Raw genomic sequence first — 144179 nt, 5'->3', positions numbered from 1 at the left:
CGTCCGTCTGTTAAAATCACGCTAAATTCCGAAGGAAACAAGCTATCGACTTGAAACTTGGCACAAATAGTTGTTATTGATGTAGGTCGGATGGTATTGCAAATGGCCTATTTGCAATACCATCCGACCTACATCGGTCCACTTTTACGTATAGCCCCCATATAAAAGGACCCCCAAATTTGGCTTGCGGAGCCTCTAAGAGAAGTAAATTTCTTCCGATCCGGCTGAAATTTGGTACATGGTGTTTGGACATGGTCTCTCACAACCATGCAAAAATTGGTCCAAATCGGTCCATAATTATATATAACCCCCATATAAACCGATCTCAAGATTTGGCTTGCGGAGTCTGTAAGAGAAGCAAATTTCATCCGATCCGGTTGAAATGTGGTACATGGTGTTAGTATATGGTCTCTAATGACCATGCATATAAACCGATCCCAAGATTTGGCTTGCGGAGCCTCTAAGAGAAGCAAGTTTTACCCGATCCGGCTGAAATTCGGTACATAGTGCTAGTATATAGTCTTTAACCAACATGCAAAAATTGGTCCACATCGGTCCATAATTATATATAGCCCCCATATAAACCCATCCCCAGATTTGGCTTGCGAAGCTTCTAAGAGAAGCAAATTTCATTCGATCCGGCTGAAATTTGGTACATGGTGTTAGTATAAGGTCTCTAACAAATATGCAAAAACTGGTCCACATCGGTCCATAATTATATATAGCCCCCATATAAATCGATCCCCAGATTTGGCTTGGGGAGTCTCTAAGAGAAGCAAATTTCATTCGATCCGGCTGAAATTTGATACATGGTGTTAGTATATAGTATCTAACAATCATGCAAAAATTGGCTTGGGGAGCCTCTAAGAGAAGCAAATTTCATCCGATCCGGCTGAAATTTGGTACATGGTGTTAGTATAAGGTCTCTAACAAACATGCAAAAATAGGTCCACATCGGTCCATAATTATATATAGCCCCCATATAAACCGATCCCCAGATTTGGCTTGGGGAGCCTCTAAGAGAAGCAAATTTCATCCGATCCGGTTGAAATTTGGTACATGGTGTTGGTATAAGGTCTCTAACAAACATGCAAAAAGTGGTCCACATCGGTCGATAATTATATATAACCCCCATACAAACCTATCCCCCGATTTGGTTTGCGGAGCCTATGAGAGAAGCAAATTTTATAGGATCCGGTTGAAATTTGGTACATGGTGTTGGTATATGGTCTCTAACAACCATGCAAAAATTGGTCCACATAGGTCGATAATTATATAGCCCCCATATAAACCTATCCCGATTTGGCTTGCGGAGCCTATAAGAGAAGCAAATTTCATCCGATCCGGCTGAAAGTTGGTACATGGTGTCAGTATATGATCTCCAATAACCATGCAAAAATTGGTCCACATCGGTCCATAGTTATATATAGCCCCCATATGAACCGATCCCCAGATTTGGCTTGGGGAGCCTCCAAGAGAAGCAAATTTTATCCGATACGGCAGAAATTTGGTATGTGGTGTAAGTATATGGTCTTTAACAACTGTGCAAAAATTGGTCCACATCGGTCCATAAATATATATAGCCACCATATTAACCGATCCCCAAATTTGACCTTCGGAGCCCCTTGGAAGAGCAAAATTCATCCGATTCAGTTGAAATTTGGTACGTGATGTTAGTATATGATATCCAACAACCATGACCCCACATAAACCGATCCCCAGATTTTATCCCCGGTGCCTTTTGGGGAAGCAAAATTCATCCGATCTGTTTGAAATTTGGTACGTTGTGTTAGTATATGATATTTAACAACCATGCCTAAAGTGGTCCATATCAGTCCATAATCATATATAGCCCCCATATAAACCGATCCCGAGATTTGGTTTTGGAGTCTCTTGGAGGAGCAAATTTCATCCGGGTCAGTTGAAATTTGCTACATTGTGCTAGTATATGGCCGTTATCAACCATGCCTAACTAGGTCCTTATCGGTCTATAGTTATATATAGCACTCAGATAAATCGATCCCCAATCAAACAAAAATGGGTCCATATCAAGTTCATAATTGTATATAGCACCCATATAAGCGACCCTCATATTTCTATTGCAAAAGTCCATATCGATTCGTAATTATTTGTAGACTTAACTATACATAACTTTTTTGTCTAATATATACCACGTATGAACTAACTCACAATTTAGAAAACAATGTTAAGAAGTTTTAAGATACCCCAACCCAAGTAATTGGATTGTGGATGACAGTCTTTCGTAGAAGTTTCTACGCAATCCATGGTGGAGGGTACATAAGATTCGGCCTAGCTGAACTTACGGCCGTATATACTTGTTTATAATAATCTTTAAAAGTGAAGGTATCAATTGTGGGTCTGCCAGTTGGCACCCAAATCTATTAGTGAGTGCGTTGTGAACTTTGTTTACTTCCTCTTGAAAAATTGAAATCCCCAAAAGTAGGCAATTATTTTATAACCACTTTTTGTTACTATATGGAATTAGGGAATATTTTTATACCCATCCCTATAGAATGGTGATAATAGGTTTGTCATTCCATTTCTAATACATCGAAATATCGATTCTCGACTACATAATGGATATATCTTCTTGATCAAGAAGAAATTTTAAGACGATATAACAATGTCCGTCTGTCTATCTGACTGTTATAATCACGAATCAGTCTTGAATAATGAAGCTATCGTGCTGAAATTTTGTATAAACTCGTCATTTGTCTGCAGGCAGGTCAAGTTCAAAGATGGGCTATATCGGTCCAAATTTTTATATAGCCCCTATGCTAACCGACCCCCCCAATTTTGATTCTTGAGCGTCTACACATGTCATTTTTTATCCGATTTGCAGAATTTTAAACCCTATAGGTATTTTAGGTCCGTAAATAGGTTTAGCGAATATGGTGTGGATCGGTTCATGTTTCGATATAGCCCCCATATCGCCCGATCTCCTGATTTGACTTCTTGGCCTTCTAGAAATGATAATTTTTTATCGGATTTGTGTGAAATTGGAAATCTAGAGGTATTTTAGGTTCACACATGAGTGTGCCGAAGATGGTGTGTATTTCCCTCATATATACCGATCTCTCGATATGACCTCATGAGCGTCTAGGCAACCGAATTTTATCCGATTTGCCTTAAATTTAAAATCTAGAGGTATTTTGGGTCCACACATAAGTAAACCGAATATGATGCGTATCAATCCACATTTTGATATAACCTCCACCCCTCGACCAAACATTGACCAATCGCCAGATTTGACTTTACAAAATATAACTTTTTTTAATTGAATCAAATATAATTTTACATTCCAAATGTACCGGAAGGGATCCTATAATTCAGTAAGGACCCCGTTGAGTCAATAAGGGCTCCGCGGTACTCAATAAGGTTCAACATATATAAACAGTTGGGTCAGAAGGGACTTCGTAGGACGAATAGAGCAGGATCAAATTTATAACAATACAGCTGAAAATTTAGAAGGCAACCTTGACTCAGAATCTCTATTGTTAAAATTAAGTATAGTTGGTTTATATGAGGAAGTTGGAGATATTTAAACCATCTTCGAACTTGACTTGAATCTGTGCCAAATTTCTGTGCCAAATTTCATATTCATTTCATATGGAATGGAAAACTTATTTTACCCTCATAATCATTCTATGATGGTAGGTGCAATGAAAACCTCGTTCGACTAAAATTTATTTTTTCAGAAAAGAAATTATTTTTTTTTTGCATGTAGAGAACGCAATTATATTAAAGGGCACTTGCTCTTTTGTTAATAACCCTAAATAATTCTTAAAAAAGGATCAGCGAACAAAGAGTAACCATAATCCCCAAACTAAACCATAGATACTACCTTCTATAAAGAATAGTGAAGGGTACCTAAATTGGAGGTCATCGAAAGAATAAATGTAAGATTCAATTCAATGTATCCAATTTCAATGTAAATGAAAGGAAAAGCAAATTCTATAGATTTAGGGTTCTTATGAGATTTTATAAAGAGATAAGGATATGAATGTAATTATGAACGAATGATGTCCCATCGTCCCTATGCTAAATTTTGTGAAATTCATCTTTTGTAATAATTAATAACCTGAAGAATAGTGATTAGTAGCAAAAAAAAAAAAAAACGAACATCACAATATCAAATAAAATTAAGCTTAATTAAATTGAATTGGTTTAAATTGTGAATAATTTATTTTTATACACTTCACCATAAGATGGGGGTAAATTAACTTTGTCATTCCGTTTGTAACACATTGATATGTTGTTCTAAGACCCCATCAAGTATACATATTCTGGGTCGTGGTGAAATTCTGAGTCGATCTAAGCATGTCCGTCCGTCTGCTGAGATCACGCTAATTTCCGAACGAAACAAGCTATCGCCTTGAATCTTGGCACAAGTAGTTGTTATAGATGTAGGTTGGATGGTATTGCAAATGGGACACATTGGACTACTTTTACCACGTATAGCCCCCATATAAACCGACCCCCAGATTTGGCTTGTGGAGCCTCTTAGTGACGCAAAATTCATTCGATCCAGTTGAAATTTGGTACTTGGTGTTAATATATGGTCTCTAACAATCACGCAAAAATTGGTTTATATCGGTCCATAATTATATATAGCCCCCATATAAACCGATCCCCAGATTTGACCTCTGGAGCCTTTTGGAGGAGCAAAATTCATCCGATCCGGTTGAAATTTGGTACGTGGTGTTAGCATATGGTATCTAACAACCACACAAAAATTGATCAATATCGGTTTATAATTATATATAGTCCCCATATAAACCGATCCCCAGATTTGACCTCCAGAGCCTTTTGAAGGTGCAAAATTCATCCGATCCGGTTGAAATTTGGTACGTGGTGTTAGCATATGGTCTCTAAGAACCACACAAAAATTGGTCTATATCGGTTCATAATTATATATAGCCCCCATATAAACCGACCCCCAGATTTGGTTTGTGGAGCCTCTTAGAGACGCAAAATTCATTCGATCCAGTTGAAATTTGGTACTTGGTGTTAATATATGGTCCCTAACAACCATGCAAAAATTGATCCATATCGGTTTATAATTATATATAGCCCCCATATAAACCGGTTCCCAGATTTGACCTCCGGAGCCTTTTGGAGGAGCAAAATTCTTCCGATCCGAATGAAACTTGGTACGTGATGTTAGAATATGGTCCCTAACAACCATGCAAAAATTGATCCAAATTTGGGCCATAGTTATATAGGGCCCTCATACACGGACGAAAAAGACTGTTTTTCATATGTTTGGTGTAAAAATTATATGTTTGGAACCCAAATTTTTTAACACAATATTTTTAAGTGCAAACATGCAATGATCATAAACTAGCATAACATGTTTGGGACATAAAATGTTTGTAAATAGAATATGCTTGGATTCAAACATGTATTAATTTAGAAATAGACTATAAACATATATGTGTTTAGAAAGGGAGACCTAGAGAGTAAGCTGCAAGTAAGAGAACGGAAGTATCCAATTGGCGCCTTATAAATATAGAAAATTTCATTAAAATTCATTCATTTATTCTACCAGTCAATACCTAAGGTGAAACATAATATGTTTAAACAATACAAACAATACTTTGTTTGGACAAATCCTGAAAATATATATGCTTGGTGCAAAATGTGTTTGGGGTATATGTTACAGAAGCGATTTTTTTTTGTTGAGGGTGTATAAACCGATCTCCAGATTTGATGTTGGAGCCTCTTGGAGGAGCAAATTTCAACCGATTCACTTGAAATTTGGCACATTGTGCAAGTATATGGCCGCTAACAACCATACCAAATTAGGTCCTTATCGGTCTGTAGTTATATATAGCCCTCAGATTATCCGACCCCCAATCATACAAAAATTCGTCCATATCCCCAAAAATAATCTGCCAAAATAGTATTTCTACACTGAAAAAAATACTTATGTCATATTAAAGATTTCGCAACCTAAATTTTAGGATGCGAAATTTACAAAATATTATGGACAAATTTATTTAAAATAATGAAATTTTAATTAAAATAAAGTTTATAATCTTTGCTTCAAAATTTTTTTTCATTAAATAAAGGACACAAATTTTGTACATTTGCGTCGTCCCTCCGTTAAAGTCGCATGTCTTTGAACTAAGGCTGATTTTACTTAAAGTAAAGAAACACATTTTTGATTTAAAGAAATTGTTCTTAAATTAACTGAAATATTGAAACTTTAGATTTAGGATAAAAACGCTTCAAATATAGGCTAAGATTTATTTTGAGGATTTAGCGTCTTTGGTTTACAGTTTTTTTGGAATTCAGAAAAGTTTTTTACTTTGAAGTATTCGTTACAATTTAGATATTTGTTTGTACCTGAGTACCTTTATTAATAAACCGCGAAAAGAGAATGAAAATTTAATAAATGAGGTCTGTATCCTAATTTTAATTTTATTGGTCCTAGATTTAAAGCCAAAGAGGTCGCTAAAAAATTTTTTTATTTTAAAGAAGCCACTTCTTTGGCTCGGAATCAATACCAAAATCCTTAAAGGAAAGTCAAAATCTTTGGATCCAAGTAAACTTTTTTTGAGTGTATAGTAAATTTTGTCAAAATTTTATTACTGTAGAAAATTTTGTCAAAATTTTATTTCTATAGAAAATTTTGTCAAAATTTTATTTCTTTAGAAAATTTTGTCAAAATTTTATTTCTATAGAAAATTTTGTCAAAATTATATTTCTATAGAAAATTTTATCAAAATTTTATTTCTATAGAAAATTTTTTAAAAATTTTATTTCTATAAAAAATTTCGTCAAAATTTTATTTCTAAAGAAAATTTTGTCAAAATTTTATTTCTATAGAAAATTTTGTCAAAATTTTATTTCTATAGAAAATTTCGTCAAAAATTTATTTCTATAGAAAATTTTGTCAAACTGAATTATATACGTATATAATCGGCCTTTTTTGTTGAATATATGCCCCATATGGACTAACTTTTAGAAACCGGCTAGTGTTACCACAACCCAAGTAATTCGATTATGGATGACAGTCTTTAGTGGAAGTTTCTATGCAATCCATGGTGGAGGGTACATAAAATTCGGCCTGTCCGAACTTATGGCCGTATATACTAGTTCTAGCTGGTATAATACCATTTATATTTTTTTGTAACCTCCCATAGTAAGCCCCCAAATAACATTCCACTACACCTTTACAAATTTTAGTTTAATATACGAAATTCTTCCGTTTGGTGAATATACATTGTGAAAAATTAAAGACACTATGTCTTTAACAATTTTGATCTTAATCTTAATTCCATTAGACAAAATAGTATTTCAAAATTTAAAGCCTACCTCCAGGCAACGTAATAAATGTATCATTGTATTATTGTTAGAGTAACGTAATGTAACGTAGTGAATCAAAGGATATCCCCTTAATAAAATTTCATCTTTAAACATTTTCATTTAATATACGACATTTCTTCAGTTTGATGAAAATTTGTTTTAAAATTCCTAACAACTATAAACGACACTAAAATCTTAATTCCATTTGCCATTATTTTAAAATTTAAAGCCTATCCCCAGGCGACCTAATAAATGTTTAATGAACTGCTTATATTGTGGTAATTTTAAATTCATCTTTAGCTAGTATTTCAATGTGTTGTGGCAAAATAATCCTATTGGTTGCTAACAAAAATTACATATTGAAATTTACTAATGGTACTACTAAGCAATTGCAATCCCATTAATATAGGTTCTTTAACGAAATAAACATAAATTGAGAACTAACTAAGAAAGGGCTTAGTGGTATTGTAGAATATCCAAAAATTTACTAAATTTGTGGTATGTCCATTAGCTATGCAATTGTTGCAAAATATTTACAATTCAATTGTTTGTGTTACTCTCTTAAGTCGGATATGTTTAGGGATGATAATTGCAATGAGAGTAAACAATGAAAGATAAAGCTAAATTCGGGCAAGAGTTAGGCACGTGAGCTACATTTCTCATCATCACCATCCCAAACACTCACGATGGCATATATTTACTAACGAACAATTTTTAGGTCCTCACGCTTACTCACGAGTGAAGAAATCCAACTCATGCACACCTATGCACGAAATCTTTAAACGAATCATAGTCGTGAGAGTGACTATAGTTTGATTAAAATCGCTGGTGAGTCACGAAATTGCTCGTTCTGACTAAAAGCTGTCTATGTCATATTTTAAGGCAAAGCTACAGAATTAATGGAATTCCACACTAAATACTATCGGATTACTTGGGTTGTGGTAATACTTGCTGTTAAACTTTGTTGACATCGTCTTCTAAATTGTAAGTTAGTCCTTACGGGGTATATTCAGTTTGACAAAATTTTCTATAGAAATAAAATTTTGACAAAATTTTCTATAGAAATAAAGTTTTGAAAAAATTTTCTACAGAAATAAAGTTTTGACTAAATTTTCTACAACATTTTCTATAAAAAGAAAATTTTGACAAAATTTTCTATAGAAATAAAATTTTGACAAAATTTTCTATAGAAATAAAATTTTGACAAAATTTTCTATAGAAATAAAATTTTCACAATATTTTCTATAGAAATAAAATTTTGATAAAATTTTCCATAGATATACAATTTTGACAAAATTTTCCATAGACATAAAATTTTGACAAAATTTTCCATAGATATAAAATTTCGACAAAATTTTCCATAGATATAAAATTTTTACATAATTTTCCATAGAAATAAAATTTTGACAAAATTTTCCATAGATATAAAATTTTGACAAAATTTTCCATAGATATACAATTTTGACAAAATTTTCTATAGAAATAAAATTTTGACAGAATTTTCTATAGAGAAAAAGTTTTGACAAAATTTTCTACAGAAATAAAGTTTTGACTACATTTTCTACAAAAATGAATTTTTGACAAAATTTTCTATAGTAATAAAATTTTGACAAAATTTTCCATAGATATAAAATTTTGAAAAAATTTTCCATAGATATAAAATTTTGACAAAATTGTCCATAGATATAAAATTTTGACAAAATTTTCCATAGATATAAAAATTTGACAAAATTTTCCATAGAAATAAAATTTTGACAAAATTTTCCATAGATATAAAATTTTGACAAAATTTTCCATAGATATACAATTTTGACAAAATTTTCTATAGAAATAAAATTTTGTCAAAAGTTTCTATAGAGAAAAAGTTTTGACAAAGTTTTCTACAGAAATAAAATTTTGACTACATTTTCTACAAAAATGAATTTTTGACAAAATTTTCTATAAAAAGAAAATTTTGACAAAATTTTCTATAGAAATAAAATTTTGACAAAATTTTCTATAGAAATAAAAGTTTGACAAAATTTTCTATAGGTTAGGTTAGGTTAGGTTATGTGGCAGCCCGATGTATCAGGCTCACTTAGACTATTCAGTCCATTGTGATACCACAGTGGTGAACTTCTCTTTTATCACTGAGTGCAGCCCGATTCCATGTTAAGCTCAATGACCTCCTTTTTATAGCCGAGTCCGAACGGCGTTCCACATTCCAGTGAAACCACTTAGAGAAGCTTTGAAACCCTCAGAAATGTCACCAGCATTACTGAGGTGGGATAATCCACCGCTGAAAAACTTTTTGGTGTACGGTCGTAGCAGGAATCGAACCCACGACCTTTTGTATGCCAGGCGGGCATGCTAACCATTGCACCACCGTGGCTCAATGAAATAAATTTTTGACAAAATTTTCTATAGAAATAAAATTTTGACAAATTTTTCGATAGCTATAAAATTTTGAAAAAATCTTTCATAGATATAAAATTTTGACAAAATTTTCTATAGAAATAAAATTTTGACAAAATTTTCTATAAAAATAAAATTTTAACAAAATTTTCTTGCAAAATAAAATTTTGACAAGATTTTCGTTAGAAATAAAATTTTGACAAAATTTTCTATAGGAATAAAGCTTTAAAAAAATTTTCTATAGAAATAAAATTTTTATAAAATTTTTATAGAAATAATATTTTGACAAAATTTTCTGTAGAAATAAAATTTTGACAAAATTTTCTATAGAAATAAAATTTTGATACAATTTTTTATAGAAATAAAATTTTGACAAAATTTTCTATAGAAATAAAATTTTGACAAAATGTTCTATAGAAATAAAAATTTGACAAAATTTTCTGTAGAAAAAAAACTTGAAAACATTTTATATAGAAATAAAATTTTGACAACATTTTCTATAAAACTAAAATGTTGACAAAATGTTCTTGCAAAATAAAATTTTGACAAGATTTTCGTTAGAAATAAAATTTTGACAAAATTTTCTATAGGAATAAAGCTTTAAAAAATTTTCTATAGAAATAAAATTTTTATAAAATTTTTTATAAAAATAATATTTTGACAAAATTTTCTGTAGAAATAAAATTTTGACAAAATTTTCTATAGAAATAAAATTTTGATAAAATTTTTTATAGAAATAAAATTTTGACAAAATTTCTATAGAAATAAAATTTTGACAAAATGTTCTATAGAAATAAAATTTTGCCAAATTTTCTGTAGAAATAAAATTTTTAAAAAATTTTCTAAAGAAATAAAATTTTGACAAAATTTTCTATAGAAATAAAATTTTGGTAGATTATAGAAATAAAATTTTGACAAAATTTTCTATAGAAATAAAATTTTGACAAAATTTTCTATAGAAATAAAATTTTGACAAAATTTTCTATAGAAATAAAATTTTGACAAAATTTTCTATAGGTTAGGTTAGGTTATGTGGCAGCCCGATGTATCAGGCTCACTTAGAGTATTCGGTCCATTGTGATACCACAGTGGTGAACTTCTCTCTTATCACTGAGTGCAGCCCGATTCAATGTTAAGCTCAATGACAAGGGACCTCCTTTTTATAGCCGAGTCCGAACGGCGTTCCACATTCCAGTGAAACCACTTAGAGAAGCTTTGGAACCCTCAGAAATGTCACCAGCATTACTGAGGTGGGATAATCCACCGCTGAAAAACTTTTTGGTGTACGGTCGTAGCAGGAATCGAACTCACGACCTTGTGTATGCAAGGCGGGCATGCTAACCATTGCACCACGGTGGCTCAATGAAATAAATTTTTGACAAAATTTTCTATAGAAATAAAATTTTGACAAATTTTTCGATAGCTATAAAATTTTGAAAAAATCTTTCATAGATATAAAATTTTGAAAAAATTTTCTATAGAAATAAAATGTTGACAAAATTTTCTATCGAAATAAAATTTTAACAAAATTTTCTAAAGAAATAAAATATCAACAAATTTTTCTATAGAAATAAAATTTTGACAAAATTTTCTATAAAAATAAAATTGTAACAAAATTTTCTATAGAAATAAAATTTTGACAAAATTTTCTACAGAAGTAAAATTTTGACAAAATTTTCTTTTTCTTTTTGACAAAACGTTCTTTAGAAATAAAATTTTGACAAAATTTTCTATAGAAATAAAATTTTGACAAAATTTTCTATAGAAATAAAATTTTCACAAAATTTTCTATACAAATAAAATTTTGACAAAATTTTCTATAGCAATAAAATTTTGACAAAATTTTCTATAGAAATAAAATTTTGACAAAATTTTCTATAGGTTAGGTTAGGTTATGTGGCAGCCCGATGTATCAGCCTCACTTAGACTATTCAGTCCATTGTGATAGCACAGTGGTGAACTTCTCTTTTATCACTGAGTGCAGCACGATTCCATGTTAAGTTCAATGACAAGAGACCTCCGTTTTATAGCCGAGTCCGAACGGCGTTCCACATTCCAGTGAAACCACTTAGAGAAGCTTTGAAACCCTCAGAAATGTCACCAGCATTACTGAGGTGGGATAATCCACCGCTGAAAAACTTTTTGGTGTTCGGTCGTAGCAGGAATCGAAGCCGCGACCTTGTGTATGCAAGGCGGGCATGCTAACCATTGCATCACGGTGGCTCAATGAAATAAATTTTTGACAAAATTTTCTATAGAAATAAAATTTTGACAAAATTTTCGATAGCTATAAAATTTTGAAAAAATCTTTCATAGATATAAAATTTTGAAAAAATTTTCTATAGAAATAAAATTTTGAAAAAATTTTCTAAAGAAATAAAATTTTGACAAAATTTTCTGTAGAAATAAAATTTTAACAAAATTTTCTAAAGAAATAAAATTTCAACAAAATTATCTATAGAAATAAAATTTTGACAAAATTTTCTATAGAAATAAAATTTTGACAAAATTTTCTATAGGAATAAAGTTTTGAAAAAATTTTCTATTGAAATAAAATTTTGACAAAATTTTCTATAGAAATAAAATTTTGATAAAATTTTTTTATAGAAATAAAATTTTGTTGTTGTTTTTTATTGCAGCTTAAAACCATACATTGACTAAACTACAAGTGTAGCTTAACCAACAGAGGAAAATAAACTGCCTGAATTTATTCTGATAATTGGTTGATAGTTTTGCTGCAAGTAGAGGATGCTGATGAGGAATGTGGTAATTCCGAAACGTGCGTCCATCCAACCATCTTGCAGTCTATAGGGCTTTGCCCAAATAAATTTGACAAACATTCTTTTCCTCTGTTGGTTAAGCTACACTTGTAGTTTAGTCAATGTATGGTTTTAAGCTGCAATAAAAAACAACAACAATGCTTAAAGAACAAAATCAACAATAACAAAACAAAAGAAATAAAATTTTGACAAAATTTTCTATAGAAATAAAATTTTGACAAAGTTTTCTATAGAAATAAAATTTGACAAAATTTTCTGTAGAAAAAAAAAAATTGAAAACACTTTATATAGAAATAAAATTTTGACAACATTTTCTATAAAACTAAAATGTTGACAAAATGTTCTTGCAAAATAAAATTTTGACAAGATTTTCGTTAGAAATAAAATTTTGACAAAATTTTCTATAGGAATAAAGCTTTAAAAAAATTTTCTATAGAAATAAAATTTTTATAAAATTTTTTATAAAAATAATATTTTGACAAAATTTTCTTTAGAAATAAAATTTTGACAAAATTTTCTATAGAAATAAAATGTTGATAAAATTTTTTATAGAAATAAAATTTTGACAAAATTTTCTATAGAAATAAAATTTTGACAAAATGTTCTATAGAAATAAAATTTTGCCAAATTTTCTGTAGAAATAAAATTTTTAAAAAATTTTCTAAAGAAATAAAATTTTGACAAAAGTTTCTATAGAAATAAAATTTTGGTAGATTATTTTTGGCTCGAGTGGCAACCATGATAATGAACCGATATGGACCAATTTTTGTGTGACTGGGGATCGGCTATATATAACAATAGACCGATATGGACTAATTTTGGTATGGTTGTTAGCGGCCATATATAAACACCACGTTCCAATCTTCAACCGGATCGGATGAATTTTGCTCCTCCGAGAGGCTCCGGTGGTCAAATCTGGGGAACGGTTTATATGGGGGCTATATATAATTATGGACCGATATGGACCAATTTTTGCATGGTTTTTAAAGACTATATATAGGGTTTTTTTCCCGGACTTTTGCCATTCCCGGGAAAGCAGGATTTTTTTCTAATTTCTTGGGATCCCGGTCAATGGGAAACCTGCTTCGATGTGGCATATGTTTAGACTTTGAATAAATTTGAAATAGCCTAAAGCTACGGTTATAAGGCACTGTCCGGGCCACTGACAATGTATTATTATGTTAATCGCTTATGTAAGCTGTAAATCATACTAAAATAAGATATTTTGTAACACACAATATACAAAAGTCTCTTCCGATATATTGGGATTTTTTACATTTAAAAAATTTTATAGAAACTTTTTTCGATGTCACCATCATAAAACGGAGTCACTATACCTCACTATACGTAAATTTTCGATCAATATTCCCGAAAGAAATACACCAGCTATATTTGATATTAAAGTAACTATCATAATAAATGTTGCCATTTTTATAAACACATCCTTGCAATAACTATGAAAATATTTTGAAGTTATGCATCTGCAAAAGTGGTAAATTAACCCAAATAGGAGAATGCAATTTCCAAAGTAATTGAACATCTAAACAAAAATACCAAAAGCAATAAAATTATTTTATATATTCCTCTATACTTAGGCTAAATTTTATATAAAATGTTGTAAAAAAAATCCCGGGATTCCCGCACTTAATTCCCGAGAAATCGGGAGCGAAAAAAGCGAATTCTCGGGAATTCCCGGGATCTCGTTCCCGGGGAAAAACCCCTAACAATATATTTACACCAAATACCACGGATCGGATGAATTTTGTTCCTCCAAGAGGCTGCGTAGGTCAAATCTGGAGGTCGGTTTATATGGGGGGCTATACGAAAAAGTAGTCCGATATGGTTCATTTGCAATACCATCTAATCTACATGAATAACAACGACTTGTCGATAGTTAGCATGATTTCAACAGACGGACGGACATGCTTAGTTCGACTTCGAATTTCACAACGACCCAGAATATATATAGTTTGTGGGGTCTTAGAGCAATATTTCGATGTGTTACAAACGGAATGACAAAGTTAATATGCCCCCATCCGTATAAAAAATTGGTGCAAACACAGAAAAGAAAATTCACCAACATTTTTCTAACTAAATTCTTAATTGAATTATAATAAATATTCAATTTAAAAATTAATTGATTCAACAAGTTTTTTAATTGAAACAAAAATCAATCACAAAAATAATAGAATCAATTAATTTTTTAATTGACTTTCAATTAACTATTTTATTGGTACTATTAATTCTGTTATAGAAGACATTTCAATGAAAAATTAATTGGATAAATTAATTTCGTGATTGAAAATAAAAAATATTTTTTTTGTGTGAATGTGGGTGTTAGGGATATATTTCCGGGTGTTAACCTATATCGCTTATAACCTACCCTTGTGAGAAATGTCTTACAAGATATTGTATTATATTAGAAGTATTTCAAGCTTCGAATGCTATCCCTAATTGGATGTTCCAAATGGAATTACGAGACCAAATTATATACCTACTATTAGATAATGCAATCCATTCGAAACATTTAGTAAGTAAAATAAGCATCATCACCATATGCAGTTACAGCAAACTGACATATCTGTTGGTACTCCACTCTACCGACTATCGAACAGCAGCCAATGGAACTTGCAATTGCTATTGTGTGGCAATTGCAGCAATGCCACATTGCTACCGCAATATATTTTGGATACCACAAAAAGGCTTCTCCATAATCATACATAAGTATATCGTTGCCATATGTTGTTGAGCCTGTCTTTCTCTCTGTCTGTCTGTCTGTCGGTTTTGCTGCTCTTGTGTCATTGTGTATATATATGGCAATTGCCAATTCATAAGAGTTAGAACAATACTTCTACTACTACCATCATCAGCACATCCTAAAAGAATTAGAATGCTGTCTTCCTGTATTCTACCTCTTTTGCTGCTTTCCTCTTCTTGTACAGGCAAACATTGTCTTATGCCAATTTATGTAACACTGGCATATGTGATTACAATCAAATTAGATACCGAAACTTCATCAATTATTAAAACGACAGCAAATAGCATTATGTATTTCTTAGTTTTACCAATCTCTGGCTCTTCACCCACCCGTAATGGCATATGATGCATAAATGCACAATGGGATATTTTTTTGAGAATGTGAATGAATAAAATATATCAAAGAATAACAAGTATATACGGCCGCAAGTTCGGCCAGGCCGAATCTTATGTACCCACCACAATGGATTGCGTAGAAGCTTCTACGTTCTACGAAAGACTGTCATCCATAATCGAATTACTTGGGTTGTGGTATCTTAAAACTTCTTAACATCGTTTTCTAAATTGTGATTTAGTCCATACATGGTATATATTAGACAAAAAAGTTATGTATAGTTGTCTATAAATAATTACGAATCGATATGGACTTTTTGTACGTAGAGAGCCAGAATTGAAATATGGGGGTCGCTTATATGGGGGCTATATACAATTATGAACTTGATATGGACAAATTTTTGTGTGATTGGGGATCGATTTATCTGAGGGTCATATATAACTATAGACCGATATGGACCTAGTTAGGCATGGTTGTTAACGACCATATACTAGCACAATGTACCAAATTTCAAGCAGACCGGATGAATTTTGCTTCTCCAAAAGACACCGGAGGTCAAATCTGGGGATCGGTTTATATGGGAGCTATATATAATAATGGACTGATAGGAACCAATTCCTGCATGGTTGTTGGATACCATATACTAACATCACGTACCAAATTCCAACCGAATGGGAAGAATTTTGCTCTTCCAAGGGGCTCTGGAGGTCAAATCTGGGGATCGGTTTATATGGGGCCTATATATAATTATGGACCGATATCGACCAATTTTTGCATGGGAGTTTGAGGCCATATATTAACACCACGTACCAAATTTCAACTGAATTAGATGAATTTTGGTCTTCCAAGAGGTTCCGGAGGTCAAATGTGGTGATCGGTTTATATGGGGGCTATATAATTATGAACCGATGTGGACCAATTTTTGCATGGTTGTTAGAGACCATATACTAACACCATGTACCAAATTTCAGCCGGATCGGATGAAATTTGCCTTTCTTAGGGGCCTCGCAAGCCAAATCGGGGGATCGGTTTATATGGGTGCTATATATAATTATGGACCGATGTCGACCAATTTTTGCATAGTTGTTAGAGACCATATACTAACACCATGTACCAAATTTCAGCCGGATCGGATGAAATTTGCTTCTCTTAGGGGCCTCGCAAGCCAAATCGGGGGATCGGTTTATATGGGGGCTGTATATAATTATGGACCGATGTGGACCAATTTTTGCATGGTTGTAAGAGACCATATACTGACACCATGTACCAAATTTCAGCCGGATCGGATGAAATTTGCTTCTCTTAGAGGTTCCGAAAGCCAAATCGTGGAATCGGTTTATATGGGGGCTATATATAATTATGGACCGATGTGGACCAATTTTTGCATGGTTGTTAGAGACAAAATACTAACACCGTGTACAAAATTTCAGCCGGATCGGATGAAATTTGCTTCTCTTAGAGGCTCGGCAAGCCAAATTTGGGGTCCGTTTATATGAGGGCTATACGTAAAAGTGGACCGATGTGGCCCATGTGCAATACCATCCGACCTACATCTATAGCAACTACTTGTGCCAAGTTTCAAGTCGATAGCTTGTTTCGTTCGGAAGTTGGCGTGATTTCTACAGACGGACGGACGGACGGACATGCTCAGATCGACTCAGAATTTCACTACGACCCAGAATATACATACTTTATGGGATCTTAGAGCAATATTTCAATGTGTTTCAAACGGAATGACAAAGTTAATATACCACCATCCTATGGTGGAGGGTATAAAAAATTTGTAGATTATTTTTGGGGATCGGCAATATATAACTATAGACCAATATCAACCAGTTTTGGCATATTTGTTAGCGGCCATATCAAATTTCACCACGTATCAAATTTCAACAGGGTTGGATGAATTTTGCTGATCCCAAAGCTCTGGAGGTCAAATCTTGGGATCGGTTTAAATGGGGGTTATATATAATTAAGCCCGGTATGGACCAATTTTTGCATAGTTGTTAGAGACCATATAATAACACCACATACCAAATTTCAACCGGATCGGGTGAATTTTGCTCTTCCAAAGAGTTGCGGAGGTCAAATCTGGGGATCGGTATATATGGGAGCTACATATAATTATGGGCCGATATGGACCAATTTTTGCATGGTTATGAGAGACCATATACTAACACGATGTACCAAATTTCAACCGGATCGGATGAATTTTGCACCTCCAAGAGGCTCCGAAAGCCAAATCTGAGCGTTGGTTTATATGGGGGCTATACGTAAAAGTGGTCCAATATGGCCCAGTTGCAATACCATCCGACCTACATCAATAGCAACTACTTGTGCCAAGTTTCAAATCGATAGCTTCTTTCGTTCGGAAGTTAGCGAGATTTCAACAGACTCATCGACTCAGAATTTCACCACGACCCAGAATATAACAGGCTGGCTGTTAAGTCCCCGGTCTAACAAAGAAAAAGACATTTTTTGTCAAAATTCGTTTTTATTATTCAACATAGTTCCCTTCAAGAGCAATACAACGATTATAACGACCTTCCAATTTTTTGATACCATTTTGGTAGTACTCCTTCGGTTTTTCCTCAAAATAAGCCTCAGTTTCGGCGATCACCTCTTCATTGCAGCCAAATTTTTTCCCTGCGAGCATCCTTTAGAGGTCTGAGAACAAGAAAAAGTCGCCGGAGGCAGATCTGGAGAATACGGTGGGTGGGGAAGCAATTCGAAGCCCAATTCATGAATTTTTGCCATCGTTCTCAATGACTTGTGGCACAGTGCGTTGTCTTGGTGGAACAACACTTTTTTCTTCTTCATATGGGGCCGTTTTGCCGCAAACGCTCCAATAACGCAATATAATAGTCACTGTTGATGGTTTTTCCCTTCTCACGATAATCGATATAAATTATTCCATGCGCATCCCAAAAAACAGATGCCATTACTTTGCCAGCGGACTTTTGAGTCTTTCCACGCTTCGGAGACGGTTCACCGGTCGCTGTCCACTCAGCCGACTGTCGATTGGACTCAGGAGTGTAGTGATGGAGCCATGTTTCATCCATTGTCACATATCGACGGAAAAACTTGGGTGTATTACGAGTTAACAGCTGCAAACACCGCTCAGAATCATCAACACGTTGTTGTTTTTGGTCAAATGTGAGCTCGCGCGGCATCCATTTTCCACAGAGCTTCCGCATATCCAAATATTGATGAATGATATGACCAACACGTTCCTTTGATATCTTTAAGGCTTCTGCTATCTCGATCCACTTCATTTTACGGTCATTCAAAATCATTTTGTTGATTTTTTTGATGTTTTCGTCGGTAACCACCTCTTTCGGGCGTCCACTGCGTTCACCGTCCTCCGTGCTCATTTCACAACGCTTGAATTTTCCATACCAATCAATTATTGTTGATTTCCCTGGGGCAGAGTCCGGAAACTCATTATCAAGCCAAGTTTTTGCTTCCACCGTATTTTTTTCCTTCAGAAAACAGTATTTTATCAAAACACGAAATTAATTTTTTCCATTTTTTTCACAATAACAAAGGTTGTTTCACAAAAGACGCTCACAAACTAATTGACTTTCAGACGTCAAATTTTGACACGAATCATTTGAAAGTTGGTACTATATAAAAATAATATGCATTTAATACTAGCGCCATCTATGTGTCAGACTTATCAGCCAACCTGTTATATAATTATGGACCGATGTGGACCAATTTTTGCATAGTTGTTAGATACCATATACTTACACCATGTACCAAATTTCAGCTGGATCGGATGAAATTTGCTTCTCTAAGAGGCTCCGCAAGCCAAATCTGGGGATCGGTTTATATGTGGGCTATATATAAATATGGACCCATATGGACCAATTTTTGCACGGTTGTTAGATACCACATACAAACACCATGTCCTAAATTTCAACCGGATCGGATGAATTTTGCTCCTCCAAGAAGCTCCGCAAGCCAAATCTGAGCGTCAGTTTATATGGGGGCTATATGCAATACCATCCTACCTACATCAATAACAACTACTTGTGCCAAGTTTTGCAACTTGGCGATAGCTTCTTTCGTTCGGAAGTTAGAGTGATCGACAGACGGGTGGACGGACGGACATGCTTATATCGACTCAGAATTTCACCACGACCCAGAATATATACACTTTATGGGGTCTTTAAACAATATTTCTATGTGTTACAAACGAAATGACAAGGTTATACCCTCGATCATATGGTGTTGGGTATAAAAATATAATCAAATTTCTATTGTTACCCAGATTCGATATACTGAGCAACTTTGATTTTTTCTCGGGAACTGAAAACGTAATTTTTTCAATTTTTATTTAGCTCTGCCATTAATTTCACAAACGTCCCACTATGCATTGACTTGGCAATAGCTCTTGCGGTGTATTTTTTTTTTAATATGCATCTGTACATACATATGTCTTTAAGGATTTTATATTTATGGTATTGATTTGAAATGGGAAAAGAAAGCCTAGAACAATCACATTCTGGTATTATACAATGTACTCACATTTGGTTATAAGTATGTGCAACTAATGGATAAAAGTGCATATTTAGATATGCGGTGTCAAAGAGTTTTATGTTCGATTCAACTAGATGCAGATTGCTTTCTCCTCTCCTCATCCTCTTCCCCGTCCCTCTCTCTCACTCTTTTCCTTCCTCTTACCTTAATTTCAAATGCAAAAATAATCTTGTTATGGGTTTTGGTTCTTCAATTTGGTTACACTATACTTGTAGATTATTAAACAAATGATGGAAATGAAGCTAAGTTCTACTTTGTGGTCTTTCCAATGACAATTGAGATACTCGTATGAGGAAAGTATTGCGAACAAGCAAACAACAAAATTAATTATACAAGAGTTTGGTATTTGAGGCAAAGATTAAATATGATGATAACATCAAAGAGATTGATTGGATATTGTTTTTCAGACACGAATTGCTTGTTTGCAGTTTCGTCTAAGCTGTTGTACATTATTGTTAATTAATTAATAGTCAAGTCCTTTCGAAGATAGATGGAAGTTGTAAATCACTCATTGGGGAAAAACGTGGACATTTTGTGGGAAGAAAATTCGTTGAAATGAATTGATTTAAGATATTTTGTCAATAAAAAGCTCTTGTCAAAATGACCATATAGATCATACAGCTGTTCCCTCAAAAAAAAAAAAACCGTCTCTGTAACATGAACTCTGCTTCAAACATATATATGTTCAGAATTTGTTAAAAAAAAAAATATTTGCACATTATGTTTCACCTTTTTTTATTCCCTCCACCATAGGATGAAGGTATATTAACTTTGTCATTCCGTTTGTAACACATCGAAATATTGCTCTAAGACCCTATTAAGTATATATATTCTGGGTCGTGGTGAAATTCAGAGTCGATCTGAGCAAGTCCTCCGTCTGTTGAGATCACGCTAATTTCCGACCGAAACAAGCTATCGACTTGAAACTTGGCACAAGTGGTTGTTGTTGATGTAGGTCGGATATTATTGCACATGGGCCATATCGGTTCACTTTTACGTATAGCCCCCATATAAACGGACCCCCAAATTTGGCTTGCGAGGTTTCTAAGAGAAGCAAATTTCATCCGATCCGGCTGAAATTTGGTACATGGTGTTAGTATATGGTCTCTAACAACCATGCAAAAATTGGTCGACATCGGTCCATAATTATATGTAGCCCCCATATAAACCGATCCGCAGATTTGGCTTACGGAGCCTCTAAGAGAAGCAAATTTCACTCAATCCGGCTGAAATTTGGTACATGGTGTTAGTATATGGTCTCTAACAACCATGACAACTTTAGTTCACATCGGTCCATAATTATATATAGCCCCCATATAAACCGATCCCCAGATTTGGCTTGCGGAGCCTCTAAGAGAAGCAAATTTCATCCGATCCAGCAGAAATTTGGTACATGGTGTAAGTATATTGTCTCTAACAACTATGCAAAAATTGGTCCACATCGGTCCATAATTATATATAGCCCCCATATAAACCGATCCTCAGATTTGGCTTGCGGATCATCCGATCCGGCTGAAATTTGGTATATGGTGTTAGTATATGGTCTCTAATGGCCATGCAAAAATTGGTCCACATCGGTCCATAATTATATATAGCCCCCATATAAACCGATCACCAGATTTGAACTCCGAAGCCTCTTGGAAGACAAAAATTCATCTGATTCAGTTGAAATTTGGTACGTGGTGTTAATATAAGGCCTCAAACACCCACGCAAAAATTGGTCGAAATCGGTCAATAATTATATATAGGCCCCATATAAACCGATACCCAGATTTGACCTGCGGAGCAGCTTGGAAGAGCAAAATTCATCCGATTCGGTTGAAATTTGGTAATTGATGTTAGTACTACCAACCATGCAGGAATTGGTTCATATCAGTCCATAATTATATATAGCCCCCATATAAACCGATCCCCAGATTTGACCTCCGGTACCTTTTGGAGAAGCAAAATTCATCCGATCTGGTTGCAATTTGGTACGTGGTGGTAGTATACGAGTATGATATTTAACAACCATGCCAAAAGTTGTCCATATCAGTCCATAATCATAAATAGCCTCCATATAAACCGATCCCGAGATTTGGTTTTGGAGCCTCTTGGGAGAGCAAATTTCATCCGAGTCAGTTGAAATTTGGTACATTGTGCTAGTATATGACCGTTAACAACCATGCCTAACTAGGTCCATATCGGTCTATAGTTATAATATAGCCCTCAGATAAATCGATCCCCAATCACACAAAAATTGGTCCATATCAAGTTCATAATTCTATATAGCCCCCATTTAAGCAACCCCATATTTCAATTCTGGCTCTCTACGTACCGCGCAAAAGACCTTGTCGATTTGTAATTATTTGTAGACTTACCTATACATACTTTTCTTGTCTAATATATACCACGTATGGACTAACTCACAATTTAGAAAACGATATTAAGAAGTTTTGAGATACCACAACCCAAGCAATTCGATTGCGGTTGACAGTCTTTCGTAGAAGTTTCTACGCAATCCATGGTGGAGGGTACATAAGATTCGGCATGGCCCAACTTACGGCCGTATAAAGGGTGATACGGTCAAAATTTGGTCAAGGGAAAACGCGTGTAAATCGGTGAAATCGTTTATTTAAAAAATCAAATTAAATTTCTTTTTCAAGTTCAATTAGTATAAAATTCAGGAAAAATATTCTGTTAGGCTTTCGCTTTTGCAAATCCGCATTGCCGGGCCTCACGCTTGACACCTGTCATCAGATTTTGTACAGCCACCTTGTCCACCTTCTTCGCCACAGAAAGCCAGTTTGCCTTGAACTGCTACTCGTCCTTAGCAGTTTTTTTTGTCTTCTTTAGGTTCCGCTTGACAATAGCCCAGTATTTCTCAATTGGGCGGAGCTCTGGCGTGTTGGGAGGGTTCTTGTCCTTGGGAACCACCTGCACGTTGTTGGCGGCGTACCACTCCATGGCCTTTTTACCGTAATGGCAAGATGCCAAATCCGGCCAAAACAGTACGGAACAACCGTGTTTCTTCAGGAAAGGCAGCAGACGTTTATTCAAACACTCTTTCACGTAAATTTCTTGGTTGACAGTCCCGGAAGCTATGAAAATGCTGCTTTTCAAGCCACAAGTAGAGATGGCTTGCCAAACCAGATATTTCTTTGCGAACTTTGACAGTTTTATGTGCTTGAAAATATCTGCTACCTTTCCCCTTCCTTTTGCCGTATAAAATTCCTGTCCCGGCAGCTGCTTGTAGTCGGCTTTGACGTAGGTTTCGTCGTCCATTAGCACGCAGTCAAACTTCGTCAGCATCGTCGTGTACAGCCTCCGGGATCGCGCTTTGGCCGTCGTATTTTGTTTATCATCGCGATTTGGAGTCACTACCTTCTTGTAAGTCGATAGTCCGGCTCGTTTTTTGGCTCGATGCACGGTTGTAGACGATACACCCAGCTTATTTGCGGCATCTCGGAGAGAGAGGTTAGGGTTTCGTTTGAAACTACCGGCAACTCTTTTGTCGTCTCAGCGGCTTCCGGTTTTCGATTTCCCCCCGATCCAGACTTCCTGGCTGTCGACAAACGTTCCCCAAACACTTTAATTACATTTATAACGGTTGATTTGGCAACTTTTATCTTTGCGTGCGAGTAGCTCGGATTTTCGCGATGCGCGAGCAAAATTTTGATACGCTGCTCTTCTTGCTTGGACGGCATTTTGACAACTGAAAAGTGAATTCCAAAATAAAAATAGGAGCAACATTATACACACACACCTTCAAAATGAGGGGTGTTCAGGTTTTTTAAATGCAAAATTGAAAGAAATACGTCAAATTTATATTGACCAAATTTTGATCGTATCACCCTTTATTTTACACAGCAAAATAAGCGTCGCCAAAAAAGTAGTGAAAATGTGGTGCCAAATTGACGCAAAAGCGATGAATTTAACTTGGGCTTGTCATAGGACAGATGTCGACTATTTCAACAGCCGCTGTACTGAATTTGCATCACTTCTTAAGGTGTGAGGCGAATTCAGTGTTTTGGATGTGAATTAAGAAATTTTGTGATATTTTGACATATAAATAATTTTTAAAATTTTTTTATGATTTTTAATGCATTATAGCGCTTGTCTGGAACTTTTGTGATCAAATATTTTCAAAAATTTGAAATTTTTCTACAAAGGATTTAACATTTAATTTAAATAATTTGTACCATTTTATTAATTCTTTTCTCTTTGAAGCACAAAAAAATAAAGTTCCCATTAAAAATATGAAAAAAGCGAGTTATAAAGAAATTGACTCAAATGAACTTCCAGTGCAGTTAAAATAAAGAACATATTTGGGAGAGCATTTTTGAAAGTTCTTTTTAAGTTGTGCCTTGAGAAGAACTTCCAAATTTTTTTGCTGGGTTGTCAAAAAGGATTGCATCGGAAGTGAAAATAAATCGATAGGAAATCCTCCCGGGATTTAAAAGAAATGTTTTTGGACTTGTCCAAACGGACTGCATCGTAAGTGAAAACAACTTGATGGGGGATTCCGTGATGCGCTTTAAAAGAAATGTTTGTGGACTTGTTCAAAAAGACTGCATCGTACGTGGAAAAAACTTGATGGGGGATTCCGGGATGCGCTATAAAAGAAATGTTTGTGGATCAATTCTTTTTGCTGGGATATTGTTTAATTTCCCAAAACTGTTAAGTTCAAGTTTTGCCACTAAAATCGAAAATAAATTCGTAAAATAAGAAAAAAATATTACGCTTTTGTCCAATTTTATTACAACTTGGTGAGGAATGGTCCAAACCAATTAATTAATTTGTTTATTTGTTTTAAGTTATTATTAAAATAAATAATAAACGGGAGTGTAAACCTGTCCTCCAGTTTTAAAAAACAATTAATATGTGTGCATACTTTTAGGGGGCTTAAAAGCATGCTATTTGGCGCAGCTATTATTTGGTTTATATATTTTTGTATTGTAGTTTAAACTTTACTTTTAATTTACTTGAAATTTTACAGGGCATGGAAATGGTGATCACAGGGAAAAATTAGTTGAACACGTATTTTTGAAAAACAATTTTTCGTGGACCAGTTTTGTAGGTCAGCCGAATTTTTAATAGTTTGATAGGGAGGGGGCCTATTGTAATTTGTTCGTTGAAGATTTTATTTGAAATCTTCGAAAAATCAAGAAGATTTTCGCAAGGTGCATTAGCCAAAGTTCAAAATAACAACTTTTAATCCCTAACCCGAATCTGAAAATGTCTGTAAGAGGATTGTTGCCTCGCCTTGGGCGTCCGATCTACTTAACATTTTCAGGGAACCATAGAACTCTTCAATTGAACAGAAGAGGCCTTATTTACGAATACATTAATCACTCTTTTCTCATTTGCCTTCAAATCAACACAGCATACATACATACTCCTACTATTATATTATATTTAAATGAACCATTTCCAGTAGATTATTGTACTGCAGATTTATCTTAAATAATTCAAACTACTACATAATTAAAGCATATTTTCAGGAGTTGTACATAATCATACTTTTTCCGATATTTTGTGGGTAAAGTTTTATTTTCTTTCGACAAAACGTCCATCCACCAAAAATTGTTTGTTAACCATTTGTAAACAACTTGGCCCAGCATCTCCGACAGTAGAGTAGACCACAGCTATTACTACATATTAGTTGGGTTCAAATTGCTGCAGCAGTTTGAAAAGATTCCTTCCGCTAGGCGAGAAGTACATCTCTAGTTATTTAGCAAACCCACTTATTCGGTTATTTGTTAACAACATTTGCCTTTTTTTATGCATTGATGCAGAAAATCAAACATTTCAAAGGCATCTGTTGATAAGTAGGAGATTCTCTTTCGTTGCCATCATCACGTTGCATACTGGGTAGAGCTCAAGTAAAATTTCAAAATAGAAAAAGTTTGATTGGATTTTTTTTGAACGCTCTAGGTTTTTTCTCTCCTTCATCATATTCAAGTAAACTTTCCGTTCATCGAATTTTGCTAGCTTCATTGTTGATTTACTTTAGTTTACTATGGTTAGTGGAACAAGCTTGATATTTAGTTTATTACGTGAGTGCATCTGCAAACCAAAAAAGTATGATTAAAAAAAATATGGCAAAACCATTAGAAGTGAGGTATCATAACAAAAAAATTGTGAAGTGATGAAAATATGCTTTTTCTATTAGGGATCTCCCCAAATAGAATATAAAGGAAAATACTTAAAAAAAAAAAACAAAAGGCAAAAAACACAAAATGAAATGAAATGTTAAACTTCAATTTGAGGATTTTGTTTGTATGGAGCAATAAATGGAAAATTAAGCATTTTCCTAAAAACTATTTAAAACAGTGTAAAAATTGATTTTTTACCTTTAGATTTGGCGAATTGTAAAGCAAATTATTGGAAGGGATCTTTTAGAGATGTTGGAGTATACTCTTTGGAGAATCCTTTTCAAATATTTGAATAGCTTACATTTTAAGTGGGTTTACTTAAGAAAGTAAAGCATACTTTTAGGATAATATTATGGTAATATTTGTGAAAGCAAATGGTGTAATCGCTGTTTATTCCAATGCCCCATTAATGAGTAGTTAATCTAAAATCTAGAGCATGAGAATTTCGAACAGAATGGGAGTTGTATAGGAACGTAATATAGTACAAAGAAATTTATTATTATTATACCCTCCATCATAGAATAGGGGGTATATTAACTTTGTCATTCGGTTTGTAACACATCGAAATATTGCTCTAAGACCCCATAAAGTATATATATTCTGGGTCGTGGTGAAATTCTGAGTCAATCTAAGCATGTCCGTCTGTTGAAATCACGCTAACTTCCGAACGAAACAAGCTATCGACTTGAAACTCGGCACAAGTAGTTCTTATTGATGTAGGTCGGATGGTATTGCAAATGGGCCATATTGGACCACTTTTACGTTTAGCCCCATATAAACCGACCACCAGATTTGGCTTGCGGAGTATCTTAGAGAAGCAAATTTCATCCGATCCGGTTGAAATTTGGTACGTGGTGTTAGTATATGGTCTCTAACAACATATCCCCAGATTTGACTCCGGAGCCTCTTAGAGAAGCAAATTTCATCCGATCCGGTTGAAATTTGGTACGTGGTATTAGTACATGGTCTCTAACAACCATGCAAAAATTGGTCCATATCGGTCCATAATTATATATAGCCCCCATATAAACCGATACCCAGATTTGACTCGGACCCTCTTGGAGGATAAAAATTCTTCCGAACCGGGTTGAAATTTTGTACATGGTGGTAGTATATTGTCTCTAACATCCATGCAAAATTGGTCCATATCGGTCCATAATTGTATAAAGCCCCCATATAAACCGTTATCCAGATTTGACCTCCGCAGCCTCATGGAGGAGTAAGATTCTTCCGATACGGTTAAAATTTGGTATATGGTGCTAGTATACGATGCCTAACAACCATGCAAAAAATGGTCCATATCGGTCCATAATTATATATAGCCCCCATATAAACCGATTCCCAGATTTGACTCGGACCCTCTTGGAGGATCAAAATTCTTCCGATCCGGTTGAAATTTTGTACATGGTGGTAGTATATAGTCTCTAACATCCATGCAAAATTGGTCCATATCGGTCCATAATTGTATGTAGCCCCCATATAAACCGATATCCAGATTTGACATCCGCAGACTCATGGAGGAGTAAAATTCATCCGATACGGTTAAAATGTGGTACATGGTGCTAGTATACGATGTCTAACAACCATGCAAAAATTGATCCTTATTGATCCGTAATTATATATAGTCCCCATATAATCCGATCCCCAGATTTGACCTTGCGTAGCCTCTTGGAGGAGAAAAGTTCTTCCGATCCAGTTGAAATTTGGTACATGGTGGCAGTATATGGTCTCTAACATCCTTGCACAAATTGGTTCATATCGGTTCATAATTGTATATAGCCCCCATATAAACCGATATCCAGATTTGACCTCCAGACCCTCTTGAAGGATCAAAATTCATCCGATCCGGTTAAAATTTGGTACGTTGTGTTAATATATGATGTCTAACGACCATGCAAAAATGTATCCATATTGGTCCATATTACATATAGCTCCCATATAAACCGATCCCCAGATTTGACCTCCGGAGTCTCTTGGAGGAGCAAAATTCTTCCCATCCGTTTGAAATTTGGTACATTGCGCTAGTATATGGCCGCTTACAAACATGCCAAAATTGGTCCATATCGGTCTGTATTTATATATAGCCGAACCCCCATCACACATATCGGTTCATAATCATGGCTGCCACACGAGCCAAAAATAATCTCCCAAGATTTTGTTTCTATAGAAAATTTTGTCAAAATTATATTTTCTGTAGAAAATTTTGTCAACATTTTATTTCTATAGAAAATTTTGTCAAAATTTTATTTCTATGGAAAATTTTGTGAAAATTTTATTTCTATAGAAAATTTTGTCAAAATTTTATTTCTATAAAAAATTTTATTTCTATAGAAAATTTTGCCAAACTGAATTATGTACGTATTTAATCGGCTTTTTATACCCACCACCATAGAATGGTGACGGGGGTATAATAAGTTTGTTATTCCGTTTGTAACACATCGAAATATCGATTTCCGACTATATAAAGTATATATATATTCCCGCTAAAAAATTTGGAAGTTCTTCCAAAGGCACAACTATAAAAGCACTTCCAAAAGATGTACTCCCAATGATGTTCTTTATTTTAACTACACAGGAAGTTTTTTTAATTCAATTTTTAATAACTAGATTTTTTCATATTTTTAATGGATAATGTAAACTTTTTTGTTTCAAATAGGTTAAAAACAGAGTAAGAATTCGTAAAATGGTACAAATCATTTAAATTTTGTCGAAAAAAATGCTAAATCCAATCTGAAAAAAATTGTGAATTTTTAAAAATATTTGAGGTCAAGCGTTTCCAACAAGCGTTAGAATCCATTAAAAATTATAAAAATTATTTATTTGATAAAATATCACAGAATTTTTTAATTTACATCCATAACATTGAATTCGGATCACACCTAAAAAAGTGATGTAAATTCAGTGCATCGACTGTTGAAATGGAGAACTTCCGTCCTATGACAAGATCATGTTAAATTCATCGCTTCTGCGTCAGGTTTGCACCACTTTCTGATCCAAAAAGAACATTTTCATTACATTTTTGGCGACGTTTTTTTGCTGGGTTCTTGTCAGGTAGAAATTCTAAGACGATATAAGCATGTCCGTCTGTCCGTCTGTCTCTCTGTTGTAATTACGCTACAGCCTTCAATAATGGCGCAATCGTCCTGAAAGTTGGTACAGATTCGTCTTTTGTTTACAGGCAGGTGAAGTTCGAAGATGGGCTATATCGGTCCAAGTTTTGATATAGTCCCCATATAAAGCGACCTCCCGATTTTGGGTCTTGAGCTTATAAAAACCGTAGTTTTTATCCAATTTTAAGACCACAAATTGGTGTGTCGAAAATAGGGGTATCAGTCTATGTTTTGGTATAGCTCCCATATAGACCGATCTCCCGATTTTACTTCTTGGGCTTCTAGAATCCGTAGTTTTTACCCAATTTGCTTGAAATTGGAAATCTAGAGGTATTCTTGGAACATAAATAGGTGTGCCGAAAATGGTGTCTATCGGTCCATGTTTTGATATAGCCACCATATATACCGATCTCCCGATTTTATTTCTTGGGCTTCTAAAATCCGTAGTTTTTATCCAATTTGCTTGAAATTTGAAATCTAGAGGTATTTTAGGAAAATAAAGAGATGTGCCGAAAATGTTGATTATCGGACCATGTTTCGACCGATCTCCCGATTTTACTTCTTGTGATTCTAGAATCCGTAGTTTTTTCCAATTTGCCTGAAATTTGAAATGTAGAGGTATTCTAGGACCATAAAGAGTGTGCCGAATATATTGTGTATCGGTACAGTTTTTGGTATAGTCTTAACAGGTTGGCTGATAAGTCCCCGGCCTGACACATAGATGGCGTCGCTAGTATTAAATGAATATTATTTTTATATAGTACCAACCTTCAAATGATTCGTGTCAAAATTTGACGTCTAATTGACTAATTGACTTACATTAGTTTGTGAGATAGAGCGTCTTTTGTGAAGCAACTTTTGTTATTGTGAAAAAAAAAAATGGAAAAAAATTAATTTCGTGTTTTGATAAAATATTGTTTTCTGAAGGGAAAAATACGGTGGAAACAAAAACTTGGCTTGATAATGTGTTTCCGGACTCTGCCCCAGGGAAATCAACAGTAATTGATTGGTATGCAAAATTCAAGCATGGTGAAATGAGCACGGAGGACGGTGAACTCAGTGGACGCCCGAAAGAGGTGGTTACCGACGAAAACATAAAAAAAAAAACACAAAATGATTTTGAATGACCGTAAAATGAAGTTGATCGAGATAGCAGAAGCCTTAAAGATATCAAGGGAACGTGTTGGTCATATCATTCATCAATATTTGGATATGCGGAAGCTCTGTGCAAAATGGGTGCCGCGCGAGCTCACATTTGCTCAAAAACAACAACGTGCCAAACTTGGTCCATATCGGTATATAGTTATATATAGCCCCCAGATAAACCGATCCCCAATCTCACAAATATTGGTCCAAATTGGTTTGTAATTGTATATAGCCCCTATATAAACCGGTCCCCACATTTGACCTCCGGAGCCTTTTGGAAAAGCAAAATTCATCCGATCCGCTTGAAATTTGGTACGTGGTGTTAGTATATGGTCTTTAACAACTAAAAAGAGAATTAAATTTTAGAATCAGTTTAGATTTGTTCGAATTGGCATAACCATCACAAGCTGTACGTAAGTGGCTCTGCAGTATTGTGGTCCATTACCGGCGAATGACCTTGAGATGATCGACACTTTGGTATTTTTTTCCAAAAAGTTTTTCAGCGGTGGATTATTCCAACTCAGTAATGCTGGTGACATTTCGGAGGGTTCAAAGCTTCTCTAAGTGGTTTCACTGCAATGTGGAGCGCCGTTCGGACTCGGCTATAAAAAGGAGGTCCCTTGTCATTGAGCTTAACATAGAATCGGGCAGCACTCAGTGATAAGAGAGAAGTTCACCAATGTGGTATCACAATGGACTGAATAGTCTAAGTGAGCCTGATACCTCGGGCTGCCACCTATCCTACCTAACCTAACTCCTTGGCTCTTTCCAACCCAACTTTTTGTTGTGAATCTGCGTGCTCTTGCACTTTATAGCAACTTGTGATTTTCCAGCCAAATTTGAATCAATCACTTTATTACCCTTGAGTTGCATCACGAATTACTTTTTTTTGTACCAGAATGTTTTTGTAAACTTGTAAACAATAAAATAGACTTTCAGAAGACCGTTTTAGAAATTATATGAATTTGATTGTAATACATATTAGCAACACTGAACAGGCTGTATTTGGGGGCAACGAACTTTATAGTCGAGCAGTCTCGCGATATCTTCATAATGATAATGTTTACAACTACGTTCCACAATAAATTTTTTCTTAGCATCTACAAAAGAAGACGAGCTCATTTAAAACACACACATATAGTAAGACTTTAATATTATCTTCTTCAGTCTTTATTCCAGAAATTCTAAAATTTTCTCACCTTTGTTTAATATGGCGCATCGGATCAATATGTTTTATTTAAAAGTGGTAATTTAAGGTATGTCTGTTTCATTCAAAAAAGCCTAATAGGTTCACATAAGGATGCTTGCATCACGAGCATATTGGCAGCTTCTCAAATTACAAAGTATGTAGCAACATCTTTGAAGCATCAGACCTCACAAAAGAAAAACTATTTTACAAAGGCAACGGCAAAAGTTGCAACATGGCAACCAGCTAATATTGAACTCAATTTCCAATAAATTTTGCGAAACTTGGTTTAATACCAGTAGTTGTAGTAACATAAATTGTGGTAACGATTCAACAGGAGCAACTTTGGCCAAAGTATGTGTAACTGTGAAACTTAAAGGAAAACTTTTTTAGATTACTGCTAATGTTAATATTGTACTGAAAACCCAATGATGAACGTCCATAATGCAAGTAGAAATAAAGTATTGTCATTTCACATATTTTAATGCAGTGCTTAAGAGAATTTTCCTATGAACTGTATATTCAAATGCTGACAAATTAAATATCTTAAGAAAATTTTCTATAGAAATTAAATTTTCAGAAAATTTCTTAAAAAAATAATTTTGCAGAAAAATTTCTATGGATGAGTAAATTTCAGAAAATTTCATATAGAAATGACATTTTTACAAAATTTTCTATAGAAATGAAATTATTGAAAAATTTCCTATAGAAATTACATTTTCATAAAATTCTTAAAAGAACTGAATTTTGCAGAAAAATTCTTATAGAAAAGAAAAAAAAAACGTGGAAGAAAAAATTTCGGAAAATTTTCTATAGGAATGAAACTTTCAGAAAATGTTCTATAGGAATAAAACTTTCGGACAATTTCCTATAAAAATGATATTTTCAGAAAATTTCTTATAGAAATAAAATTTTCAAAAAATTTCTTACAGAACTGAAATTTTCACAAATTAAATTATCAGAAAATTTCCCACAGAAATGAACATTTTGGGAAATTTTCTACAGAAATGAAATTATCAGAAATTTTCTTAAAAACTGAATTTTGCAGAAAATGTTTATGGATGAGAAATTTTCCTATAGAAATGAAATTTTCACGAACTTCCTAAAAGAACTTAAGTCTTATAGAAAATAAATTATCAGAAAATTTCTTATAGAAATGAAATTCCTATAAAAATTTCCTATATAAATTCAATTTTCAAAAAATTTCTTACAAAACTGAAATGTTCAGAAAATTCTTAAAAAATAAATTAACAGAAAATTTCCTATAGCAATGAAGTTTTTAGAAAATAGTAATGAAATTTTTAGAAAATTCTAAAAAAATGAATTTTGCAGAAAATGTCTATGGATAAGCAATTTTCAGAAAATTTCCTATAGAAATGAAGTTTTCACAAAATTCTCAAAAGAACTGAATTTTGCAGAAAAATTCTTACAGAAAAGAATTTTGTAGAAAAATTTCTAAGAAATTGAATTTCAGAAAATTTCCTTTAGAAATGAAGTTTACAGAAAATTTCCTTTAGAAATGAAATTTTCACAAAATTCTTAAAAGAACTGAATTTTGCAGAAAAATTCTTATAGAAAAGAAATTTCAGAAAATTTTCTATAGGAATAAAACGTTCAGAAAATTTTCTATAGGAATAAAACTTTCAGACAATCTCCTATAGAAATGAAATTTTCAGAAAATTTCTTATAGAAACGAAATTTTCAAAAAATTTCTTACAGAATTGAAATTTTCACAAAATTTCTTATATAGAAATGAAAATATCAAGAAATTTCCTACAGAAATGAAATTATCAGAAAATTTCCTACAGAAATGAAATAATCAGAAAATTTCTTAAAAACTGAATTTTGCAGAAAACTTTTATGGATGAGACATTTTCCTATAGAAATGAAATTTTCACAAAATTCCTAAAAGAACTTAAGTCTCACAGAAAAGAAATTATTTTCTTATAGAAATGAAATTTTCAAAAAATTTCTTACTGAACCGAAATTTTCACAAAATTTCTTAAGAAATTAATTTTGCAGAAAATTTCTTTTATAAATGAAATTTTTAGAAAATTTCCTATTGAAATGCAATCTTCAGAAAATTTCCTATAGAAATGAAATTTTTAGAAAATTTCCTATATAAATTCAATTTTCAAACAATTTCTTACAGAACTGAAATGTTCAGAAAATTCTTAAAAAAGAATTTTGCAGAAAATTTCCTATAGCAGTGAAGTTTTTAGAAAATTTCCTATAGAATTGAAATTTTCAGAAAATTCTTAAAAAAATAATTTTGCAGAAAAATTTCTATAGATAAGAGATTTTCAGAAAATTTCCTATAGAAATGAAATTTTCACAAAATTCCCAAAAGAACTGAATTTTGGTGAAAAATTCTTGTAGAAAAGAAATTTTCAGAAAAATTTCTATAGAAATGAAACTTTCAGAAATGAAGTTTACAGAAAATTTCCTATAGAAATTAAATTTTCAGAAAATTTCTTATAGAAATGAAATTTTCAAAAATTTAAGAACGGAAATTTTCACAAAATTAATTTTGCAGAAAATGAAATTTTTAGAAAATTTCCTATAGAAATTCAATTTTCATAAAATTACCTATAGAAGTGAAATTTTCAAATAGAAATGAAATTTACCATTAAAATAAAATTTTTAGAAAATTCTCTATAGAAACGAAAATTTCAGAAAAATTCCTATAGAAATGAAAATTTCCGAAAATTTCCTATAGAAATGAAAATTTCCGAAAATTTCCTATAGAAACAAATTTTGCAGAAAATTTCTCAAAGAAATGAAATTTTTAGAAAATTTCAAACAGAAATAAAATTTTGAGAACATTTTCTATAGGAATGAAATTTTTTAGAAAATATCCTATAGAAATTAAATTTTCATACAAATTCATCAAATTTCCGATAGAAGTTTTATTGCTGTAGTTTTTAAATTTTCAGAAAATGTTAAATGTTGAATTTTCCTCAAAATCTCCAATAGAAATGAAATTCTCAGAAAAATTAAAAATTTTTTAAAAATTTTGCATAGAAATTAAATTTTAAATTTAAAATAGAAAAGAAGTTGTTAGAAAATTTTGTACGTTAATGGAAATTTTAGAAAATTTCCCATACAAATGAAATTTTGAGAAAATTTCCTATAGAAATGAAATTTTCAGAAATTTTCCTGCACAAACGGAACCTTTAAAAACATTTCCTCTAGAAATAAAATTTTCATTAAATTTCCTATTAACATGAATTTTTAAAAATTTCCTATAGAAATGAAATTTTCATCAAATTTCCTATAAAATGAAAATTTGAGAAAATTTCCTATAATCATGAAATTTTCAGAAAATTTTTATAGAAATGAATTTTTAACAAAAAATTGTTGTGCAAATTAAATTTTTAAAAATATTTCCTTTAAAAATTAAATTTTAAGAAAATTTCCTATAAAAATTAAATTTCCAGAAAGTTTCCTATAAAAATAAAATTTTGAGAAAATTTTCTATAAAAATGAAATTTTCGGAAATTTTTCTATAAAAATGAAATTTTGAGAAAATTTTCTATAAAAATTAAATTTTCGGAAATTTTTCTATAAAAATTAAATTTTCAGATTTTTTTTTCAGAAAATTTCCTGTAGAAACGATATTTTTATAAAAATGAAATTTTGAAAAATTTAGTCTTGGGGTTGGTAACTGACAAAACTAAAAAAATTAAAAGTGTTATCCTACAACCTTGCCTATATATATAAGGATATACACTGTAACCGCTAGAGAGGGAATATCATACATCATTGTTACCATTGTAATCTTGTACTACTAACCGTGGTACTACACATAGTACGAACTGGCCAGAGGCGAGTTTGATTTTCTTCTAGTTAAGGAATCCTCCTTTCGATAAATTTTATAGCTGGAGAGTCATTGCATTATATCTGGCGTAAGATACAGGCCCTCGTCACGGATCAAAACATATTGGACCTGCTTTCTTGTACCCTAATATTATAATATGAATTTCCTGCATCCACAAAACCATTAAAGTTAACTGTGTATGCTCTTCTTTACGTTATATTGATTTTCAGTTAATGTTAAGCTTATCCCATAGTTTGTCTCATTCTATTGTAAGTTTTTCAACATAAAGCAAAAAAAAAAAAACAAAAAAAAAAACTTTTTCAAAGCCACAAAGGATAAAAAAGCCAATGCCGCACGCTGATTCTTATCTTGACTTTCAATTATTTTATTTGGTTCAGATGTGGCTAAAAGATAAAACTGTTAAGACATACTTATAGACATTGAGCAGCATGAAGTTAAGAAGCTTCTGATGACAACGATGATGATGATAATCATGATGATGTTCGTTGAGGGTAATAATAACAAGGTTAAAGATAATAAAGTTGATGATGTTACCCTAGAATCTGAAATCTGTATCGACCAGCATGAGTTCAAATTGTAGTTAGGTCAGTATTAACAGTAGTTTCGTAATTTCTCTCCATGTGAGGCACCTTTTGAAGTTCACAAGAAAGAGATACAATTTTAAATAAGGTATGAAATTTAATAAGGCGCACTTGTATTGGGTGTAAGAAAGGATATATTTGAATAATGGCTTTGTAATTTTTTTTCCAAAAATGTCTATGTCTATGGAAATAATCTAGTCAAACGGTAGAATTGAAATTAACCAGAAACATATAGAAGTGACTTTTAAGATATTAATAATAAAAGAAACAGTACACTAAAAAAAGAAAAACAAAATTTGGAAAAAATTTTGACAAAATTTTCTATTGTTATAGAAAATTTTAAGAACATTTTCTATAGAAATAAACTTTTAAGAAAATTTTCTATAGAAATAAAATTTCGACAAAATTCTCTATAGAAATAAAATTTTGACAAAATTTTTCTTAGAAATAAAATGTTGACAATATTTTCTATAGAAATAAAATTTTGACAAAATTTTCTATAGAAAAAAATTTTACAAAATTTTTGATAGAAATACGATATCGACAAAATTCTCTATAAATATAAAGTTTGGACAGAATTTTTAAAAGAAATAACATTTTGACAAAATTTTCTATAACAATAAAATTTTAAGAAAATTTTCTTAGATATAAACTTTTAAGAAAATTTTTTATAAAAATAAAATTTCGACAAAATTCTCTATAGAAATAAAATTTTGACAAAATTTTTCTTAGAAATAACATGTTGACAATATTTTCTATAGAAATAGAATTTTGACAAAATTTTCTATAGAAATAAAATTTTGACACAATTTTCTACAGAAATAAAATGTTGACAAAATTTTCTACAGAAATAAAATTTTGACAACATTTTTGTTAGAAATAAGATATCGACAAAATTCTCTATAAAGATAAAATTTGGACAAAATTTTTAAATGATATAAAATTTTCTACAAAAATAAAGTTTTGACAAAATTTTCTATAGAAATAAAATTTTGACAAAATTTTTCTTAGAAATAACATGTTGACAATATTTTCTATAGAAATAAAATTTTGACAATATTTTCTAAGAAATAAAATTTTGACAAAAATTCCTATAGAAATAAAATTTTGACCAATTTTTCAATAGAAATACAATTTTGACAACATTTTCTATTGTAAAAAAATGTTGACAAAATTTTCTGTAGAAATAATTTTTTTTCTTCAAAATTTTCTCTAGAAATAAAATTTGGACAAAATTTTCTATAGAAATAAAATTTTAACAAAATTTTGTTAGAAATAAGATATCGACAAAATTCTCTATAAAGATAAAGTTTGGACAACATTTTTAAATGAAATAAAATTTTCTACAAAAATAAAGTTTTGACAAAATTTTCTATAGAAATAAAATTTTGACCAATTTTTCAATAGACATAAAATTTTGACAAAATTTTTTATAACAATAAAATTTTAAGAAAATTTTCTATAGAAAAAAACTTTTAAGAAAATTTTCTATAAAAATAAAATTTCGACAAAATTCTCTATAGAAATAAAATTTCGACAAAATTCTCTATAGAAATAAAATTTTGACAAAATTTTACTTAGAAATAACATGTTGACAATATTTTCTATAGAAATAAAATTTTGACAAAATTTTCAATAGAAATAAAATTTTGGCAAAATTTTTGATAGAAATAAGATATCGACAAAATTCTCTATAAGGATAAAATTTAAACACAATTTTTAATAGAAATACAATTTTGACAACATTTTCTTTTGTAAAAAAATGTTGACAAAATTTTCTATAGAAATAATTTTTATTCTTCAAAATTTTCTATGGAAATAAAATTTTGACAAAATTTTCTATAGAAATAAAAGAAATAAAATTTAAATAAGGAAATAAAATTTTGACACAATTTTCTATAGAAATAAAATTTTGACAAAATTTTCTATAGGAATAAAATTTTGACACAATTTTCTACAGAAATAAAATGTTGACAAAATTTTCTACAGAAATAAAATTTTGACAACATTTTTGTTAGAAATAAGATATCGACAAAATTCTCTATAAAGATAAAATTTGGACAAAATTTTTAAATGATATAAAATTTTCTACAAAAATAAAGTTTTGACAAAATTTTCTATAGAAATAAAATTTTGACAAAATTTTTCTTAGAAATAACATGTTGACAATATTTTCTATAGAAATAAAATTTTGACAATATTTTCTAAGAAATAAAATTTTGACAAAAATTCCTATAGAAATAAAATTTTGACCAATTTTTCAATAGAAATACAATTTTGACAACATTTTCTATTGTAAAAAAATGTTGACAAAATTTTCTGTAGAAATAATTTTTTTTCTTCAAAATTTTCTCTAGAAATAAAATTTGGACAAAATTTTCTATAGAAATAAAATTTTAACAAAATTTTGTTAGAAATAAGATATCGACAAAATTCTCTATAAAGATAAAGTTTGGACAACATTTTTAAATGAAATAAAATTTTCTACAAAAATAAAGTTTTGACAAAATTTTCTATAGAAATAAAATTTTGACCAATTTTTCAATAGACATAAAATTTTGACAAAATTTTTTATAACAATAAAATTTTAAGAAAATTTTCTATAGAAAAAAACTTTTAAGAAAATTTTCTATAAAAATAAAATTTCGACAAAATTCTCTATAGAAATAAAATTTCGACAAAATTCTCTATAGAAATAAAATTTTGACAAAATTTTACTTAGAAATAACATGTTGACAATATTTTCTATAGAAATAAAATTTTGACAAAATTTTCAATAGAAATAAAATTTTGGCAAAATTTTTGATAGAAATAAGATATCGACAAAATTCTCTATAAGGATAAAATTTAAACACAATTTTTAATAGAAATACAATTTTGACAACATTTTCTTTTGTAAAAAAATGTTGACAAAATTTTCTATAGAAATAATTTTTATTCTTCAAAATTTTCTATGGAAATAAAATTTTGACAAAATTTTCTATAGAAATAAAAGAAATAAAATTTAAATAAGGAAATAAAATTTTGACACAATTTTCTATAGAAATAAAATTTTGACAAAATTTTCTATAGGAATAAAATTTTGACAAAATTTTCTATAAAAATAAAATTTTGACAAAATTTTCTATAGGAATAAAATATTGACAGCATTTTCCACAGAAATTCAATTTCGACAAAATTTTCTATAGAAATGAAATTTTAGCAAAAAATTCCTATAGAAATAAAATTTTAGCAAAATTTTCTTTAGAAATAAAATTTTGACAAAATTTTCTATAGAAATAAAATTTTTACAAAATTCTCTATAGGAATAAAATATTGACAGAATTTTCTATAGAAATACAATTTCGACAAAATTTTCTATAAGAATACAATTTTGACAAAATTATCGATAGAAAGTTCAAGTGTAGTACACTTTTGGTTGTGTGAATTACCCGAATTTATTCTGATAATTGGTTGATAGTTTTGCTGCAAGTAGAGGATGCTGATGAGGAATGTGGTTATTCCGAAACGTACGTCCATCCAACCATCTTGCGGTCTATAGGGCTTTGCCCAAATAAATTTGACAAACATTTTTTTCCTCTATCGATTAAGCTACACTTGTAGTTTAGTCAATGCATGGTTTTAAGCTGAAATCAAAAACAACAATAATGAAATAAAATTTTGACAGAATTTTTTATAGAAATAAGCTTTTGACAAAATTTTCTATAGAAATAAAATTTTGACAAAATTTTCTGTAGAATTAAAATTTTGGCAAAATTGTCTATAGAAATAAAACCTTACCAATTTTTTTAGCAATAAAATTTTCACAATATTTTCTATAGCAATAAAATTTTGACAAAATTTTCTATAGAAATAAAATTTTGACCAATTTTTTAAAGAAATACAATTTTGACAACATTTTCTATTGTAAAAAAATGTTGACAAAATTTTATATAGATATAATTTCTTTTCTTCAAAATTTTCTATGGAAATACAATTTTGGAAACATTTTCTAAAGAAATAAAATTTTGACAAAATTTTCTGTAGAAATAAAATTTTGACAAAATTTTCTGTAGACATAAAATTTTGACAAAATTTTCTATAGAAATAAAATTTGGACAAAATTTTCTAAAGAAATAAAATTTTGACAAAATTTTCTATAGAAATAAATTTTGGACAAAATTTTCTATAGGAATAAAATGTTGACAAAATTTTCTATAGAAATAAAATGTTGACAAAATTTTCTATAGAAATAAAATTTTGACAAAATTCTCTATAGGAATAAAATATTGACAGAACTTTCTATAGAAATAAAATGTTGAGAAAAAATTTTATAGGAATAAAATTTTGACAAAATTTTCTATAGAAATAAAATTTTGACAAAATTTTCTATAGAAATAAAATTTTGACAACATTTTTTATAGGAATAAAGTATTGACTGAATTCTCTATAGAAATACAATTTCGACAAAATTTTTTATAGAAATAAAATTTTGGAAAAATTTTCTAAATAAATAAAATTTTGACAGATTTTTCTACAGAAATAAAATTTTGACACAATTTTCTGTAGGAATAAAATATTGACAGAATTTTCTATAGAAATGAAATGTTGACAAGATTTGCTATAGAAATAAAAGTTTGACACAATTTTCTATAGAATTAAAATTTTGACACCATTTTCTATCGAAATAAAATTTTGACAAAGTTTTTTATAGAACTAAAATTTGGACAAAAATTTCTATAGAAATAAAATTTAGACAAAATTTTCTATCGAAATATAATTTTGAAAACATTTTCTATTGTAAAAAAATTTTGACAAAATTTTCTATAGAAATAAAATTTTGACAAAATTTTCTATAGAAATAAAATTTTGACAAAATTTTCTATAGAAATAAAATTTTGACAAAATTTTTTATAGGAATAAAATATTGACAGAATTTTCTATACAAATACAATTTCGACAAAATTATCTATAGAAATAAAATTTGGACAAAATTTTCTATAGAAATAAAATTTTGACAAAATTTTCTATAAGAATAAAATTTTGACAGAAATTTCTATAGAAATAAAATTTGGACAAAATTTTTTATAGAAATAAAATTTTGACAAAATTTTTTATAGGAATAAAATATTGACAGAATTTTCTATAGAAATACAATTCCACAAAATTTTCTGTAGAAATAAAATTTTGACAAAATTTTCTATAGGAATAAAATATTGACAAAATTTTCTATAGAAATAAAATTTTGACAAAATTTTCTATAGAAATAAAATTTTGATAAAATTTTCTATAGAAATAAAATTTTGATAAAATTTTCTATAGAAATAAAATTTTGACAAAATTTTCTACAAAAAGTAAATTTTGACAAAATTTTCTATAGAAATAAAATTTTGTATAGAAATACAATTTTGAAAAAATTTGCTATAGAAATAAGATTTTGACAAAGGTTAGGTTATGTTAGGTGGCAGCCCCATGTATCAGGCTCACTTAGACTATTCAGTTCATTGTGACACCACATTGGTGAGCTTCTCTCTTATCACTGAGTGCTGCCCGATTCAATGTTAAGCTCGATGACATGGAACCTCCTTTTTATAGCCGAGTCCCAACGGCGTCCACATTGCAATGAAACCACTAAGAGAAGCTTTGAAACCCTCAGAAATGCCACCAAAGCTTCTCTAAGTGGTTTCACTGCAATGTGGAACGCCGTTCGGTCTTGGCTATAAAAAGGAGGAGATTTTGACAAAATTTTCTACAAAAATAAAATTTTGATAAAATTTTCTATAGAAATAAAATTTTGATAACATTTTCTATGGAAAACAAAAAATTGACAAAATTTTCTATACTAATAAAATTTCGACAAAATCCTCTATAGAAATAAAATTTTCTACAAAAATAAAATTTTGACCTAATTTTTATAGAAATAAAATATTGACAAAATTTTCTATAGAAATAAAATGTTGACAAAATTTTCTATAGAAATAAAATTTTTACAAAGTTTTCTTTATGGTTCAGCTCGTACACAACCAACTACTCAACCTCATTCATATATTTTTTGGCTTACACCTAATACACAAAAACACCAGTTTATTTAATATTTCACAGTGTGAGAATAGTATTTCTCATTGTTGTATTTGTTTTCCAATGTCATCTGCTGATGTTGCTACCACCACCATATTTTCCAATGTTCTGAAGCCACTGTTACAAGAAAAATGACCAAAATAACCACATTAGCGGCCAAAGAACAAGTAAACATTTAATTGACACTAAAAAGCATTGCCGCCAACAGACCATTTGAATGAACTGCTGCATCTTAGGAATGAGAAGATTGAGAAACCCTAAGCAGCCGTAGTGAAAGACTACATTCAAGGCAACTACCAAAGTGCACTTCCCGCGAATCCGGGTTTACAGTGATGCGGTAATCGTGGTGGTGGTAAACAGATCAGAGTTCTTGTTTTGTTTTTTTTTTTTGTTTTTGCTTCTTTATTTTAAGGATAAATGTACAATTTTATGCACAATGACTGTTTTATGGGTGTAGTAAGTATTACAGAATGTGGCGACTAAAAAAAGGGAGAATAGTGTATAAGCAGTAGTTCCCATAAAACACTTCAACATACACTGAAATAAAAATGTGCGATAAATATTTCATTATCTTTAATGAAATATTTATTCAGGACATTCCAAATGACACGTCCTGGGTTAATGTAGTAGGACCACCCCATAGACTGGTCCTCACGATCAAGTCTTGTAAAATCTCTTAAGTATCTGTACTAGCAACCAAAAACTTTTGGTATATATTGAACTATAGATTATTCTAATAATAACAATATATAAGTACATGTAAATCCAATAATATTTAAATATCAAGAGAGTATAAAAATTAACAATGGGGCATCGGTACCATTGCTGTGATTAGTCTGTCAGTGGCAATTTGCACCTTCCTATGGGATGGTGCTTCCAGTCAATTTGGATTCCTTAGGTGTAATACTCGTGTACTTGTTCTAAGATTTTTCTTAGTGTACTTACTGAAGGAGTATGTCAAAACCTCAAATATATTCAAAATCCGAAACCAAAGACCAACAACAATATGCCCATACTATTTCTACGTACTACTACTAATAATAATAAACAAAAGCTTTGTTTAATCACTGATGTAGATTTTTTTTTTTTGATGTTCCTGAGATGATGATGCTGCTGCTGCTGCTGCTACGGTTGATGTTGTAACTGCTTGCCGCTTTCCATAAGGAAAACATCGTGTTCGACATGAAATTTTCCCCTAATAAACTTCATTTACCGTTGAGAGGATTGCCAAACAAAGAGGCTGCAAAGAAAATAAATATTGCCTGTCGATTTGTTTGCTATGTCAGCAGGCTTTTGCTCCTGCTGCTGCCGCCACCATCGCTTCATTCTTTTTAATTTGCCATTATGTTTTTATGGAATATTTAAACAAATAAACTTAGCAACTGACATTTCAACCGATAATATGATTCTCAGTTAATAAATTACCTTAAAACTTAGTTTAAGCTGACTTTCATATGGTGTATAGTCGTAATACTAGTTGCAGTTGAAGTTTTTGTGACAAGGGACAGTGGTATGCGTTAGAGAGATTGTGTGTAACAAATTGGAAAGAAGGACTTAATGTGAATGGAAAACTTCGTAGGTCGTAGCTAAAAAATCAAAAATGTTAGTAAATTCTCGTTTTTTAACAACTCATAGTGGAAAACTTTAAAAGTGGAATAGTTATCCTCATACAAAAGTTTATCTTTGTAGATAATCAATGTGTAGCTACAGCCATAGATACTATATCAAGAGATCAAGAATTATGTGAGTTTGAAGCTTTTAAGTTTGAAGCTTTTACCGACCCTTAAGGAATTACTGCCAGGTGTAACTGAGAGAATTGCCCCCTGCATGTCTGCGATATATTAAAGCATCATCAATTTGTAAAAAGTCTAGGTTAGGTTAAAGTGGCAGCCCGATTAAGATTCAGGCTCACTTAGACTATTCAGTCCATTGTGATACCACATTAACTAAAAGTACCTATTACATATGGGCACTTCTAGTTTTAACCGCTGAACCTTCTCGATTATTTTCTTCTGTTGAACAAACCAGATTGTTCCAAAAACATTAGCAGACTGCTTAAGTTAACGTTTTCCAGGTCCGCCAGTAATCTGAAGCTATATGCCCCTAAAATTTGCTTACGCCTTACACAAATTGCAGGACACTCACACAAGAGGTGTTTTATTGATTTCTTTTCCTGCGCATCATGACAGCTCATACAATAGTCATTATACTTCGCACCAATAGTTTTTGCAAAATCGCCTATCAGGCAGCGACCCGTTATAGCAGATATCAGGAGTGATATCTGGCGTCTCGAGAACACTAGCATATCTAGTGTGCGGTTTAAGTTTAAATGGGGCCATATTTGCTTGGTGTCGTTACAACCCTTGCAATTCTCCCATCGAACATTTGCCATCATGACAGCCTTCTCACGCAGTAAGAGCTTGCAGGTAGCCAGATGCATACCAACAGATTCTAGTTCCCCTGGAATATGTAAGGTAGTTCCTAGCCTTGCTAGCTCATCTGCTTCGATGTTCCCCGGTATGTTCCTATGGCCAGGCACCCATATTAGGTGAATATTGTGCTGCTCAGCCATCTCATTGAGAGATTTGCGGCAGTCGATGGCCGTTTTCGAGTTGAGGAACACAGAGTCCAAGGATTTTATTGCAGTTTGACTGTCTGAGTATATATTAATGCCAATATTGCTTGGAGCATTACTTCTCAGCCAATTCACCACTTCTCTTATTGCTAATATGTTAGCCTGAAAAACGCTACAGTGATCAGGTAATCTTTTCGCTATTCAAAGTTCCAGATCTTTAGAATATACTCCGAAACCCACTTGGCCATCCAATTTGGAGCCATCAGTGTAGAAATCTATATATCTTTTATTCCCCGGGGTCCGTGTACACCACGCCTCACTGTTGGGAATTAGAGACTCAAACTTATTGTCAAAAAGTGGTCTCGCCAAAGTGTAATCCACTACGTTAGGCACATCTCGCATTATTTTGTGGACCGAACTGTGACCGTAACTTTTTGCCGACCACAGCGATAGCTCGCGCAACCGCACAGCCGTTGTTGCAGCTGACTGTTTGGCCAAAATGTCTAAAGGCAATAGATGCAGTATGACATTAAGGGAATTTGTTCCTGTCTTGCTGAATGCACCTGAGATACACAAGTACGCCATACGCTGAACTTTGTCTAAACTTGTTGGCTGGTGAAGTGCCGGCCACCAGACTACAGCACCATATAGCATGATAGGTCTAACCACTGCCGTGTATAGCCAATGTACAATTTTTGGTTTTAGTCCCCACTTTTTCCCTATTGCCTTTTTGCACGAGTATAAAGCTACCGTTGCTTTCCTCGCCCTTTCTTCAATATTAAGCTTAAAGTTTAGCTTCCTGTCCAAAATAACGCCAAGGTATGTTGCACACTGACTAAAGGGAATTTCAATACCCCCTAAGGAAATGGGCCTAACCGTGGGAGTTTTGCGATCTTTGCAGTACATGACGAGTTCTGTCTTTGCAGGATTCACCCCAAGACCATTATCTTTCGCCCATTTCTCAGTCATCCGGAGGGCTCTCTGTATAATATCTCTAACTGTTGATGGGAATTTTCCCCTGACTGCTAGCGCCACATCATCTGCGTATGCCACCACATGTATCCTTTCTTTTTCTAGGGAAACCAGAAGGTCGTTTATAGCAACATTCCAAAGAAGAGGTGATAGAACTCTTCCTTGAGGAGTGCCTCACATACCTTTGTATGTTTGCTTGTCCTAGTGTGGCTGAAATGCGTCTCTTCCTAAGAAGGTCGTCTAACAGCCTAAGTATACCTGGATCAACATTCAGAGTTGTCAGTCCATTTAATATCGAGCTCGGATGGACGTTACTGAACGCCCCTTCGATGTCTAGAAACGCCACGATTGTGTATTCTTTGACAGATAGTGAGCTTTCAATAAAGCTGACTAGTTCATGTAATGCGGTCTCAGTAGACCTGCCCTTCGAGTATGCATGTTGTCGTTTAGACAGCAAACTTGAATCGACGCTAGTTCTAAGATAAATATCTATCATCCTCTCCAGAGTCTTAAGTAGGAATTAGGATAAGCTGATTGGTCGGAAATCTTTCGCACTCGAGTGAGAGGCTTTTCCCGCTTTAGGTATGAAAACGACTTTTGTTTCCCTCCACTTTACTGGAATATATGCTAAGTTGATACATCGTATATATATCGCCGACAACCAGGGGATAATTCTGTCAGCCACCGCTTGTAACTCCGCCGGAGTAATTCCATCAGGCCCGGGGGATTTGAATGATCCAAAGCTATTTAACGCCCATTTTATTCTAGATTCCGATACAATTTCCTCGATAGCAAACGACCGCTGAGCCACTGTGGCACCGCCAGTACATGGTTCAACAGTGTGATTTCCGGGAAAATGTGTGTCCAATAGTACATCCAGCGTCTCCTCACTGGACGTTGTCCAATTAAAAGTCTAGGAAAAGGGCCAAAGATTAAATTTAAAACAAGTATATACGGCCGTAAAAGGGGCTATATACAATTATGAACCGATATGGACCAATTTTTGTGTGATTGGGGATCGGTTTATCTGAGGGCTATATATAACTATATATCGATATGGGCCAAGTTGGGCAATTTCGACCGAATCGGATGAATTTTGCTTTTCCAAAAGGAGGCCAAATCTGGGGATAGGTTCATATGGGGCTATATATAATTATGGACCGATATTCACTAATTTTTGCATGATTGTTGGTGTCAATATACTTACACAAAATACGAAATTTCAACTGAATCGGATGAAATTTGCTCATCCAAGAGGCTCCAGAGTTCAAATCTGGGGATCGGTTTATATGGGGGCTATATATAATTATAGACCGATATGGACCAATTTTTGCATGGTTGTTAGAGACCACATACCAACACCATGTACAAAATTTCAGCCGCATCGGATGAAATTTACTCCTCCAAGAGGCTCCGAAGGTCAAATTTGGGGTTCAGTTCATATGGAGGCTATATATAATTATGGACCGATAGACATTAACTTTCGCATGGCTGTTGGTGTCCATATATTTACACAAAATACAAAATTTCAACTGAATCGGATGAAATTTGCTCCTCCAAGAGGCTCCAGAGTTCAAATCTGGGGATTGGTTTATATGGGGGCTATATATAATTATAGACCGATATGGACCAATTTTTTCATAGTTGTTAGAGACCATATAGCAACACCATGTACAAAATTTCAGCCGGATCGGATGAAATTTGCTTCTCTTTGAGGCTCCGCAAGCCAAATTTGGGGATCGGTTTATATGGGGGCTATATATGATTATGGACCGATGTGGACCAATTTTTGCATGGGTGTTAGAAGTGAACCGATATGGCCCATTTCCAATACCATCCGACCTACATCAATAACAAATACTTGCGCCAAGTTTCAAGTCGATAGCTTGTTTCGTTCGGAAGTTAGCGTGATTTCAACAGAGGGACGGACGGACGGACATACATGCTTAGATCGACTCAGAATTTCACCACGACCCAGAATATATATACTTTATGGGATCTTAGAGCAATATTTCGATGTGTTACAAACGGAATGACAAATTTAATAACCTATGATGTAGGGTATAAAAACTAAAAATTTAACTTTTTTGGTGGGTATAAAAATTAAATATAAATTAAAGCAAAATAATTCCAAATCAAAAACAACCCATCCCACTGTGCATAATAAGCAGTTGCCGCTGTCCTGTGCTGGCAAAGATAATATCTTACAGTGGCTCACTTGCAGCTATCTCTATACATATGAGGGCTCCCAGAGGAGCCGACATCGCACAGATATATAGCAGAGAGCATGAAGAAAAGATCATACGGTCACATTGGCCACTATTGTGGGTAGGAGTTTTAAGTCACCTACCATGGGGCTACTTGTATGCCACATGAACTTGAAATGAAAACAATGCCACATTAGCCACATCTTCCCCTATGAATTCCTTTTCAAGAGTTTCGGTTACTGCTTCTTGAATTGGATATTGGATGTTTTTTTTTTTTTTTGTTTCTTGTATCGGCTATGGACCTCAGCAATTCTGTCTTAAAGTTTATCTCTCCAAAGGTGGTTAACTAAAGTAACAACTTCCTTTTCTTCATTCGCAGCAAGGCCAAAATTGATGCCGATGATGATTATCAACTTCATATTGAGATCACCTTCAGGTTTGACCATTGTCTTCGCTTGAGAATGCTTCGAGGATGGTGGTGCCGTAGAGCCTGCAACAGGAATTTTCATTGTTTTTGTATTTTTATGGTTTATTATTAAGTTTGTGAAAAGTTTGTCTTTTGCTTTAGATTAGTTTCTCAAGATGCAACGATTTAGTTTTGCGATTCGTAAAACGAAAAGAGAAACAAAATCAAGGAAAGTATTCAACGATGATCATAGCATAACCATCTTAAAATGATTAATGAAGATATCCTTGGGGAAGAGATAAGTTAAAAGGATTATGATAAGATATTAAATTTTGTGAATTTGCAAAGTAAACAATACCCAAAAGGAGGAAGGAATTCAGCTGGAAAAGTTACTGAATTAACTTTATCAAAATGTAAATTGAAGTTTATAAAATTTAATGAAATTCAATGTAAGCTATTCCCAAAAAGCTCGCTTATAAGTTTACATATCCTGTTTAGATACACAACATTTTTTTTTGAACAAACTTGACTTTCATGATGATATGAGAAGTTATACAGTTTGAGAAAAATTTGAAGCAAACAGTTTAGCAATTTAAAAACCACTAAAGCTACGGATATCTGCAACGCCAACAGGAATAATCTGGAAGCGAGAATTTGGTAAGGCTTAACCTAACTGTTGGATAGCAGGAAGCCGTCTAACATTGTCCACTAAAGTTCCGTATACCCAGAGAAGGAATATGATATACCCCAAACATATTTCAAAGGCAAAATGTTATTTTTGGACGGTGAAGATGTTTACCACAACCGTGTTATTTTCTCCAAATTAATGTATTATTTCGGCTACCATGTATATGTTTGCCGAGAAAACTAAATTTTCGTTACAAACATGTTCCATGTTCACCGTCCAAAAAGAACATTTTGCTCTTGCCCAAACATGTTTGGAATGATCATATTCCTTGTCTGCATGTATGATTGGAATGCCAACGAGAATATTCTGAGAACGAAATATTGGACGGAATTTTGTAGCAGTACAGAAATCATAGCATCACAGGCTAAGGAAATTTCCAGTATCCATCGCTCGTGGTTACACCAAAACATCAGTAGCCCCTTGTACAACGTGCAGTGGAGCACGTGGGATAAATACATTGCAAATCAGACGACTGAATTATCTACTGTCAATAATATATAGGCTCGGATACCTACTCCTAGGGAAATTCTCTCGGAATCTATAATAAAGTGGACCTGATCGAAATACTGCGGTGGAAATGCAAACAATGATGGGTAGAATTATTCCGGAAATATCATTAAAATTTACTTCCCAATAAAAAACTCAACCCCCTTAGATTAGATTTGGTAAGGTTAGGAGCATGATTTAGAAATGGAGTAATATTTAAGATAGATTTAAGACACAAATCGGTTTTAAATTAAAGTTTGGGGTACTTGATTCTAGGAAACAAATTTTAATTTATTCTGTTGTTATTTATACCCTCCACCATAACTTTGTCATTCCGTTTGAAACACATCGAAACATTGCTCTAAGACCCCATAAAGTATATATATTCTGGGTCGTGGTGAAATTCTGAGTCCATCTGGCAACGTCCGTCCGTCTGTTGAAATCAGGCTAACTTCCGAACGAAACGGGTGAAATTTGATACGTGATGTTAGTATATGGTCTCTAACAACCATGACAAATTTTTTTCATATTTGTCCATAATTATATATAACTCCCATAGAAACCGGTCCACAGATTTGACCTCCGGAGCCTCTTGGAGCAGAAAAATTCATCCGATCCTGTTCAAATTTTGTACGTGGTGGTAGTATATGGTCCATATCGGTCCATAATTATATATAGCCCCCATATAAACCAACCGCCAGATTTGGCTTGCGGAGCCTCTTAGAGAACCTAATTACATCCGAACCGCTTAAAATTCAATACGCTGTGTTAGTATATGTTCTCTAACAACCATGCAACAATTGGTGCATATCGGTCCATAATTATATATAGCCCCCATATAAACCGGTCCACAGATTTGACCTCCGGACCCTTTTGGAGGAGAAAAATTCGTCCGATCCTGTTCAAATTTTGTACGTGGTGCTTGTATGTGGTCTCCAACAACCATGCAACAATTGGTCCATATCGGTCCATAATTATATATTGGCCCCATATAAACCGATCGGATACTCTTGGAGGAAAAAATTTAATCTGATCCGGTTGAAATTTGGTACGTGGTGTTAGTATATAGTCTTTGGTTGGGTTACGTTAGGTGGCAGCCCGATGTATCAGGCTCACTTAGACTATTCAGTCCATTGTGATACCACAGCGGTGAGCTCCTCTCTTATCACTGAGTGCTGCCCGATTCCATGTTAAGCCCAATGACAAGGGACCTCCTTTTATAGCCGAGTCCAAACGGCGTTGCATATTGGAGTGAAACCACTTAGAGAAGCCTCAGAACCCTCAGAAATGTCACCAGCATTACTGTGGTGGGATAATCTACCGCTGAAAAACTTTTCGGTGTTCGGTCGAAGCAGGAATCGAATCCACGACCTTGTGTATGCGAGGCGGGCATGCAAACCATTGCACCACGGTGGCTCCCCGCTACCCCCTTATGTGCGTTGATATAAGAACCATCTTTAGCTTACCTCAGATAAAGAAAGAATAAAAGTTGTGACATATGTTGATAGCGAGTTAAAGGGTGATACGGTCAAAATTTGGTCGTATTTCTTTCAATTTTGCATTTAAAAACCTGAACACCCCTCATTTTGAAGGTGTGTGTATGTGTAGAATGTTGCTCCTATTTTGATTTTGGAATTCACTCTTCAGTTGTCAAAATGCCATCCAAGCAAGAAGAGCAGCGTATCAAAATTTTGCTCGCGCATCGCGAAAATCTGAGCTACTCGCACGCAAAGCTGGCAAAATCGCTAAAAGTTGCCAAATCAACCGTTAAAAATATAATTAAAGTGTTTGGGGAACGTTTTTCGACAGCCAGGAAGTCTGGATCGGGGGGAAATCGAAAACCGGAAGCCGCTGAGACGACAAAGAGAGTTGCCGGTAGTTTCAAGCGAAACCCTTGCCTCTCTCTCCGAGATGCCGCAAATAAGCTGGGTGTATCGTCTACAACCGTGCACCGATCCAAAAAACGAGCCGGACTATCGACTTACAAGAAGGTAGTGACTCCAAATCGCGATGATAAACAAAATACGACGGCCAAAGCGCGATCCCGGAGGCTATACACGACGATGCTGACGAAGTTTGACTGCGTGGTAATGGACGACGAAACCTACATCAAAGCCGACTACAAGCAGCTTCCGGGACAGGAGTTTTATACGGCAAAAAGAAGGGGAAAGGTAGCAGATATTTTCAAGCACATAAAACTGTCAAAGTTCGCAAAGAAATATCTGGTTTGGCAAGCCATTTGTACCTGTGGCTTGAAAAGCAGCATTTTCATAGCTTCCGGGACTGTCAACCAATAAATTTACGTGAAAGAGTGTTTGAATAAACGTCTGCTGCGTTCCCTGAAGAAACACGGTTGTTCCGTACTGTTTTGGCCGGATTTGGCATCTTGCCGTTACGGTAAAAAGGCCATGGAGTGGTACGCCGCCAACAACGTGCAGGTGATTCCCAAGGACAAGAACCCTCCCAACACGCCAGAGCTCCGCCCAATTGAGAAATACTGGGCTATTGTCAAGCGGAACCTAAAGAAGACCAAAAAAACTACTAAGGACGAGCAGCAGTTCAAGGCAAACTGGCATTCTGCGGCGAAGAAGGTGGACAAGGTGGCTGTACAAAATCTGATGGCAGGTGTCAAGCGTGAGGCCCGGCAATTCGGATTTGGAAAAGCGAAAGCCTAACTGAATATTTTTCCTGAATTTTATACTAATTGAACTTGAAAAAGAAATTTAATTTGATTTTTTAAATAAACGATTTCACCGATTTACACGCGTTTACCTTGACCAAATTTTACCCTTTATAGAGAAAGTCCTACCGATTACTGAGGAATGGGCGAGAGAGAATGATCTAGGGGTAAATCTTCAAAATACAAAACATGTTATATACTTCAAGAGAGTTAAGATACTACAGTCAAATCTATCTATTTCGATGACTTTTAAAATACTATAGGGCCTAGATAACAGTGTTTCATCAATCGACTGTTAGAGCATGTTTAGAAAAAGGTTAGCGCATAGCCACTTTGTGTACAAATTCACTTACATATATCGATTAGATATCTATTTGGCCAATGAATTGGCAAATCGGGCGAGACATAATGTTCGAACAAATGTAGACATCAAATAGTTGATCTCAACTCGAATAAAGACATATACTGCCCTCAATATCTCAACGAGATGGCTGAGAAGTTCAATATTTACTTTATATATGTGCCTGGCCACAAGAACATACCATGTAGAGTGATCAAAACCGGAGGAGGAAAACTGTAAGACTGCTTTATATTCTTACAGCGATTGTCGGTTTTTGTCGAAAATACGTTTTTGGGTGGATCTGTACTTTTCTGAGAAACGACAAACCAAACTTGCTTTTGACATTACAATATTTTCTTTAAAATCAAAAAAAAAAAACGGTTGAATTTCGTTCGTTTGAAATTACATTAATTAAAACAAATATATACGGCCGTAAGTTCGGCCAGGTCGAATCTTATGTACCCTCCACCATGGATTGCGTATAAACTTCTACGAAAGACTGTCATCCACATTCGAATTACTTGGGTTCCCAGAAAAAAAAAAATTGAGGTACTTCTAAAGGCACAACTTTAAAAGCACTTACAGAAATGTTCTTCCAAAGATGTTCTTTATTTTAACTACTCAAGAAGTTCTTTTAATTAAATTTTTTATAATTCGAATTTTTTTCATATTTTTAAAGGGCAATTTTAACATTTTTGTTTCAAATATGTTAAAAACAGAGTAAGGATTAACAAAATGGTACAAATTATTTAAATTTTGTTGAAAAAATTCTAAATTCATTCCAGAAAAATTATGAAATTATGAAAATCTTTAAGATCAAGGGTTTCAGACAAGCGTCAGAATGCATTAAAAATCATGTAAATTATAAAAAATAATTATTTGTCAAAATATCATAAAATTTTTAAATTCACATCCAAAACACTGAATTCGTATCACACCTAAAGAAGTGATGCATATTTAGTGCAACGTGGACGTCAGTCCTATGACAAGCCCATGTTAAATTCATCGATTCAGCGCCAATTTTGCACCACTTCGGAGGTTTATATGGGAGCTATATATATAATTATGGACTGATATGAACCAATTCCTGCATGGTTGTTTGCTACCATATACTAACATCACGTACCAAATTTTAGCCGAATCGGATAAATTTTGCTCTTCTAAGGGGCTCCGGAGGTCAAATCTGGGTATCGGTTTATATGGGGCCTATATATAATTATTGACCGATTTCGACCAATTTTTGCATGGGTGTTTGAGGCCTTATATTAACACGACGTACCAAATTTCAACTGAATCAGATGAGTTTTGGTCTTCCAAGAGGTTCCGGAGGTCAAATCTGGTGATCGGTTTATATGGCGGCTATATATAATTATGACCGATGTGGACCAATTTTTTTGTGGTTGTTAAATACCATAGACTAACACCACCGATCAGCCGGATCGGATGAAATTTGCTTCTCTTAGAGGTTCCGCAAGCCAAATCGGCTATGGCTATGGGGGCTATATATAATTATGGACCGATCTGGACCAATTTTAGCATGGTTGTTAGATACCATATACTAACACCATGTACCAAATTTTAGCCGGATCGGATGAAATTTGCTTCTCTGAGAGGGTCCGCAAGCCAAATCTGGGAATCGGTTTATATGGGGGCTATATATAATTATGAACCGATGTGGACCATTTTTTGCATGGTTGTTAGAGACCGTATATCAACATCATGTACCAAATTTTAAATGAATCAGATAAATTTTGGTCTTCCAAGAGGCTCCGGAGGTCAAATCTGGTGATCGGTTTATATGGCGGCTATATATAATTATGGGCCGATGTGGACAAATTTTTGCGTAGTTGTTAAGGACAATATATTAACACCATGTATCAAATTTCAGCCGGATCTGATGAAATTTGCTTTTCTTAGAGGCACCGCAAGCCAAATCTGGGGATCGGTTTCTATGCGGGGCTATATATAATTATGAACCGATGTGGACCAATTTTTGCATGGTTATTAGAGACCATATATTAACACCATGTACCAAATTTCAGCCGGATCGGATGAAGTTTGCTTCTCTTAGAAGCTCCGCAAGCCAAATCTGGGGATCGGTTTATATGGGGGCTATAAATAATTATGGACCGATATGGACCAATTTTTTATATGGTTGTTAGAGACCATATACTAACACCATGTACCAAATTTCAGCCGGATCGGATGAAATTTGCTTCTCTTAGAGGATCCGTAAGCCAAATTTGGGGGTCCGTTTATATGGGGGCTATACGTAAAAGTGGGCCGAGATGGCCCATTTACAACACCATCCTACCTACATCCATAACAACTACTTGTGCCAAGTTTCAAGTCGATAGCTTGTTTCGTTCGGAAGTTAGCGTGATTTCAACAGACGGACGCACAGATATGCTTAGATCGACTCAGAATTTCACCACGACCCAGAACATATATACTTTATGGGGTCTTAGAGCAATATTTCGATGTGTTACAAACGAAATGTCAAAGTTGGGGCATATTAACTTTGTCATTTCGTTTGTAACACATCCTATGGTGGAGGGTGTAAAAAGTATTTCATTCTTTGTATTCATACATAAATATTTGTAATGCTGCTTATCTCTTGATACGTTATTCATCTCAATATGTTACCATTCATTTAAAAAATAAATATCTAGAAGATTTACTTATAAGTTCAGGTCAATTTAATACAATGAAAAAATTGTTTTAAATAAAAATTCCCCAATTATTACTATGTATTTTACTTTTGTTTTTGCCTTTTTTCATGCAAGTATGCAATTTATTAAATTGAAATAGAACATGTAATTGAATTATTCAATATCTTCACTGATATTTTTCTTGTATTCTTTTTATCATTCTTGCCTGAAATTTATAGCATTTGAAATGGATATAAACTTCTAAATAAAATTGAATTTTATATTTCACAAAACATCAATGCAAGAGATCAAAAGCCATATCATAAAATTGTACAGCATTTTAAATCCCTGAAATAGGAGAAAACCAAAAAAAAAAAAAACAACAACGATAAACGAATGAATGGCATGGGAATATTTGATGTTGTCAAAATTGAAATTTTCCAAACTCCCTTACAAGGATAAATGCGGAGTTTTCTTATCAAATATTTTGACACTTGACTCTCTGGATGATACACTGAGGGGGTTTTCGCAATGAATGTAACAATACTAGTGGCAGCTTATCACAATTTTTATGACATGATAATCAATGATTTTATTAGAAAATAGAAATGTTCGACAAATTGAATTAAATAGAACACTATGAGCTTTGTCCAAAAGTAAGTGCGTAGATGTAACGATAGAAATAGGGGAAATATTTTTGTATATTCACGTCAAAGGAAGAGATATATTTCCATTCTATTGGAATCTCTAAAACCTCGAATGGAGGTTAAGTTGAAGTGGAGGCCTGGTATTTCAGGTTCCTTTGGATATGTGGTCCATTATGACACCACATTCATCAAAACTAACCGATTATCCATTTCTGTTGAAATTTTGAACCTGATTTTTTAAAATACCTTAACACCTGATTACCATTATTTAATTCCTCCATTAATTCCACCATTATTTAATTCCTCTGGTTCTTAATGCGATAAGACCCCAAAGTTGGTATATCCATTACACATAAGGCAGAATACTCGTAACTGGTATAGATTCGATCAGGCAGAATCTTATGTACCCTCTACCTCAAACTTTTACTAAAGGCTGTAATCCACAATCGAATTACTTGGGCTGCGGTAACACATGCCGATCTTAAAACTTCTTAAAACCGTCTTCTAAATTGTAAGTTAGTCCATACGAGGTATATATTAAGGCCGATTAAATACGTACATAATTCAGTTTGACAAAATGTTCTATAGTAATAAAATTTTTACAAAATTTTCTGTAGAAATAAAATTTGACAAAATCTTCAAGAGAAATAAAATTTGACAAATTTTTCTAGAGAAATAAAATTTTGACAAAATTTTCTATAGAAATAAAATTTTGACAAAATTTTCTATAGATATAAAATATTGACAAAATTTTCTATAGAAATAAAATTTTGACAAAATTTTCTATAGAAATAAAATTTTCTAGAGAAATAAAATCTTGACAAAATTTTGTATTGAAATAAAATTTTCTATAGAAATAAAATTGTGATTAAATTTTCTATAGAAATAAAATCTTGACAAATTTTCTATTGAAATAAAATTTTGACAAATTTTCTATAGAAATAAAATCTTAACAAAATTTTCTATAGAAATAAAAATTTTGACAAAATTTTGTATAGAAAAAAATTTTGACAAAATTTTGTATAGAAAAAAATTTTGACAAAATTTTCTAAAGTAATACAATTTTGATAAAATTATCTATAGAAATTAAATTTTGGTAGATTATTTTTGGCTCAAGTGGCAACCATGATTATGAATCAATTTTTGTGTGACTGGGGATCGGCTATATATAACTATAGACCGATATGAACCAATCTTGGCATGGTTGTTAGCGGCCATGAAATGAAATTTTTACAAAATTTTCTGAAAAAATAAAATTTTGGTAGAATATATTTGGCGATATGGACCAATTTTTGTGTGAATCGGGATCGACATGGATTGCATAGAAACTTGCATTTAAGACTGTCATCCACAATCGCATTACTTGGGTTGCGGTAACACTTGCCGATGGCAAGGTATCTTAAAACTTCTTTACACCGTCTTCTCAATTGTAAGTTAGTCCATACGGGGTGTATATAGAAATAAAATTTTGACAACATTTTCTATAGAAATAAAATTTAGACAAAATTTTCAATACCAACAAAATTTTGACAAACTTATCTATAGAAATAAAATTTTAACAAAATAAAAAAATAATTTTAACAAAATAGTAATAAAATTTTGAGAAAATTTTCTATAGAAATAAAATTTTGGTAGATTATTTTTCGTGATCTATATATGGTTGTTAGCGGGAGCCACCGTGGTGCAATGGTTAGCATGCCCGCCTTGCATACACAAGGTCGTGGGTTCGATTCCTGCTACGACCGAACACCAAGAAATTTTTCAGCGGTGGATTATCCCACCTCAGTAATGCTGGTGACATTTCTGAGGGTTTCAAAGCTTCTCTAAGTGGTTTCACTGGAATGTGGAACGCCGTTCGGACTCGGCTATAAAAAGGAGGTCCCTTGTCATTGAGCTTAACATGGCAGCACTCAGTGATAAGAGAGAAGTTCACCACTGTGGTATCACAATGGACTGAATAGTCTAAGTGAGCCTGATACATCGGGCTGCCACATAACCTAACCTAACCTAACCTAGCGGCGATATACTAGCGCAATGTACCAAATTTCACCACGTACCAAATTTCAACCGGATCGGAAGAATTTTGCTCCTCCAAGAGCTCCAGACGTCAAATCTAGGGATCGGTTTAAAAAGGAGTTATATATAATTAAGACCGGTCTGGACCAATTTTTGCATGGTTGTTAGAGACCATGGAGGTCAAATCTGGGGATCGGTTTATATGGCGGCTACATATAATTATGGACCGATAAGGACCACTTACGAAATTTCAACCGAATCGGATGAATTTTGCTCATCCATGAGGCTCCGGAAGTCAAATCTTGGGATCGGTTTATATATTGGGGCTATATATAATTTAGACCTATGTGGACCAATTTTTGCATGGTTGTTAGAGACCATATGCTAACAACATGTACCAAATTTTAGACGGATCGGATGAAATTTGCTTCTCTTAGAAGCTCCGCAAGCCAAATCAGGGGATCGGTTTATATGGGGGCTATATATAATTATGGACTGATGTGGACCAATTTTTGAATGGTTGTTAGAGACCATATACTAACACCATGTATCAAATTTCAGCCGTATCGGATGATGTGGACCAATTTTTGCATGGTTGTTAGAGACCATATACTAACACCATGTACCAAATTTCAACCGGATCGGATGAGTTTTGCTTCTCTTAGAGGCTCCGCAAGCCAAATCTGGGGATCGGTTTATATGGGGGCTATATATAATTATGGACCGATATGGACCAATTTTTGCATGGTTCTTAGAGACCATGGAGGTCAAATCTGGGGATCGGTTTATATGGGGGCTATGGACCGATATGGACCAATTCCTGCATGGTTGTTAAAGACCACATACTAACACCACGTACCAAATTTCAACCGAATCGGATGAATTTTGCTCATCCATGAGGCTCCGCAAGTAAAATCTGGGGATCGGTTTATATGGGGGCTATATAATTATGGACCGATGTGGACCAATTTTTGAATGGTTGTTAGAGACCATATACCAACATCATGTACCAAATTTCAGCCGGATCGGATGAAATTTGCTTCTCTTAGAGGCTCCGCAAGCCAAATCGGAGGATCGGTTTATATGGGGGCTATATATAATTATGGACCGATGTGGACCAATTTTTGCATAGTTGTTAGAAACCATATACTTACACCATTGAAAAAATTTCAGCTGGATCGGATGAAATTTGCTTCTCTTAGAGACTCCGCAAGCCAAATCTGGGGATCGGTTTATATGGGGGCTACATATTATTATGGACCGATTTGGATCAATTTTTGCATAGTTGTTAGAGACCATAAACTATTACCATGTACCAACTTTCAACCGGATCGGATGAATTTTGCTCTTCCAAGAGGCTCTGCAAGCCAAATCTGAGGGGCTATACTTAAAAGTGTTCCGATATGACCCATTTGCAATACCATCCGACCTACATCATTAGCAACTACTTGTGCCAAGTTTCAAGTCGATAGCTTGTTTCGTTCGGAAATTAGCGTGATTTCAACAGACGGACGGAAGGACGGACATGCTTAGATCGACTCAGTATTTCACCACGACCCAAAATATATATTCTTTATGGGGTCTTAGAGCAATATTTCGATGTGTTACAAACCGAATGACAACGTCAATGTACCCCCCATGCTATGGTGGAGGGTATAAAAAATAACGAGAATATAGGGTTATACTATGTTGAATTACATATCAGTCACCCTGTATAATTATTGACAGTGTGTTCATCCGTGTGCCAGACAATTGGTTACCAGCTAGAACCCATCCATCGTCCATCGGGGTTTTTTTTAGCACCTCCGAACCACTTTCGCATTACTTCCAGTTTGACCGCACGTGGTCCATCTCGTCTCTATCTCCTTTATTCCAGGGGAACTGTAATCTGTTGGTATGCCTCTGGCTACCTGCTAGCTCTTACTGTGTGAGAAGGCTGTAATGATGGCAAATATTCGATGGGAGAATTGCAAGGGTTGTAACGACACAAAACAAATATGGCCCCATTTAAACTTAAACCGCACACTAGATATGCTAGTGTTCTCGAGACTCCAGATATCACTCCTGATATCTGCTATAACGGGTCGCTGCCTGATAGGCGATTTTGCAAAAACTATTGGTGCGAAGTATAATGACTATTGTATGAGCTGTCATGATGCGGAGGAAAAGGAATCATTTAAACACCTCTTGTGTGAGTGTCCTGCATTTTGTGTAAGGCGTAAGCAAATTTTAGTGGCATATAGCTTCAAATTACTGGCGGACCTTGAAAACGTTAACTTAAGCAGTCTGTTAATGTTTTTGGGACAATCTGGTTGGTTCAACAGAAGAAAATAATCGAGAAGGTTCAGCGGTTAAAACTAGAAGTGCCCATATGTAATAGGTACTTTTAGTTAATGTGGTATCACAATGGACTGAATAGTCTAAGTGAGCCTGAATCTTAATCGGGCTGCCACTTTAACCTAACCTAACCTAACCATCTCCTTCTAGTCAGCATCCAGATTCAAGCTTACATTATTCATGTCGTTGAGTCCATGTCAATCTTTCTTCTGCGGAGAGCATTTTCCACAAATCGCCCTTTGGCCTCCCAGTTCCTCTCACTCTGTACCATCTTCTGGATTATATTTCTCGGAGAGACACATGTAATTGCATCTTCTAGTGCTGTCCGTCCTCGTTCTGTTCACCGGTTACTTCTAAATAATGTATGTTCGGCGGAATCTGCAACCTCTTTTTCGTAAATATAGTTCTCTGAACTGCATTCCCCATATGATGCATATACGTTCACGGGAGCCACCGTGGTGCAATGGTTAGCATGCCCGCCTTGCATACACAAGGTCGTGGGTTCGATTCCTGCTTCGACCGAACACCAAAAAGTTTTTCAGTGGTGGATTATCCCACCTCAGTAATGCTGGTGACATTTCTGAGGGTTTCAAAGCTTCTCTAAGTGGTTTCGCTGCAATGTGGAACGCCGTTCGGACTCGGCTATAAAAAGGAGGTCCCTTGTCATTGAGCTTAACATGGAATCGGGCAGCACTCAGTGATAAGAGAGAAGTTCACCAATGTGGTATCACAATGGACTGAATAGTCTAAGTGAGCCTGATACATCGGGCTGCCACCTAACCTAACTATATACGTTCGAAAGTATCCGTGACTAGAGAGCATCTGAGTCATGGAATACGTTACTTCCCCATATCTTCTCTCTCGCCATAACTCTACATCAGTTATAAGTCGGTGTATCCATCTTCCCTTTTGTCTCGTTCCTCCATCGTTCCTGCCATTTATTACTGGTCGCTTGTCGACCAAATTCCAACTGGATTGGATGAAATTTGCTCCTACCTCTGGAATTCAGATATTGGGATCGGTTTATATGAAAGCTATATTAAGATGTGGGCCCGTTTGCAATTCCATCCGACTTGCCACAAGTAGTTGTTATTGATGTAACAACTACTTGTGGCAAGTTGGAAGCTGATAGCTCGTTTCTATCGGAAGTGTACGTGACGGACGGACAGACAGACATTGACCCAGATATGTATGTATTTACTTTATGGGACCAATATTTCAATGCGTTACAAACGAAATGGCAATGCCAGTATAACTCCCATCCTATGGTGGAGGGTATTAGTCTAATAAATTTATTGTTCAGGAAACATTTTAATAAATTTTAGAAACACTCTTCTAGATCTAAAGTACATAGAACAGCGCATCCCCTTAATGTGGTTAAAAGTGAAAATATTTCTTCGAAGATCATGTTAATCCTCAGAGTAAATTTTTAAAATTTTTGTTTTGTTCGGTCACCCCAGTAATATTGACATATTCAATGAATCTGATGTCAATCAGTTATTGTGTCTTGGCTTACATTCAAAGCAATGCAATTCATTGGAACCTTTGCTTTATTCACTTGACTCTTTTGAACTGACATTATGTACACTCCAGCTGATAGATGGACAAAGTGAAAGATAGCTTGGGATTAATGCAGATGCTACTGCATTTCAATGATACTTCAGTTGTGTTCCAGTTTTGTGTTCGGTTTTTTTGCCATTTAAATTCTATCAGTTTTTTTAGATTTGAGAGAATGACAATCTCGATTGGTGATATATCACTTCCCGTATTTTTTCTGATAGCTTAAAGTATGATATGTGATAACACTCGTTATGGATTTCTTTTATAATGATTTTATCAACTTATAATAATCATAATCTGTAATATTTGTTTCAAAGAATTTTAAAGGAAACGGAATTTGATATTTGTTAGGTGTTAATCTGGCTTCTGATTTCAATTTGCTGACTTGTATATTACCAATAGAATGATGATTAAATGCGGCTCAATTAGTCTCATAATGAAGAGACTCTTTTTTCCATTAGGTTGTAGGAAGATGGCGAAAAATGTATTTTTTTGTTTTTTTTTACAAAATTTCCTTATTATGACACTATGACTAATTGCTTTGTGCTGCTCTAGCTTGGAATCATATACTATCTGCGTTGTAACTCACAATTCTTTATACTTTCCATTACCCTCATCAATCCTTCCTTAGATAACAGACAGTAGGAACAGGCAAATAACTTGAAATACTTGGTAGTAATCGTTCGATTCTCGTAAAGGGTTATCACAAAGTTACTTCAGTTTTAACATGAAGAATGGAAAAATAAAATTCTTTAAACTTTATGTATCTATGAAAAGTAGAATATCATAGAATGGATGCCCATCATATTGGCATTCATCTAAGTGCTCCAGGAGCCACCGTGGTGCAATGGTCATCCACAATTAAATTACTTGGTTTGCGGCCGATGGCAAGACATCTTAAAACTTCTTAACATCATCTTCTAAATTGTAAGTTAGTCCATGCGGGATATATAGTAGACAAAAGAAAGGTCGATTAAATACGTATATATTCAGTTCTTGACCGGTATATATGGGGAAGAAATAATTACCAACCGATATGAACTTTTGTGCTGTAATTATAGAGCCAGAATTGAAAAATGGGGGTCGTTTTATAAGGGGGCTATATACAATTATGAACACGAGTTTACCAAAAATGGCAGATGCTTTACTGTTTGCTAGATTGGTTGAATTCTTGATGTTTTGGAAGATTTTGCAAAATATTCCTCTTCAACTATGAAATGCTTCATAAATTTTCTATAGAAAAAAAAATTTTGACAAAATTTTCAATAGCAATAAATTTTTGACAACATTTTGTATAGAAATTATATTTTGACAAAATTTCCTAGAGACATAAAATGTTGACAAAATTTTCTATAGAAATAAAATTTTGACAAAATTTTCTATAGAAATACAAAATTTTGAAAAAATTTTCTATGGCAATAAAATTTTGGTAGATTATTTTTGGCTCGAATGACAATCGTGATTTTTCTGTGATTGGGGATCGGTTTATTTGGGGGCTACATATAATATATATCGATACGGACCAATTTGGCATGGTTGTTATCGGCCATACACTAGCGAAATGTACCAAATTTCAACCGGATCGGATGAATTTTGCTTCTTCAAGAGGCTCCGGGGCCAAATCTGGGGATCGGTTTATATGGGAGCTATATATAATTATGAACCGATATGGACCAATTTTCGCATGGTTGTTAAAGACCAGATACTAACACCACGTGCTAAGTTTAAACCGGATCGGATGAATTTTGCTCTACCAAGAGGCTCCTGAAGACAAATCTGGGGATCGGTTTATATAAGGGTTATATATAATTATTGACCGATATGGAACAATTCTGACATGGTTGACAGACACCATATATTAACACCACGTGCTAAATTTCAGCCGTATCGGATGAAATTTGCTTCTCTTAAAGGTTCCGGATCGGTTTATATGGGGGCTATATATAATTATGAACCGATGTGGGCCAATTTTTGCATGGTTGTTAGAGACTATATATCGGCACCATGTTCTTAATTTCAGCCGGATCGGATGAAATTTGCTTCTCTTAGAGGCTCCGCAAGCCAAATCTGGGGATCGGTTTATACGGGGGCGATATATAATTATGAACCGATGTTGACCAATTTTTGCGTGGTTGTTAGAGATCATATGCTGACACCATGTACCTAATTTCAACCGGATCGGATGAAATTTGCTTCTCTTAGGTGCTCCGCAAACCAACTCTGGGGATCGGTTTATATGGGGGCTACATATAATTACGAACCGATGTGGACCAATTTTTGCATGGTGGTTAGAGACCATATACTTACACCATGAACCATATTTCAGCCAGATAGGACGAAATTTGCTTCTCTTAGAGGCTCCGCAAACCAAATCTGGGAATCGGTTTATATGGGGGCTATATATAATTATGCATCGATGTGGACCAATATTTGCATGGTTGTTAGAGACCATATACCAACACCATGTACCAAATTTCAGCTGGATCGGATGAAATATGCTTCTCTTAGAGGATAGGAAAGCCAAATTTGGGGGTACGTTAATATGGGGGCTATAAGTAAAAGTGGACCGATATGGCCCATTTGCAATACCATCCGACCTACATCAATAAAAACTACTTGTGCCAAGTTTGAAGGCGATAGCTTGTTTCGTTCGGAAGTTAGCGTGATTTCAACAGACGGACGGACGGATATGCTTAGATCGACTCAGGATTTCACCACGACCCATAATATATATACTTAGAGCAATATTTCGATGTGTTACAAACGGAATGACAAAGTTAATAAACCCCCCCCCCCCCATCCTATGGTGTAGGGTATAAAAAATCAAAAAATACACTACGGGATATAAATCAACCTCAGGACCGGTACAGGACTACTGCCTGGTGTGTATGGACCAGTCATAGTTCTGGTCAAAACGTATGGAAGGGACCGGTCACTTTAACATGGATTTGTCAATGACGAGGTAAATTTACAAATTAGGACACGTCTTGGGCTCATTCCAAAAGACGTGTCTAAGGACAACTTAGTGCGATTACACCTTATGAACTATTCTGGGACAAACTCTCCACCAAAAAGGAAATTTTTTTTGGAATATATAGAACAATAGAGGTATTGATATTGACCCTAGATCGGGAGACATAGAATCGTGAAATCGTAGACAACATAACTCTCAAGTTTGTATACCCTTCAACACTACTGGGGTACTCGTACAGTGTATAAGTTTGTGCATTTGTATGTAACGCCAAGAAGGACCAGTTTAAGATCCATCTTTTAGTATAACGATCGTTGTAGAATGAAATTCTGAGTCGATTTAGCAATGTCCTAGATTTAAATCGGGAAATCGGTTTATATGGGGGCTATATCAAAACATGGACCGATACACACCAAGAATACTTCTAGGCCAAGAATACTTCTAGATTTCCAATTTCAGGCAAATTAGATAAAAACTACGGATTCAAGTATCCCTAGAAGTAAAATCGGGAAATCGGTTTATATGGGGGCTATATCAGAATATGGCCCGATAATCACCATTTTCGGCACATCTCTTTATTTTCTATAATGCCTCTAGATTTACAATTTCAGGCAAATTGGGTAAAAACTACGGATTCTAGAAGCCGAAGAAATAAAATCAGGAGATCGGTCTATATGGGAGCTATACCAAGACATGGACTGATACCCCCCATTTTCGATACACCAATTTGTGGTCTTAAAACACCTCTAGATTTTCAATTTCAGGCAAATCGGATAGAAAATACACTCTCTAGATGCCCAAGAAGCAAAATCGGGAAATCGGTCCATATGGGGGCTATGCCAAAACATGGACCGATAGGCACAATTTTCGGTACACCTTTTGATGGTCCTTAAATACCTCTAGATTTCCAATTTCAGGCAAATTGGATAGAAACAACGGTTTTTATAAGCCCAAGACCCCAAATCGGGAGGTCGGTTTATATGGGGACTATATCAAAACTTGGACCGATATAGCCCATCTTCGAACTTGACCTGCCTGCAAACAAAAGACGAATCTGTACCAAATTTCAGGACGATAGCGCCATTATTGAAAGCTGTAGCGTGATTACAACAGACAGACAGACGGACATGGTTATATCGTCTTAGAATTTCTCCCTGATCAAGAATATATATACTTTATCTAGTCGGAAATTGATATTTCGATGTGTTTCAAACGGAATGACAAACTTACCACCATTCTATGGTGGTAAGGTATAAAAATAGTTGAGACGAATTTACCAAAAATTTTTAACAGAGAACTCATATCAATACCCCAATTGAGAAATAACTTTTTTTACAACCCATTGCAAATATTTGCACTCACATCGAACTCTATGCTTACTTAACTTCATTTTTAGCATCATCGGAGAGAAACACTCCTTAGTTCCATCCCATACTTTTCTTGCATTTTGACATATTTATGGCAATTTTATCAAAGCCCAAATTCAACATGTCTTCTTTCACACAGACGCCAGTATCCCAGCAAAACAAGAAATTCTACTACCTCTGCTCCATATATGAGGGTATTTATTTGGCCATATTGCATATAATGCAACCAGGTACCATCCATCCATTGATCCATCTAACCATACGAGTATCCAGGACGAGTCACCACCACTCTCTTGCAGTGTGTTGCTGCATGCATTCAGAAGACATTCTTATGCTGTGTTACATGTCACTTGATGGTTGCAATATTTTGATATATTGATTTAAAATTGATGTACGATGCTTTTACGCACTTTAAACATAATGTCTCTTGGGCTGCTTTACGATGGGCTTGGTAAAGTAAAATTGAAACTAAGACTTAAGCCATTGACATGTTTTGTTCATGAGGAGATATGAGAAGTTGAGAGGAGTGCCAAGGATGAAGAGCAAACAAATATGTTACTATTGGAAGATGGATCAGAAACAAAGTAAGAGGCCAATATCTTGAGGGTATGCTGGAGGTAATGTATGAGACATGACATAATTTTTGATTTAATAAATTAGATTTGTTACAAACTATTTTTCCCTTACTAGAGTTATAAACATCTAAAGGGTTAATAAAAATTTGACGACTTGGCACATTTTCTAGTTGTGCAGCCCTTTGGTTGTTAGGGATTTTTGGACTTCTGAGTAGTTTCAATGGATGTAACCACAAAATCTATGTGGAAAATTTTCAATATATTTATGTCTATAGATATGAACTCTAATTCATAGACGCAAAAAAATAAATCTATTCTCCCAAACGAAATTCTAGACAAAGATAATTTCTTATTTGCTTTTCGATGTAAGGAAGTTTATTTGGAAGAAAAGTATATAGATTTTGTGATAAACGTTTATTCTTTTTTCAATTCATAAAGACTAACAATCTTTTCTGGCTAATTGCAGTTCTTGGTACCTTTTTCTGTAATAAAAACAATGTAGATGAAATTATTGCGTTGTATAGTTTTTTAAATTTTACCTTTCGCCCAGATGGGCTATAGCCATCAACACTCAAGCAACACAAACAGTTAAGCAGTTGTATTTATAGAGCATATTTTTGGGTGCCCACGAGTAGATGCAACGAAACTTTATTTAAATGAAACATACAGCATGCCCGCTTTAAATACAATGGGTCATGGGTTCAATCCCTGCTTTGACTGCACGCAAAAAAATAATTCTTTCCTCCCAAACGAAATTTTAGACAAACAAAGTTCGTTTCTCATTTGCTTTTCGCTGTAAGGAAGTGTATTTGGAAGAAAAGTATATACTTTTTGTGATAAACGTTTATTCTTTTCCAGGATGTAAAAACAATTTCATAAAGCCTAGCTCAAAAAAAAAAACATTTTCTTGCTAATTGCATTGTCCCTCACATCTTTCTCACATCCACGAGGATTTTTAGTTCTTAACACCTTTTCCTGTAATACCAACAATGTAGAAGAAATTATACGATTTTATAAATTTTTAAATTTTTTTTTACCTTTCGCCTGGACGGAGAATCGAACCGCTGACCATGCACATTGTAAGCCAACACACTAACCACTGAGCTATGTACCTGTTATGGTCATCAATAGATAAATATCAATATAAGTTATATTTATATAGCATAGCTTGCGGCGCCCACGAACCGAATAAACAAAGTTTATTTAACAGAAACAAACACTTAGTTTGGCACCGTGGAGCAGTGGTAGCTACGTCCGACTCTCATGCCAAGGGTCGTGGGTTCGATCCCTGCTTCGGCCAAAGTTTTTTTTTTGCTTTTGTTTTTTTTTTTTTTACATATATTCCAGATATATTCGGAAGATTCCGAAAAAATGTTCAACATTAGATTGTACTATATTAAATTTTGAACTGTAAAATGTGTCTTATTAAAGACCTAAAGTCAGAAAAGAACAGTGTTTGATATAAACGAAATGGACTGTGTTGTTATTTCAAAAATAACTTTTTTTATTGAAAAAATAAAAATTTTGTAACAAACGAATTTTTTTGGTGATAAAAGTTTAAAATTTTCGAAGCAATTCAAAAAACTCTAACAAAAGAAAAACGTTTTCGGTACACGTTTTTCAAACGTTTTTTTTCTTTGCGTGTGAATACCACTTTAGGCCACAGATCATGGACATTCAAACAGAATCAACAAACGGGCTGACAGTTAGTATACCTCTCATCCTATGGTGGATAGTAGAAAAACACAAAAGTCGGTTAAAATATGTTTTATTTTTGCATGAGTTCGTCTATTAGCCCCAACATCACATGGTCAAAATTTAAAATTGGCAATAATATTTTTAATGCACTGGTATTATGGTATTTCAACACATACTTCTATAAAAAAAATTGAAAATCTTTAATTGTGTATCCATCGACAGATAGTGGCTGATCACTGCGAGAATCATTACATGCAGCGAATTTGTAGTAGACCTGACCAATGAATTTTTAAACGTTTTCTCTTGCCTTCTAATCTTCTTGTAGGGACTTCTTAAATAATAATTAAAGAAAGTTGTGCAAACTTATCCATATTATATAGTTTTTGGGTCTTTTTATATGAATTTTACACATTTCATACAACAAAAAATATTTCTCAGTTGTGATGACGAAGAAGAACAAAAATTAGCTCAGGATTTTGTTCTCAAGCATCAATAACGTAGGTTTTGAAAAAATCAACAAGTATTTACGGCCGTAAGTTCGGCCGAATCTTATGTGCCCTCCACCATGGATTACGTAGAAACTTCTACTAAAGACGGTCATCCACAATTAAATTACTTGGGTTCCTGCCGATGGCAAGGCATCTTAAAATTTCTTAACATCATCTTCTAAATAGTATTTAGACAAATGAAAGGTCGGTTAAATACGTATATATTCAGTTCTTGACCGGTATATACACCTTCAAACAAAAATCGCTTCTGTAACATATACCCCAAGGATTGGTCCAAACAAAATATTGTTTGTATTGTTCAAACATATTATGTTTCACCTTAGAGCATACACTGATAGTTAAAAAATTGTAATGAAATTTTCTTTGTGTGGATATATTTTTAAGGCGCCAATTGGTTACATCCATTATTTTTTCTAAACACATATATGTTTATAGGCTATTTCCAAATTAATATATGTTTGCAATTAAGCATATTATGTTTACAAACATTTTATGTTCCCAAACATAATATGTTCTAACATATTAACATATATGTCCCAAACATGTTATGCTAGTTTATGAACATTATATGCTAGTACTTAAAAATATTGTGTTAACAAATTTGAGTTCCAAACATATAATTTTTACATCCAAACATATGAAAAACAGTCTTTTCCGTCAGTGTATAGGGAAGAAATAATTACAAACCGATATGAACTTTTGTGCGACAATTATAGAACCAGAATTGAAATATGGGGGTCGCTTTATATGGGGCCTATATACAATTATGAACACGAGTCTACCAAAAATGGCAGAATTTTTTTAATGTTTGGTAGATTGGTAGAATTCTTGATGTTTAGAAGATTTTGCAAAATATTCTTCTCCAACTATGAAATGCTTCATAAATTTTCTATAGAAATAATATTTTGACAAAATTTTCTACAGAAATAAAATAATGACAAAATTTTCTATAGATATAAAATTTTGACAAAATTTTGTATAGAAATTATATTTCCTAAAGACATAAAATTATGACAAAATTTTCTATAGAAATACTATTTTTGTCTGATTGGGGAACGACATGGATTGCATAGAAACCTCTACTGTCATCCACAATCGAATTACTTGGGTTGCGGTAACACTTGCCGATGGTTCTAAGATACCTTAGAACTTCTTAACACCGTCTTTTAAATTGTAAGTTTGTCCATACGGAGAAGATATTAAAAAAAAGCCGATTAAATACGTATATAATTCAGTTTGATACAATTTTCTATAGAAATAAAATTTTGACAAAATTTTCAATAGAAATAAAATTTTCACAAAATTTTCTATAGAAATAAAATTTTGACAAAATTTTCTATAGAAATAAAATTTTGACAAAATTTTCTATAGAAATAAAATTTTGACAAAATTTTCTATAGAAATATATTTTTGACAAAATTTCCTAAAGACATAAAATGTCGACCAAATTTGCTATAGAAATAAAATGTTGACAAAATTTTCTATATAAATATACAATTTTGAGAAAATTTTCTATGGCATTAGATTATTTTTGGCTCGAGTGGCAATCGTGATTTTTCTGTGATTGGGGATCGGTTCATTTGGAGGTACATATAATATAGATCGATACGGACCAATTTTGGCATGCTTGTTATCGGCCATACACTAGCGAAATGCACTAAATTTCAACCGGATCGGTTGAATTTTGCTCCTTCAAGAGGCTCCGGAGGTCAAATCTGGGGATCGGTTTATAAGGGGGCTATATATAATTATGAACCGATATGGACCAATTTTTGCGTGGTTATTAGAGACCATATATCAACATCATGTACCAAATTTCAGCCGGATCGGATGAAATTTGCTCCTCCAAGAGGCTCCGCAAACCAAATCTGAGCGTCGGTTTATATGGAGACTATACGTAAAAGTGGTCCGATATGGCCCATTTGGTATACCATCCGACCTACATCAATAACAACTACTTATGCCAAGTTTCAATTCGATAGGTTATTTCGTTCTGAAGTTAGCGTGATTTCAACAAACGGATGGACGGACATGCTTAGATCGACTCAGAGTTTCACCACGATCCAGAATATATATACTTTATGGGGTCTTAGAGTAATATTTCGATGTGTTACAAACGGATTGACAAGGTTAATATACCCCTATCCTATGGTGGAAGGTACAAAAATCCTAACCAAAAAAATATTAAAAAAAGACAAAATATAACTATAGAAATTTTAAAACCTCCATCAACGTCACTTTGTGACAAACTAAAGATTACCTGGATGATGACGTTTACCACCTATGACAGACATGCTATGAGATCCCTTCAACATTATCTCTGTTCTTATGAGGTGCGGTGTTTGCGAGGCGTTGAAATTATGACACAAAACCCACATCAAAATTTAACAACTGTAGAATAAACCTTACCACTGTCTTTTTACCTTAACGACAAAAAACCAAAAGAAGATTTTGTTAGAAATATGCTTTTGCTGCTTCGTTGAGGGAAGATAGGGCTTCTTACAATGTGGTGCTATTTGGAAAATGCATTTGAGTAGGGAAGTTTGTCCATTTCCGACTTAATGCCATTACCTAAGAAAAATTATCCACCTGTTGTATTGACAATTGAGTTTACGAGATGAGTTTCTCTACACCCCACCTCTCTTAAACTTGTAAAAGTTTAGAAGAAGCCCAATTGTAATATTTATTGACCACTTCATGGCAGCATGCAAGTTCTTTACATCAACTGTTGTAATCACCTTTTCCAAAAGGCAAATCATAGCGACTTTTGTTTGATATTTAATTATAATTTGAAATTTCATTTTTAAGGCGTAGCTTCTTCGATCATTCGCTTTCAACCAACGATATCAGATATTATTTATGGTCTTCACCATCCGATCCGAACGTTTCAAAAAGATTCCCTTTTGGCTTCGTATGTCCGCTATAGATAAAGAAAATTTCAACATTCTTTGATGTGCAGTGCGTGTTGCAGTACTTCCTAAATACAACCTGCATATGATGATGTCTTCGGAGTATGTGGAAACAGCACGTCCAAAAAAAAAAAAAAACAAAATCATAAAAGAAATACGCACCACAACTTTCTTCGTTTAACTCTAAATGTTAAAGTGTTCTTATCATATTTTTGTGGCATTGCCTTTTGCGAACTTTTCATTTAGAGATTGAGGAAAAAAACAACAACAAGTGGCATATGAAACCTAAAGTTTTTAAATGAAACAAGTATATACGGCCGTAAGTTCGGCCAGGCCGAATCTTATGTACACTGCACCATGCATTGCGTAGAAACTTGTACTAAAGACTGTCATTCACAATCGAATTAATTGGGTTGCGGTAACACTTGCCGATGGTATTGCCAAGGTATCTTAAAACTTCTTAAGACCGTCTTCTCAATTGTAAGTTAGTCCATACTAAACAAAGAAGGCCGATTAAATATGTATATAATTCAGTTTGACAAAATTTTCTATAGAAATAAAATTTAGACAAAATTTTCTATAGAAATAAAATTTTGACAAAATTTTCTATAGAAATAATATTTTGACAAAATTTTCTATAGACATAAAATTTTGACAAAATTTTCTGTAGCAATAAAATTTTGGTAATATTTTCTTTAGAAATAAAATTTTGGTAATATTTTCTATAGAAATAAAATTTTGGTAAAATTTTCTATAGAAATAAAATTTTGGTAAAATTTTCTATAGAAATAAAATTTTGACAAAATTTTCTATAGAAATAAAATTTTGACAAAATTTTCTATAGAAATAAAATTTTGACAAAATTTTCTATAGAAATAAAATTTTGACAAAATTTTCTATAGAAATAAAATTTTGGTAAAATTTTCTATAGAAATAAAATTTTGGTAAAATTTTCTATAGAAATAAAATTTTGACAAAATTTTCTATAGAAATAAAATTTTGACAAAATTTTCTGTAGCAATAAAATTTTGACAAAATTTTCTATAGAAATAAAATTTTGGTAATATTTTCTATAGAAATAAAATGTTGGTAAAATTTTCTATAGAAATAAAATTTTGACAAAATTTTCTATAGAAATAAAATTTTGACACAATTTTCTATAGAAATAAAATTTTGGTAAAATTTTCTGTAGCAATAAAATTTTGACAAAATTTTCTATAGAAATAAAATTTTGGTAATATTTTCTATAGAAATAAAATGTTGGTAAAATTTTCTATAGAAATAAAATTTTGACAAAATTTTCTATAGAAATAAAATTTTGACAAAATTTTCTATAGTAATAAAATTTTTACAAAATTTTCTGTAGCAATAAAATTTTGACAAAATTTTCTATAGAAATACAATTTTGGTAATATTTTCTATAGAAATAAAATTTTGGTAAAATTTTCTATAGAAATAAAATTTTGATAAAATTTTCTATAGAAATAAAATTTTGACAAAATTTTCTATAGTAATAAAATTTTGAAAAAATTTTCTATAGCAATAAAATTTTGACAAAATTTTCTATAGAAATAATATTTTGACAAAATTTTCTATAGAAATAAAATTTTGACAAAATTTTCTATAGCAATAAAATTTTGACAAAATTTTCAATAGTAATAAAATTTTGAGAAAATTTTCTATAGTAATAAAATTTTTAGAAAATTTTCTATAGTAATAAAATTTTGAAAAAATGTTCTACAGAAATAAAATTTTGGTAAAATTTTCTATAGAAATAAACTTTTGACAAAATTTTCTATAGAAATAAAATTTTGACAAAATTTTCTATAGAAATAAAATTTTGGTAGATTATCTTTCGGGATCTATAGACCGATATGGACCAATTTTGGCATGGATATCTGCAGCCATATATTGTCGCAATGTACCAAATTTCACCACGTACCGAATTTCAACCGGATAGGGTGAATTTTGCTCTTCCAAGGGGCTCCGGAGGTCAAATATGGGGATCGGTTTATATGGGGGCTACATATAATTATGAACCGATATGGACCAATTCCTGCATGGTTGTTAGAGACCATATACTAACACCACGTACCAAATTTCTACTCAATCGAATGAATTTTGCTCATCCATGAGGCTCCGGAGGTCAAATATGTGGATCGGTTTATATGGGGGCTACATATAATTATGAACCGGTATGGACCAACTTCTGCATGCACGCAGAGAAGAAACATGATTGTCACAATCATATTCAAAGAGCAAAATAATATGATAGGAGCTATTTTTGCGGCGACCATGTAAAATTTTAACCTGCAACCATGTTGGCTCAGTGAACATGGTTCTAAGAAAAATGTAATTGTCCTCATCTAAAATGTTATTATATTGATAAAAAGAATTTTGTTTGAATGAAAAGGCAATGGTCACGATTTAAAATGTTATGGTATTCATTAAAAATGTTTTTCTCCTAGGTAAAAGAACATGGTCACAAACTAAAATGTTTTGATCTTTATGGAAAAACTTTTTTCATCGTCGAAAAAAGAACGCCATTTGAGAAAAGAAAACACAAAATTAACTTTATTTGTTTGTTTTTATTTATTTATAAACTAATTCATTGTTTATTTGTATTTATAATGCCGTTCAAGCAAACATCATATATTTTTACACACTCTATTTTATTTCAATTTCAACAATAAGTAATTATTCCATATTTACATCGTGCGCATCAAATGTACAAACGCAGACATCATGTAACTGCAAATAAATGATACCATATAGCAAAATGCAGAACAAAAAACAGGTACATTTTTTCAATTACACTTTCCTTTTTTGTGTTCACATAAAACCACGTGCCACTTCTGAATAAATAAATTAACACAAAACACAGTAAATCCGTATTCTCCGTCCATTCCAAGAAACAATCAACACACGACTGACGCGCAAAATGAAAATCGTGTGTACCTGCTCAATGTTTTTATACCCTGCTCCACACTGTGGAACAGGGTATTATAAGTTAGTGCATATATTTGCAACACCCAGAAGGAGACGAGATAGACACATGGTGTCTTTGGCAAAAATGCTCAGGGTGGGCTCTTGAGTCGATATAGCGATGTCCGTCTGTCCGTCTGTCCGTGAACACATTTTTGTAATCAAAGTCTAGGTCGCAGTTTGAGTCCAATCGACTTCAAGTTTGGCACAAGTATGTGTTTTGGCTCAGAATAGATCCCTATTGATTTTGAAAGAAATCGGTTCAGATTTAGATATAGCTCCCATATATATATTTCGCCCGATATGGACTTATATGGCCCCAGAAGCCAGAGTTTTAACCTAATTTGCTTATAATTTTGCACAAGAAGAACAATTAGTACTGTAGTCAAGTTTGCCAAATTTTATTGAAATCGGTTCAGATTTAGATATAGCTCCCATATATATCTTTCGCCCGATATGGACTAATACGGTCCCAGAAGCCAGAGTTTTACCCCAATTTGGTTGAAATTTTGCACAGGGAGTAGAATTAGCATTGTAGCTATGCGTGCCAAATTTGGTTGAAATCGGTTCAGATTTAGATATAGCTCCCATATATAGCTTTCGGCCGATTTACACTCATTTGACCATAGAGGCCAATTTTTTACTCCGATTTAGTTGAAATTTTGCACAGGAAGTAGAATTAGCATTGTAGCTATGTGTGCCAAATTTGGTTGAAATCGGTTCAGATTTAGATATATCTCCCATATATAGCTTTCGCCCGATTTACACTCATATGACCACAGAGGCCAATTTTTAACTCCGATTTAGTTGAAATTTTGCACAGGGAGTAGAATTAGCATTATTGCTATGCGTGTCAAATTTGGTTGAAATCGGTTCAGATTTAGATATAGTTCCCATATATATCTTTCGCCCGATTTACACTCATATGACCACAGAGGCAAATTTTTAACTCCGATTTAGTTGAAATTTTCTACAGGGAGTAGAATTAGCATTGTTGCTATGCGTGCCAAATTTGGTTGAAATCGGTTCTGATTTAGATATAGCTCCCATATATATGTTTTTCTGATTTCGACAAAAATGGTCAAAATACCAACATTTTCCTTGTAAAATCGCCACTGCTTAGTCGAAAAGTTGTAAAAATGACTCTAATTTTCCTAAACTTCTAATACATGTATATCGAGCGATAAATCATAAATAAACTTTTTCGAAGTTTCCTTAAAATTGCTTCAGATTTAAACGTTTCCCATATTTTTTTACTAAAATTGTGTTCCACCCTAGTGCATTAGCCGACTTAAATTTTGGGTCTATAGATTTTGTAGAAGTCTATCAAATTCTCTTCAGATCGAGTGTTATTTAAATGTATGTATTTGGGACAAACCTTTATATATAGCCCCCAACATATTTGACGGATGTGATATGGTATCGAAAATTTAGATCTACAAAGTGGTGCAGGGTATAATATAGTCGGCCCCGTCCGACTTTAGACTTTCCTTACTTGTTTTATATAATTCTTTTCGCTGCAAACAAGTTAAAAAATTAAATGGTCACGAAAAAAATGTAAATGGTCTTTATGACCATGTAATGGTTCTAGACATGTCTATACTTAACCTATAAAAATACTTTTTTCCCTGTAAAAAAGTAAAAAAATTGAATGGTCAGATACATGATTTTCCCGACCATTTAATGGTCTCAAATTCTATCATTTAAATGATAGAACATGTTTGCGGTATTTGAGAACCATTCAAATGCTTATTGCCACCATACATTTTTCTCCGCTCGAAAACTATTTTTACAAAGACAAAATACATGGTTTTCGCGGCAATTACATGCTCTAGATAAGCATTAAATGGATGCGGCAACCATGTCCAAACATGGTTTTTCTGTGCGTGTGGTTGTTAGAGACCATATACTAACACCACGTACCAAATTTCAACTCAATCGGATGAATTTTGTTCATTTATGAGGCTTATATGGGGGCTATATATAATTATGGATCGATGTGGATCAATTTTTGCATGGTTATTAGAGACCATATACTTACACCATGTACCAAATTTCAGCAGGATCGGATGACATGTGCTCCTCCAAGAGGCTCCAAATCTGAGCGTCGGTTTATATGGGGGCTATACGTAAAAGTAGTCCGATATGGCCCATTTGCAATACTATCTGACCTACATCAATAACAACTACTTGTGCCAAGTTTCAAGTCGATAGCTTGTTTCGTTCGGAAGTTAGCGTGATTTCAACAGACGGACGGACGGACATGCTTAGATCGACTCAGAATTTCACCACGACCCAGAATATATATACTTTATGGGGTCTTAAAGCAATATTTGTACATGTTACAAACGGAATGACAAAGTTAATATACCCCCATCCTATGGGTATGGAGGGTATAAAAATATCTCAAAAAAATATATGTTCACTTCAATTTTTTAAGCGATAAGCACGTGCAATTTCTGGTTTCTTCCCCATAAAGTTTTGTGGTTCATTTTAGCTTCATTTTTTGGAGTTTGTGATTTTGTTACATTTCATGACATTGATTTAAATTACATGTTGTTGTTCATTTAATATTCTCTTATTTATTTCATTACAGTTCTCATTCTCTTATATTCTCACAGGTCTTTCTTTCAAGAATTTATAATGGGTTTTGATATACATATGAAGTGGCCGACGTACAGTGGTATTTATTGTGAAAATATCTAGAAGTTAGAATGATAGATATTCTACATCAAACGTACTCAAAGCTGGCCAACCGATAAGTCTGACTAGAGGTGTGCGCGTGACACGAAATTATCGTGACACGCGTGATTCACGCGTGAATCACGTGAGTCGTGAATAAAATCTGAAGCAACTCTCGTGAATGTGCGTGAATGGGACAAAAACAAATATGTCGTGCGTGAGTGTGCGTGAGTAATAAAATCGGTTCGTGAATGTGCGTGAATAAAATTTCTGCAAATTCACGCTCACGAAAAAAATCAAGATTTAATTCTTACTCGTATGTTAACTGAAATTGATTTAGTTGTCGAACTATATTTTATTTATGAATTTTATTACGCCTGCTCATTCCCGATGGGAAAATGTCATGAGTCTCGTGAATTTGTCGTGAGTCACGTGAATTGTCGTGAATCGTGCGTGAGCGTGAGTCTGTAAAAGTACTTCGTGCGTGAGTGTGCGTGATTACTGCTTTTCATTTCGTGAATGTGCGTGACTGGGAGTGGCTACGACACTTATCGTGCGTGAGCGTGCGTGAATAAATATTTGACTTCGTGAATGTGCGTGAGTGTGAGTGAAATTTCACTCACGCGCACACCTCTAAGTCTGACATATTTTCTACTATCGAAATGTCTGTTTACCTATCGATACACCGAGCAAGTCTACGATAGACGAGAGGATGCTTTCGGGTGTATACAAGAGGCGTGAGAGTTACACGAAATTTTCGTAACACCCGTGAATCACGTTAATCATGAACAAGTATATACGGCCGTAAGTTCGGCCAGGCCGAAGCTTATGTACCCTCCATCATGGATTGCGTAGAAACTTCATCTAAACACTGCCATCCACAATCGAATTACTTAAGTTGCGGTAACGCTTGCCGATGGCAAGGTATCTTAAAACCTCCTAACACCATCTTCTAAATTGTATGTAAGTCCATACGTGGTATATATTAAATCAAACAAGTATATACGGCCGTAAGTTCGGCCAGGCCGAAGCTTATGTACCCTCCATCATGGATTGCGTAGAAACTTCATCTAAACACTGCCATCCACAATCGAATTACTTAAGTTGCGGTAACGCTTGCCGATGGCAAGGTATCTTAAAACCTCCTAACACCATCTTCTAAATTGTATGTAAGTCCATACGTGGTATATATTAAATCAAAAAAGATCGATCCAATACGTATATAATTCAGTTTGACAAAGTAGACATAAAAATTTGACAAAATTTTCTACAGAAATAAAATTTTAACAAAATTTTCTATAGAAATAAAATTTTCACACAATTTTCTGTAGAAATAAAAATTTTGACAAAATTTTCTATAGAAAGAAAATTTTGACAAAAATTTCTACAGAAATAAAATTTTAACAAAATTTTCTATAGAAATAAACTTTTGACAAAATTTTCTATAGAAATAAAATCTTGGTAGATTATTTTTGGCTCGAGTGGCAACCATGATTATGAACCGAATAAAATTTGAACAAAATTTTCTATAGAAATAAAATTTTGACAAAATTTTCTATAGAAATAAAATTTTGACAATGATGAAAATTTTATTATGAACCGAATAAAATTTTAACAAAATTTTCTCTAGAAATAAAATTTTGACAAAATTTTCTATATAAATAAAATTTTGACAAAATTTTCTATAGAAATAAAATTTTGACAAAATTTTCTATAGAAATAAAAATTTCTATAGAAATAAAATGTTGGTAGATTATTTTTGGTTCTAATGGCAACCATGATTATGAACCGATATGGACCAATTTTTGTGTGATTGGACCAATTTTGGTATGGTTGTTAGCAACCATATATTAACACCACGTTCCTAATTTGAACCGGATCGGATGAATTTTGCTCCTCCAAGAGGCTCCGGAGAATGTTTTATATGGGGGCTATATATAATTATGGACCGATATGGACCAATTCTGGCACGGTTGTTAAAGGTCATATACTAACACCATGTTCCAAATTACAACCGGATTGGATGAAATTTGCCTCTCTTGAACACTTCGCAAGCCAAATCTGGGGATCGGTTTATATGGGGCTATATATAATTATGAACCGATGTGGAACAATTTTTGCATGGTTGTTAGAGACCATATACCAATATCATGTACCAAATTTCAGGCGGATCGGATGAAATTTGCTTCTCTTTGAGGCTCCGCAACCAAAATCTGGGGATCGGTTTATATGGGCGCTATATATAATTATGGACCGATGTGGATCAATTTTTGCACGGTTGTTAGAGACCATATACCAATACCATGTACCAAATTTCAGCCGGATCGGATGCAATTTGCTCCTCTTTGAGGCTTCGCAAGCCAAATCTGGAGATCGGTTTATATGGGGTCTATATATAATTATGGACCGATGTGGACCAATTTTTGCATGGTTGTTAGAGACCATATACCAACATCATGTACCAAATTTCAGCCGGATCGGATGAAATTTGCTTCTCTTTGAGGCTCCTCAAGCCAAATCTGGGGATCGGTTTATATGGGGGCTATATATAATTATGGACCGATGTGGACCAATTTTTGCACGATTGTTGGAGACCATATACCAACACCATGTATCAAATTTCAGCCGGATCGGATGAAATATGCTTCTCTTAGAGGCTCCACCAGCCAAATCTGGTGATCGGTTTATATGGGGGCTATATATAATTAAGGACCGATATGGACCAATTTTTGCATGGTTGTTAGAGACCATACACCAACATCATGTACCAAATTTCAGCCGGATCGGATGAAATTTTCTTCTCTTTGAGGCTCCGCAAGCCAAATCTGGGGATCGGTTTATATGGGGGCTATATATAATTATGGACCGATGTGAACCAATTTTTGCATGGTTGTTAGAGACCATATACCAATACCATGTACCAAATTTCAGCCAGATCGGATGAAATTTGCTTCTCTTTTAGGCTCCGCAAGCCAAATCTGGGGATCGGTTTATATGGGGGCTATATATATTTTTGGACCGATGTGGACCAATTTTTGCATGGTTGTTAGAGACCATATACCAACACCATATACCAAATTTCAGCCGGATCGGATGAAATATGCTTCTGTTAGAGGCTCCACAAGCCAAATCTGGGGATCGGTTTATATGGGGGCTATATATAATTATGGACCGATGTGGACCAATTTTTGCATGGTTGTTAGAGATCATATACCAACATCATATACCAAATTTCAGCCGGATCGGATGAAATATGCTTCTTTTAGAGGCTCCATAAGCCAAATCTGAGGGTCCCTTTATATGGGGGCTATACGTAAAAGTGGACCGATATGGCCCATTTGCAATACCATCCGACCTACATCGATAACAACTACTTGTGCCAAGTTTCAAGTCGATAGCTTGTTTCGTTCGGAAGTTAGCGTGATTTCAACAGACGGACGGACGGACGGACGGACGGACGGACATGCTTAGATCGACTCAGAATTTCACCACGACCCAGAATATATATACTTTATGGGGTCTCAGAGCAATATTTCGATGTGTTACAAACGGAATGACAAAGTTAATATACCCCCCATCCTATGATGGAGGGTATAACAAAAAATCAAAAAGCAATTTCCATGAAAGTTCGAGCATTGGTCTAAAAGAAGTATATCATGCGTTAGCGTGACTGAAAAATAATACGGATTTTTTTTCAAAACTAAATCTCCAATGTCTTTCCAATTCATACTGACTAACTAACTAACTCGTACTTCATACATTTTACTCAAATGAGCCACTGTATCATCATTGCAATACGACACAACTAAACCTGTTGCGATATTATTTTAATTTTTCTTTTGACTTTTCTTTCGAAGGTGCTAACTTAAATTGGCATGTCAAAATACTGATAAAAATATTTATCAATTTTTTATGCTTATTCCTTTTTGTCCGGGTCATTTCAACTTTATTTTAATGAGATTTCAATAAATTGAATGGACAGCAATTATGACAGTTACGTGTGATACTTTAGTTTAAACTAATTAGAGAGAGAGACAGAAATGAAAGACCTGTTAAAATCTCACATCATAATGACGATGTGGGGAGAAAGTGAGTCAGATTTTAATCTAAATTCCATAAGTGAGATTTGATTTTTTTAAATAAAACAGTGAGTTTTTTTGCAAGATACATTCGGGAGACACCGTGGTATAATTGTAAGCATGTTCGCCTTGTCCACAAAGTGTCATTAGTTTCCAATCCCAGTTTCGACAGAGCACCATTTGGAATCTGCTATAGAAAGGAAGTTAAGTGATGAGAGAGAAGTTGGCAACTGTGGTATCACAATGTTCTGAATTGTCCTACTATACCTAACCTAACCTAACCTAACCTAAGATAAATTCAAAACCGCTGTAAAAAATAGTCAAATTAATCGGAAGAGAAAATTTTAACCGGAAAATCTGGGGATCGTATTATATGGGGGCATTGTGGTTAGAGGAAAATTATTAACATCACGTAACAAGTTTGATCCGGATCAATGATAGTTTCAAATGGATTGGATGAAATGTTCTCCTCTAAGAAGCTCTGGATGTGTAATCTGGGGATCGGTTTATATGGGTGGCTACATATAATTATAGATCGTTAAGGACCCCATTGTGCATGGTTATGCAAGGATATATACTAACATCACGTCATCCTCCAAGAGGCTCTGAAGGTCATATATGGGGATCTTATTATATGGGGGCTATATATAATTACGAACCAATATGGACAAATTTTTTCATGGTGGTTAGAGCAAATATGTTGACATGACGTATCAAATTTTAACCGGATCAATGAAAGTTCACCGTGGTGTAATGGTTAGTATGCCCGCATTGCACACACAGGGTTGTGGGTTCAAACCCAGTTTCGACAAAACACCATAAAGTTTTTCAGCGGTGAATTATCCCACCTCAGTAATGCTGGAGACATTACTACTGAGTGTTTCAAAGCTTCTCTAAGTGGTTTCACTGCAATGTAGAACGCCATTCGGTCCCGGCTATAAAAAGGAGGTCCCTTGTTATACCCATAGGATGGGGGGTATATTAACTTTGTCGTTCCGTTTGTAACACATCGAAATATTGCTCTAAGACTCCATAAAGTATGTATATTCCGGGTCGTGGGCTTATGGACCCTCTTGGAGAAGCAAATTTCTTCCGATCCGGTTGAAATTTGATATGTGGTGTTGGTATATGGTCTCTAACAACCATGCAAAAATTGATCCATATCGATCAATAATTAACTATATCCTCAATATAAACCAGTACCCATATTTGAACTCCGGATTCTCTTGGAGGAGAAAAATTCATGCGATCCGATTGAAATTTGGTACGAGCTGTAAGTATACAATATCTAAGAACCATGCAAAAATTGGTCCATATCGGTCCATAATAATATATAGCCCCCATATAAAAAATTCATCCGAGACGGTTGAAATTTGTTATGTCGTGTTAGTATATGGTCTCTAATAACCATGTAAGAATTGGTCCGCATCGGTCCATAATTATACATAGCCCCCACATAAACCGATGCCCAGATTTGAACTCCGGAGCCTCTTGGAAGAGCAAAATTCATCCGATCCGGTTGAAATTTGGTACGTGGTGTTAGTATATGGTCTCTAACAACCATAGAAAAAGTGGTCCATATCGGACCAAAATTATATTGCCCCCATATAAATTGATTCCCGATTCGATTGAAATTTGGTAAGTTGTGCAAGGATATGACCGCTAACAACCATGCCCAAATTAGTCCATATCGTCCCTTAATTATATATTGCCCCCACCCGTATTTCACTTCTGACTCCCTTTTTACCACGCAACAGTTCTTATCGGTTCGTAATTATTTATAGATTCCCCTATATATACCGATCAAGAACTGAATTATATACGTATTTAATGTTTTTTGTCTAATCTATACCCCGTGTGGACTAATTTACAATTTAGAAGAGTTTTAAGATACGTTGCCATCCAAGTAATTCGATTGTGGATGAAAGTCTTTCGTAGAAGTTTCTATGCAATCCTTGGTGGAGGGTACATAAGATTCGGCCTGGCCGAACTTACGGCCTTATATACTTGTCTTCCCAGTGTACATATTTTGTTTAATACATTAAATTTTACTGCGATTAATTTAAAATATTATATTTGTATCCCTACCATAATGCCACATTAAATTGTGCTTCATTATCATATTAAATTTGTTCGCAAAATCTCTTTATATGACCGCTTATTGCCGCTAAATCTCCTGTAATGTTCACATAAATGATATCGATGTTAATTTTCTCAGATTTCCACGTAAATATTTTCATTATCACATTGATTATTTGGAAGCGGAAATTTGCATTCTGGTCATGTGATTGTAATTCGCAGGATTTTGCTATTTCCTTATTTTTTGTTTTTTTTTTTGTTACTTGCAATTCAATAAATATTTAAGTTTTACTCTTTCACATGGCGCGTGACCACTTATGGGCTATCGGATAAGAGAATAAGCTGCATAAATTATATTCGCATATTCTGAAGCTTGAATGCGGTCAATAGTTTCTTCATTGTCCTCCACATCATCAACTTTGCGCAATGGGAGGATATAAGCAAAACTATTAAATGTAACAATGAACGGACAAAGAGGATAAAAGGCTTTTGCCATGTAATCGAGTAAAAGTGTAAACAGTTAATGGCCTAAAGGTCAGGTCTTTAATCCCTATTTGATAGGTAAGTAGGGTAATTTATTTACACAGGCCAATGAAAAGGGCAGTGAACTTTTATAACAACACAATGAAGAAAAAGCTGATACCAGGAAAGATAATTAATTTGTATTGATTATTTTTGGCCAAATATTTGCTTTTTGAATATACCAGAAAACTGTCAAGTAATAACCGTCTAGAAATCCTATTGTCATTGATAAAGAATATCGAGTGATCAAAGGAAATTCAACAAGGGTGGGAAAAACGTCCAGTTTTATTTATATTATCAAGTTTGAGATATTACTACACCTCTGAAAAGTTAAGTTAAGGCTAAAGTCGGGCGGGACCGACTATATTATAACCTTCCGTTTCGCCTTATTATACCCTCCACCATAGGATGGCGGTATGTTAAATTTGTCATTCCGTTTGTAACAAACCGAAATATTAATCTAAGATCCCATAAAGTATTTATATTCTGGGTCGTGGTGAAATTCTGAGTCGATCTAAGCATGTCCGTCCGTCCTTCCGTCCGTTGAAATCTCGCTAACATCCTAACGAAACAAGCTATCTACTTGAAACTTGGCATAAGTAATTGTTATTGATGTAGGTCGGATAGTATTGCAAATGGGCCATATTGAACCACTTTAACGTGTAACCCCCATATAAACCAACACTCAGATTTGGCTTGCGGAGCCTCTTAGAGAAGTAAATTTCATCCGATCCGGTTGATATTTGGTACGTGGTGTTAGTATATGGTGTCTAAAAACCATGCAAAAATTGGTCCAAATCGGTCCATAATTATATATAGACTCCATATAAACCGATCCCCAGATGTGAACTTCGGAGCATCTTGGAGGAGCAAAATTCACCCAGGCCGGATGATATTTGGTACGTGGTGTTAGTAAATGGTGTTTGAAAACCATGTAAAAATTGGTACATATCGGCCCAAAATTACTCTTCGGGAAATGGATCATCCACAGGACCGGTACAGGACTTGTGCCTGGTGTGTATGGACCAGTACCAGTTCTGGTAAAAACATATGGAGGAGACCGGTCATTTTAACATGGGTTTCACGGGGTAAATTTACACTTTATGACACGTCTTGCACTCATTCCAAAGGACACGTCCTGGGACAATGTAGTTGGAGCTATCCATAGACAGGTACTCGGACAAACTATTGGCAATGTGAAAAAAAAAATCATCGAAATCGGTTCAGATTTAGCTATAGCTCCCATATATATGTACCGCCCGATTTTTCTAAATTTGGCCATAAAACCCTTATTTATCAACCGATCTTACCCAAATTTGGCTAAATGTAGTCTTCTATAGCACTAACTATATGTGCAAAAAATCGTCGAAATCAATTCAGATTTAGATATAGCTCCCATATATATGTATAGCCCGATTTTCCCAAATTTCGCCATAGAACCCTTATTTATTAACCGATCTTACTAAAAGTTTACTAGATCCAGTCCTCTATAGTACTAACTATATGTGCAAACTTTCATCGAAATCGGTTCAAATTTAGATATAGCTCCCATATATGTATCGCCCGATTTTGAAAAATTCTCCCTTATAACCTTATGTTTGACCATACAGGCCTCATTTCTTAACTGATCTTACTCAAATCTTGCACAAGGTAACCTTTTGTGGTATTAATCAAACCTGCAAAATATTATGCAAATTGGTTCAGATGTAGATATAGCTTCCATATATATGCATCGCTCGATTTTCCCAAATTTGGCCAAAGTAATCTTATTTATTAACCAGTGTCACTCAAATTTCAAATTTTGATGTACTAGCCGATAGTATTTATACGTACTTGTAGCTCTTACATAAGAATATTGCTCGATTTTTACAAATTTGTATTTATTACCCACACTAATTTAACGATTTTCTCTTTTTTAATAATGGGCTCAATATTAGTGGCATACTAGGTCCGTAGGCGCAATATATACACAGCCAGTGTTGCTAGAAGTAGGGGAAATTCCCTATATGTAGGGTTTATCTAATATTTAGCGTCTTTAGCATAGGGCCACAATGTAGGACATTTTCACTCAACACAATTTGTAATAATTTTTACATTTTGGTGGCTCTAGAGGAGGAAATTAGAAGCCGGCAAGGCTTGATCTTTAACAATGTGTGGTAAACTTTATTCCTGTAGAAAAGTTTGTCAACATTTTATTTCTATGGAACATTTTGTCAAAATTGTATTTCTATAGAATTTTTTTTCAAAATATTATTTCTATAAAAAATTTTTTCAACATTTTATTTCTGTGGAATTTTTTCTCAAAATTTTATTTCTATAGAATTTATTGTCAAAATTTTATTTCTATACAAAAATTTCTCACAAAAAGTTGTTTATAGAAACTTTGTCCACAATTTTATTTTTATAGAGATTTAACAAAAAAGATTACTTATTTGGGTAAAATTCTACCAACTGTGGCAACCGTCGTGGTAATACAAATTTATATTCGAAGTTATATACGTTGCATATTCATGTTTTAAGATAATAAAGTACTTAGAACCATTTTTGTTTTGTAAAATTTTTTAAATTTAACGAAAAATATAGTAGGGAAAATTGTTTGGGAATGTATAGGAAAGTAGGGAACTTTTTTTGTCCTTGTAGGGTAAGCCGAATATTTTCCCTGGCAACATTGACTATGAGCTATAGTCAGATTGACACAAAGCACCCATAGACATGTACCCCTTAATTTTCTTAAATATGCAACTGCGGTTTATCTCCCAGACCTATATGTTACCCCACAAATGCATATGATTACTAATTCTGTAATGGTGGTTTAGGGTATGATATAGTCGGCCCCGCCCGATTTTCTACTTTAGTTACTTGTTTTTCTATAGAAAATGTTGTCAAAATTTTATTTCTATAGAAAATTTTTTCAAAATTTTATTCCTATAGAAAAGTTTGTCAAAATTTTATTTCTATAGAAAATTTTCTCAAAATTTTATTTCTATAGAAAATTTTGTTAAAATTTTATTTCTATAGACAATTTTGTCAAAATTTAATTTCTATAGAAAATTTTGTCAAAATTTTATTCTATGACAATTTTGTCAAAATTTTATCTCTATAAAAAATTTTGTCAATGTTTTATTTCCTTAGAAAATTTTGTCAAAATTTTATTTCTATTTAAAATTTTGTCGCAATTTTATTTCTATAGACAATTTTGTCACAATTTTATTTCCTTAGAAAATTTTGTCAAAATGTTATTTCTATAGAAAATATTGTCAAAATTTTATTTCTATAGAAAATATTGTCAAAATTTTATTTCTATAGAAAATTTATCAACATTTTATTTCTATAGAAAATTTTGTCAAAATTTTATTTCTATATAAAATTTTGTCAACATTTTATATCTATAGAAAATTTTGTTATTGTTTTTTTATTTCAGCTTAAAACCATGCATTGACTAAACTCTAAGTGTAGCTTAACCAACAGAGGAAAAGAATGTTTGTCACATTTATTTGGGCAAAGCCCTATAGGCTGGAATATGGTTGGATGGACGCACGTTTCGGAATTACCACATTCCTCATCAGCATCTTCTACTTGCAGCAAAACTATCAACCAATTATCAGAATATATTTAGGCAGTTCAATAAACCCAAGGTGAACCACAAAAGAAGACGAAAAAAGTGTCACCTGCTATTGGCATGCTGCATAAATTTCGTAATGTTTTTAATGTAAAGACAAAACATTTACTATATAATTCTTTGATTCAAAGCCATTTAAATTACTTGGCAATAATATATGCTCACAAAAAGAACTTTCATTTGAGATCATTGCAAAGAACACAGAATAAGGCACTCAAAATTGTTTTCAATTTACCGTTATTATACCCTACTTCGGAGTTATACAGCAATATTGCTAAAACAATTTTACCAGTGTATGGCATATACAAATTTCAATTATTGACATATATGTTCAAGGCTACTAATAATATCGGACTGGGATCAATACAATTTTTCATAAATCAAACTGCATTCAATACCAGAAATAATACAAATTTAAAAGTAAAACGATGTCGTCTAGAAGTGGCTAAACAGGAAATCGAGCATAGTGGATGTGTAGCATTTAACCGAATTCCCGATAATTTGAAGAATATATCAAGAATTTCTACATTTAAAAGAGAAATAAAATCATTTTTATTACGTGATATGGAAATGCTTCTGATGTAAATAGTTTTCATGTAAATTAAACTAAATTATTTTGAATTTTCAATGTAAAACAATTTTTAATCGTAAATGAATTTGTTATATAAAAAGTAAATATTCAAAACACGTCTATAGGTACTGATAACGTTAGCTCCTATAAATCCATTAGGGCGCTGGGGCAACATAGAATTTATGAATTGTAACAAATTGAAGTAAATAAACAATATATTAAAATTTTTTTTTTCAAAATTTTATTTCTTTAGAAAATTTTGTCAACATTTTTTATTTCTATAGAAAATTTTATAAAAATTTTATTTCTATACAAAATTTTTTTCAAAATTTTATTTCTATAGAAAATATTGTCAATTTTATTTCCATAGAAAATTTTGTCAAAATTTTATTTCTATAGAAAATTTTGTCAAAATTTTATTTCTATAGAAAATTTGTCAAATTTTTTTTTTTCTATAGAAAATTTTGTTAAAATTTTATTTCTGTAGAAAATTTTGTAAAAATTTTATTTCTGTAGAAAATTTGTGATAATTTTATTTCTATAGAAAATTTTGTCAAAGTTTTATTTATTTAGAAAATTTTGTCAAAATTTTATTTCTATAGAACATTTTGCCAAATTGAATTATGTACGTATTTAATTGGGCTTTTAGTAGTTTAATATATACCACGTATGGACTAACTTACAATTTAGAAGATGGTGTTAGGAAGTTTTGAGATACCTTGCCATCGGCAAGTGTTACCGCAACACAAGTAATTCGATTGTGGATTACAGTCTTTAGTAGAAGTTTCTACGCAATCGTTGGTGGAGGGTACATAAGCTTCACCCCGGCCCAACTTACGGCCGTATATACTTGTTTAGATTTTGCATACCTATTGTTTACCTTATGCAAGGAGAATGAGACACCGGACTCTGGACAGTTTCTTTGGATTCGGTGATTTTCTCTCCTATATTTTATTTCTTTGGTTCCGATACCTAATTCTGCAGACTATCCTCGCTGCCCTTATTGGTTGATTTTTTCAGGATTGTCTCTGGTTCAGGCCATACCATAGTTTTGGTACCCAACTTAGGAAGATATCCAATCTCTTTTCTTTTGAAAGTTAAAATGGTTAATATATTTTTAGATATAGGCAAACATATGAATAAAATTTAATTTGATTAACAAATTTAATTTACATTGAATTTCTTTCTCTTCGAATAATATTTCATGCACTTTAGGTTTGATTCCTGAATTGTTCATCAACATTCCTTTATGATGAAGACATTACACACAAATGAACTCAAATTCATTTGTTAACTATTCCACGCAAAATTCCTACAAAAGAATTTAGTATCTCAAAACTAACATCACATCCCCAATGGATGTGATGCTGGCCATATAGCCGCAAGAAAGAGGTGACATCACTTAAAAACATTCGAACTCATAAATAATCACAACTAAAGTCACCAGCACCACCAGGTTAGGCGAAGCAAACAAGTTGAGCATGGATTTACATATCCTATCACAATACCATGAACTAAATACAGACGTTAATATCCTCTTGGATGGTAAATTGTATGCCAGGAGGTAGATGTGAGTCATATTTTGCCATTTAAATTGAAACAGGAATAGCTTATCGTGAGTGATGTGATTGGTTCGTTGTGTGAACCTCGTTTGTACTTAGTTCAGGGACAAGAATACTTAAGTTATGATGATATTTGAAAATGAATGATGGGCGACATAATCGTTCAAGTGGAGGTTGGTGACACCATTTGCTATGACTCCGATTTAAATCACTACTCATGTGGCTCTTACATACGGTACAGTAATAGTCATTTCAATATCATAACAATTTGCCATATGCAAAAGGCCTCAAAGGAAGAATAAGAGAAATGCAGTCTACCTTGAATGATGAATGATTATATCTATTTGGTGTAACTACTGTATCATTGTCGAAGAAGCAACTGAAGCATGGGTAGTTTCAATGTAATATGGCTATAGAAGTTCATATACGATTTGACAATAATTGAAGAGGTTAAGGAAATAAGTTCCGAAATTCTCACTGTAAATGAACTGCGAGAATTTAGTTGAAGAGATAAATAGGAATAAATGTATTTATATCCAGATTAAAACAACAATATTGATTAGAGTACCGATACACTAAAAAAAAGTGAACTCTCTATTTCACTAAAGCCAATTTAACTGTCGCTTAGTTCATGGAATTATTATGTTAGGAGAAAGTTTTCTCTACTCTAATAATTTTTTGTGTACGTTAGTTAGATTAACTAAAACCGAGGAAAAAATATACACAAATGAAGGATAAAGATTAACTAAATTCGTGTCTTCCACAAAATAGTTCAATATTTCTTTAAATTTGTAAATTTTACTACAAATGCGTTAATCATGAACTTCGTATGTCACTAAAGACATTCTTGCAATTTTGAACTCCAATTTTTTCTTTCAAACTACAAAATTTTCTTTAACAAGTGAAAAAACTTAATTATGTCTAATAAATTTTCTTGAATTTGTCGAAAACTATTTACTTATTTTTATGACATCGGCGTGATGCCAGCGTTTGTTATACTGTTTAGTTAAAATTTTCTAAAAATATTCAAAATTTTCTAAAATTAACCGAAATTTTTCTTCCTGGTGGGTTCACTGTTTTTTCAGTGTATAATAACGTTGATACGGATGCAAAAATTTGCATACTTCTTATACACAAAGCAGGATAATCTCACAAGGTGGATTTAGTTGCTTGCTTTCCTTCACATCGTGTAAGTCATATTTAAGGTATTCAAAGGAACCATTCAGAAAATGAGGCTCGATTATAGGTTTCATGAATTTTAATTTCTAGCTTGAGAATGTAAACCATTTTTATACCCTCCACCATAGGATGTCATTCCTTTTGTAACACATCGAAATATTGCTCTAAGACCTCATAAAGTATACTTATTCTGGGTCGTGGTGAATTTCTGAGTCGATCTGAGCATGTCCGTCCGTCCGTCCCTCCGTCTGTTGAAATCACGCTAACTTCCGGACGAAACAAGCTATCGACTTGAAACTTGGCACAAGTAGTTGTTATTGATGTAGGTCGGATGGTATTGCAAATGGGCCATATCGGTCCACTTTTACGTATAGCCCCCATATAAACGAACCCCCAAATTTGGCTTGCAGACCCCTAAGAGAAGCAAATTTCATCCGATCCGGCTGAAATTTGGTACATGGTGTTAGTATATGGCCTCAAACACCTATGCAAAAATTGGTCGGAATCGGTCCATAATTATATATATAGCCCTCATATAAACCGATCCCCAGATTTGACCTCCGGAGCCCCTTGGAAGAGCAAAATTCATCCGATTCGTTTGAAATTTGGTACGTGATGTTAGTATAGTGTATCCAACAACCATGCATGAATTGGTTCATATCAGTCCATTATTATATAGCCGCCATATAAACCGATCCCCAGATTTTACCTCCGGTGCCTTTTGGAGAAGCAAAATTCATTCGATCTGCTTGAAATTTGGTACGTGGTGATCGTATATGATATTTAACAACCATGCCAAAAGTGGTCCATAACAGTCCATAATCATATATAGCCCCCATATAAACCGATCCCGAGATTTGGTTTTGGAACCTCTTGGATGAGCAAATTTCATCCGAGTCAATTGAAATTTGGTACATTGTGCTCCTATATGGTCGTTAAAAACCATGTCTAATTAGGTCCATATCGATCTATAGTTATATATAGCCCTCAGATAAATCGATCCCCAATCACACAAAAATTGGTCCATATCAAGTTCATAATTGTATATAGCCCCCATATAAGCGACACCCATATTTCACTTCTGGCTCCCTACGTACCGTGCAAAAGTCCATATCGATTCGTAGTTATTTGTAGACTTACATACATTTGTGTCTAATATATACCACGTGTGGACTAACCCACAATTTAGAAAACGATTTAAGATACCACAACCCAAGTAATTCGATTGTGTATAACAGTCTTTCGTAGAAGTTTCTACGCAATCCATGTTGGAGAGTACATAAGATTCGGCCTGGCCGAACTTACGGCCGTTTATACTTGCTACATTCTGGGTCGTGGTGAAATACTGAGTCGATCTAGCCACGTCCGTCCGTCCGTCTGTAGAAATCACGCTAACTTCCGAATGAAACAACCTATCGACTTGAAACTTGGCATAAGTAGTTGTTATTGATGTAGGTCGAACGGTTTTGCAAATGGGCCATATCGGACCACTTTAACGTATAGCCCCCATATAAACCGACCCCCAAATTTGGTTTGCAGAGCCTCTTAGAGAAGCAAAATTCATCCGATCCGGTTGAAATTTGGTATATGGCGTTAGTATATGGTCTCTAACAACCACGCAAAAATTGGTACATATCGGTCCATAATTTTATATAGCCCCCATATAAACCGATTCCCAAATTTGACCAGCGGAGCCTCTTGGAGGAGCAACCTTCATCCGATTCGGTTCAAATTTGATACATTGTGGTAGAATATGGTCGCTAATGACCATGCCAAACTTGGTCCATTTCGGTCGATATTTATATATAGCCCTCAGATAAACCGATTGTTTCATATCGGTTCATAATTGTATATAGCCCCCAAATAAAGCGACCTCCACATTTCAATTCTGGCACTCTAATTACCACGCCAAAGTTCACATCGGTTCGTAATTATCTGTAGACTTCCCTATATATACCTTTTTATACCTTGGGGGGAGCCACCTGGTGCAATGGTTAGCATGCCCTCCTGGCATACACAAGGTCGTAAGTTCGATTCCTGCTTCGACCGAACACCAAAAGATTATTCAGCGGTGGATTATCCCACCTCATTTGACATTTCTGAGGGTTTCAAAGCTTCTCTAGGTGGTTTCACTGCAATTTGGAACGCCGTTCGGACTCGGCTATAAAAAGGAGGTCCTTTGTTATTGAGCTTAACATGGAATCGGGAAGCACTCAGTGATAAGAGAGAAGTTCACCAATGTCATATCACAATGGACTGAATAGTCTAAGTGAGCCTAATACATCGGGCTGCCACCTAACCTAACCTAGGATGGGGGGTATATTAACTTTGTCATTCCATTTGTAACACATCGAAATATTGTTCTAAGACCCGATAAAGTATATATATTCTGGGTCGTGGTGAAATTCAGAGTCGATCTAAGCATGTCCATCCGTTCGTCTTTTGAAATCACGCTAACTTCCGAAAGAAATAAGCTATCGACTTGAAACTTGGCATAAGTAGTTGCTAGTGATGTAGGTCGGATGGTATTGCAAACGGGCCATATTGGACCACTTTTATATATAGCCCCCATATAGACCAATCCCTAGATTTGACTTGCGGAGCCTCTTAGAAAAGCAAATTTCATCCTATCTGGTTGAAATTTGGTACGTGGTGTTATTATATGGTCTCTAACAACCATGTAATAATTGGCACATATCGGTCCATAATTATATATAGCCCCCATATAAACCGATCCCCAGATTTGACATGCGGAGCCTCTTAGAGAAGCAAATTTCATCCGATCCGGTTTGAATTTGGTACGTGGTGTAAGTGTATGGTCTCTAACAACCATGCATAAATCGGTTCATATCGGTCCATAATTATATATAGCCCCATATAAACCGATCCCCAGATTTGACTTGCGGAGCTTCTTAGAGAAGAAAATTTCATCCGATCCGATTGAAATTTGGTACGTGGTGTTAATATATGGTCTCTAACAACCATGCAGTAAATGGTTCATATCAGTCCATAATTATATATAGCCCCCATATAAACCTATCCCCAGATTGGACCTCCGGAGCCTCTTGAAGGAGCAAAATTCATCCGATCCGTTTGAAATTTGGTACGAGCTGAGAGTAAAGGGTGATTTGTTAAGAGCTTGATAACTTTTTTTTAAAAAAAAACGCATAAAATTTGCAAAATCTCATCGGTTCTTTATTTGAAACGTTAGATTGGTCCATGACATTTACTTTTTGAAGATAATTTCATTTAAATGTTGACCGCGGCTGCGTCTTAGGTGGTCCATTCGGAAAGTCCAATTTTGGGCAACTTTTTCGAGCATTTCGGCCGGAATAGCCCGAATTTCTTCGGAAATGTTGTCTTCCAAAGCTGGAATAGTTGCTGGCTTATTTCTGTAGACTTTAGACTTGACGTAGCCCCACAAAAAATAGTCTAAAGGCGTCAAATCGCATGATCTTGGTGGCCAACTTACCGGTCCATTTCTTGAGATGAATTGTTCTCCGAAGTTTTCCCTCAAAATGGCCATAGAATCGCGAGCTGTGTGGCATGTAGCGCCATCTTGTTGAAACCACATGTCAACCAAGTTCAGTTCTTCCATTTTTGGCAACAAAAAGTTTGTTAGCATCGAACGATAGCGATCGCCATTCACCGTAACGTTGCGTCCAACAGCATCTTTGAAAAAATACGGTCCAATGATTCCACCAGCGTACAAACCACACCAAACAGTGCATTTTTCGGGATGCATGGGCAGTTCTTGAACGGCTTCTGGTTGCTCTTCACTCCAAATGCGGCAATTTTGCTTATTTACGTAGCCATTCAACCAGAAATGAGCCTCATCGCTGAACAAAATTTGTCGATAAAAAAGCGGATTTTCTGCCACTGATTTTGGTAATAAAATTCAATGATTTGCAAGCGTTGCTCGTTAGTAAGTCTATTCATGATGAAATGTCAAAGCATACTGAGCATCTTTCTCTTTGACACCATGTCTGAAATCCCACGTGATCTGTCAAATACTAATGCATGAAAATCCTAACCTCAAAAGAATCACCCTTTATATGGTATCTAACAACCATGCAAAACTTTGTTCATATCTGGCCATAATTATAGATAGCCCCCATATAAACCTATCCCCAGATTGGACCTCCGGTTGAAATTTGGAACGATTGGTCCATATCGTTCCATAATTATATATAGCCCCCATATAAATCGGTCCCCAGATTTGAACTCCGGAGCCTCTTCGAAGAGCAAAATTCACCCGATCCGGTTGAAATTTGAAGAATTACAATGGATCAAATATACAATTTACAAATTAGCGAGTCGGTAAGGATTATATTGTGAATTATCCAAAGACTGAATAAATAAATTCTTTATAGTTGTTCCGTCATAATCGTCAATTTTTCTCCGTCAACATTAATTCTATCATATTTGCATTCTTCAATAAGTTTTCGAGGTCATTCACTCAGAAGCCTTGATGAGGGCAGATATATCATGTAAACTGCAGACTCGAAAATCACTGCCACAGAAAATGGTAGAAGTCTTCCGTGGACTACTGGCCCAGACACAATCAAATAGCATCAATTATTACTATACGTTTTTCAAGTGTTTTATGTACTGTTACGATACCAATTAAATGTCTCATTTTCTCTTATAATTGATATTTGGTCAATTAAGTCAATAATGGAAAACATTTAAATTATTAATTAAAAAAATAATTTGTACAATTGGTACAAACTCAGAAGTTAGTTAAAAATATATTATATATTTTATAAATTTTTAATTAAAATTTTATTTGTCAAAGAATTTTTTAATCAAACCAAAAACACTAACCCCCATTTTCATGAAGCTCTGTTAGTGCTACGTTAGCTAACGAAACTTTAAACCGTACTATCGACATATCTGTCGTCTTGCCTATATATTTCATATGACAGTTAGGACATTAACCGCTGGAATTATTTTCAGTAAAAGTTAACCGGAGAGAAGATATTTACAATTTACTTCCTGTTAACTGGGAGTTAAAGCCTAACGGAGCTACATGAAAATGGCCGTAAGTCAGTTAAGAAAGTGATTGAAAATAGTTACGTTTTTAAATAACAAATTAAATGAGTTTTGCTATCAACATCAGTTAAAATTTTTATTGAATCTATTACAAAAATTAATTAAAATTAGTTTATGAAATCAATTAATTTTTTAATCAAGCATTTTTGAAGATATTTCAATTAATTTCGTGGTTAAAAAAAATTTGTGATTTCTAGAATTCTTACCACTTTTCTTATTCCAAATCAATTTGATTTGTTCACAGACCGCTGAAGAAATCCGTCGTCCTTTCCAATATATGAAAAAAAAAATGCTCATCTTAAACCCTAGTAAATGCTTTCCTGGATTACTTATTTTCTAAAATTATTTGTTGCATAGTCAATAGTCTTCTATTACCTTGAAAATGCCAATAAAACATTACGAACAGTTTTAGGGCAGGAAAATAAACTAAACCATTGCCAAAGTCGTGTAATATTCAATGGCAACACCAACATCATCAGAAGCATCTGCTACCAATGGACACTTTAAAGTCCATATTTCCATGAAGGAGCACATACACTCTCACTTAGGAAGACACGTTTCCATTTAAATATCCTCTCGGATATGCTAAAAAGTATAAAAATCGGCCAAAGCCAAGCTATAATAAAATAAAAATAAAAAAACGAATGTGTCCAAGAGACCAAAAAGCATAAAGTCTAAAGGCTGAAGTCACTCCACAAAGAATGGAAAAAATAATGCCGCAATAAAACCAAAGTGTGGTGATAAATCAAATTGTCACTTTTGTATTGCAGAAAATTGCGCCACATGTTGGCATATGAATATTACCGGTGCTGTTGCTTTTTTTGTGTTGAATTGCTGGCTATGTCGAGTAGAGATGAAGTAAAGAATTACTATGCTACTCGACTAAATCAACTCAACTCAGTTCTATTCAACAATAATAAGGATTTCCCCTTTGAATTTACTTCCCTCCGGGCGAAATGTATGTAAGAAGAACAATAAACCTTCATATGTATTTCCATAGGCTTTATATTATAAATAGCTGGAATAACGGCTGACCTAGGGAGGGCCTTTTGTGAAGATGAGTTGGTCTACGAAGATAGCCTGTTATTTGGCGAACCTAAAAAAATCCGTCTTCCCTGATAAAACATTCCAATATCCCTAATAAGATATTGCAAATCCGTCTTCCCTGATAAAAGATATCACATTGGACTGAATATCTCGATTCATAGTATATGGCCGCTAACAATCATGCCAAAATTAGTCCATATCGGTCTATAGTTATATATAGACGATGTCCAATCACTCAAAAATTGGTCCATATCGCCAAAAATAACCTACCAAAATTTTATTTCTATAATTTTTTTTTCAAAATTTTATTTCTATAGAAAATTTTGTCAAAATTTTATTTCTATACAAAATTTTGTCAAGATTTTGTTTCTATAGAAAATTTTATCAAAATTTTATTTCAATAGAAAATTTTTTCAAAAATTTATTTCTATGGAAAATGTTGATAAATTTTTATTTCTATGGACAAATTTTTGACACAGTTTTATTTCTGTAGAAAGTTTTGTGAAAAAATTTTTTTTCTATAGAAAATAATTGGTCCATATCGCTAAAAATAATATACCAAAAAATATTAAAATTTTGTTAAACTTCTATTTATGTAAAAAATTTTTTCAAAATTTTACTTTTATAGAACATTTTGTCAAAATTTTAGTTCTATACAAAATTTTGTCAAGATTTTGCTTCTATAGAAAATTTTGTCAAAATTTTTGTTTCTATATAAAATTTTGTCAAGATTTTGTTTCAATAGAATATTTTGTCAAAATTTTATTTCTATAGAAAATTTTGTCAAAATTTTATTGCTATAGAAAATTTTGTCAAAATTTTATTTCTATACAAAATTTTGTTATGATTTTATTTCTATAGAAAATGTCAAAATTTTATTTATATAGAAAATTTTGTCAAAATTTTATTTCTATAGAAAATTTTGTCCAAATTTTATTTCTATAGAAGATTTTGTCCAAATTTTATTTCTATAGAAAATTTTATCAAAATTTTATTTAAATAGAAAATTTTGTCAAAATTTTATTTCTATAGAAAATTTTGTCAAAATTTGTTTTCTATAGAAACTTTTGTCAAAATTTTATTTCTATAAAAAATTTGTCAAAATTTTATTACTGTACAAAATTTTATCAAGATTTTGTTTCTATAGAAAATTTTGTCAATATTTTATTTCTATAGCAAATTTTGTCAAATTTTATTGCTATAGAAAATTTTGTCAAAATTTTATTTCTATAGAAAAATTTATCAAACTGAATTATTTACGTATTTAATCGGCTTTTTTATACCCTCCACCATAGGATGGGAGGTATATTAAAAGTATATATATTCTGGGTCGAGGCCCCATATAAACCGATCCACAGATTTGACTTCCAGAGCCCCTTGCAAGATCAAAATTCTTCCCTTTCGGTTGAAATTTGGTACGTGATGTTAGTATATGGTATAGCCCCCATATGAATCGATCACCAGATTTGACCTCTGGAGCCTCTTGGAAGACCAAAATTCATCTGATTCATTTGAAATTTGGTACATGGTGTTAATATATGGCCTCAAACACCCATGCAAAAATTGGTCGAAATGGGCCCATAATTATATAGGCCCCATATAAACCGATCCCCTGATTTGACTTCCAGAGCCCCTTGGAAGAGCAAAATTCTTCCCATTCGGTTGAAATTTGGTACGTGATGTTAGTATATGGTATAGCCCCCATATAAATCGATCACCAGATTTGACCTCTGGAGCCTCTTGGAAGACCAAAATTCATCTGATTCAGTTGAAATTTGGTATATGGTGTTAATATATGGCCTCAAACTCCCATGCAAAAATTGGTCGAAATGGGCCCATAATTATATAGGCCCCATATAAACCGATCCCCAGATTTGACCTCCAGAGCCCCTTGGAAGAGCAAAATTCTTCCCATTCGGTTGAAATTTGGTACGTGATGTTAGTATATGGTATCCAACAACCATGCAGGAATTGGTTCCTATCAGCCCATAATTATATATAGCTCCCATATAAACCGATCCCCAGATTTGACCTCCGGTGCCTTTTGGAGAAGCAAAATTCATCCGATCTGGTTGAAATTTGGTACGTGGTGGTAGTATATGATATTTAACAACCATGCCAAAAGTGATCCATATCAGTCCATAATCATATATAGCCCCATATAAACCGATCCCGAGATTTGGTTTTGGAGCCTCTTGGAGGAGCAAATTTCATCCGAGGGAGTTGAAATTTGGTACATTGTGCTAGTATATAGTCGTTAAGAACCATGCCTAACTAGGTCCATATCGGTCTATAGTTATATATATCCCTCAGATAAATCCATTTCCAATCACACAAAAATTGGTCCATATCAAGTTCATAATTGTATATAGCAACCATATAAGCGACCCCCATATTTCAATTCTGGCTCTCTACGTACCGTGCAAAAAGTCCATATCGATTCGTAATTATTTGTTGACTTAACTATACATAACTTCTTTGTCTAATATATACCACGTATGGACTAACTCACAATTTAGGAAAGGATGTTAAGAAGTTTTAAGATACCACAACCCAAGTATTTCGATTGTGGATGACAGTCTTTCGTAGAAGTTTCTACGCAATCCATGGTGGAGGGTACATACGATTCAGCCTGGCCGAACTTACGGCCGTATATACTTGTTTTGTTTAATATATACCCCGTATGGACTAACATACAATTGAGAACACGGCGTTTAGAAGTTTTACGATACCTTGCCATCGGCAAGTGTGACCGCAGCCGAAGTAGTTCGATTGTGGATGACAGTCTTTAGTAGAAGTTTCTATGCATATCTATATTGGAGAATACATAAGATTCGGCCTGGCCGAACTGACGGCCGTGTAAACTTCTTTTGTTTACAAACTTACAAAATCATTTTGATCTTTGGATTTTGAAATAAAGTTATTCGTGATGGAATTCAAGTGTGATAGTGTGATTGCTTTATATTTGGCTAGAAAACCATAAGTGGCTTTCGTTAGAGCCCTCCATCATTTAAATGTCTATAAATCTTTTATTTCTGCTATCTTATGTTTCGCACCGCAAGGGACTTCTGTGTCAAAACATTGCCCTATATATACAGAATATAGCACAGCTATTAATTGAACTAAAATACCTCTGGATTTCATATCCAAACAAACCAAATGAAAATTGCGGTTTCCATGCCCACAAAAATACAAATCGGTTGATCGGTCTATATAAAAATATTTGACGAAACTCCATCCCTGTTCACTACAATCACCGTTTGTATGTATGTGTGATTTCATGTGATAGTATTAAAGTGTTGGTCTTGATTTTCGTGGTGGTGAAATGTCTTTGTGTTTTCGTTGCCGACTGCTTTTTGCCGACTTTACACACAGCCATTGTTGAAAAATTCTTAGGAAGACTACTCTCGGGTGTTTTTTTCCTCCATCTTCAATTTTGGCCATTTGTTGCCTCTGCCATTCATTTTGTAGTTTTTATTGTTTTTTTAGATTTATACAGCTTTCGCAAGACGAAATATGGATTTTCGAATCAAAAATGGTCGAAAACGATCGTAAGCATACATGGTGTTATTTCCAGATAATCGTTTTCCCCTCCTCGCACTAGCTGTGAATCTTAAATAACGTATTACACTTAGTGAAGGTTAATATATGTCAAAAGCTATGCTTTTAGCTGTTTCACAGTAACATGTGTCAAAGCTGTACCAAACTGGCAGCAGCTACTAACCAATGACAATGTCCTGTCCCTTTTTGTTAATGGCTTTCGAGGAAAAAAAGTTTAAATTACTTTTTTCTCTCTTCCTTTCCTACTTTCAAAATTCAATGGAAATGTCTAGAATAAGAAGTGGCTCTTAGAATTGGTTAGTTACTGGCGAAAAAAATGCAATAACCATGGTATATTTGTTTAAAGAATTTGAGAGAGAGAGAGAGAGTGTATTCTATGGAATTAGTTTAGGTACACTCCAAAAGGAGAAAACACCAGAAACACATTTTAGACATATTTAGATAAATTTTGGAAAATTAAAAATGTATGAATATATTCAAAATAATAAACACAATATATTACGATAAGATCAAGAATATTTATTATATGCGATCATATTTTTCACTTCTAGACTATTTGCTTTGAAATGCGAAACTATGCTTCATTTGCGTTAACATTTTTGCACCTTTTAAATTTAAATTTTGCACAAATTAAGTGAAGGAAACTTTCTCATATTGAGAAAATTTTACTAAATAAAAATAAAATCAAATTAGCTATAGTGTATTTACAATATATCAATACATAACTTTTTATGAGTGTACTTACAATATATCAATACAGAACTGTTGTCGGTTAGATTCTAAGTTCTGTTATCGTTACCATGAACAATTCTGAAATTAATTTTACTAAAATTTTAAATTCGTTGTCACCATGACCTTCATTGAAACAAAATAACAAGTAGCCTTGCAACAATGGATTTATTTAAAGCGATTTTCATAGTCATCCCTATAAAAAGAAGAAACAATTAATTATTGAACTCAATAGGCGCAAAAATGGATTCGTTTACAAACCTATCGACATAATAAATCGGATGTTATTGAGACCTGGCGGAGAAACATATAAAACCTGAAGCAAATGATCACCTGATAAGTTTCCAAAATTTTCTAAAAAAAAAAATTTTCTATAGAAATAAAATGTTGACATTTTTTTAAGAAATAACATATGGACAAAATTTTCTATAGCAAAAAAATTTTGACAACATTTTCTATAAAAATAAAATTTTGACAAAATTTTCTATAGAAATAAAATTTTGACAAAACTATCTATAGAAATAAAACTTTGACAAAATTTTTTATAGAAATAAAATTTTGACAAAATTTTCTATAGAAATAAAATTTTGACAAAACTATCTATAGAAATAAAACTTTGACAAAATTTTCTATAGAAATAAAATTTTGACAAAATTTTTTGTAGAAATAAAATTTTGAAAAAATTTTTATAGAAATAAAATTTTGACAAAATTTTCTACAGAAATAAAATTTTGAAAAAAATTTTCTATAGAAACAAAATCTTGACAAAATTTTTTTATAGAAATAAAATTTTGACAAACTTTTATAGAAACAAAATCTTGACAAAATTTTCTATAGTAATAAAATTTTGACAAAATTTTCTATAAAAATAAAATTTTGACGATACATTCTGGCGCATTCTTCCGTGTCTTTTTTGAAATTCATTCTTTTGTCAGGAGAGAGATATTTTATATTGAGCATCTCAAGAGTGTATCTTCGTCTATGATTATTCTCTTGAGCAAGTATCTCGACGTCTGTAAAGTTGGGCTTGTGTCCTGTTGTTGTACAGTGAGCTGCCAGTGCTGTTTTTTGTTCTACCGACTTGTCTGTAGCTTTATGGTCTGATTTATGCGACGAAAGTCTTGTCTTAAGTTTAGTCATTGTAGTGCCAACATATGCCATTGGACATATGTTGGACTTGTCCCCATTACATTTAATTTTGTATACTATATTACTCTTGTCCTCACTCTTTATTTTTGACTTTGTATTGTTAAATAACTCTTTTACTGTTCTTGACGTCCGTGATGCAATTTGAATTTTGTCCTTGTTATATATGTCCGATTTTAAAAAACGCTTTTCAATTGTTTTATTTTTAACGCGATTAATCAGTCTGTATATTATTCTATTTGGAAACTCGTTTGCGGTCAATATTTGTTTTATTTTTATTTCATTCTCCTTGTGAAATTCTGCATCACTTATCCTTAGAACCCGATCTATAAAATTAATTGCTGTCATATGTATTATACGTTTATTGTGTGTGTTTTGACAAAATACTCTATAGAAAAAAAATTTTGAGAAAAATTTCCATAGAAATAAAATTTTGACAAAATTTTCTATAGAAATAAAATTTTGACAACATTTTCTATAGAAATACAATTTTGACAAAACCAAACTTTGACAAAATTATCTATAGAAATAAAACTTTGAAACAAAATTCTATAAAATTAAATTTTGACAAAATTTTCTATAGAAATAACATTTTTACAAAATTTTTTATAGAAATAAAATTTTGACAAAATACTCTATAGAAAAAAAAAATTGACAAAAATTTCCATAGAAACAAAATTTTGTCAAAATTTTCTATAGAAATAAAATTTTGACAACATTTTCTATAGAAATACAATTTTGACAAAATTTTCTATTAAAACAAAACTTTGACAAAATTATCTATAGAAATAAAACTTTGAAAAAAAATTTCTATAAAATTAAATTTTGACAAAATTTTCTATAAAATTAAATTTTGACAAAATTTTCTATAGAAATAACATTTTTACAAAATTTTTTATAGACATAAAATTTTGACAAAATTCTCTATAGAAATAAAATTTTGACAAAATTTTCTACAGAAACAAAATTTTGACAAAATTCTCTATATTTTAATTTTCTATAGAAATAAAGTGTTGACAAAATTTCTATAGAAAAACAAAATTGACAAAGTTTTCTATAGAAATAAAATTTTGACAACATTTTCTATAGTAATAAAATTTTGGTAGATATCGGATGAATTTTGCTCCTCCAAGAGGTTTCGGAGGACAAATCTGGGAATCGATTTATATGGAGGCTATATACAATAACGGACCGATATGGACCAATTCCTGCATGGTTATAAGAGACCATATATGGACATCTCGTACCAAATTTCAACTGGATCGGATGAAATTTACTTCTCTAAGAGGCTCCGCAACCCAAATACCAAATTTCAACCGGATCGGGTGAAGTTTGCTCCTCCAAGATGCTCCGGAGTTCAAATCTGGGGATCGGTTTTTATGGGGGCTAAATATAATTATGGACCGATATGAACCAATTTTTGTATGGTTATTAGAGACCATAACATATATGTACACCTCGTACCAAATTTCAACTGGATCGGATGAAGTTTGCTCCTCCAAGAGGCTCCGGAAGACAAATCTGGGGATCGGTTTATATATAATAATGGACCGATATGGACCAATTCCTGCATGGTTATTAGAGACCATATATTGACATCTCGTACCAAATTTCAACTGGATCGGATGAAATTTACTTCTCTAAGAGGCTCCGCAAGCCAAATACCAAATTTCAACTGGATCGGATGAAGTTTGCTCCTCCAAGAGGCTCCGGAGGATAAATCTGGGGATCGATTTTTATGGCGGCTATATATAATTATGGACCGATATGGACCAATTTGTGCATGGTTGTTAGAGACCATAAACTAACACCACGTACCAAATTTAAACAGGATCGGATGAAATTTGAAGTTCCGCAAGTCACATCTGGGGGGTTGGTTTATATGCGGGCTATACGTAAAAGTGGTCCTATATGGCCCATTTGCAATACCATCCGACCTACATCAATAACAACTACTTATTCCAAGTTTCAAGTCGATAACTTGGTTCGTTCGGAAGTTAGCGTGATTTCAACAGACGGACATACTTAGATCGACTCAGAATTTCACCACGACCCAGAGTATATGTTATATCAGTGGTGCCAACTCCCAAAGGCTAAAAAGCACCAAAAATATATTATAAATTCTAACATACCATCTTCCACCACAAAATCGAAAATTAAATGTTCTACTAAAAAAAAAACAACTTCCGAAGATGTATTATAGAACTTTTGTGAATTGAATTTTATGAAGTTAAGGTGGGTATTAAGATCGAGTTTAGCTGCTAAAATAGTCATTTGTTTCCAATTACTTTTCTTTAATAATTCAAACTTTATGAATACAATACTTTAAGGAATACAAACTTTATGAAAATTTGCTTTTGGCTATACCCCATCAACTTATAATAAAATTTGCAGCAAATATGCATAATTTTATGCCTTTTTTACTGATATAGTTTTCACTTTAGCGGCAAAACTCAAACTTAGTACTCACCATTATGAACCGCTATTCAAGTATACACTTTGATCAGTTTTAATGCTTTCGTCCAATTCATTTTGATCAGTGATTTTTTTCAACTTTCAAAATATTAATATACGGAAGGAGTCTATTGCTTATTTCAGTTGTGTGTGCTTTTGTGAATTTAATACAAACGTTTTTAATGACATCTTTACCAAATTCAAAAATTCGGCACTCATCGTTCGACTTTCCTACAGAATACCCTAAATAACAATATTAATTAAAAAATAATCAATACCATCTTCATAACAATCAAATTCTATATTTGCAATAAATTTGAGTTTCTTCAGCTCTTGAAAGTCTAATCAAAATTTTTGTATCAATTACTTAATACTGTTCAAAATAAAAAAAAGCACCAAAAGCACTAAATGAAAATGCCAAAAAGCACCAAGTTGGTACTTTTTTTCAAAAGGCACCAAAAAGGCAATTTGGTGCTTTTTAGAAATCAAAAAGCACTAAATTTGGTGCTAAAAGCACCAAATTGGCAACACTGTGTTATATACTTTATGGAGTCTTAGAACAATATTTCGAAGTGTTACAAATGGAATAACAAAGTTAATGTACCCCTATGAAAATAAAATTTTGACAATTTTTTTTTTTTTAAATAAAATTTTGACAAAATTTTCTATAGAATTAAAATTGTGACAAAATTTTCTATAGAAATAAAACCATGGCAACCGTGTTTAAAATTGATAGCAACCTGAAATTGGTTGAATCACATATCGGCTACTCTGAATATATATTTGTTTTACTTTTTGATTTTGTTTACCACTATACTAGTTTTTCTGTCCACTTTCGACATAAAAAATAACACAAACACTCAGTTAACATTTTAAGAATTTCCATATGCTGAAGATAAACTAAAATTTTTTAGGCTTCTTACTTCATGGGATCATTGACCACAAAAGTCCATCGGTATTGGCAATCATTTCAATTATGACCATTTTGCATCAATAATTTCAGCAGACAATATTTATCGAAATTCTTTTAGAAGATTAATGGCATAAATTCTTAGCATTGCCATTGAGATCATGATCCAAGCAAAGAGGCACAAATATTGGAGAAAAAAAACCCAAATCACTTCATGTGGTAAGGAAATGAAGTTCAGCTATAGTGAACTATAACACGACAATATGTGTATGAATGTTTTACTTAATTATGACTTCCTGTCAAAATATAAACATCAATTATGTCCACCTTTAATTGCTTAGCATTTGGAATGGATGCATCGCATGGTTGAGGCAAAAATCCATAAAGGCTATAGAGGCATGCCGTTGGTGTTAGCTAACACACAAGGACCATTCTCATGTGTGATCAGACAAAAATAGTGGCCTATTAACCACCATCATCAGCGGAACTCGCTAACATTGGCATCGTCATACCGTTTATGGTTAGCCTGGAACACATATCCCGGTAACCATTTCCATCAGCATAACATTTAACTAATAAACCATGCAGGCCACTTATATTCACACACAAACACACTCACATGTCACCTTGTCTCCCCCGAAAGCTGCCAATTACCAAACCAGCACATTCCCGTTCGAACTTGTGACCAATTCGCCAAGCGGTAACATTGAAAAAGTATTCCGTTCCGACCAAAAATAATATCTCAAAATGGAAAACCTTCTGTAATCCATGCATGTAGGCATGCATGCATGTGAACTCTTGCCGTCTGTGAAAGATTCAGGCATAAAATCGATCGATATTATTTGTAAAAGCCATTCGGTGGAAAAAAAAGTTACGACATCAAAAAGCCTATATCCCTCCGGTTTTCCTTCCTTTCGTTTATTTGCAAGGAGAAAGAACAAAATTCTACAGGAGAGTCTAGTGCTGGCGTTGATGCCGGATGGAGGAGGGGGTCCAAGAACGCGATTTGCACTATTTTAAGCACGTAAATGAAAACTCATAAATTATGAGAGGCATAACATTGAATGTCATTTCCACAACACTTTTAGAGTATCCACAATGGTGGGCTATGGAGGTGCCAATGGAAATATTGGAATGTGTATGGAGTATCTATGTTTGCTTGGGAAAAATGGTGAATCTCCACAGGGTAGGATTATGTAGGGCCTCTGAAATTTCCCATTCTACTTTTTGAGCAGCATAACCCTAAGCAGGTGGTGAAGAATTCAATCGACATACAAAAGTTGAAATACCTATTGGTCACGTTTTACATATTGACCTAATATGAAATATTATGCATCCTAAATTGTAGGGTATGCACCTTATCAAGAAGATTTTTTATTTATAATAAGGAAATTTTAATAAAAAGAAAGTTTATAGCATTTGTTCTAAATATTTCTTTCTTTAAATTTGGGAGAGGAATCTTCGAAATTTGTGTGCCTCTGTTAAAGTCTTATGTTTTTGAAGTAAAGAAAATTTTTCTTAAAGTAAGGAAAAGATTTTTGATTAAACGAAATAATTTTTAAATTAACTGAGAGAATTAATTTTTGGATTATAGATAAAACCTATTTTTTTTTAATTAAGAAAACATGTTTTATACCTTCCACCATAGGATGGGGAAGGTCCTATTGGTCTAAGACCCCATAAAGTATATATACATTCCGGGTCGTTGTGAATTTCGGAGTCGATTTGGCGACATCCATATGTTCATCTGTCCGTCCGTCTGTGGCAATCACGCTAACAAATGAAAGCAATATTTTTCAAATTTGTCTTGCAGAGGCTTTGGGAAGAGCAAATTTCATCCGATAGTTTGAAATTTGGTACCAGATTTTTTGGTTTATAATTATATGTAGCCCGCATATAAACCGATTTGACATCCGACCACGGTTGCCACACGAGCCAGAAGTGATCTACCAACATTAGTAGAAACATTTACCAAACAAAACAAGTTTATTTTGCAAAATGTTGTCAAAATTTTATTTTTATGGAAAATTTTGTCAAAATTTTATTTCTATAGAAAATTTTGTCAAAATTTTATTTCTATAGAAAATCTTCTCAAAAATGCATGTCTATAAAAAAAATTGTGTCAAAAATTTATTTCTTTAGAAAATTTCGTCAAAAATTTATTATTATATAAATTTTGTCAAAATTTTATTTCTATAGAAAAATTTGTCAACAATTAATTACAATAGAAAATTTTTTTTTCAAAATTTTATTTCTATAGAAACTTTTGTCAAAATTTTATTTCTATAGAAAATTATGTCAAAATTTTATTTCTATAGAAAATTTTGCCAGAATTTTATTTCTATAGAAGATTTTCTTTAAAATTTATGTCTATAAAAAATTGGGTCAAAAATTTATTTCTTTAGAAAATTTCGGCAAAATTTTATTTCTGTAGAAAAGTTTGTCAAAATTTTATTTCTATAGAAAATTTTCTCAAAAATTTATTTCTGTAAAAAAATTGTGTCAAAAATTTTTTTCTATAGAAAATTTTGTCAAAATTTTTTTCTAGAGAAGAATTTGTCAAAATTTAATTCCTATAGAAAATTTTGTCAAAATTTTATTTCGGTAGAAAATTTTGTCAAAATTTTATTTCTATAAAAAATTTTGTCAACATTTTATTTCTATAGAAATTTTTGTCAAAATTTTATTTTTATAGAAAATTTTTTCAAAATTTTATTTCTAGAGAAGAATTTGTCAAAATTTTATTTCGGTAGAAAATATTCTCAAAAATTTATTTCTATAAAAAAATTGTGCCAAAAATTTATTTCTATAGAAAAATTTGTCAAAATTTTATTTCTAGAGAAGAATTTGTCAAAATTTAATTCCTATAGAAAATTTTGTCAAAATTTTATTTCGGTAAAAAATTTTGTCAAAATTTTATTTCTATAAAAAATTTTGGAAAAATTTTATTTCTATAGCAGATTTTGTCAAAATTTAATGCCTATAGAAAATTTTCTAAAAAATTTATTTCTTTAAATAAATTCTGTCAAAAATTTATTTTTTTAGAAAATGTCAACATTTTATTTCTATAGAAAATTTTGTTAAAATTTTATTTCTAAAGAAGAATTTGTCAAAATTTAATTCCTATAGAAAATGTTTTCAAAATTTTATTTCTATAGAAAAGTTTGTCAAAATTTTATTTCTATAGAAGAATTTGTCAAAATTTAATTCCTTTAGAAAATTTTGTCAAAATTTTATTTCGGTAGAAAATTTGTCAAAATTTTATTTCTATAGAAAATTTTCTCAAAATTTTATTTTTATAGAATTTTTGTTTTTCAAAATTTTTTTTCTATAGAAAATTTTGTCAAAATTTTATTTCTCTGGAAAATTTTATCAACATTTTATATCAGTAGAATTTGTCAAAATTTAATTCCTATAGAAAATTTTGTCAAAATTTTATTTCTATAGAAAATTTTGTCAAAATTTTATTTCCATAATTTTTTTTCAAAATTTTATTTCTATATAAACTTTTGTCAAAATGTTATTTCTATAGAAAATTTTGTCAAAATTTTATTTCTATAGAAAAGTTTTCCAGAATTTTATTTCTAAAGAAGATTTTGTCAAAATTTTATTTTTATAGAAAATTTTGTCAACATATTATTTCAATAGAAAACTTTGTCAAAATTTTATTTCTATGGAAAATTTTGTCAAAATATAATGTCTAGAGAAGAATTTGTCAAAATTTTATGTCTAGAGAAGAATTTGTCAAAATTTAATTCCTATAGAAAATTTTGTCAAAATTTTATTTCGGTAGAAAATTTTGTCAAAAATTTTTGTCTATAAAATTTTTTTTCAAAATTTTATTTCTATAGCAAATTTTGTCAAATTTTAATACCGATAAAAAATTTTGTCAAAATTTTATTTCGGTAGAAAGTTTTGTCAAAATTTCATTTCTATAAACAATTTTGTCAAAATTTTATTTTTATAGCAAATTTTGTCAAAATGTAATGCCTATAGAAAATTTTGTCAAAATTAATGCCTATAGAAAATTTTGTCAAAATTTTATTTCGGTAGAAAATTTTGTCAAAATTGTATTTCTATAAAAAATTTTGTCAAAATTTTATTTCTAGAGAAGAATTTGTCAAAATTTAATTCCTATAAAAAATTTTGTCAAAATTTTATTTCGTAAAATATTTTGTCAAAATTTTATTTCTATAGAAAACTTTGCCAAAATTGTATTTCTATGGAAAATTTTATTTTTAGAGAAGAATTTGTCAAAATTTTATTTCTAGAGAAGAATTTGTCAAAATTTAATTCCTACAGAAAATTTTGTCAAAATTTTCTATAGGGCTTGGTTAAGCTACACTTGTAGTTTAGTCAAGCTGCACTTGTAGTTTAAGCTGAAATCAAAAAACAAAACAAAAACAACAACAATGATTAAAGAACAAAACCAACAATAACAAAACAAAACGGAGGAAAGAAGAGGAAGCACGCTCAAAATAAACCCAGCCAACTGCACTCAAATCGATGATTTGACGGTGGCAAAGGAAAAGAGATATGTTTGTACGAATTTATTTCAGCATAAGCCGGCTACCAATGTAAAACCTTTTTTCGGAAGGTTCAAGTGTGGTTCATTGTTTATTGGGTTTAATGAACTGCCTGAATTTATTCTGATAATTGGTTGATAGTTTTTCTGCAAGTAGAGAATGCTGATGAGGAATGTGTTAATTCCGAAACGTGAGTCCATCCAACCATCTTGCAGTCTATAGGGCTTTGTCCAAATAAATTTGACAAACATTCTTTTCCTCTGTTGGTTAAGCTACACTTGTAGTTTAGTCAATGTATGTTTTTAAGCTGAAATAAAGAAACAACAACAAAATTTATTTCTATAAAAAAATTGTGTCAAAAATTTATTTCTTTAGAAAATTTAGTCAAAATTTTATTTCTATGGAAAATGGTGTCAAAATTTTATTCATAGAGAACAATTTGTCAAAATGTAATTCCTATAGAAAATTTTGTCAAAACTTTATTTCTATAGAAAATTTTCTCATAATTTTATTTTTATAGAAAATTTTGTCAAAATTTTATTTCTATAGAAAATTTTGTCAAAATTTTATTTCTATAGAAAATTTTGTCAAAATTTTATTTCTATAAAAAAATTTGTCAAAATTTTATTTCTATAAAAAAATTGTGTCAAAAATTTTTTTCTTTAGAAAATTTTGTCAAAAAAATTTTTTTTATATAAATTTTGTCAAGATTTTATTTTATAGAAAAATAAATCAAAATTTTATTTATATAGAAAATTGTGTCAAAATTTTATTTCTATAGAATATTTTGCCACAATTATATTTGTATAAAAAATTTTGTTAAAATTTTTCTATATTTAAGAATTGGAGAAGAATATTTTGCAAAATCTACCAAAACATCAATAACTCTACCAATCTACCAAATAGTAAAAAATCGACCATTTTTTGTAGAGTTCTACCAACCTGGACAACCGTGCATTCGACGCCTATTGAAGGATTCAATTACTTAGCAATGACTGGAGATTTCGATTTTAGTTTTGGTGCCGGTACGATAGGTGTCGTGTTTGTTATACCACCGAACAAAATGTATTTTGGTTAAGCGTTAAACAAGACAGTTTTTTCGCAGTGTCGTGAAGTCGATGAAACGTGGGTCCACTGGTGCATACCAGTGGCACGGGAGCCAAAGTGGTGCAATGGTTAGCATGCCCGCCTTGCATACACAAGGTCGTGGGTTCGATTCCTGCTTCGACCTAACACCAAAAAGTTTTTCAGCGGTGGATTATCCCAACTCAGTAATGTTGGTGATAAAAAGTAGGTCCCTTGTCATTGAGCTTATCATCGAATCGGGCAGCACTCAGTGATAAGAGAAGAAGTTCATCAATGTGGTATCACAATGGACTGAATAGTCTAAGTGAGCCTGATACAACGGGCTGCCACCTAACCTATACCAGTGACCAATTAACAAACCATTCGATGAGCAGTATACAGCAATGCAGAGAATCCGAAAATTGAGGTACTTCCGTCCAATGGCACACACTGAAAAAAATATATTTGTTAATTTAGGGACAATGTCTTTAATTTAATAATGTTTTTCTTTACTTTAAGGAAAATTTGCCTTAGTTCAAAGCCATACGGCCTTAACGGAGGAACGCAAGTTTGAAGCAAAAATCAAAAATTTTATTTTAATTAATATTTCGTTATTTTAAAGAAATATTAATATTTTGTAAATTTCGCATCCTAAAATTTAGGTTGCGAAATCTTTAATATCACGTACATATTTTTGTCAGTGCATGTAATCTTCATTGAAGATGATCCAAATTTTTACTACTACCGAATGTGGAAATTGGGTAGCCAAACTATTTTTTTTTTGTGGAAAAAAAATTCAATATTACATCAATATATCATTGTATAATTATGATTACAAAATTCATTAAAATATTTATGTCCTTAATGGCCCTTGTCGCCTTGCATAGCCTCTGAACCACTGAAGCAAAGGATATTTTCCGTTGTAAATGCAAATACGAGTCATGAACTCAAAAAAAGTGGTATTTTCGACAATATTAGTAAAATTTCGTTCACAAGGACCAATTCAACTGCATATGTATGCGAAAATGTTCATCAATATACAGTACACTCATACATACATGCACATCCATTTAGGCTCGTACATATTTGTTCACTTTTATGAATGTAGAACAGACCACTTGATGGTATTATTGGCGGCCATATAAACATAAACTTTAAGAGGAATAAACAGAAATGTAACAGCCCCACTATAGAGATGTGTACATGAGGCAAAATTATCATGAAAATTTTTGTGGGCCAAGCGTGAGTCACTCTGATGTTAACAGCGTGAGTGTTCGTGAGCGTGACCGAATCGAGAAAATATTATGTTCGTTAGGGTGCCTGACTAAAAAAAATGAGAACAAGTATATACGGCCGTAAGTTCGTCCAGGCCGAAGCTTATGTACCCTCCACCATGGATTGCGTAGAAACTTCTACTGAAGCCGATGGCAAGGTATCTTAAAACTTCTAACACCGTAATATATACCACATAGTCCATACGTGCACACAAAAAAAAATTCTGATTCAATCACGAAATTAATTGATCCAATTAATTTTTAATTGAAATGTCTTCAATCACAGAAATGATAGTATCAATTAAAAAATTAATTGAAGGTCAATTAAAAAGTTAATTGATCCAATTAATAAATTAATTGATACTATTATTTTTGTGATTGATTTTTGCTTCAATTAAAAAATTTGTTGAATCAATTAAATTTTTAATTGAATATTTTTTAAAACTCAATTAAAATTTTAATTGGAAAAATGTTCGTGAAATTTTTTTGTGTGTGGTATATATTAAACTAAAAAAGGCCGATTAAATACGTATATAATTAAGTTTAAAGTTTCTATAGAAATAAAATTTTGACAAAATAAAATTTTGACAACATTCTCTATAGAAGTAAAATTTTGACAAAATAAAATATAAAATAAAAATAAATTTTGGAAAAAAATTTCTATAGAAATAACATTTTGACAAAATTTTCTATAGAAATAAAATTTTGACAATGTTTTCTATAAAAATAAAATTTTGGTAGATTATTTTTGGCTCGAGTGGCAACCATAATTATGAACCGATATGGACCAATTTTTGTGTGATTGGGGATCGGCTATATATAACTATAAACCGATATGGACCAATTTTGGCATGGTTATTAGCGGCCTTATACTAACACCACGTTGCAAATTTCAACCGGATCGGATGAATCTTGCTCTTCCATGAGGCTCCGGAGGACAAATCTGGGGATCGATTTATATGGGGGCTATATGTAATTATGGACCGATATGGACCAATTCTTGCATGGTTGTTAGAGACCATATAATAACACCACGTACCAAATATCAACCGGATCGGATGAATGTTTCGCCTCTAAGAGGCTCCGGAGGTCAAATCTGGGGATCGGCTTATATGGGGGCTATATATAATTATGGGTCGATGTGGACCAATTTTTGCATGGTCATTAGAAAACATCTACCAACACCATGTACCAAATTTCAGCCGGATCGGATGAAATTTGCTTCTCTTAGAGGCTCCGCAAGCCAAATCGGGGGATCGGTTTATATGGGGGCTATATATAATTATGGATCGATGTGGACCAATTTTTGTATGGTTATTAGAGACCATATACTAACATCATGTACCAAATTTCAACCGGATCGCATGAAATTTGCTTCTCTTAGAGCAATCGCAAGCCAAATTTGGGGGTCCGTTCATATGGGGGCTATACGTAAAAGTGGACCGACATGGACCAATTTTTGCATGGTTGTTAGCAGGGCTGTGGAGTCGAGCCAATTTTGCTCGACTCCGACTCCGACTCCAGTATTTTTCATCAGCTCGACTCCGACTCCGGAGTCGACTCCGTGTAATATAACTAAATCTCATTTTAATACCACTAATTTGTAGTTCTATTGTGGGGGTACCCTAAGTGAATCGATATAAAGTATCGTATTTATTTATGTGTGCACAAAAAAGGTCTTAATTTCACATTAGATGCCAATTGAACTATATATTTAAAATTTAGGGCAATGTGTAATAAATAAAATAATGATATAAGTACCCATCATAATATGAGAAGATACCAACAGTATATGTATTGGTGGACCAAAATTATTGATACTATCTCAAATCCTTTAAATTTGTTGCGAGCTATATAAAGGTTTATATTCCCATATGCATGAATTTGAATCTGAATCGATTTAGACAAAATTGTATATACTTCTACAAAATCTCTGTACTTAAAATTTAAATCTAAAGTTTTTGGACGTAACACAATTTTAACAAAAAATAAAAATGCAAGGAAAGTCTAAAGTCGGGCGGGCCGATTATAATATACTCTGCACAATTTTGTATTTAGATCTACATTTTGATAAAATCTTAAATCAGACTTCTACAAAATCTCGGGAAATATTTGGGAAATATTTATAATTGTTTAGACAATTTCGCAAAAATGCATTTATGATTCATTCATTGAAAAATTTGAAAATTTGAGTCATTTCTACAAGTTTTCGACTTAGCAGTGAGTATCAGTGAGCATACAATTTTGGAAAAAATTTTGTCTAGTAAATAAAATTTTGCAAAATTTTCTACAGAAACAAAATTTGGCTAAATTTTCTATAGAAATACAATTTTGACAAAATTTTCTATAGAAATCAAATTTGGCCAAATATATAGAAATAAAATTTTGAATAAAATTTTTATAGAAATAAAATTTGGGAAAATTTTTTTATAGAAATAAAAGTTTGAAAAAGTTATCAGCAGAAATACAATTTAAAACAAAAATTGTATAACAAACACAATTTTGCAAAATTTTCTATAGAAATAAAATTTTGCAAAATATTCGATAGAAAAAAAATTTTGACTCAATTTTCTATAGAAATAAAATTTTGACTACATTTTGTATAGAAAAAAATATTTCTATAGTAATAAAATTTTGAATACACTCTTTATAGCAGTGAGTATCAATGATTATCAGTAAAACAAATTTGAGAAAATTTGTTATAGAAATAAAATTTGACAATTTTTTCTTATAGAAATAAAATTTTGAAAAAATTATCAATAAAAAAACAATTTTAGAAAAAATTTTGTGTAGTAAATAAAATTCTGCAAAATATTCTACAGAAACAATATTTTGACTAAATTTTCTATAGAAATAAAATTTTGGCCAAATTTTCTCATAAAAAAATCTATTACTATAAAATTTTGGCAAAATTTTCTATAGAAATAAAATTTTGGCCAAATTTTCTATAGAAATAAAATTTTGACCAAATTTTCTAATAAAAAATCTATTACTATAAAATTTGGCAAAATTTTCTATAGAAATAAAACTTTGACTTAAATTTTTATAGAAATAAAATTATCAATAGAAATAAAATTTTGAAAAAATTTTTGTGTAACAAACAAAATTTTCTATAGAAATAAAATTTTGCAAAATATTCTATAGAAACAAAATTTTGACACAACTTTCTACAGTCATAAAATTTTGACAAAATTTCCTATAGAAATAAAATTTTGACTAAATTTTCTATAGAAAAAAATATTTCTATAGTAATAACATTTTGAATAAATTTTTTATAGAAATACAATTTTGACAAAATTTGCTATAGAAATAAAATGTTGACAAAATTTTTTATAGAAATAACATTTTGACAAAATTTTCTATAAAAAACAACTTTGAAAACATTTTCTGTCAATATTCCACATATGTATATGACCTTAAAATAAAATTAAAAAAAAAATAATTTCGATTGTTCGAAATATTTGAAATAAATTGATATGGGCATTAAAATGGATCGATCCAGCCCATCTGCTAGTCTAACATTCTAGGAAACATAAAAAGATAGCCGTAATTTGAAGTTGATTTTCATTTACAATCATGCTGTACATTGATCGAATGAATAACGCAATGGAAACTAATTTGCGTAAAAACTTGCTTAGTTAAAAAAATGTGAAGTGTTTTAAAAAATTTGGTTTAGCCGGAGTCGGAGTCGAGCAAAATTTTTACGACTCCGACTCCGACTCCAGCAAAATCTTCAGACTCCGACTCCAAGACTCCGACTCCGGCTCCACAGCCCGGTTGTTAGAGACCATATATGAACACCATGTACCAAATTGCAGCCGGATCGGGCGAAATTTGCTTCTCTTAGAGCAATCGCACGCCAAATTTGGGGGTCCGTTTATATGGGAGCTATACGTAAAAGTGGACCGATATGGCCCATTTGCAATACCATCCGACCTACATCAATAACAACTACTTGTTCCAAGTTTCAAGTCGATAGCTTGTTTCGTTCGGAAGTTAGCGTGATTTCAACAGACGGACGGACGGACGGACGGACATGCTCAGATCGACTCAGAATTTCACCACGACCCAGAATATATATACTTTATGGGGTCTTAGAGCAATATTTCGATGAGTTAGAAACGGAATGACAAAGTTAATATTCCCCCATCCTATGGTGGAGGGTATAAAAATCTACTAACGAAAATGCACATGCTCTCGAATAAAATCCAGCGAACGAATTAAATTCGCTTACAATTCTAAGCACCGTGGTGCGATGGTTAGCATGCCCACCTTGCACACACAGGGTCGTGAGTTCAACCCCAGTTTCGACCAAACACTAACAAATTTTTCAGCGGTGGATTATCGCCTCACAATAATGCTGGTGACATTTCTGAGTGTTTCAAAGCTTCTCTATGTGGTTTTACTGCAATGTGGAATGCTGTTCGAACCCGGAGGTTCCTTGTCATTGAGCTTAACATAGAATCGGACAGCACTCAGTGATAAGAGAGAAGTTCACCACTGTTGTATCACAATAGACTGAATAGACTAAGTGAGCCTGAAATATCGGGCTGCCACTTACCAAACCTAGGCACCCTATGATGGTGGGATTTTTCACGTTTCAATCATGTTCACCGTGAAAATTTCTCAAACAGTTCTAGCATTCACCAGTAACTACTACCATATTATTCTCGTCATTAAAGGTTTTTAATTCTTATTCGCATTTACGCACTCTCCAAGGGAGATATCGTGAGTTAGGAGATTTTTCGTGAATTATGAGAATATAAGTGAGACACCAAAGTAGTTTTCGTGAGACACCAAAGTAGTTTACGTGAGACACCAAAGTAGTTTTCGAGAGTCACGACATCTCTGTATACCCCCTTCTGATTGTGGGTATGTGTGTATGAAAATTTTCTAATCGTGAGTGAAATTCTTTTTAAAATTTTTCATGTGTTAGTGGGTGGGAGTGAGCGTGAGTCTTATGAAAAATATTATTCGTGAGTAAACTATTCCTTCTGTGTATTCGTGAGCGTGAGTAAACTAGTAATCACTTGCACACCTCTACACCACAATGGCTTCCATTCCATTGCATCAATGGCGATGGTACCACACCAGAATGTATGCACTCCTACAAACAGTAACCATAGAATCATAAAAGAAGCCCAGTGGCGTGATAATGAAGCCCATTTTAAAGTCACTACCATTGAAGGCGATTTGATTTACAATCCCATTTCGATTATAATCGATGATGATGTTTGTATGTGTGCACATGCATTGAAATCATTAATGTTTTCGACTAACCACCATTGTAGTGGGCTATGGCTTCCAACTCAAAGCTTTTAGAGCAGCATTTACCATTTTGGCAATTTCAATGATAGGAGATGCGATGTTAACTAAAACTCAATACCAAAGCAATGGAGCAACAAACTCTGCGAAATCTATGTACAAATTTTCATAACTGGCAAAGCAAGGATAATTGTAACTGATCTCCGTTGCTGAATTTGAAGGATTTTCATTTAAAGTTCTTTTCACTTGGGGTTGTTTGAAGTATGGGTATCTGAATATGGTTTACGTTGGGCCATTGGATGCTTGAACCAAATTAAAATGTGGCTGTGATCCTGAATCATGGCTTAATACAAGGGGCTATTGAGAACAAGGCATAATTCGCATTATATGGAAAACTTTTAACTTTTGAAATAAGAGGGCATCTGTTTGCAATGGACCCGGCCATATGACCAAGGTGCAATATATTGTGAACTTAACTCCGAGTTTGTAGAACATAGAACTCTGAATTTTGAAGTACAAAAAGCAATCTAACTTCCACAGCATTCGAGGAGAGTACGAAATTCTATTGGGGGCCCAAATAGGAATAGTACTAAGAAAGAGAAACTAACTAAAGTCAAGAAGAACATGACTCAGCATTGGCAGTATTTTTTTTAGTTCTTGTCACCAAACATATTTTAAGCGAAAAACATCAATAAAAATCCTCAAATGTTTAGTGACAACTTGTTAAGAAACAACTATATAAGACCGTAAGTCCGCCCCGTCCTAATCGTACGAGTATGTACACCCAGAGAAGGAATATAATCACCTCCAACAAAAAGCTCAGGGGGTAAAATGTGGGGATCGGTTTATAAGGGGGCTATATATTATTATGGGCCGATATGAACCAATTTTTGCACGGTTGTTAGAGGCCATATATGAACACCACGTACCAAATTTCCAACGGATCGGATGAATTTAGCTCCTTCAAGAGGATCTGCAAACAAAATCTGGGGATTGATTTATATGGACCAATTTTTTCATGGGTATTAGAGGCCATATATAAACACCACGTATCACTTTTCAACATGGATCAGATGAAATTTGCTCCTACCCGAGGCTCCGCAGTTCAAATCTCGGGATCGGTTTATATGGGGGCTATATATAATTAAGAACTGATATGGACCAAATTTTGCGTGTATGTTAGAAACCATATATTAACACCACGTACCAAATTTCAACCGGATCGGATGACATTTCCTCCTCGAAGAGGACCCACAAGCAAAATCTGGGGATCGATTTATATGGCGACTATATATATTATGGACCGATATGGACCAATTTTTGTTTGGATGTTACAGGCCATATATAACTACAACGTACCAATTTTCAACCGTTTCTCAAAGAGGCTCCGCAAGATAAATCTGGGGGTTGGTTTATATGGGAGCTATATCTAATTAGGGACTGTTATGGACCAATTTTTGCACGGTTATTAGAGACGATATACTTTCACCATATATATGTTCCGATATAGCCCATTTGCAATACCATTCGACCTACATCAATAACAACTACTTGTGCTAAGTTTCAAGTCGATAGCTTGTTTCGTTCGGAAGTTAGCGTGATTTCAACAAACGGATATCGCTAGATCGACTCAGAATTTCACCATGACCCAGTATATATATACTTTATGGGGTCTTAGACACGGTTGCCGCAATTGGTAGAATTCTACCAAAAATGGTAGACTTTTTATTGTTTGGTAGATTGGTAGAATTCTTGATGTTTTGGTAGATTGTGCAAAATATTCCTCTCCCACTAAGAGGTACTCGTACTTTACAAATTTGTATAGAAATAAAATTTTCACAAAAAATTCTATAGAAATAAAATTTTCACAAAAAATTCTATAGAAATAAATTTTTGACAAAAATTTCTACAAAAAAAAATTAAGAAAAAATTCCATAAAAAATAAATTTTTGACAAAATTTTCTATAGAAATAAAATTTTGACAATATTTTCTATAGAAAAAAAATTTAACAAAATTTTCTATAGAAATAAAATTTTAACAAAATTTTTTATAGATATAAAATGTTAACAAAATTTTTTATAGAAATAAAATTATAACAAAATTTTTTATACAAATAAAATTATAACAAAATCTATATATATAAAATTCAATCTATGTTTGTTTATTTGTTTGTTTGATTGTTAGTTTGTTTGTATGTTCCGAGTTGGCTCCGAAACGGCTGAACCGATTTACTTAAAACTTTCAGAGATCGTAGGGGGCATTCATGTGGTGAAAATAGAGTACCTCATTTTTTGACACCTGGCCGCGGAGGGGGACCTCCCCTTTGTCGGACTTTTTGAAAATTGGACCAAAGTTGACCGATTTGCTTGAAATTTTCATTGAAGGTTGAGGTTGGCATCTAGACAAAGATCCGCTACTTTATATTTCGATATTGGTGGTGGAGGGGGACCTCCCCGTTGTTCGACTTTTTTTTAAAGTACTGTGAAAAAAAAACTAAAATTCTCTAAATTATCTGAGATTTACAGAGAACATGCGGTGCTGTTATGGAATTAATATGGGGTACCTGATGATTTCATATGTGGACGGGGGTACCTCCCCCTTGCCCTACTTTTTGAAACTTGGAACAAAATTATGCGATTTGCTTGAAATTTTCATTGAATGTTGGGCTTGGCATCTAGACAAAAATCCGCTACATTATTTTTCGATATTTGGTCGGGGAGGGGGACCACCCCTTTGCCCGACTTTTTTTTAAGTACAGTGAAAACAAAACTAAACTCCCCCGACTGAAATTTTACGGAAAAAATGTGTGAGGTTATGAAATTTATATCAGGTTCCTGATTTTTTAATAAAAATAAAAGGGCATAGGGAGACATCCGCTTCTCTTAAGTACATACAGAGAAACAATTAAACTTTACCGAGTTACTTGAAATTTACAGAGGACTGGGGAGAGGTTACGATATTAATAGTTGATACCTGATTTTGTGATATTTGGACGGAAGAGAAGCTGCCCCTTTAGGCTTATAATTTGCTTGACATTTTCTGAGACGTTTACAAAAGATACGCTACATCACTTTTCGATATTTGGTCGGGGAGGAGATCCTCCTCTAAAACTGCAAAAAAACATAATTCTTAAGTTTTCTTGAAATTTACAAAGGCAGTGGGGAAGGTTATGAACGAAGAGGCAACCTTCCTTACCCCACACTTGAAGGAAAGTTTCAAGAATTTTCAGGAAAGGTTAGTGGTGCTATTCACTACGCTGTTTGTCGATATTGTATCGGGGAAAGTGACGTCCCTTTAAAACAATAGAGCAAAAAGTTAAACATCTCCGATCTATTTGAAATTTACAGGGAACGAGGGAAGAGGTGATTAAATTTATACATGATTTTTAAATTAGTATATGATTTTTCGATATCTGGTTGGGGAAGAGGAAGAGGCTTACGCCAGACTTCTTTTTAGTAACGAACTTAAATTTGCACGAAATTGGCAGCCAACGTAGAGGATCATTTTCCAACATTTTAGCAAATGTTAATGTGGTAAAATTTTTTACTACTTTTGCTTTTTCCGATTTATTGGATGGGAAACAGCAATTCTTTGTATGTACCTATAATATAGTGCTTAATTTTCAGATATGTTGAGGAGAAGGATACCTTTCCTTGACAAACCACACTTAAAATTCACAAGAAATATAGAAGATTGTCAAACTACTTGAATACAGAACATTATTTAAAAAATTTGGAGGAAAGGGTACACCCTCTCCCCGACATTTTTTACGACGAACCGTGTTACATATGCATATCCGCCGTATTTGTACCTATAAAAAAAAAGCAAGTAGTCCGATTTGTTCGAAAGAATTCAAATCATTCCTAATTTGTTTTCAGCACGAAGGATATGGTTGACTAAGTTAACACAAAATGTTCCTACAAATACGCTTCGGAAGGCGCAGCGAAGCGGGCCGGGTTACGCTAGTAATTATATATAGCCGATCCCCAAAAATAATCTAACAAAATTTTATTTCTATAGAAATTTTGTCAAGATTTTATTTCTATAGAAAATTTTGTCAAAATTTTATTTCTGTAGAAAATGTTGTCAAGATTTTATTTCTATAGAAAATTTTGTTAAGATTTTATTTCTATAGCAAATTTTGTCAAACTGAATTATTTACGTAGTTAATAGGCCTTTTTATACCCTCCATCATAGGATGGGGGTATATTAACTTTGTCATTCCGTTTGTAACACATCGAAATATTGCTCTAAGACCCCATAAAGTATATATATTCTGGGTCGTGGTGAAATTCTGAGTCGATCTAAGTATGTCCGTCCGTCCGTCCGTCCGTCCGTCTGTTGAAATCACGCTAACTTCCGAACGAAACAAGCTATCGACTTGAAACTTGGCACAAGTAGTTGTTATCGATGTAGGTCGGATGGTATTGAAAATGGGCCATATCGGTCCACTTTTACGTATAGCCCCCATATAAAGGGACCCTCAGATTTGGCTTGTAGAGCCTCTAACAGAAGCATATTTCATCCGATCCGGCTGAAATTTGGTATATGGTGTTGGTATATAGTCTCCAACAACCATGCGAAAATTGGTCCATATCGGTCCACTTTATCGTATAGCCCCCATGTAAACGGACCCCCAAATTTGGCTTGCGATTGCTCTAAGAGAAGCAAATTTCATCCGATCCGGCTGAAATTTGGTACATGGTGTTGGTATATGGTCTCTAACAACCATGCGAAAATTGGGCCATATCGGTCCACTTTTACGTATAGCCCCCATATAAACGGACCCCCAAATTTGGCTTGCGATTGCTCTAAGAGAAGCAAATTTCATCCGATCCGGCTGAAATTTGGTACATGCTGTTAGTATATGGTATCTACCAACCATGCAAAAATTGGTCTACATCGGTCCTTAATTATATATAGCCCCCATATAAACCGACCCCCAGATTTTGCTTGTGGAGCCTAAAAGAGAAGCAAATTTCATCCGATCCGGCTGAAATTTGGTACATGATGTTGGTATATGGTATCTACCAACCATGCACAAATTGGTCTACATCGGTCCTTAATTATATATAGCCCCCATATAAACCGACCCCCAGATTTTGCTTGTGGAGCCTCTAAGAGAAGCATATTTCATCCGATCCGGCTGAAATTTGGTACATGGTGTTGGTATATGGTCTCTAACCACCGTGCAAAAATTGGTTAATATCGGTCCATAATTATATATAGCGCCCATATAAACCGATCCCTAGATTTGGGTTGTGGAGCCTCTAAGATAAGCATATTTCATCCGATCCGGTTGAAATTTGGTACATAATGTTGGTATATGGTCTCTAACAACCATGCAAAAATTGCTCCACATCGGTTCATAATTATATATAGCCCCCATATAAACCGATCTCCAGATTTGGCTTTCAAAGCCTCAAAGAGAAGCAAATTGCATCAGATCCGGCTGAAATTTGGTACATGGAATTTGTATATGGTCTCTAACAACCATGCAAAAATTGGTCCACATCTGTCCATAATTATATAAAGCGCTTATATAAACCGATCCCCAGATTTGGGTTGCGGAGCCTCAAAGAGAAGCAAATTTCAACCGATCCGCCTGAAATTTGGTACATGATATTGGTATATGGTATCTAACAACCATGCAAAAATTGGTCCACATCGGTTCATAATTATATATAGCCCCCATATAAAACGATCCCCAGATTTGGCTTGCGAAGTCTCCAAGAGAAGCAAATTTCATCCAATCCGGTTGTAATTTGGAACATGGTGTTAGTATATGATCTTTAACAACCGTGCCAGAATTGGTCCATATCGGTCCATAATTATATATAGCCCCCATATAAAACGTTCTCCAGATTTGACCTCCGGAGCCTCTTGGAGGAGCAAAATTCATCCGATCCGGTTCAAATTAGTAACGTGGTGTTAGTATATGGTCGCTAACAACCATACCAAAATTGGTCCAATCACAAAAAAAAAAATGATCCATATCGGTCCATAATCATGGTTGCCACTAGAGCCAAAAATAATCTACCAAAATTTTTTTCTATAGAAAATTTTGTCAAAATTTTATTTCTATAGAAAATTTTGTCAAAATTGTATTTCTATAGAAAATTTTGTTCAAAGTTTATTCGGTTCATAATCATGGTTTCCACTCGAGCCAAAAATAATCTACCAAGATTTTATTTCTATAGAAAATTTTGTCAAAAGTTTATTTCTATAGAAAATTTTGTTAAAATTTTATTCCTGTAGAAATTTTTGTCAAAATTTTCTTTCTATAGAAAATTTTGTCATACAATTTAGAAGATGGTGTTAGGAGGTTTAAGATGCCTTGCCATCGGCAAGCGTTACCGCAACTTAAGTAATTCGATTGTGGATGGCAGTGTTTAGAAAAAGTTTCAATCCATGATGGAGGGTACATAAGCTTCGGCCTGGCCGAACTTTCGGCCGTATATACTTGTTTTGTTTAATATATACCCCGTACGGACTAACTTACAACTGACAAGACGGTGTTAAGAAGTTTGAAGATACCTTTCCATCGGCAAGTGTTACCGCAACCCAATTGATTCGATTGTGGATGGCAGTCTTTAGTACAAGTTTCTATGCAGTCCATGGTGGAGGGTACATTAGATTCGGCCTGGCCGAACTTACGGCCGTATATACTTGTTTGTCATTGTTTTCTTTAACTTTCCTTTATATCTATTATTTTGGTTAAGCAGAAACTTCTTCTTCATCCAAATCTGGTGTTTTTGGAAGACCTGTAATAGTCACTGTGGATTTTTCTTCCTTCCAAGATAGTCAACGAAACCTTGTCGGCTCAGAGGATGATGGGTCTGGTATGCATATTTTTCTGCCCGTCAAAATTATTATACCTGGGCCGCTATATGGTTTAGGTTTTCGTCTACCCATTTCTCATAATATTTATGGACATTTTAAATTTGTAAACATTATTAAAATATTTACATAATTACAGACTTTGTTATCGATATATTTACTGTTGGAATATACGTTGGCAAACCTCTATCTCTCTCGTAATCTTCTTAATGTTGAGAATCAACGATTTTCAAGGAACAAAATAAACAAACTCCACAATCAATAACAAAAGTGTGAATTATTTTCGACACGATTTTTAAAAATCTGCAAAAAGAAAAACATTTTGAACAGACTAAGAAGATCGGAAATCATCTGTATGTTGCCTTGTACTTAAAGTGTCTGACTTCAGCTTGGTTAAATGATATTTAATAAGTGGCGACATAAACTTTGTCACGTGTTTCCCATAAATTTTATACAAGAATTGCACACGAAAAAATAACAATAAGGAGACAACATAAATAAATAATAGGTTAATTCGTGCAAAATGTGATACTAAAATGGCAAGGCAGTTGTGAAATAATTCAAAATAAACAGTATTCCTAGATAATCAACTTCCACTTCACAAAACAATCTTGATTTTGATCACTACAGGTGAATACTGGTGAACTTCCCTCTTATCGATGAAGGCTGCCCTATTCTATGTTAAGATTATTGAAAAGGAACCTCCTTTTTATAGCCAAATCCGAACGGCATTTCATAGTGCAGTGAAACCACTTACAGAAGCTCTGAAACACTCAGAAATGTCCCCAGCATGACATAGTGAGGTTAATTCACCGCCGAAAAATTTTGTGGTGTTCGGTCGAAGCGGGGATTGAAACCTATATCTAGATTTTTTATCTCATTTCACGGTGTGTATCCCCATACGAGTTTCAAGACGAACTTTGTTGGTCTAGAATTTCGGTTGTGGATGAATATTGTTACGAATTTGATAATTATAGATATAAGTTTATTTAAATTAGTTTCCTTTAATTTAAAATTTCAAATTGTAACGAAAAATTTCGCTATCACTTGTTGGAATTATCTATTCATTTTCTAGTATTTTCCTGAATTTCTTTTATGTTCTTTTGTTTGCTTACCGAAATGTTAGTTCTTACTCTCTCATACAATAGCAACCCCTTTGCTTTGTTATTCTGCATTCTCATTTCATCTCATTGTCTATTGTCATTATTGTTGTTGTTGTAGTAATGCGAGCATATATCTATGTGAGTGTGTATGTGTTTGGCAGCCACCAGATGAACAACTTAATGGTCGTAGATCCTTCTAGCATTGTCTAAGAATGTTCTGGCGTTGCCAGAATATTGTAGTGCTACCAGAATGTTCTCGTATTGCCACACCGTCATATATAAAAGCGCTCACATGCTGCTAACGAGTCAGTCTTAATTAAAGCGTCAAACGAATAACTTCAGTGTGAACGAATTGTAAAGTGTGAAGTCATAGTAAATAAATTGTAGATTGTCGTTATTTAAAAGAACTGTGTTTTAATTGTCGGGTAATTAAAAACGCCTAAATATAAAAACGTAACAATATATTGACGGATGATAATAATGTCTGGTTATCATGAAAATAGGAAATATTTTGCTTTCCCAATATAATTACCACAAACAAAAGTGCTGTGGTGTAGAACAGAAGTTGTTCAACTCCCCCAATCCAACATTTTTCATCAACCCCGATGCCGGCTAACGCAGTTAAGTCCAATTTTAATAACTCCAATTTGCAATTCTATGATGGGTGTACCAAAAATGATACAATATAATGTTACTTTCAAAGCGATTCAGATCACGTTTGCCACTCGAGACAAACTTTATTACAATTTAAAGAAAACTTTAACAAAAATCTACCAAGTTTAAAAACAAAAATTTATTTTGTCAAAAATTCATTTCTATAGAAATGTCTATAGATTTTTTTCAAAATTTTATTTATATAGAATATTTTGCCAAAATTCTATTTCTCTAGAAAATTTTGTCAAAATTTTATTTCTATAGAAATTTTTAGTAAAATTTTATTTCTATGGAAAATTTTGTCAAAATTTTATATCTATAAAAAATGTTGTCAAAATTTTATTTCTATAGAAAATTTTGTCAAAATTTTATTTCTATAGAAAATTTTGTCAAATTTTTATTTGTATAGAATATTTTGTCAAAATTGTACTTCTATAGAAGATTTTATTTTTCCAAAAAAAATTGTCAAAATTTTATTTCTAGAGAAGAATTTGTCAAAATTTAATTCCTATAGAGCATTTTGTCAAAGTTTGATTTCAAAAAAATTTTTTTTTTCAAAATGTTATTTCTATGGAAAATTTTTGTCAAAATTTTATTTCTATAGAAAATTTTGTCAAACATTTATTTCTATAGAAAAATTTTAAATATTTTTATAGAAAATTTTTTAAAAATTTCATTCCTATAGGAAATTTTGTCAGAATTTTATTTCTATGGAAAATTTTGCAAAATTTTATTCCTATAGAAAAAATTGTCAATATTTATTTACTATAGAAATTTTTGTTAAAATTTTATTCCTATAGAAGATTTTATTGCTATAGAAAATTTTGTCAAAATTTTCTTTCTATAGCAATTTTGTCAAAATTTTCTTTCTATAGAAAATTTTGTCAAAAATTGTCAATATTTAATTTCTATAGAAATTTTTGTTAAAAGTTTATTCCTATAGAAAATTTTATTTCTATAGAAAATTTTGTCAAAATTTTCTTTCTATAGCAATTTTGTCAAAATTTTATTTCTTTAGAAAATTTTGTCAAAATTTTATTTCTATAAAAAATTTTTGACAAAATTTTATTTCTTAAGAAAATTTTGTCAAAAATTTTCGGGAGGTTCAAGTGTAGTTCACTTTGGGTTGAGTGAATTACCCGAATTTATTCTGATAATTGGTTGATAGTTTTGCTGCAAGTAGAGGATGCTGATGAGGAATGTGGTAATTCCGAAACAGCTGTACATCCAACCATCTTGCAGTCTATAGGGCTTTGCCCAAATAAATTTGACAAGCATACTTTTCCTCTGTTGGTAAAGCTACACTTGTAGTTTAGTCAATGCATGGCTTTAAGCTGAGATCAAAAACAACAATAAAATTGTCAATATTTAATTTCTATAGAAATTTTTGTTAAACCTTTATTCCTATAGAAAATTTTGTCAAAATTGTACTTCTATAAAAAATTTTGTAAATATTTTATTTCTATAGAAGAATTTGTCAAAGTTTTATTTCTATAAAAATTTTTGTGAAAATTTTATTGCTATAGAAAATTTTGTCAAAATTTTCTTTCTATAGCAATTTTGTCAAAATTTTTTTTCTATAGAAAATTTTGTCAACATTTTCTTTCTATCGCAATTTTGTCAAAATTTTATTTCTAAAGAAAATTTTGTCAAAAATTGTCAATATTTAATTTCTAGAGAAATTTTTGTTAAACGTTTATTCCTATGGGAGCCACCGTGGTGCAATGGTTAGCATGCCCGCTTTGCATACACAAGGTCGTGGGTTCGATTCCTGCTTCGACCGAACACCAAAAAGTTTTTCAGCGGTGGATTATTCCACCTCAGTAATGCTGGTGACATTTCTGAAAATTTTGTGAAAATTTCTTTCTATAGCAATGTTTTCAAAATTTTATTTCCATAGAAAATTTTGTCAAAATTTTATTTCTATAGAAAATTTTGTTAAAAATTGTCAATATTTAATTTCTATAGAAATTTTTGTTAAAAGTTTATTCCTATACAAAATTTTATTTCTATAGAAAATTCTATTTCTATAGAAAATTTTGTCAAAATTTTCTTTCTGTAGCAATTTTGTCAAAATTTTATTTCTACAGAAAATTTTGTCAAAATTTTATTTCTATAAAAAATGTTTGTCAAAATTTTATTTCTAAAGAAAATTTTGTCAGAAATTGTCAATATTTAATTTCTAGAGAAATTTTTGTTAAACGTTTATTCCTATAGAAAATTTTGTCAAAATTGTACTTCTATAGAAAATTTTGTAAATATTTTATTTCTATAGAAGAATTTGTCAAAGTTTTATTTCTATAAAAAATTGGTGAAAATTTTATTTCTATAGAAAATTTTGTCAAAATTTTCTTTCTATACATAATTTTGTCAAAATTTTATTTCTATAGAAAATTTTGTCAGAAATTGTCAATATTTAATTTCTAGAGAAATTTTTGTTAAACGTTTATTCCTATAGAAAATTTTGTCAAAATTGTACTTCTATAGAAAATTTTGTAAATATTTTATTTCTATAGAAGAATTTGTCAAAGTTTTATTTTTATAAAACATTTTGTGAAAATTTTATTTCTATAGAAAATTTTATCAAAATTTTCTTTCTATAGCAATTTTTTCAAAATTTTATTTCTATAGAAAATTTTGTCAAAATTGTACTTCTATAGAAAATTTTGTGAATATTTTACTTTTATAGAAGAATTTGTCAAAGTTTTATTTCAATAGAAAATTTTGTGAACATTTTACTTCTATAGAAAATTATGTCAAAATTTTCTTTCTATAGAAAATTTTGTCAACATTTTTTTTTCTATAAAAATTTTGTCAAAATTTTATTTCTATAGACAATTTGGTCAAAATGCTATTTCTTTAGAACATTCTATCAATATTTTGTTTCAGTAGAAAATGTTGTCAACATTTTATTTCTATAAAAAATTTTGTCAAAATTTCATTCCTATGGGCAATTTTGTCAGAATTTAATGTCTAGTTTTCCAAAATTTTATTCCTATAGAAAATTTTGTCGCTACTTTTTTTCTATAGAAATTTTTGTCAAAATTTTATTTCTATGAAAAATAGTGTCAAAATTTTTTTTCTATAGGAAATTTTATGAATATTTTATTTTTAAATAAAATATTGTCAAAATTTTATTTCTATGGAAAATTGAAGTACATTTTATTTGCAAAATCTACCAAAATATCAAGAATTCTACCTATCTACTAAACGGTAAAACTCTATCTTTTATGATAAATGGCAACCGTGATTTAGATCCAGGGATTTGAGAAATGAAACGAGGCACCTGCTTTTTAAGTTAAGGTTGATGCGCTCTGAGTCTTGCTAGAATGACCATGGTCTGCGCCGACATTTTTGACTGCCCAAATCTTTAAAGCAGTAGCCTTTAGGAAAATTTTCCGTTAATATTCGGTCTTATTTTGGTCCTAGGAAGCGATGAATACGAGCGGGAAGCGAGCATCCGCCGTCACGGCGGACCAAACCTTAACAATCACTGCCGTTTGAGTTCTCTTGGCTAATCGAGGGTGTACATTTTCAGATGATCCCTTTGGCGAAAAACCCCGATCATTTTGTTTGTTCTCAAAAATCTCAATTTGGAATAACTTTTCATCGGAGAAATCCAAATTCGATAACTGACCACTTTCGTTCAAACGAATCAATTCCTTGGCTCCTTCCAGTCTAACATTTTTGTGCTTTGGTGAGCTGTAGTACTTTTTGGAACGTCGCTGAATTTAGTTCAAACTCATTTTTCAATATGTATCGCATCCGTTCTCTGGATATGTTCTGCTCAAGAGCAAATTTTCTACCACTAAAGCGTGGATTCCGATCAAATCTGGCCTACAATTTTCGGAACGTTTTCGGTGTTGTTGCTGTATTTGTTTGTACATTTTTTCGTAGCGATGCAATTCTGGTAGTACCATGGTAATTAGCAATATTACACAGAAAAAAATTTCTCGAAAAATTTTCCAATTAAAATCTTAATTGATTTTTAAAAAATATTCAATTAAAAAGTTAATTGATTCAACAAATTTTTAATTGAAACAAAAATCAATCACACAAATTAATAGTATCAATTAATTTTTTAATTGGATCAATTAATTTTTTAAATGACTGTCAATTAATTTTTTAATTGATACTATCATTTCTGTGATTGAAGACATTTCAATTAAAAAATTAATTGGATCAATTAATTTCGTGATTGAATCAGAAAAATATTTTTTTGTGTGTACAAGAAGCAAAAGATTTATTCACATTTAAATAATGGAAGGCTCTTTCGGTAGCCACTTGTCCTGGTAGACTATGTTATATAGCCCTCGCCATTATTATATTTTTATTATATTTTATTATAACGTCTCAAGGTTCACGAACATACCTATTATTCATTGATGCAATGATTTAGCTTGCATTTTATTCTAATACCGCTAGTGAAAGAATCACACTTACTTATCTCTAAGCCCCCGTATAAGGTAATCCTTTCACTTGCGTTCAGATATGAGGCAATATTCTTTAAGCATCTTCCATTCGATTGTATATCATTTTCAATACTCAACATCAGAAGAATCAGAATACAAAAAGATTCCTCCTCATATTGTATTCCATAAAATATAACTGTTGGTGACTTGAACTAATGGCAATGCTCAGTTCAATTGATACCCTTGCCGTTTGCTCGTCGATGCAACTACGCCGCTACTCATACAATGTTGTTAATATTCCTTCCCAAAGGATTGGCGAGGTTTCAATGATGGCGGCGAAGGCATCGCAAGCAAGCTAACGAAGAAACAATTTAAATTTATGCAGAAATCTTTCGATGGCATTCAGAACAAAATACATTGACTTTAGTTGCTCATATTTGTCTCTGCATTCCGACACAGCTCTCGAGCAGAGCTCTATAGTCCTCAGTCGCGGGTTAAGTGTCATGCCTGGTGATCATCTAAAAGAAACAAGCAAATAGCAATTGAGAATTTCGAGAGACTGTAGAGTGTTGGCTGTTGGTTTCTTGCAAGGGACTGGCTGAATGTAAGCGCTTGAAAAAAAAAATGAAGTCAAAATTTAAGTGCAAAATTTATGGCAATTTAATTGGAAATGATATGTAAACAATGAGACACCATTAAAAAAATATATATTAAAGAAAAATTTGTATTTAGATACACTTTATGGAATTCAAAAACTTTTTATAATTTGATTTATCAATAAATTGGCCGGGCCAAGAATACTCATAAAGGTCAAAGGGTTGCTAGATTAGTTTCTAGCACAGAAAATATATAATTATCATTTGTAGACCCTCCACCATAGGATGAGGGGTATACGAACCTTGTTATTCCGTTTATAAGGCATCGAAATATTGACTTTAGACCCCATAAAATTTACCTATAAATAAATCTTTGGTCGAGGTGTAATTCTGAGTCGATCTACTGATAACCGTTCGTCCGTCTATTAAAATTACTCTAAATTCTGAACGTAATAAGCTTACGGCTTGAAACTTAGTACGGATAGTTTTACTGGTGCAGGTCACATGGTATTTCAAATGAGATATATCGGACCAAGTTTAGATATAACCCCCATATAAACCAATACTCAAATGTGACTTCTTGAGCCTCCTATGCACACAATTGATAGAATTCTACCAAAAATGATTGAATGTTTACCCTTTGGTTGATTGGTAGAATTCTTGATGTTTTGGTAGATTTTGCGATGTAGAGGTACTCAAATTTTCTATTGTAATATTGACAAAATTTTCTATAGAAATGAAATTTTGACAAAATTTTCTATAGAAATAAAATCTTGACAAATTTTTCTACAGAAATAAAATCTTGACAAATTTTTCTATAGAAATAATTTTTTGACAAAATATTGTATAGAAATCAAATGTTGACAAAATTTTTTATAGAAATAAAGTTTTGAGAAAATTTTCTATAGAAATAAATTTTTGAGAAAATTTTCTATAGAAATAAAATTTTGAGAAAATTTCCTATAGAAATAAAATTTTGACAAAATTTTCTATAGAAATAAAATCTTGACAAATTTTCTATAGAAATAAAATCTTGACAAAATTTTCTATAGAAATAAAATCTTGACAAAATTTTCTATAGAAATAAAATCTTGACAAATTTTTCTATAGCAATAAATTTTTGACAAAATTTTGGATAGAAATCAAATGTTGACAAAATTTTATATGGAAATACATTTTAGAAAAAATTTTCTATAGAAATAAAATTTTGACAAAATCTTCTATAGGAATAAAATTTAGACAATATTTGCTATAGAAATAAAATGTTGACAAAATTTTCTATAGAAATACAATTTTATTGTTGTTTTTGATCTCAGCTTAAAGCCATGCATTGACCAAACTACAAGTGTAGCTTAACCAACAGAGGAAAAGTATGCTTGTCAAATTTATTTGGGCAAAGCCCTATAGACTGCAAGATGGTTGGATGTACAGCTGTTTCGGAATTACCACATTCCTCATCAGCATCCTCTCTGGTTAAGCTACACTTGTAGTTTAGTCAATGCATGGCTTTAAGCTGAGATCAAAAAAACAACAATAAATAAATTTTTGACAAAATTTTGTATAGAAATCAAATGTTGACAAACTTTTATATAGAAATAAAATTTTGACAAAATTTTCGATAGAAATAAAATCTTGACAAAATTTTCTATAGAAATAAAATCTTGACAAAATTTTCTATAGAAATAAAATCTTGACAAATTTTTCTATAGAAATAAATTTTTGACAAAATTTTGTATAGAAATCAAATGTTGACAAAATTTTATATAAAAATAAATTTTTGAGAAAATAAAATTTTGACAAAATCTTCTATAGGAATAAAGTTTAGACAATATTTTCTATAGAAATAAAATGTTGACAAAATTTTCTATAGAAATACAATTTTGAGAAATATTTCTATGGAAATAAAATTTTGAGAAAGTTTTTTATAGAAATAAAATATTGACAAAATTTTCTAAAGAAATAAAATTTTGACAAAAATTTCTATAATTTTTTTTTTGGCAAAATTTTCTATTAAGATCAAATCATATCAAGATGATCAGATCACGGGAGCCACCGTGGTGCAATGGTTAGCATGCCCGTCTTGCATACACCGATGTTTCGATTCTTACTTCGACCGAACACCAAACAGTTTTTCAGCCCACCTCAGTAATGATGGTGACATTTCTGAGTGTTTCAAAGCTTCTCTAAGTGGTTTCACTCCAATGTGGAACGTCGTTCGTACTCGGCTATAAAAAGGAGGTCCCTTGTCATTGAGTTTAATATGGAATCGGGCAGCACTCAGTGATAAGAGAGAAGTTCACCACTGTGGTATCACAATGGACTGAATAGTTTATTTGCCAAAGCGGTAAATAAAATTTTGACAAAATTTTATATAGAAATACAATTTTAACAATATTTTCTATAGAAATAAAGTTTTGACAACATTTTTTATAGAAATAAAATTTTGACAAAATTTTCTATAGAAATTAGGTTTGAAAAAAATTTCTAAAGAAATAAATTTTCGAACATTTTGAACATTTTCTATAGAAATAACATTTTGATAAAAATTTCTATAGAAATAAAATTTTTATTGAAATACAATTTTGACAACATTTTTTATAGATATAAGATGATCAGGTTTATTTGCAAAAGTGGCTAAATAACATTTTGACAACATTTTCTATAGAAATAAAATTTTGACAAAATTTTCTATAGAAATAAAATTTAAAAAAAATTTCTATAGAGATAAAACGTGCGTCGATCCAACCATCTTGCAGTCTATAGGGCTTTGCCCAAATAAATTTGACAAACATTATTTTCCTCTGTTGGTTAAGCTACACTTGTAGTTTAGTCAATGTATGGTTTAAGCTGCAATAAAAAACAACAACGAGATAAAATTTTGGCAAAATTTTCTATAAAAAAAATATTTGCAAAATTTTCTATAAAGATAAAATTTTGGCAACATTTTCTATAAAAATAAAATATTGATATAATACTGAAAAAATTTTTTGGTAAATAAAATTTTAACAAAATTTTCTATATAAATAAAATTTCCACAAAATTTTCTATATAAATGAAATTTCGACAAAGTTTTCTATAGAAATAAAATTTTGACAACATTTTTTATACAAATAAAATTTTGACAAAACTTTCTATAGAAATAAAATTTTGGCGAAATTTTCTACAAAAATAAATTTTTCTATGAAGTGTTTGTAAAATTTTCTATAAAAATAAATTTTTTATTGAAATAAAATTTTGACAAAATTTTCTACAGAAATAAAATGATCACGCTAATAGAAGAAATTACGTTCCATATTCGTGAACAGACGGTGACAAAATGAAACTGAAACGTTCACAAAAAATCAAAACGGAATGTTCACAATTTCGTCCACGGGCGTTCACGATTTCATGAACGGCACTCGTTTTTCTTAGGCCATGAAAAGTCTTAAAATTATCGTTAGACAATTCCATCGGTGATGCAATGTGCTAAGGCGACTGTTAACGCGTATGGTGCAGAAAGCACTGGTTCGAGTCGCGGCAGCGGAATTTTTTTTTAAATTCTGTTTATAAATTCGTAACCATAACGTTTTCAGATCGTGAACGCTGGTTGTTATTTCGACAACGGGTGGTGTCATTTTATCCTTGTCAGATTGACACCGCCTGTTTTCCGTTCGACACCACATGTGTGTTGATTCACTTTCATGAACGAATCGTTTTGAAATGAGCACGCCGTGCATGATGTTTTCTATGAGTGCAGGTTTATTTGCCAAAGTGGTAAGCTGAAAATTGACAGCTTCAGTTGTGGGCCACCGTAGCGAGCGAGGGTCATCACTGGATGATTTCCTAAAGCCAATATTGAATCACTGGGCGGACAAATTTTTTTCGGCTCACTTAAACTATTCTGTCCATTGTAGTACCACAGATAGTGAACTTCTCTCTTATCAATGAGTGCAGCCCTATGTCCTTGGCTCCTACGTTTGATTGGCTTTACTTGTTTCGATTTTGATATGCTGGACTTTGAAACTTTAGCCAAGTTATTAAGGTTTCTAGATATTTTTGGGCCCATGTCTGTATCAATATAAAGCAGGACTATATCATAAGACTTATGTATATAATGTATACCATAAAACATTCCAGTTCATTTGTGTACCCCCACTTGCTTCAAACGAAGAAGATTCCAAATATATAAATTTTTTATGCAACAAATAATTATAAATTATACACACCCCAGAATTTTTTTTAGTATAATTATCATGCAAGCATTCGAGAACGTTTAATTCAAACTGCCACAAATCATTTCATTTAAGAAACCACTTAAGTCCCCGGTGGTCTGCCAATGATTTCTCACACCCTACTCAGTATTCACTGAGATAATATTTTTTGCGCGTAGGCGTCACCCTGTCCATTGCTAAGCACTGATGCCTCTCGATATTCGAGTTTCGCAATCAAAAAGGACTTAAAATGAAATAAACCAAAAGTAACAGGAAGTTTTATTCTTTTTTGTTAGGCAATTTAAATCTTTATAATGACCAGAACTTTAAGCTGCATACTGCATATATGTGGTGGTTCATGTCAGTATATGGCCATTGTTGAATTATCTATTTTTCTTTTCACTGTCGTTTCTTAATATAGAGGGTTATAACAGAAGCACTACATAAATGTAATATAGGCAAGATAGAATTTTGGAATTTTATTAATCAGTACCTCAATAATTACACTGAAAAAAATGGTATTAACGATTACGCATCCTAAATTTAAGGACGCTCAATTTGCACAATATTAAGGAAAATTTTCTTTCAAATAACAGGTTGGCTGATAAGTCCCCGGTCTGACACATAGATGGCGTCGCTAGTATTAAATGCATATTATTTTTATATAGTACCAACCTTCAAATGATACGTGTCAAAATTTGACGTCTGTAAGTCAATTAGTTTGTGAGATAGAGCGTCTTTTGTGAAACAACTTTTGTTATTGTGAAAAAAATGGAAAAAGGAATTTCATGTTTTGATAAAATGCTGTTTTCTGAAGGGAAAAAATATGGTGGAATCAAAAACTTGGCTTGATAATGAGTTTCCGGACTCTGCCCCAGGGAAATCAACAATAATTGATTGGTATGCAAAATTCAAGCGTGGTGAAATGAGCACGGAGGACGGTGAACGCAGTGGACCCCCGAAAGAGGTGGTTACCGACGAAAACATCAAAAAAATCCACAAAATGATTTTGAATGACCGTAAAATGAAGTTGATCGAGATAGCAGAGGCCTTAAAGATATCAAAGGAACGTGTTGGTCATATCATTAATCAATATTTGGATATGCGGAAGCTCTTTGCAAAATGGGTGCCGCGCGAGCTCACATTTGACCAAAAACAACAACGTGTTGATGATTCTGAGCGGTGTATGCAGCTGTTAACTCGTAATACACCCGAGTTTTTTCGTCTATATGTGACAATGGATGAAACATGGCTCCGTCACTCCTGAGTCCAATCGACAGTCGGTTGATTGGACAGCGACAGGTGAACCGTCTCCGAAGTGTGCACTGAAAAAAAAGCATACCCGGTTCCAAAGATTTTGTCTTTACTTAAAAAAATTTGGTATTGATTCCGAGCCAAAGAAGCGGAGAATACAAGTAAGGATACTTTTAAGACACAATTCTCTTTTAAAATCGGGTTTTGTGTACTTGCTTCTAGGAAGCAAATTTTAAATTTTCGCTTTTTCAGCTTTTTTTCTTCATATGCTATCGAAGTCCTTTAAAAAAATAGTTAACGACGACTTTATTTTCCAAATTAAGGCTCGACTTCTAGTATAAATTATGCTGTGTTTCAAGTACAAAACGTCTTTAAAATAAAGTGTTGAAAAACATGTCCTATATTTGAACGATTTTTTGCTTTGTAGTCAAGATGCAAAAAGACAACAAATTTAAAGACAATTTCATTAAATTTAAAGATTTTTTTCTAAATTATTAAAGTAAAGTTGACCTTAGCCCAAACATTTTTTATTTCATGTTATGATATCCATCACTTAATTATAAGGACAATACGACTTCGTTGAAAAGTTTATCTACCTTTGGTCAAGGAAAAAAAACTTTATACTAGAGAAATGCGTCTTCTATGCTAAGCAAAATTTGCATTCGTATTTTAAAGACACGAAATCTTTGACCTCACGACAATATTTTTTTCAGTGTGGAAAGACTCAAAAGTCCGCTGGCAAAGTAATGACCTCTGTTTTTTTGGAATGCGCATGGAATAATTTTTATCGATTATCTTGAGAAGGGAAAAACCATTAACAGTGACTATTATATGGCGTTATTGGAGCGTTTGAAGGTCGAAATCGCGGCAAAACGGCCCCATATGAAGAAGAAAAAGAAAAAAGTGTTGTTCCACCAAGACAACGCACCGTGCCACAAGTCATTGAGAATGCCTTTTTCTTGTTCTCAGACCTCAAAAGAATGTTCGCAGTGAAAAAATTTGGCTGCAATGGAGAGGTGATCGCCGAAACTGAGGCCTATTTTGAGGCAAAACCGAAGGAGTACTACCAAAATGGTATCAAAAAATTGGAAGGTCGTTATAATCGTTGTATCGCTCTTGAAGGGAACTATGTTGAATAATAAAAACGAATTTTGACAAGAAAATGTGTTTTCCTTTGTTAGACCGGGGACTTATCAGCCAACCTGTTAAAGAAAATTTAACTTACAGAAAGTTTGTAATCTTAGTTTCAAAAATTTTTTGCATTAAATTTAGGACACAAATTTTAGAAATTTGCGTGCCTTCGTATGTATTTGAACTAAGGAAAATTTTCCTCAAAGTAAAGAAACCCATTTTTGATTTACAGAAATCGTCCCTAAATTAACTGAAATATGGAATTTTTCGATTTAAGTTAAAAACGCTTCAATTATAGGCTAAGACTTGGGATGGGGGAATATTAACATTGTCATTCCGTTTATAACACATCGAAGTATTGCTCTAAGACCCCATAAGTATATATATTCTGGGTCGTGGTGAAATTCTGAGCATGTCCGTCCGTCCGTCTGTTGAAATCACGTTAACTTTCGAACGAAACAAACTATCGACTTGAAACTTGGCACAATTAGTTGTTATTGATGCAGGTCTGATGGTATTGCAAATGGGCTATATCGGTCCACTTTTACGTATAGCCCCCATATAAACGGACCCCCAAATTTGGCTTGCGGGGACTCTAAGAGAAGCAAATTTCATCCGATCCAGCTGAAATTTGGTACATGGTGTAAGTATATGGTCTTTAACAACTATGCAACAATTGGTCCACATCGGTTAATAATTATATATAGTCCCCATATAAACCGATCCCCCGATATGGCTTGCAGAGCCTCTAAGAGAAGCAAATTTCATCAGATCCGGCTGAAATTTGGTACATGGTGTAACTATATGGTCTCTAACAACCACGCAAAAATTCGTCCACATCGATCTATAATTATATATAGCCCCTATATAAACCGATCCGCCGATTTGGCTTGCAGAGCCTCTAAGGGATGCAAATTTCATCAGATCCGGCTGAAATTTGGTACATGGTGTTAGTATATGGTCTCTAATGACCATGCAAAAAATGGTCCACATCAGTCCATAATTATATATAGCCCCCATATAAACCGATCGCCAGATTTGACCTCCGCAGCCTCTTGGAAGACCAAAATTCATCTGATTCAGTTGAAATTTGGTACATGGTGTTAATATATGGCCTCAAACACCCATGCAAAAATTTGTCGAAATCGGTCCATAATAAAATATAGCCCCCATATAAACTAGGGTTTCCATATGGATAATTTTCAAAAGAGAACTTTCGCTTTAAAAAAGAGAACATTTTAACTAAAAAGAGTTTACAATAAAAAAATTCTTTATTAAATAATTAATTATTTTCTTGATGTTAAAATTAAAAATAGTTTCTAACGATAGAAACAACGAAATAAATATATTATAAAACAATAAAAAACAAAAAGAATCACATTTTCTGAAAAAATAAACAAAATAAATTGACGAAAACAACGTATTGGCGTAGTTACGTCGTACGTTCAATTACATCTATTTCTAATTGTTACGCCGTACGTCGAAACGTCGCATTTGTGTTCCGACCTTTAATTTTTCAACAGAAAACAATTAGTAAACAATTAGTTGCGAACAATTGTGGCGAATAAATAAAATTCCATCAATCTAGGATTTTTTTTGAAATAGAGTACATAAAGAGCACTGTTGGACATAAAAATACGGCACCAAAAAAAGAGAGTGAACAAAAAGAGAACATGTTCTCTTTAAAAGAGATATAATGGACAGCCTAATATAAACCGATCCCCAGATTTGACTTCCGGAGCCTCTTAGAGGTGCAAAATTCATCCGATCCGGTTGAAATTTGGTACATCGTATTAGTATATTGTCTCTAACAACCATGCCAAAATTGGTCCATATCGGTCTATAATTATATATAGCCCCCATATAAACCGTTCCCCAGATTTGATCTCCGGAGCCTCTTGAAGGAGCAAAATTCATCCGATCTGGTTGAAATTTGCAACGTGGTGTTAGTATAAGGCCGCTAATAACCATGCCAAAATTGGTCCATATCGGTCTATAGTTATATATAGCCGATCCCCAATCACACCAAAATTGGTTCATATCGGTTCATAATCATGGTTGCCACTCGAGCCAAAAATAATCTACCAAAATTTTATTTTTATAGAAAATATTGTCAAAATGTTATTTCTATAGACAATTTTTTCCAAATTTTACTTCTATAGAAAATGTTGTCAAAATTTTATTTTGTCGAAATTTTATTTCTATAGAAACTTTAAACTTTACGTATTTAATCGGCCTTTTTATACCCTCCACCATAGGATGGAGGTATATTAACTTTGTCATTCCCTTTGTAACACATCGAAATATTGCTCTAAGACCCCAAAAAGTATATATATTCTGGGTCGTGGTGAAATTCGATCTGAGCATGTCCGTCCGTCCGTCCGTCCGTCCGGACAAACTATCGACTTGAAACTTGGCACAATTAGTTGTTATTGATGGAGGTCTGATGGTATTGCAAATGGGCTATATCGGTCCACTTTTACGTATAGCCCCCATATAAACGGTCCCTCAAATTTGGCTTGCGGGGACTCTAAAAGAAGCAAATTTCACCCGATCCAGCTGAAATTTGGTACATGGTGTTAGTATATAGTCTCTAACAACCATGCAAAAATTGGTCTATATCGGTCTACTTTTACGTATAGCCCCCTTATAAACGGACCCCCAAATTTGGCTTGCGATTGCTCCAAGAGAAGCAAATTTCATCCGATCCGGCTGAAATTTGGTACATGGTGTAAGTATATGGTCTCTAACAACCATGCAAAAATTGGTCCACATCGGTCCATAATTATATATAGGCTCCATATAAACCGATCACCAGATTTGGCTTGCGGATCCTCTAAGAGAAGCAAATTTCATCCGATCCGGCTGAAAATTGGTACATGATGTTAATATATGGCCTCAAACACCCATGCAAAAATTGGTCGAAATCGGTCCATAATTAAATATAGCCCCCATATAAACCGATCCCCAGATTTGACCTCCGGAGCCCCTTGGAAGAGCAAAATTCATCCGATTCGTCTGAAATTTGGTACATGGTGTAAGTATATGGTCTCTAACAACCATGCAGGAAATGGTTCATATCAGTCCATAATTATATATAGGCCCCATATAAACCGATCCTCAGATTTGACCTCCGGTGCCTTTTGGAGAAGCCAAATTCATCCGATCTGGTTGAAATTTGGTACGTGATGGTAGTATTTGATATTTAACAGCCATGCCAAAAGTGGTCCATATCAGTCCATAATCATATATAGCCCCCATATAAACCGATCCCGAGATTTGGTTTTTAGCCTCTTGGACGAGCAAATTTCATCCGAGTCAGTTGAAATTTGGTACATTGTGCTAGTATGTGGCCGTTAACAACCATGCCTAACTAGGTGCCTATCGGTCTATAGTTACATATAGCCGATCCCCAATCACACAAAAATTGGTCCATATCGGTTCATAATCATGGTTGCCACTCGAGCCAAAAATAATCTACCAAAATTTTATTTTTGTAGAAAATATTGTCAAAATGTTATTTCTATAGAAAATTTTGCCAAAATTTTATTTTGTCGAAATTTTAGACTTAATTATATACGTATTTAATCGGCCTTTTTTAGTTTAATATATACCACGTATGGACTATGTGGTATATATTACGGTGTTAGGAAGTTTTAAGATACCTTGCCATCGGCAAGTGTTACCGCAACCCTAGTAATTCGATTGTGCATGACAGTCTTCAGTAGAAGTTTCTGCACACAAATTATTTTTTTTCTGATTCAATCACGAAATTAATTGATCCAATTAATTTTTTAATTGAAATGTCTTCAATCACATAAATGGTAGTATCAATTAAAAAACTAATTGACAGTCAATTAAAAAATTAATTGATCCAATTAAATATTTAATTGATACTATTAATTGGTGTGATTGATTTTTATTTCAATTAAAAAATTTGTTGAATCAATTAAATTTTTAATTGAATATTTTTTAAAACTCAATTAAGATTTTAATTGGAAACATTTTCGTTAATTTTTTTTTGTGTACGCTATCCATGGTGGAGGGTACATAAGCTTCGGCCTGGCCGAACTTACGGCGAACTAGATGTCAAGCCACATAGGTCGCTAAAAATCTCTTTATTTTAAAGAAGCGGCATTTTTGGCTCTGAATTAATACCAAAATTCTTAAGGGATGGTAAAAATCTTTGGATCCAAGTAATTTTTTTTTTGAGTGTATACAATTAACGAAAACTTTCCAATCATATGACATACCCCTTTCTGGTGAAAATTTATACATACCATTTAAATTATTTTAGCGTGCTCGCCTGTGCAAAAAAAAAAAAAAACAAAACAAAAATTCCAAAAAAAGGAAAACAGGCAGAGAACGTTTAACATGAAAGACAATCATTACAGGCGTCTGCTGAAATTAAGACATGTGTGCTTAAATGCCCCCACTATCTCGACCAAACCAAGGACCTAACGACCAAAAGACCACAACAGTGCACCGACGTTTCACAGCATTGCTTGCTTGCTGAAAGAATAAATGTTCCAATGTGGTGGCATGATGGCATCACAAATGCTGGGCAAAATTGGTTGGTGTGGCTTGGATTTTTAGCATTGGAGGATCTCTTTGCCCCGGCACATCTCATACAGCACATGACAAAAAAACGAACGAAAGAAAGAAAAACAAAAAAACATTATGAAGGCGTAAATAACATTAACAATTAAGTTGTAATAAATTTTGTAACACACCAACGCATTGTTGAGAATTTTAAATAAAAACAATGCGGCCCAAGTACCAAAAGAGAGTGCCTCAATGCTAAAGGCTCCAAAGACAATGTCAACAGTAATGGCAACGACCAACATCAGCGAAATAATAAAACACCAAAGTTCAACATCAACGGAATACAATGGACATGAATGAGGGTGGAGAATAGGAAACAGTTTTTTTTTTTTTTAACTTTTGTAAAGAAAAACACATTCAATGTCAGAAACACAATGTTTTCGGTCATTGAGATCACTAACATTTAGAGATTTTTTCTGAAGCAAATGAATTTGAAAAAATGCTATACAATCGGATGCCACATTGTATTCCTAGAGAAGGAGTGGAAAGTATTTATAAAGTTTTAGAGCAAATATGAGATACAAACTGTTCGTGATTGCCAATTTTTTTTTTCGGTATATTAAGTCTTTGATATGGTTGAGGTAAATTAGCTAACTGACATATCATTTTGGAATTCTAAGACGTTAATGAATATTAGTGGTCAAGTGCCAATAGCCTGGCATTAATCCAAGGCCTCGGAGGTAGAATTCGTGAGGATATCAAGGATATAGGCCAGCCACTTTTGGATAAAAAATATGGTCCTTAAAGCGTGGTCATGGTGAACATTTGCCAGATGTACCAAATTTGGCATATCGCCTTATGGACCTAACTGTCTCCAGATTGACAAATTCAGACAACTCGGATAAAAATTACGGCTTTCATTTCTACAAGAAGGCAAATCGGAAAATCAGTCTATATAGGGGCAATATAAAAATATAAACCTAAATATAAAAAATTTGGTATATATTTTTATCCTATATCCTAATATACCTTTAGATTTCGAATAACAATCGCATGGTCCATGTTCAAGAACTCATGTCGGTCTACAAAGATTTGAAGAAAATTTTACTAAAAAACTACCACATTTATAAAATCTTTTTTTTTCAAATATTGATCAAATTTTTCTAAGGTACTACTTCTACAAAAGAGGAGAACTTACTCAAAATGGAGTAACAGTATGACTTTATACGAAAATGAAAATGTTTAAAGATATTGAATTTTATAGAAAATGTTGTCAAAATTTTATTTGTACAGAAAATCTTGTTAAAATTTTATATCTGTAGAAAATTCTGGTAAAATTTTGTTTTTAC

The sequence above is a fragment of the Haematobia irritans genome, chromosome 5 (assembly GCF_050003625.1).
Source record: "Haematobia irritans isolate KBUSLIRL chromosome 5, ASM5000362v1, whole genome shotgun sequence".
NCBI lineage: Eukaryota > Metazoa > Arthropoda > Insecta > Diptera > Muscidae > Haematobia > Haematobia irritans.
Note: the sequence above shows the minus strand (reverse complement) of the source record.